General features: G+C 33.5%; 1 protein-coding gene across 1 annotated transcript; it reads right to left on the bottom strand.

Moving 5' to 3' along the window:
- Positions 1-5,328: 5,328 nt before the first annotated feature.
- Positions 5,329-118,482, bottom strand: LOC114338251 (receptor-type tyrosine-protein phosphatase eta). The gene is made up of 19 exons (XM_050652549.1): positions 116,788-118,482; positions 87,340-87,612; positions 75,824-76,084; positions 71,098-71,391; positions 65,097-65,402; positions 61,717-62,022; positions 60,211-60,531; positions 56,663-56,986; positions 49,263-49,505; positions 44,154-44,294; positions 42,729-42,834; positions 41,891-42,135; positions 29,601-29,680; positions 26,123-26,257; positions 22,391-22,516; positions 17,300-17,448; positions 13,154-13,289; positions 12,987-13,047; positions 5,329-6,999 (listed from the first exon to the last, which is right to left on the bottom strand). The coding sequence occupies exons 1-19, from the start codon at positions 118,211-118,213 to the stop codon at positions 6,893-6,895; spliced, it is 5,040 nt and encodes a 1,679-aa protein (XP_050508506.1). The 5' UTR covers positions 118,214-118,482; the 3' UTR covers positions 5,329-6,892.
- Positions 118,483-123,033: the final 4,551 nt, after the last annotated feature.

Here is a 123,033-nt window from a genome sequence, read left to right as displayed (position 1 = left end):
TTTCAACTGTCTTTTAAAAAATTATTTTTAGAACAATGGTCTTTTACACTTTAAACAATGAAAGAGCCACTGTTCTTAAATAACATAACATCGCTCCGATGGCAGACGAAATTGACACAACCGAAACTGACCGAGTTTTTTTTTACCTAGAAATGAACAATACTCTATCTATACTGTCTATACTACAACTATAATAGGTAAGTTAGATGTGTACTGTGCATATAAACTCCTGGACAAAATTAACGCACCACTCATATTTTTCTCAATAATCTTTATTTATTGATAATTTACTGTACGACAAGTTGCCTATGGACCTTGTTTGACAGTGACAGTTGTTATGTAAGCTAATAATAGTCTTGTTTTAACAATAATTTGTATTAAACTTCATTTTACACTAAAAGTAAGTTAAACTTTTCATAAAAAGTGCCAATTAAAGAAAAGTGCTTGTGAGAAACAAGCTTTTTATTGTGATATTTTTCATCACATGCATGTTTGAAAGTTCATTTGCATAAAAATCAAATAAAAAAATGAACCGCCAAAGAAATTTGTCAATGGAGGAGGCAGTGCGAGCATTGACTCTCCTAGATGAAGGATATTCAATGCGATACGTTGCAGGTTTGTTAGGAAGACATCATTCCAGCATCAGTCGCAAGGTGAGGCGATATAATGAAACAGGTCGTACCATCGAAGACCAGAGCAAGGGCGAAAACGTTGCACTAATCAAATTGATTATCGTTTTTTGAGACAACGTGCTCTCAGAGATAGGAGAGTCACCAGCATTTTGCTAAAAAATGAACTAGCAGATGTTCGAAATGTCGCGATATCATCTAGAACAGTTAGAAGACGTTTAGATGAAGCAGAATTGAGCAACAGGAAATCGTCCAAAAAACCCTTGCTTACCAGAGAATACAGGGTTCAAAGATTGAATTTTGCAAGATTGCATCAAAATTGGACCATCGATGATTGGAAACGAGTTCTTTTCTCCGATGAGACTAGAGTAAGCCTAAAAGCTCCAGATGGTCGTGAGCGTGTCTGGCGAAGGCGAGGAGAAAGGTTTGCCAGCTGCAATATCTCTCCTAAAGTACCTTTTGGTGATGGCTCTAAAATGTTTTGGAGGGGAATTTGTTTTGAAGCTCGTGCGGAGTTGGTCCCCATACGTACGAGGTCTATGAATGCCCATTATTACTTAGACAACATTATTGTCGAACATTTAATGCCTTTTGCTCGGTTTCTTGGACCTAATCTTTATTCATGCAAGACAACGCTCGTCCTCATGTGGCTCGACAGGTTATTGGCTACCTAAATGATGTTGATATTCCATTATTAGAGTGGCCACCTAACAGTCCGGACATGAATCCTACAGAGCATCTATGGGACTATCTCAGAAAAAGATTCAAGTCGTAGACCCCCTATTGCCAATCACAACCAACTCATTGAGGCCGTTATTGAAGAATGGGAGAATATTCCGCAAGTTTTTGTTGAACATTTGATATCAAGCATGCCTCGACGCATAAATGCAGTCATAAGAAGTAGAGGAGGGCCTACACGGTATTAGTGTTAACCCAGATGCATTTTATTGTGTTACTTTACTGATTTTTTTCTTTTTGTAATTTGGAGTTATGCTAGCTTATTTACACATTTCCGGCAAAAACAAATTTTGAAAGAAACAATAAGCCAAATTAAGGTCATGATAAAGTCATGTTGGACTTATTTGTAGGTGTTTATTATTATTTCAATGTAACTTAATTTTATTTTGTGTTCATATTGTAAATATTTAGATTAATTAAAGTGGTGCGTTAATTTTGTCCAGGAGTTTATATTTCATGTTGTTTTAATTATAACGGACTTTATCTATAAGTATACCGTATTTTATTAATTTTTATAATGCTCTCCGGCTAACCCGGATTTTCGATAACCCGGATCGGCCGCGGTCCCGATTAATCCGAGTTATCGAGGTTCCACTGTATGCCCAAAGAAGCAAGAAAAACTGTACTCAAAACTGTACATTTTAAAATAATGACTTCTATTAATGAGCAGAACTCATGCTTATGTGGATCGATTACAGTACAGTGTGGAGGACAAAATAAAAATTACACCACGTTTAATTTTTTGCATTATATTGTCCACAATACACATAGACTTGATTATGTTAAAGTTACTTTCCTATTCGTGGGCACTCCTACATGGAACCGGATAAAAAAAATGAGCCTAATAAACTCCAAACAATGAGCTGAGACTTATTTAGATTGGGTTGAAATTTTTAGAAGTGCTGGTGCAAAACCATCGCCATTTGACGTTGTGGAAATAGATCAATCCTACTTTTTTTTATAATAGATGAAAAACTACTAGATTTTAAAAAAATATTAAGCACATATTTTTTAGTTTTTCGATTTGACGTTTATTTCTTGAAATATTTGCTGTTTTCTTGTGAAACTTTGTGACTCACTCATTTCCTTACGCCCCTCTCAAACCATCAGATTTTTGAAATATACACTGTTCTGCATGTACTTAACTAACCTTATCTTAACCTGACGATTTCCAGTTTTTCTAAGGATATATTTTTTTTCGGACCCCCCTTAACGAACTCCCCTGTATTAAGATACAATATATGGTAGGGGTACATTTACAGGCTGCAAGGTTTCACTCCATGTGATGTTCTGACGCTCTCGAGTAACTGCAAAAATCCCCACTTGGGCTCTCCTACCATTAGGTTTGATACCAACCTTGGCTAAAAAATTGAAATGTCTTCAAGATTTAAAAGGATTCTGTGGTGACGAAGCAAAATAATTTTTTTTAACCTGCCCAAGAATTAGATTTATTTCATATTAATAATTTTTGTCTACTTGTCATTTTAACTTGATTTTTTTGGACTTAGCCCCTTTAGGCCAATAATGTTTGGTGGTTTGACCAATTAAGGCTTATGTTCTATTTTGCATAAGATCAATCTAAGTTTAATTTCTTGTGTGTGTCTAATTAATTACCCAAGTAACTGATCTAATCAACAGAGTTCATTATAACTATCAATAATTGATCAATAACTGGTTTTAAAGTTTAAACTTTGTTTTGTAGGAAATAAACATTTGGTGACTTAGCTCTTTATGGACCGGTACCCTTCATATGCTGTATCTTTATTGTTGCCTACAAATACTATAATTCTTCATAATCGTCAGCTATTGGAGAACTTTATTTTGTTAAGTTGTTTGATGGTTAATTCTGGTGTTATCATATCTGAGTTCATCATAAAAATGCATTCCTCAAAGTATAGTACCAGTACTATTTGTCTGGCTATTCAATACATTATTCAGCCTCCAAGTATTGTTTGCTTTAAATCCGAGGATAGTCATAAAGGCAACCACCAAAATATATAATTACAGCAGTGGGAGACCTGTGAGGCTCTAAAGATGGCATTCTTGTACTATTCAAGGCTCCTGTTATATTTAGAAGAATTTTCTTTGAAGGGTGGTTCTTATTTTGAGATTGGTGTCCCTTTGAACAGTTGGCAGAGTTAAACCATCGTAACTGAATATCCATCCTCTGTTTTTGTTAATAGGTCCAGATATCTTCCGTAACACTTTCCTTTTAAAAGCTTCCAGTTTTTTCTGCTTCTTCTTCTTCGTCTTCTTTCTTAAAATGCTTCTTCTTCTTCGTCTAGCCATTCACGTCCACATCTGAACATAAGCCTCTTCAAGTCTTCCTTTCCATGGTTTTTTGTTGTACGCTACTTGTAGCTGTATTATCTTAAAATGCTATTGGTCTGATAATCGTTTTGTAGAACCTATTTTTCAATCTCCAATGTGTGTTTTTGGCCCTAAAGCGAGTGGGCGAGTGAAAAATAAGCTTTTGTTTCCCTTTACTATTTTTCTTTGAATTCTGTCTCCCTCTGTTCCATTGGTGCTTAACGCAACATCTAGATATGTGAAACTTTCTACAGTCTCAATATATGGATGGTTTAAGTCTTAAGTATTAATTAGTTATATTTCAATAGAAAATAATAATCATTTAACACAATAGCTATTTCTGGGGTTCTTGTGTTTCTAATACACTGGCGAAGCGTCCATGTAACCACTGTTACCATTGGTAACAGTTAAAAATCTTGCAAATAAATATGTATTTTATGACGATGAATAATTCCATTTATTATTTTATTTTTACCAATAGAAATATATTATTATATTATGTGTTAATAGTACCTAATTCAGTAAATAGCCAGACACACGAAAATATTGGCGAGTTTATGTGACTCAGTTGTGCACTTTATTATATTCTGTTACCAGTCTCATTTGTGGTGACAATGAATGGTTATCTCGCTGTCGCTCGGGCGGCTCGGGACCGGCTAGTGTGAAAATTTTGAAGGAGCGATGGGCGTAAGCGCGCTGTGTATGTGTATATCAGTAGGGCTGTTACCAGATTTAAATTTGCTAACAGTACCTATAATAAAAAGTGTGCGTGCAGTTCACCATGGATGAGTGTCGCTGCGTAATCGATCAACTACTTGAAAAGTAATTCTGATTGAAAAATAAAATGAGATTATTGAAAATGAAAGACTTATTTTAAACAATTTAAAAAAGGAATTTAAAAAATTAGCTCGATATTTTAAATTTAGTTGGTACAGTGAAAATTCTTGGTTATGTGGTTGCAAGAAAAATAGACTGTATTGTTGGCCATGTCTTCTGGTTTTTACAGAAAAATGGGTGGACCAGGTTCACGATTTAAATAGTTTTAGAGTTTTAAAAAAGAGACATGAAATTTCTCCGTTACCTACATGTAAGATGTATACCCAATTTGATTCAATTTGGCAAAACAAAAATCAAAAGTTCTCTTAACCAAGCATTTAAAGCAAATATTGCTAAAGATAATGAGTTTGTTAAAAAAATAGATAGGTACTCGTATATCCTTAGCTCACTTATAATAGATATGTACTGTATGTTTTTTGGCCGAACAAGAATTAGCGTTTCGTGGTCATTTTGAGGGCGACGGCTCTGACATTCGAGGCAATTACAGGGAATTGTTAACATTAATTGCCAAAAAAGATCAAAAATTTTGCCAACATCTAGAAACATCAACTGTTTTTTCGAGAGTTTCAAGTGATATACAAAATGATATTATTGAAGCTATATTTATATACATTTAGCCATATCTTCATTTTTTTAAATAAGATTTTTTGCATCTGGTTTTGGTAACACTTTATAAAAAGTCACGCGTCGCCACTGTTCTAATATAGACTCAAATTTGCCATTTCCATCTTTTCGTTGTTCATTCATTTTTGTTATTATCTCTTATCTCTGTATAACATTCCGCCAGTTGAGAGTTAGGCTTCAATATAATGACTTTTTTGTTTAAAAATAAGTTTTATTACATACAGTATACAAAATATAATTTTTTAAATTGCACATCGTCCAGCTATACCTAATTGTTTTTTACATGGTCTGTAAAGTGCAATGAATTTGAAATCAGCACAAAAATGCAAAACGCAAAAATTTGAAATCTTTGCTCGAAAACATATACACAAGGGCACCTGGAAATCATCAGACTAACTTACAGTAAGTATGCCATTGTAGACCCAAGACTCCAATTGAATATTATAAACGTCCACACAAACCAGGAGAGGAGCAAATTCAGGTTCTGATTTCTTCCTAGTAGAAAGTAGGGTAAGGGCCAGAATGTCAAACACAAAAAAGTAAAGAGGTTTTGAAATATGAGCCATACAATGTAGGACTCAAAGATATGAATAAAAATAGAGAATATAGAGAAAATATAAATATCAAACTATAAAACAGACTAAAAGATGAAAACAAACGAGAGTGGAAGGGTGCAAAAACGTCATAAAAGAAACAGCAGAAGAATTACTAGGTATGGACGTTAAACAAAGAAGAGCAAGAATGAATGACTGATTTGACAAAGAATGTCAGATTACAACAGAAAGACAAAACACAAGCAGATGATAAAAATAAACAACTACGTAAAGAAGAAAAGAAAATTCATTGAAGAAAGAAGAGGGAAAATATGGACAAAGAACTTCAAGAACTAAGAAAGCCAATAAGGACAAGAAAGTCTTATCGATGTGTAGGGATAGGAAAGGTATTATATGGACAGAACAGCAAGACATACAAAGGAGATGAACAAAACATTTTGAGGAAAAGCTAGAGGGTGATATACCATTAGTCCAAGCTGACAAAAGCAGTGACAAGTGTCCACCAACAATACAACAATAGACAAATTATAATAATAGTCTCCCAATAGACAAATTAAAAGTTTTAGTAAAAAATTTATAAAAGAGAAGAATTCTTTTATACATCATAAGCTATAATAAAAATATACATTTTACTACAAATTTTACATACGATTATTGGCTTAATCTGAAGCCTAATACTGTAATAATTTCGTTCTTCTAAAAGAAAAAAAAGATCTGTATGTACACATCAATCAAAACATAGATAACATTATTTTTTACAATTTTACAGTGTATACAGTTTTTTACATTCAAGTTTCTTTACATTCCAATTATTTTAAAGGTTTATCAAACTCATATCTAATATTAAGTACAAGAAATATGGGTCTACTATGATCATATTTGTGCTAAAATTATATGTGATACAGAAAAATATGAGAATTACATCTTGTACTGTTATTTACACCTCAATTTAGCCTACAAGGCTGCAAAACATTTACTAAAATATTCAGACATAATATACATTCAGAAGAAAAATAATTCTAGCACTTTAAGTATGTTTAACCTCATATTTTGTAGTTGTGGTATACTATACCACTTCACATGAACAATTTTTTTAGGTTCTATTATAAGCAAATATAAAAGTAATTTATTCTATCTAGTTATATGTAATACTCCGTTCTCAGTCATTTTTGGAATGATTTAATAAAAAAATTGTAGCATTTAAAGTCCACTTTCTTCCTCATCTGTTGTACTTCTATAATCGCTGGTACTAGTCCTCCTTTTGATCATGTCCATATTTTCATATACAGGATCTGCTTCTGTGGCATCTAAAGTAAAAAAAGTTATTATTAGCAATGTAGAAGATTGTATGATTTCACGACGGTTGTTTTGTAATGTTATTTTGGTTTTAAGGTTCATTTATTACTTTTGTACGAGGTTCATTTATTACTTTTGTATGGGCTCTGTTAGTTGTAAATTAGAGATTGTAGGAAACGTTATTATACAGAGTGATTGATTAGCAGGGTTGCAAAAAAACATGTTTTTTTAATTTTAAACAAAACAAACGTTTTTTTTTGTTTTAAACGTTTTTTTTTTGCTTTAAAAATGTTTTTGTTTTTAAATTTTATATTTTAAACAAATAAAACTTAGAAGAAAACATTGTTTAAATCATATTTTCCTAAACATAATATTAATTGAAAGTGTTTGATCTATTATTATTATTCTACTAAATAATAGATAAGAAAACCAATTGCAAAATTAGGAGCTATTGCCTGGGGAACCCCAGACTATTTACTATTTATAAATCCGCATTACAAGTTGGCTATTGCAATAACGTCTATTGTCAAGTTATTTTGTGCTGTTTCTGGTGGTGCTTAGTGTTTTTTTTAAACATGCAAACAATTTGGTGACCCCAGCTCATTTTTTGGCAAATTTGCTTGATCATCGCTTTATTGAAAATAAACTTATCATCCATCCATTATAAATTATCATCCAGAAGCATTTTAGATTATTATTATTACCAGGCAAAGTGTGTACCCTTTACTCCATATGTTTTCTAAACACCTATATTGAGAATGTAAAACCATTGGCATGGTGGCGTTCTAAGAACAATATAAATAGGTATACTACAGTATTGAAACTTGCTCAACAGCTTCACACAGCTGTTGCATCGTCAGCCAACATAGAAGACTCTTCTGATCATAAGGTTTACCATTCCAAACTACGTAATCGGCTAGGCAATGTCAAAGCTGCTAAGTTGGTTTCAATTTTTAAAGAGCTTAATTCCATCAGTGGTGACGTGACTGATTTAAATTACAAGATTACTATGAGTCTGAAACAGTTTTGAGAAATTGATTAACTCTTCTTTGCAAAATATTTTCAGTTTTCCAATTTTTTTTGTGTTCAGATTATTAATAAATAAATAATATATATGTTAAAAAGTTTATATAATGTATTTGAGAATTTTTTTGATGTTATATTAGTAAAGAAAATGGAAAAAAGCACTTGTTTAATTTAAGTGTTTTAAACAAAAACTGTTTTAAACATAAGCAAACGTTTAAAACACGTTTAAAACAGTTGATTAAAACAAAATGTTTAAAACAAAACAACCCTGTTGATTAGTGGGGTAAAGCTCAATAGATCCGCTATAGTAATAGATAGCAATAAAAGTTAATAACAAAAATTTTAGCCACCTTTGAGCTTCACATTACAAAATTAGTAAGAATGTTACAGGGTGTTCGATAACACAGTGGCAGACCAAACTTATGTTTTTTTTTAAATGGAACACCCTATATTTTATTTTCAATTCGAAATCCTGTTAACTTCTCCATCACAAAAATATAAACGTTTGTTATGTTATACAGGGTATTTACAAAGTTATAACCAATTTTATATGAAAATCGTAACAAGTTCAACTCCCTGTATAAATAAAAATAAGCAAAACAGCAATGGCTTATTAACGCCATATTTTTTACGTATTGTCAAAATTTTCAGGAATGATTGATATTGCTAATTTTCTTTATATCAAATACAGGGTGAGTCAAAACGCAAGTACAATGGAACCCCGTTAACTCGGATTAATCGGGACCGCGGCCGATCCGGGTTATCGAAAATCCGGGTTAGCCGGAGAAAATAGTAAAAATTAATAAAATATGGTATGCTTACAGATAAACTCCGTTATAATTGGCACACAGACACTGGTAAACCACGTTCGCGCTTCGCACAAAACCACACATACAAAGCGTCGCGTCGTCGAGAGTCTCATTTTTAGCTTTATTAGCTTTGCACCGATTGTCCAAACTGTCTTTTGATATCATTTTGAAACAAAAACAACATGTTTACGTTTTATTGCCATTACGTAGTGAAAACACAAAATCTGAATAGATTTACGAACGATTACAGAACGGAAGCGAACAATGCGACTTTACTACACACAATACCATCTCAATCGCAAGGAAGTTATGTTATTTAATAACAGTAAAGACTAAGACCATTGTTTGAAAAAGAATTTTAATAGTCTTTTAATCTTTTCTAAACAATGCTAAGACAGTTTCAAATAAATAAAGGATACTTACAGGTGCCTGTTGTTTTCGATAACACGACAATGAACGTTGTGTGCCATGAGTCATTTTTACTATGGTATATTATGTAGTTCAAATTACACAAATACGTATTATCTCTCAAATATTATATTACATACATTTTATTGTTGAAATGTTTGTCTGATAATTAACTATGTATTTTGATGGGAAATAAGCCACAATTAAATTGAAAAATAATTTTATTAACATTTCGACGCCCAGATCGGCTGTCGTTGTCAAAATACAAAATATGTACTGAAAATCAAAATGTTTATCTGATGAAAATCGGTCCGGGTTAGCCGGACTTCCGGGTTATCGGGGCCGACTTATCGGGGTTCCACTGTACATTATTTTCTCAGTAATTTTAAATGGAACACCCTGTATTTTATATCACTATTGAAAAGTACCATTACCGTACTTTTATTTTTAGATAACATTCCATATGTCTAAATTTATTAGTTTTTGAGATATTTTCATTTTTCAATGGACCAGTAGCGTGGCCACCCAAATCACCAGAATTTAATAAACTGGACTGATTTTTTTTGGGGTTACGTTAATAATGAATTTTATAAAATACAAAAATAAAAATGTATACCATTTTTATTCATTCAGTTGCGGTGCGAAACCAAAACTGTCTTAATTTTTACTAAGATCAGAGAGTGCAGCCAGCACTCTTATCGACGATTTCACCTCTTGTTAGAGGTTCATCAGAGACTGCATAGGCTGCTTTTCTCTGGTCCAGGTAAAAATCTTCGACATATTAATCTCCCACCGCAACTGACGAGATGGTAGTAGGTGCCTAGCGGCATCTGCTAAATATAAAATACCTTCGTACTTCGTATTTTATAAATAAAATTTATAAAATACCTTCAACAACAAGAAATGAGATGAAAAATAGAATACAAAATGTGTTTCGATGTGTTAATTTACAAATGCTTCTAGAGTAAGTAGCTCATTCAATGATCGTTTTTAGGTGTGCATAAAAATGTGTTAGGAGGTAATTTTGAATACCTTATGTAATTAAATATTAAAAATATTTTATTAAAAGTAGATTCTAATTTTTCCAAACATGTTTTTTTTTGCAAAATGTATTACTGATAAATTATTTTTCGTTCTCTATTTGTTACATTGTTACATTTACATACAAAAGTAGTGTTTATTTGTCTTCAGAAAATGTTGTATTTTGTGTTTGTGTGTGTGTTTTTTTTTAATTTATTACTAATTTTCTTTCGTTATTTGTTACATTTACATAAAAAAGTAGTTTTTAATTGTTTCAAAAATGTTGCATGTTGTGGTTGTGTTTTTTTTTTATAAAATTACTAATAAATTATTTTCAACGAAAACTTTTCGTTTATAAATTTGCAAAAGTCTGTGTGTTATTGCGTCGCCGCTCCTGCAATACTTAGAGCAGATGTATCGATGGATTCTTATGTAGTTTTGTCTTCTGAATCCAAATCTGAAAACGGCATTTCGATATCTCAAACCGTCTTCGAGATAATCGATCTCAAAATCTAAAATGTGACGTCACAATCCGGTTATCTCCTATCAGGCACTAAACGTCAGCTGAAATCTTTGATTAGGAAGTAGGCTACTTTTTTAATCTGAATTTGTTAAGCAAAGCAAATGTTATTATTTATATTTGAGTTTGACACTTCGTTAATGTCAAACTAAATTTTAAATTATTTAGCTATTAATAAAATATAAATGACATTTTATAGTGAATTTAATTATTATAATAATATGTGTAATAAATGTATAAAAATACAATTTGAGTATATTTTGAAAGCAATAATACATATTATACTATATTAATAATAAATCAGTACAAACGATTATATTTAAATTTGGTAAATTCTCCACTTGACCAGCGACCAGCGCACACAACTCAAAACACAAGTACGCAAATACGGTTGCGTGAAGCGTGGCGCAAAGCCGTGTAATTTACGAGACTCGTTAGGTCTGTAGATCCAAGTAAAGTTCATCAGTAAAAAGTATCTTTATCATGTATGTATTATTTATTTTACAATATTGGAAAATTGTTATTTAAAATGTAGTTTGGAATAAAAAAGTATGTTCTGATATATGAAATTACATCCTTCTAATAAAAAAAAATATTTGACGAATTTTCTCAAATTATGGATACCAACATCATTTTCATTTATAACTCTTGTATTTTTAATTTGACGAAGAAAAGTTATTCTTCATAAAAATCTCTTCTTGGTCTAAGATTTATGATGCAACCATCATGAATCAAATTTTATTAATTTTATACGAGGTATGTAAAAAAATATGAATTTCGAGTAAAGTATCTTTATAGTTCACAACATTTAAATTAGAATGATGTACTTGCACATTAAAACATAATTTTTAATTCTAAACAGTTTTTCGTAATAGCAATTTTCTATATTATGAATTTAAATAGGTATATAAACAAAGTTTTCGTTATGATAATGCTCGCAATTTCAGCTTGTTATTTCTGTATTTGCTACATTGTTACATTGATTACCGGATTGATAATCAGTAATCGTCAATTGTCAATTCAGTCATGGCTTACTTAAAATTTACATAAATTTAGACACCTAAAATAATTTACTCTGAAAAATGAAAATATCTCGAAAACTAATAAATTTGGACATAGGGAATGTTATATAAAAATTAAAGTACGGTAATATTACTTTTCAATAATGATATAGATACAGGGTGTTCCATTTAACATTACTGAGAAAATAATGTATTTGTGTTTTGACTCACCCTGTATTTGGTATAAAGAAAATTAACAATACCAATAATTCTTGAAAATTTTGACAATAAATAAAAAAATATGGCATTAATAAACCATTACTGTTGTGCTTATTTTTATTTATACAGGGAGTTGACGATTTTCATACAAAATTGGTTATAACTTTGTAAATACCCAACATAACAAACCTTTATATTTTTGTGATGAAGAAGTTAACAGGATTTTGAATATATAAAAAAAAACATTTATTTTATACATTGTGTTCCATTTAAAAAAAACATAAGTTTGGTCTGCCACTTTGTTATCGAACAACCTGTGATATTCTAACTAATTTTGTAATGTGAAGCTCAAAGTTGGCTACAATTTTTGTTATTAACTTTTATTGCTATCTATTACTATAGCCGATCTATTGAGCTTCACCCCACTAATCAATCACCCTGTAGAGGCATATCCCTACTACGTGCGACAGCCAAAGTATATGAAACAATAATAGAAAGGACAAGCAGAATAGAAATATAACACAAATTAGAGGTTGCACAAAATGGATTAGAGTAGAGAAATATAATATCACACTCCGACTTGCAACTTCAGTAGTGCGATAACCTGAAAAAAAATGGATAGTCTGTTTTTTGACCTAACATGTTCATTTAGGTGTTACCTTCATTGTGGAATAATGTCATATAATTTAATAATATTAGAATCTGCATAGTGCGCCTGTGTCGTTATTATCATTTCCAATTTTGGCCCTCTCAGCATTAGCAAGAGTGCTGCAAGGCAGTTTTCGTTACACTGTGGTCAAGAGTGGATGTGTGATAACTAACGTTCATTTTTAAATATTGCCCTAACATGTAATAATGCATTTGTTAACCAAGACGAATTAATCAAGTAAAACCTGTGTTAGTGTCGTCATAACCTGTGATAGAGCAGGTTGATATGCCTTAATCCTCGAATTATTTCTAAAATATAACTTACAATTTTGCGACAAAATAATTACCTGGTGTGGCTGGTCTGTCTATATGGTCTGCAAGAAGCCGATGTACGTATATGTATTGCTCCTAAAAATAGTATCTTTAATGTATTTGTGATCTAATTGTCTGGAAGGGTTTTGGATTGGAACAATAAATCTAACTACCATAAAATCGAAAAAAAAATATTACTCACTTCAGTTTGCACCATCATACATCTTTGTTTTCTTAGATCTAATACTGTTTTATATACATCTAGGGGTTTCCTAGCAGCGGCGGTCTGCAAGAGTATGTCTGCAGCGATGAGAGTACCAGTTCTGCCCACGCCAGCGCTGTAAATCATGGTATTGTTTTAATTTTAGGTTAGAAAATTTACCTCGCCAATAAAAATTTGTTAAAGGTGGATACTGAATTGTGTGGATAGGTGTACGGTGTACCTATATAAAATATATGTGTAAACTCTCTTTTGTATATTTCGACTAGTACTGCTTTTATTTATTTATTTTTCATCAAAAACATGTTTTCAATTGAGAAAAACGTTGCACTGAGAAACGTATATACAGTTGAGTCCGCGAGTCTTTACCCGTGCGTCATCATTTAAAGCATACGAAATAAGTCGGAAATCTATTTCACGGAACAACAACTGACAGAAAGTGGCTACTGTTCCGATTACGGGTTTTATTATAAAATTTGACGTTATCAAATATATAGAATGTCAAATGTAAGTTTTGCTTCAAAACTTTTGTGCAGAATTACAGTTACATTTGAAGTAGCTTAATAAATTCTTTTATTTTATTATTGATTAATAAATAAATAAACAATTTATAAAAAAATTCAATAACATATTTTATTTTTGTTATTTTATTCACTTTGACGGAGATCTAAACACAATCATTTCTTTACTGTGTGAACGACGTTAGCTTTGTATGTTTTAAATATTAATTGCCAAAATATAATTATTTACCTTAAAATTTCAAAGCCCAATATAAAATTAGTTGTGAAAACAACTGTTTGTGTAATATAAAGAAACTTCAAGACGCAAAAATTCGACAAAAACCTCAAAAAATTTAACTGACTGACAGCCACAAAAGTAAATAAAGCAGAAACGTCAAACAAATTGTGCTTAAAATATGAAAACATACCGAATCGTCTTTTTTTGTACCTATCTCTTTTCAATGCACTGAGTCTAGATGGTTCATAAAAATAATTTGTTTTTAATTAATAACAAACGGCAGCTGGTTTGTCATGAGTTTCATGCGTGGAAGAGAATGATGCTAGATAAAAAGTATGTGTTTTATCTCGCCAGGTATTAATGACGCACGGGTAAAGACTCGCGGACTCAACGTATGTATATCTTTACTAAATACCTTTAATCCCCAAATTTTTGTTGGTATCGACTTGCTTTGAATACTCAATAATTGTAGATTGTTTATTTCTACACTTGACTGGTTTTCATATTCTTAAGGTATTGGAGACTTTTACAAGGCCTACGGCCAAGTATATTTCTGATTGGTTGACAATAAAATGTCTACATATATAAATCGTAATAAACGTTCGATGTTTACTATAATATGTACTATAGGTACGACAAAAAACAATTGGGCAAAACAGGCAAAAACAGGGCGAAACAGCTGGAATAAAGGTAAATGGAGTGCCCATTAATAACATTAGATATGCGGATGACACTGTCATCTTAGCCGAAAATATTGAAGATCTTCAGTAACTGGTGAACAGAATAGCGATATATAGCCAAGAATACGGTCTAACAATAAACATCAAGAAGACAAAATTTATGAGAATATCTTAATATCTAAAAGAAATAACGAGAATCTCCTCATAAACGGAACCAATGTCAACCGGTAGACCAATATGCATATCTTGGAACAATGATTACACAAATGATTACTTCCAGTAAATTAAAATTAGAATAAAATCCAGACTTTAGATTATCCAGAATTAGAATAAGTCCCAGACAAGATGTCTGGGATAGACCCGCAGTTTCTATGTAGTATAAATACTTAAATTATGAAACATTTTTGCCGTATGTCTGATAAATATTATTTTCATTTTAACACGTGTACTGCCATATATTATTATTATTATATATTCAGTATTATTATTTTTTATTTATATTAACGATTGTTACCTTCAAAGCAACCATGGGTATGTTCTTTTTGTTCCTATTTTTGATGTACTTTTTACAATAGATATAGATCTAATCAAGAAATAAATTTGTAGGTAAATCTGACCTTTGTGTTATTTATAAATAAAGATGTCTAAAATTTATCTCCGACACTATTGTTACCATGATAACACTCAAATATAAGATAATGGTTTTCCAAAATTCACTCACCATTTAAATTTGGCATAAGTCAGTCTGGTAAAGTGTTGCAACTAAAATAAAATCAGCTTGTAGCTGTGTAGCTCAAAGTTTCTATTTAAAAAAAAAGACTGCTACGTCATAATTTTCGCATTTTTGGTTTAGAACAAGAATGATTGGTTGTTGAGATATCCAGGTAGGTATACTATTCTTTTTCTCATAGGTATCTTTCAGTGAGTCACAGTTTTTCGATTTCTTTCTAACGCATTAAATTGTATGTGACAGAAAAAAAGGCACGTCCGTGATTACGGAAATGTATAACATTTATTCTAGTTGTCGATATATGGCGCTATAATCGAAAAAAAAATTATTTACGAATTATATAATGTATCTACGAATAATCTGTACAATTTATAAGACTATACAAATCAAAGAAAATACAATTTTATAAATGCAATAAACACAATTGATTTGTTTTTATGCCAAATTGCAAATAAAATGTGACAACTGTCAGATTTAACTAAAATGTCATGTTAGAATAAATGTTATAAATGTGTATTATCACGGACTTACCTTTTTTTCTATCATTTGTGACGCACTGAAAAATGCCCATGAAAAGGACCATATCATCGTGTGGCTGGTATTGTGAGTTGCTATCGAGCTAATCTTCTTTTAAAATGCGACATTTTCAGGTGATATCAATTAATTGTATTCATTATCATAATGACATTTGTTTATGTGACCACAGTACTCTGGATAATATCATTTCTTAAGTAATAGGCACCCACAAACAAAACTCCTTTCTTCTTTCGCATTCCCAAAAACAGATGCCAATATCTTTTTGGCCGATTTCTGGATACGAACTCGTTTCGGTGCCGAAGAACCAGGTTCACACCACTCTTTAGCCTCTTGTCTTGATTCAGCATTATGGTGATAGACATCACTCATCCATAGTGATGAATCGACGCAAAAAATCCACTTCCTTTTCAGATCCTTTTGAAAATGCTCTCTGAGAAAGTCACATTCGAATGTGTTTTTGTTCCATTGTTAGCGAATGCAGCACCCATTGTTAACACAGCTTTGTCAAGCCCAATACTTCAGTCAAATTATTGCTTACACTGCCGAATGAGATGCGCAGGGCTTCTACTAAATCTCTTTCAGTCACTCGACGATTTCCCAATAAGATATCCTGTATTTTTTATACGATTTCTGTTTTTTTGCTGTTTTTGAACGTAATTGACGTGGATCGTCTTCAAGTCTTGTACGACTTCGTTTAAATTCAGCAACGTATCTTTCCACTGTATTAATTGAAGGCGAAGAGTCTTTATACACTGTCAACATGCTTGTATAAATTTGCTTTGTTTTTAAAACCTTCAAAAAATAAAAATATCTGCGCAATACTTGATTTTTGTTACATTATAAAAAAATATTGTGAGACGTAGATTCTAAATGGCTTGTAAACAAAGAATGGGCTGACCATGGACGTATAAATAAAGATATAAATATCGACTTGAATCCAAAATAATATGACAACGTCAAATTAGGGATTTGTGCCTATGACTGTGACAATCTCATGACTTCATGTAAAGATGTAAATAGCCTGGTCCATCTTTATTTATACCTCCATGGGGCTGACAGATTGAACTGAAACTTCACATACGTTCACATGAATAGTGTACCTACAAAACAAGAATATTAGGCAAAAAACGTATTGAACAGCCTGCAATATACTGCATTAAATATGTTTTACAAATTTTTTTTGTGTGCATTTTGGAATTTCCGTTATCGCTGCAATTATTGATCGTATAGAAGATATGTTTAAGCGAACATTTGACATATGACTTTAATGCCTGGTTGCGCTCACAGATCTTAAGCTCCAGCTTAGCCTAGCTTAAACTTTAACTATTTACATTTATATTTAAGCTTAAGGCACGTCTTAAGGTTAAGATCTGTTGGTGCAACTAGGCATAAATAATTTCCTGTTGATTATAAATAAAACGATTATAAATAAACGATTTTTACCTGCAATGTACGATCATTATTCCACCTTCCAGCCTTACCCTTTCTCTCAACTTGTGGCAGAATTGAAGCATATGCTCGGTACCCGTTGGAACCCGAAAATCTGGCCATTCCAGAAATTGCATGTGTGTGACAGTGTATTGTGTCAAGTCCTAAAAAGTATTAAATTGGTAAGCTTATACGACTGCAACTAGGGTACTGGCTTATATACCTAGATTGGTATATAAATTATGGAGCTTAGCAAAAATAAAAATAAAAGATAAATGATATAATCTCATCCAAATACTGATACAAATGCTCGATAGAACCGCAAAATTGAAGTAATGTTCTATAATCATGTTTCCACTGGCGAAGCGTCCATGTAACCATTGTTACCATTGGTAACAGTTAAAATTTGCAAATAAATATTTTATGACTACTATTAAATAATTCCATTTATATTTTTTAAAAATAGAAATATTTGTAATAGTATCTACCTAATTCAGTAAAATAGCCAACTAGAAGCACGAAAATATCAGCGAGTTTATGTAAAATCGGTTGCACGTTATTATAATACGCCCTTACCACAGTATATAGAGGTTCCCTCTTTATACTGTGCCCTTACTTACCGTGCGCCGCGCCATTATTTACCACTTCTGTGAGTGGCAACGATGCATGGTAGGATCTTTGTATCGGTCAGAGGACTAGAGGACTGGATCGTCTCTGAAAATTTTGCGGGCACGATGGCTCTTAAGCCGCTGTGGATTAGTATTCGTCTTACCAAATTTTAATTTGATGACACGGCTAGGTAAGGGCCGGTAGGTACTTTATGTCCCGGTTAGCTAATCGGGACAGAAAATACCGACCGTAAGAATATCAGACTTAATAAATGTAATTTTAATTATTATTATAATTATAGGTAATAATTATAATTCCATTTATGAAGTCTGTTATTCTTAGGGCCGGTATTTTCTCGATTAAACTCCGGTTAGTTAACCGTACCGGCCCTTTGGATTCGATTATTGCATAATATGCATTATTAATTATTAGTTTATAACTTGTAACTGTACTTGCTTACTATACAGATAACATATCTATACCTTTTTATCCTATATAAATCATATTAATCGATTTTAATTACTTGTCGAAATATATTAATTAACAACAACATTATTATATGACATATAATAATATTGATTATACAGTACATTGTAGTGTATAATCAATAAAATAAAAATTATTTAATATTTTAGAATGACAAATGAATGTACTGATTAGTATATTAATTATACAATTTGGATTTTTTAATAAAGTATAAAGGTGATATAATACATATTTTACCTAAAAACAACAAATATGTTTTTAGTTTGTAGATACTTTATTTAGTTTCTTAAATTTTTAACTTTTTAATTGTATTTCTGTATTTCGTCTATTTTTATAATAGACCTGGATCGCGCGTACCAAAAAAGTTGATTAATAGCAAGCTGAAAATTCACGGTGTCTAGTCGGACAAACTTTGATGTATGGGAACACTGTATATATAAAAATATTTATAAAATACTTCTGGTTTTGGTAACACTTTAGAAAAAGTCACGCGTCGCCACTGCATGTTTCTTATTCACATTTTTAATGCCCATCCCTAAAAAACAGTAAAGAAAAAGAGCTGTTAACCACAATAAAAGCAGCCAAAATCGAATACCTTGGTCACGTCAAGAGAAACAGCGAGAGATATGGACTGCGGCAACTTATTTCGCAGGGAGAAGTAGAATGCAAACGGACCCAGGAAGGCGAAGGAATTTCTGGCTGAAAAATCTACGTTCGTGGTTTAACACTTCTTCTTCTTAAGGTGCCTATCCGTTCCGGATGTTGGCGATCAGCACGGCTATCCTAACTTTGCTTGCTGCTATTCTGAATAGTCCGGTTGTCGATGTATTAAACCACTTTCTCAGGTTTTGAAGCCAAGATAATCTTCTTCTCCCTGGTCCTCTTAGTCCTGTCGCCAGGGGGGGTACAACGGCCTCGTTAATTCAGATGGACTTACTCAAGTTTTTTTTATGTATTTTGACCCGTAGAACACGAATTTTTTGGGTAACAGTTGATCCGGATGTCGATAAGATTGTTATAGACCAAGAACTTGAGGAATCAAATAACAGCGATTTTTGGCAAAACAAAACAATATTTTGTATTTTTTGGGCCATTTTAAGTAAAAAATATTTCTACAAGTTTTTTCGTAGGATGCACAGTTTTCGAGATAAACGCGGTTGAACTTTAAAAAAATCGAAAAATTGCAATTTTTGAACCCGAATAACTTTTGATTAAAAAATAAAATAGCAAGTCTGCTTACCGCATTTGAAAGTTTAAGTCAAATTATATCGGTTTTGATTATTTGCATTGGTAAAAATTTATTTTTTTATTGTTTAACAAAGCTATAAACACGTAGGGTTTCCCGTGCTTTTACATGCGTTTTAACGCATGTAACGTAGAAATAGTCTTGATTGCACTAGTACCTATTCTACCTACTCGTTCGATTTTAAATGAGAAATCATAGAAACATCACTCACGCACTAGTTGTTTGTAGCTTTGTTTAGCAATAACACAATAAATTTTTAGCAATGCAAATAATCAAAACCGACATAATTTGACTTGAACTTTCAAAGGCGCTAAGCAGAATTGCTATTTTATTTTTTAATCAAAAGTTATTCGGGTTTAAAAATTGCAGTTTTTCGATTTTTTGAAAGTTCAACCGCGTTTATCTCGAAAACTGTGCATCCTACTAAAAAACTTGTAGAAATATTTTTTGCTTAAAATGACCCAAAAAATACAAAATATTGTTTTGTTTTGCCAAAAATCGCTGTTATTTGATTCCTCAAGTTCTTGGTCTATAACAATCTTATCGACATCCGGATCAACTGTTACCCAAAAAATTCGTGTTCTACGGGTCAAAATACATAAAAAAAATTTGGGTAAGTCCATCTGAATTAACGAGGCCGTTGTACCCCCCCTGGCGACAGGACTATCTCTTTCCAAATACCTTGCCTTGAAGAATGAGTTGCAACAAGCCATATCTCTGTGCATTCCTCATAACATGGCCAAGATATTCTAGTTTGCTCTCTTTGATTGTGTTAATAACCTCGCATTCCTTGCCTATTCTACGTAGAACCTCAACATTAGTCACACGATCCACCCACGAAATTCTCAAAATGCGCCTGTAACACCACATCCCGAATGTCTCGAGTTTTCTTAAAGAAGCCTCGGAAAGTGTCCAGGCCTCTACTCCGTATAATAACGTAGAAAATACATAGCATCTGATGATAGAGATTTTGGTAGCAAGAGGTAAATCGTGGCTTCTGAAAAGAGACTTCATCATTATGAACGCTGATCTCGCTTTTCCTATGCGTTGTTTTATTTCACTTGAGTGGTCCCACTGTCGTTTATGTTGGTACCAAGGTATGTGTAGCTGTCGACCCTGTCAATTAGTTGTTGGTTAATTAAAAGCTGTGTATTTAATATTTCGCGCTTACTGTCTACCATGTACTTTGTTTTTTTCGTATTGAGATCAAGTCCGTATTCTCTACTTATATCTGATATGCGCGACATTATTCTTTGCAAATCATCTAGACTGTCTGCAAAAACTACAGCGTCGTCGGCATATCTAATGTTGTTCAGACGCACTCCATTGACTAATACGCCTTCCTGTAGTTCTCCCAGCGCTTGCTCGAAGATACATTCAGAGTATATATTAAACAACACCGGGGACAGAATGCATCCTTGCCTCACTCCTCTATCTACGCAGACTGCCTCTGTCAATTGGTCATCCACTTTAATATTGGCAGTTTGGTTGTAATACAAATTATATGTGATTCTCAAGTCTCTATCATGTACTCCCGCTTCTTTCAAGATGTTTATGAGTTTATCATGTTTTATTCTATCAAACGCCTTTTTGTAGTCGATAAAACAAATATACACGTCACAGTCAACATCCCTGCATCTTTGCATAAGCACTTGGACAGCGAATAGAGCCTCTCGGGTGCCTAAGGCATCGCGGAATCCAAACTGCGTTCATGATACCCGTTCTTCGCATTTTTTATATATTCTGCCGTGTATCACTTTCAGAAACGTTTTGAGTAAGTGGCTCATTAGGCTAATTGTTCTGTAGTCTTCACATGTTTTGGCATTTACTTTTTTGGGTAAATTTACGAAGGTCGACTTTAACCAACTTTGGGGTATTTTTCCAGTTACGTATATTTTGTTGAATACAGTTGTAATCCATTTTATTCCTTGTTCATCCATAAGTTTTAGGAATTCTACATAAAACTGGTCAGGTCCTACAGCTTTACCATCTTTAGTTGTTTTAATATCTGACGTGACTTCTTCAATGGTAATCGGGGTCCTGCTGTTTGGCATTCAGTGTCTTTAATGGTATTCTGCCTTTCATCTGCAAAAGTTACTTCCACATATTTCTTCCACGTGTCTAGTTTTTCTTCCCCACTTAACAGTGGTTTGCCTTGGTTATCTGCCAAACACCCAACTCTTCACAACAAACACAAAATCTTTTCATAGCAGTAGTGTGGCAAGTATAGATTATCATGATGGTGGTCAACATCTGAAACGAGTAAGTGGGCACTACAAGAAAAAAAAGTCTCTCCTTAAATCCATGACTAATCTGTAAGTGGCATTTCCAAAAATATGCCTTCTCTATTAAATAGGCATGGATCAAATTGTTTGCACCTAACTGTAAAGTTATAGAAGCAGAAAGATAAACGCCACTGAAATATTCTGTTGGAGACGAATGCTACAAATAATTCAATTTTAAGAGAGCTAAAAGTTAGCCAACGACTCTCCAGTCCAACTCCAACAATTAAAATACTTTTGACATGTTATAAGAGCAAACACAGAAAACATGGAAAGATACAAGGAAAGGTGGAAGGCCGAAGATCACAAGGAAGATCCCCAACAAGATAGATCGATCAAATTATAGGAATATGCAAAAGACCTATACATGAGTTAAAAGAAATGATCAGAGACATAGATCTTTGGAGACGGATCACTACACTCCCTCTGGGGGGTTCAGGATTGAAGAGAGAGTATAGTTATAATAATTATTCTACTTCTTACCTTTCTAATTTGTAAGTTTCTTATAACATGTGTACCGAAATGGAGCTCTGTAGCACACCTTATTTCCATATTATCGCCTACTATAAGGTTCTCGTGGTTTTCGGGGAAGTACTTGTGACATTTTACCTGCAAATAATAAGAACAAAATCAACATTGACAATGTAAGTTAGAATAAATGCATGAAAATTTCAAAAAGTGGATAAATATGTGTGTATATTGTCCACAAATGTGTTTACCTATACACAGGGCACAAAATATCCACGATATTTATATAAATATCAAAATATCGGATATATATGTTATATATCCGATATATATCCAAAATGTGATATTTATATGATATTTATGATATTTTGGAAAACATTTCAATAGAGAAACTAAATTGACCAAAATAAGACTCTAAATGTAGAATGTAACAGTATAAAAGATATATTTTTACTTAAATAAAAAATACAAAAATATAAAAGTATGTATGGTAGCATGTTACATAAACAGAAAACAAAATGATACGAGTATCCAAGTAACAACTAAATTAACTAAAAATATTGAAAACATTAACTTTAACATATAGGTAGGTATTTCTATGTTTCCAAAATAACGCAAAATTCTGAACATTTAAAAAACCAAGTCAAAATATCGGAAGTGTCGGAACCAAAACCAGTAAAGCACCCAAGACTTAATTCTGCCGCTTCATTCTCCCTTCTTTCAGTTTCTTGTTCAGGCCAAATCCATTCCAAATTGTCATGTTTTTGGTGGAAGAACTGTTTAAATATTTAAACATGAATACAAGTTTAGCAGCCTTTTCGGTTCCTAAATTATTTCGTAATTTGGAAAGCACAAGTCCAAAGCTTGAAAAGCACCTTTCATTGCCTGCCGTTGAGGCTACTGCTGCAAGTAATTGGTTAATTCGATATTAACTGATATATATCACGATATATATAATATAAATATCATGAGATATATCACGATATATATCAGTGGATATATATATATATCCTCGCGCCCTGCCTATACAGCGGAGAATTAATTCACAACTTTGTATCTTCTATTATTTCTACTATTAAGGTGAAACAGTAGCGATCAACAGGTAGCGAAAACGCGTTCCAAGATTGCGGCTGTAATTTTGAATATTTTTTCGAGATATTTGGCACACGTATTCGTAATATAATAAAGAATGGCGGTACAGAGCCCAATTTGAAAAATATACTAATATGTGGAAATTACTCTGTAATTAAATACAATATTAAAAAAACGAACCTGTACCGCCATTAAGAAGAACAAAAAAATACACTTTCTTCAAATAAACTTTTTTATCCGATGCCTAGATTTTGTGTCATTTTGGAACTACTAATGAAATAAAAAATTTTAGTAGTTCCAAAATGATAAAAATTCTAGGCATCGGATAAAAAAGTTTACTTGAAGAAAGTGTATTTTTTTGTTCTTCTTAATGGCGGTACAGGTTCGTTTTTTTAATATTGTATTTAATTACAGAGTAATTTCCACATATTAATATATTTTTCAAATTGGGCTCTGTACCGCCATTCTTTATTATATTACGAATACGTGTGCCAAATATCTCGAAAAAATATTCAAAATTACAGCCGCAATCTTGGAACGCGTTTTTGCTACCTGTTGATCGCTACTGTTTCCTCTTAATAATATACTAGCTTTCAGTGTATCAGCACTCACCAATATCTTACCACTACCATCGCTTCACACTAGAAATGGAACACTAGATGGAATGGAAGTCCTAGTATCTACTGTACAGGGTGTTCATTGGTATATGTTTTATACAGTGTAGGTGTCATTATACGACCTTGGTTGAGACTATTTTTCTGTGTTTTCCATCTACTATTCTTTCCATTGAGAGAAATTAAAAATCTATGTTACGCTTTAGTCCATGTAGTGAGACCGCTCCCGTCTGAAAAAAATTTCTGATTCGTTTCTTTGTGGATTCCTATTCAAAAATGTCCCCTTTAAACAAATCAGAAGGGTGCCGGGCGGAATTTTTGGGCAGAAATTTTTTAAACATTTTTTTTAAACAAATACAAAAGATCATGTTTTTTTGCTCTGGAACATATATTTTAGATTTTTTGGGTCAATCTAAACAAGAAAGGTATGGGTCATTCCACGAACATACGCCTGTTTTGGATTACTTCGACAATTAATATTTTACTGTGCAACATAAGAAGTACGAAAGCAAATGTCGCTAATAATTATTCCAATAAACAACAATGTAATTAGCAATTTACTTTCGTTCTTCTTATTTTGCACAGTAAAATATTCGTTGTCGAAGTAATCCAAAACAGGCGTATGTTCGTGGAATGGCCCATATCTTGTACTTTTTCTCAGAAATTGATAGTTTTGTAGTTATAGGCGATTTAAAATCTGAAAAATGCGAAAATACGCATTTTCGAGGCTTAAAAACTTATATTTAATTAGTATTTTTGAGGTTGCCAGATACTTAGATTAAAGACTGAACATTCAGCTTCAAGACTCTGAAGAGTGATCGCGTCCAACTTTAATTTTTACCGTTGTTTTTTTGTAAATATGCGTGTTTATCCGATTTTTTTGTTGGTGCGGCGCGCTACATTTCAAAAATCTCCTATTTTCCTCCGAAAAATATTTTTTCTAGATTATTTGTGATATTCTAAATAAAATAAGTTTCTTGTCATTTTTCTCAAAAGTTAATAGTTTTAAAGTTATAAGCGATTTAAAATCCGAAAATGCGTTTTTTTTGTAATTTTTCGGATTTTAAATCGCTTATAACTTAAAAACTATTAACTTTTGAGAAAAATGACAAGAAACTGATTTTATTTAGAATATCACAAAGACTCTAGAAAAAAATATTTTTCGGAGGAAAATAGGAGATTTTTGAAATGGAGCTCGCCGCACCGGCAAAAAAATCGGATAAAAACGCATATTTAACAATTAAAAAACAAGACGCGATCACTCTTCAGAATCTTGAAGCTGAATGTTCAGTCTTTAATATAAGTATCTGGCAACCTCAAAAATACTAATTTAAATATGAGTTTTCAAGCCTCGAAAATGCGTATTTTCGCATTTTTCAGATTTTCAATCGTCATAACTCCAAAACTATCAATTTCTAAGAAAAAATACAAGATACCTTTCTTGTTTAGATTGACTCAAAAAATTTAAAAATATATGTTCCAGAGTAAAAAAACATGATCTTTTGTATTTGTTTAAAAAAATTGTTTAAACAATTTCTGCCCAAAAATTCCGCTCGGCACCCTTCAGATTTGTTTAAAGGGGACATTTTTGAATAGGAGTCCACAAAGAAACCGAATCAGAAATTTTTCCAGACGGGAGCGGTCTCACCACATGGACTACTTGAAGATGTGAATAAAACAAGTGAGTTTTGTGTCTCCTGTGATGTTATACAGATTTTGAAATAGTTTCTGGTGGTTTGCGGCATCATAATGAGGTAAGATCTATAAATACTACCCTCGAATCCTGGTGTCTTGCATACGCTGAAACCTTCTGCCGAATTTTAGACAGAATTAGCTAATACGGTATATTTCTTAATTTGTGAATAATAGCAACTTCCGATTGGCCGCTAGTAATAGTACACATTACACTCTAGCAGCTGCTTATTAGTAGTTCAATAGAAAATCATAAGAAAAACTGATGATATTTTCTTGACAATAATAGTGTTTAGCTAAATTATTTATTAAAACAATAGTTTCTATAAGATTGAACTCAATACTTTACCTTATTTTTTTCGACAAAATTTGCCACCATAACTATTATTGTAACATTTTCTTGAAGAACAAGCTTCCAAAAGTCTCTACAAGTTGTCGCAAGCGGTCCTTGTGTGGCAATGTACTCGATATCTCCCGAGTATCCCTAAAAATAGTTTATTTCATAATATGTATTAGTAAACATTTATAAAAAAGGGTGAAGAAGTGACGTAAGATATAAGTATCTAGAATAATATATGTATGTAGAAGGTTGGACCAAATTGGACTAAGGGCCGGTTGTTCGAACGCTAATCAAAAATGATCATTATCAAATATTTAATTACTGTCACAACTGTCAATGTCAACTTTGATTTTGTTGCTGAAAACATAATTATTGATTGCAATTATGAAATTAGTTAATCAATTATGTTAATAATTGTTATGTTAATTGATTAACTAATATCATAATCATAATCAATTATGTTTTGAGCAACCCAACCAAAGTTGACATTGACAGTTGTGACAGTAATTAAATATTTGATAGTGATCACTGTTGATTAGCGTTCGAACAACCGGCCCTAAAAGTACATCATAGAATAACGAACGTTTTCGGTCTTAGCAGACCATCATCGCATCAGTAGATTAAACCAAGAAATAAGTAGGCCACTGTAAACTAATGCAAATAGAGTTGAAATTTTGACAGTATCTAGAAGAATTTGGATAAGACTACTACTACAGGGTGATTGATTAGTAGGGTAAAGCTCAATAGCTCCGCTATAGTAATAGATAGCAATAAAAGTTAATAACAAAAATTTTAGCCACCTTTGAGCTTCACATTACAAAATTAGTTAGAATGTTACAGGGTGTTCGATAACACAGTGGCAGACCAAACTTATGTTTTTTTAAATGGAACACCCTATATTTTATTTTAAATTCGAAATCCTGTTAACTTCTCCATCACAAAAATATAAAGGTTTGTTATGTTATACAGGGTATTTACAAAGTTATAACCAATTTTATATGAAAATCGAACAAGTTCAACTCCCTGTATAAATAAAAATAAGCAAAACAACAATGGTTTATTAATGCCATATTTTTTAACGTATTGTCAAAATTTTCAAGAATGGTCGATATTGCTAATTTTCTTTATATCAAATACAGGGTGAGTCAAAACGCAAGTACATTATTTTCTCAGTAATTTTAAATGGAACACCCTGTTTTTTCTATCACTATTGAAAAATACCATTACCGTACTTTAATTTTTAGATAACATTCCCTATGTCTAAATTTATTAGTTTTCGAGATATTTTTGGGTTAAGTTAATAATGAAGTTTATAAAATACCTCCAACAACAAGGGATGAGATGAAAAATAGAATACAAAGTGTATTTCGATGTGTTAATTTACAAATGCTCAAATGCTAATTTGCAAATACATAAATGTGTTAGAAGATAATTTTGAATACCTTATGTAATTAAATATTAAAAATATTTTATTAAAAGTAGCTTCTAATTTTTTCAAACATGTTTTTTTGAAGTTATACTTCTTTAGGCGCGATTGAGATTGACGGTGAATTTATATTGATCTGCGCGCATGCGCACACCGACAGTATGGTATTAGTCGTTATACGGGCTCTGATTGGGTGTTGAAATGATCTGTCAATAATAAATAATTGTTCAATATGAAGGTAAACAAATGTATAATATATTAGTTTTATTGTTGTGAGGACAGAAACAAAAAAGTTTATAATTATAGTGACTTTTAAATAGTTTTTAAAGCAACAGGTGCGTAATAATTGTAAATGTATCATAGGTACCTACCTATTTGAACCTACCAAAATACATAGTATGTAATACTTTTATTTACATAATTTGATTACTATCAAAATTTCTATCAATATTCACCTAATATATTGTTTTCTTACTCTATGTTTTGTTGTATTTTTTCAATTCTAAATCATTTCAATTCAAAATCAAAATAATTTGATTTATGTAATTCAAAAATTTTGTGGTGTTGTCTCCGTGGCGAAGCGTTTAATGCGAATGGACCCCAATACAACGCCAATACCAACCGCGCTGATAAGTTGGTTCGAATCCCAATAGAAACTTTTATTTTTTTATTTTTTTATACATTTTATGATTGTAAGTATATTTATTATATAATTTTATTTTCAGAAAATACGTATTTAGTTAAAAAATTTTCCGACAATTAATGTTCAGAAATCATTTGTGGCATTTTTAATGTGCTTGTGTGTGTTTTATTCTTTTATTGTTTTAATTTTTGGTACTGTTTTAATAAAAATGTTTGAGAAGTAGTAAGTATAAATTAGTTTAATATTTAAATAAAATATAAATAAAAAGTATATTAATTTCGTTTATAATCATATAATAGAAGTATAACTTCTTACGTCTGCGTACAAAGTACACACACATTCTTTTTTGTAAAATGTATTACTGATAAATTATGTTTCGTTCTTTATTTGTTACATTGTTACATTTACATACAAAAGTAGTGTTTAATTGTCTTCACAAAATTATGTATTTTGTGTGTTTGTGTTTTTTTGTAAAATTTATTACTAATTTTCTTTGTTTATTTGTTGCATTTACATAAAAAGATAGTTTTTAATTGTTTCAAAAATGTTGCATGTAGTGGTTGTGTTTTTGTTTGTAAAATGTATTACTAATAAATTATTTTTATTTCTTTATTTGTTACAGTGTTACATTGATTACCGGATTGATAATCGGTAATCTTCAATTGTCAATTCAGTCATGGCTTACTTAAAATTTAGATAAATTTAAACACCTAAAATAATTTGCTCTGAAAAATAAAATATCTCGAAAACTAATAAATTTGGGCGTAGGGAATGTTATATAAAAATTAAAGTACGTTAATGTTACTTTTCAATAATGATATAAAATACAGGGTGTTCCATTTAACATTACTGAGAAAATAATGTACTTGCGTTTTGACTCACCCTGTATTTGATATAAAGAAAATTAGCAATATCAATAATTCTTAAATATTTTGACAATAAATAAAAAAATATGGCATTAATAAACCATTGCTGTTGTTCTTATTTTTATTTATACAGGGAGTTGAACTTGTTACTATTTTCATACAAAATTGGTTATAACTTTGTAGATACCCTGTATAACATTACAAAGCTTTATATTTTTGTGATGGAGAAGTTAACAGGATTTCGAATATAAAATAAAATATAGGGTGTTCCATTTAAAAAACATAAGTTAGGTCTGCCACTGTGTTATCGAACACCCTGTAACATTCTAACTAATTTTGTAATGTGAAGCTCAAAGGTGGCTAAAATTTTTGTTATTAACTTTTATTGCTATCTATTACTATAGTGGAGCTATTGAGCTTTACCCTACTAATCAATCACCCTGTATACATATGTATGACATAAATCTTTAGTTGAAATTTTACTGATGTAACTGTCGTATAGCAGTAGTTTTAATTGTTTCTTTTATAACTGATGTATTTAGTAGGATTTACCTTGACGTATGAGGCGTTTATATAATCAGATCCAATCTCATCATCTTCGTCAATTAGGAGTTTTACTCTTGTAGCATCAACTAGAAAATAGATTATTAATTATTAAAAAGAATACAGCATATAAGTACATATTAGAATCCATGTAAAAATTCATTTTTTCTGGATTCTTTGGAGAAATCCCACAATTAAATTAGGTGTTATACGTCTATATTACCAACTATAGTGATTCTGTCACTCAGACTCAGTCACTGACCAATCCGCACTTAGCTCACATTTCTCGATACGAACTACACAACGGATTAGCAATCTGACTTAGAAATTCCATCGCTTCCTGAGAACAACAGATTTTCTCTAGAGAATAAATGGGTTGGAAATGACTAGACCTCCAAATCCAAGCCATAATAAGAAACGCACAGTAAGAGATGAGCGCCAACCTTCATTAGAAATGGCACCCAAGGAAGAAAAAGGTTCGTTGTACTATTCACCCACCTAAAATCTGCCATTTTATTGACCTCTTTGGTTTTGATTTCTAACTCTTACTAGTTGATTTATATATTTTATTATTGTTTTTTGCTTGTATCTGCATTTATTTTTTATTTGTTGCTGTGAATTTCACTTGTGGAAAACACAATTATTTTAATCAAAACGAAACCGTAGATTTTCTTATTTTGTTAATGCCATACTCTGCATAGAGTACAAAGACTCGTTTCATATGGGCTCTCTGAACCGCAAAGTGGAATGTTTTCCTGGCGGTGCCTTTTGGTATGTTATACCTGGGTTAAGCAGAAAGCTTGAATTGAGTCGAAATTCATTTCGCTCATTCCCCGTTAGAGGGCGTTCTATCCATACTGCGATATAAATTATTTTAATTTATATCGACAATCTACGGTCGGAATGGTAAAAATCTGTCTTCCTTAGAGCCTCCTTGACAACAGGTAGACCTAGAAATAGTGCTATCGGGGGATGGAGGAAGACAGATTTTAATCAAAACGAAACCGTAGATTTTCTTATTTTGTTAATGCCATACTCTGCATAGAGTACAAAGACTCGTTTCATATGGGCTCTTTGAACCGCAAAGTGGAATGTTTTCCTGGCGGTGCCTTTTGGTATGTTATACCTGGGTTAAGCAGAAAGCTTGAATTGAGTCGAAATTCATTTCGCTCATTCCCCGTTAGAGAGCGTTCTATCCATACTGCGATATAAATTATTTTAATTTATATCGACAATCTACGGTCGGAATGGTAAAAATCTGTCTTCCTTAGAGCCTCCTTGACAACAGGTAGACCTAGAAATAGTGCTATCGGGGGATGGAGGAAGACAGATTTTAATCAAAACGAAACCGTAGATTTTCTTATTTTCTTACAATTATTTTGTTACGTCTCGTGACTGAGTCTAGAAATAGACTCTTATTTACGAGCAACTGCGAGACCAGGCGATATTTTGTGTCCCCTAAATAAACGCTAGGAATATTACAATGCAAGTTAAGTCCCTTCGAAGCACACTACCTTCACATCTGCTGTTTGGCAGTTTGCAAACATACACATACGTAATAAATACCGTAATAAATACCGTAATAAATACACATGCAACGTAATAAATACCAGCAGTACCATCAGCTCTGCCCCAAAAGACAATACTCCTCTTGCAGCGACTAAAGCGGAAAGCCGTACCGAAGATTCAACGTGCAGGATTCAATGTGCCTTGCATTAATTTTTTTGTAGTATGATGTAGTACCTTTTTATTTGAGACGGGAGTACCAAGAGTCATAGACTGAAGGTGTTTTCAAGTAACTGGTCCCCACAAGGCAGTAAATTCTCATGTATCGCTTCACGTACATGGCTCACTGCTACAGTCGGAAAAATTAAAGAATAGGGTTTTTCATCGATTGTCATTTGTTTCGAGCTTCCGTCATAAGTTGTATAATCTGTGTAGAATATTAATATACACGGATTATACGACATTTGACAGAAGCTCGAAACAAATGACTGTGAATGAAAAGCCCTATACGCTGTGAGCTCGTACGTAGAGGGGATATTTACAAATTCGCGAACGCCAGTAGTGACAAGTTTGTAAACTTTTACCGGAAATTTGACATAAATGTCAAAGTGATTAATTTAAAATTAAAATTAAAAACATTAATTATAAACAATATTAGTTGGTCAAAGCTGTGGTATATAATTTTACCTTAAGTATACTTACGTTTTAAATACTGAATTTAAGTTTTTTTAATGTTCCGTAATATCTAATTATAAATTAATATATTAATCTTACCGCCATCTACACGATAATTGTGAAAGTATCCGAAGTAAGAAATTCATATTTTATCAATAGAACGTCAAAATGATTAGCAAAATCTTAAAAAAATCGATTATAATTTAATTACTTTTTTGCGTTGTAAATATTAAGCGATAACAATTAAATAATAAATTTAAAAATTACCAGTGAAAGTTGATTAGTAATCCGCCAGGAGCGACACCAGCGAAGCTCACAGCGTATATGCTCTGAGCTTCGCTGGTGGCGCTCCTAGCGGATTTCAACTTTCACCGGTAATTTTTAAATTTATTATTTAATTGTTATCGCTTAACATTTACAACGCAAAAAAGTAATTAAATTGTAATCGATTTTTTTAAGATTTTGCTAATCATTTTGACGTTCTATTGATAAAATATGAATTTCTTACTTCGGATACTTTCACAATTATCGTGTAGATGGCGCTAAGATTTTTAGATTAAATTATAATTACATATTACGGAACATTAAAAAAAACTTCATTCAGTATTTAAAACATAAGTATATTTAAGGTAAAAGTATATACCACAGCTTTGACCAACTAATATTTTTTTTATAATTAATGTTTTTAATTTTAATTTAAATTAATCACTTTGGTATTTATGTCAAATTTCCGGTAAACGTTTACAGACTTGCCACTACTGGCGCTCGCGAATTTGTAAATATCCCCTCTACGTACGAGCTCACAGCGTATACGCTCTGAGCTTCGCTGGTGTCGCTCCTGGCGGATTACTAATTAATCACTTTGACATTTATGTCAAATTTCCGGTAAACGTTTACAGACTTGCCACTACTGGCGCTCGCGAATTTATAAATATCCCCTGTACGAGCTCACAGCGTATACCCATGAACGATCCCATCAATCACATATTTTGTATTTGCTGTTTTTTTTTTATAAATAACAAACGAGAGAGATAGATTATTAATAATCTGAATAATATGTGATTGATGTGATCGTTCATGGGTATTCTTTCATTTTTCCGACTGTATATAACTGAATTGCTCTGAAGACTAAACTAAATCAGAATAGCCAGATATGGTGAGAAAATTGGGCAGCAAGAGCTGGCTGTACAAAATTCCACTGAAAGTTGTTTATACAGCAGTGCGAAAAGCAAGGAATATGATAGAAATAATAAAAGAAAATCCCCTAGTTGCTCTCTCTCTCTCTCTCTCTCTCTCTCTCTCTCTCTCTCTCTCTCTCTCTCTCTCTCTCCTCTTCATTACTCCTAGTGGAATATCTGCGTACCAGTTCCTTCCATCTCCTTTGTTTCTTGCTTTGTTTTTCACTTGCGCCCATCGATTCTGTTGTACTCTCTGGTTACTGTTTTTTCCAGGTCTTTCCCTCTTTTTTGACCCCTTAAGTTAATATTCGAGTGCTTGTCTTGTGACGTTATTATGATCTTTCCTTAACGTGTGGCCAATCAATTTCCATTTCTTCTGCTTAATTGTTGTTGTTATACTGGTTCGTTTTGATCTCTTTAATTGATCGTAATAAGCAGTAAATTTTGGGATTTTTTTGGGAACACTCGAAAACACGTCTTTTAGTTTCGATGTCTGGAGATGGAATGTTTGGATGAGTTTTAACCTGTGCTATTAATTTGTTCTGTAGTTCTTTAGATATATTCTGCTTCCTTTTAAAACAATAACAGCGTTATGTCTTCGTTACAATTATTAGATACCTATAGTCCGTCCGCTATAACTTTTCCCATGCGGTACAATTCATTTTCAATCAAATTAAGTCAAAACATAAATTGAAACGAACGTCGATGTGTATACATTTTGTATACTATATACTACACACATCGGCGTACGTTTCACTTTCTGTTTTGACTTAATTTAATTGAAAATGAATCGTACCGCATGGGAAAAGTTATAGCGGACGGACTATAGGTACCTATATTATGTTGTTTCGTAGAATTTTACAATAATCATTTCTTTTGCTTTTAAAGTTTTATGTTTACTCATTTCCGATTGTAGGTCAGCGTCAGAGTTGATATTTTTTGTTGATATACTTTCTATTTTTATTTTTAATCGTCTCAGGATTTCCTGTGATGGTTTTTGTTGTCTTATAAAAATTTAAAAGATTCCTGTTATTTGTATAATTTCTTTTAAATGGCTTGTTTTTATCAAATCTTCGCGCTTACGCAGTTCTAATAAATTATAGGTCAGAGTTGATATTTTTTATTTTTACTCATTTGAGGATTTCCTGTCATGGTTTTTATTTTGAGACATAGAATTTTGAGTAATATTCCTATGTTATTTGTGTAATTTCGCCTATATCATCTGTTTCTATCCAATCTTTATTCAATCTTTATTCAATATTAAATCCTGTATTCAAATGGGAAATAAGCCACAATTTTACCTAAAAATGATTTTATTAACGTTTCGACGCCCAAGTCGGGTGTCGTTGTCAAAATACAAAATAATACTAAATAAACAAAAATGTTGTTGCTTAGTAAAAAATTCTTCTAATAATTTATTTAATCTGACTCATTTATATCGGCAATTCAGACACGTATTATACATTTTAAAGTAGACGACTTTAAAATGATATTGCCAATATTGATGAGTTGCGTTCCTGGGACGACTTTACTAAAAGATAGCTCATTCGATTACATGAAATCAATCCCAACTCAAGAATATACGCCACAAAAAATCATAGCATGTGATCTGTCTTTAAAAAGACAACCAAATGCAACGGTGGCATTGAAATTCTCGCGTTAGAGATTCCATAGTAAATCACGAGGGAAAACCAGGAAAAACCTCGTGATACTATCCCGACATCGTAAGTATTTGGGTTTACATTTAGTTTACTCTCAAAAATAATACCAAATTCTGACTTGATATTTTAAATTTTAATTAATACTAAAATACTAAATATGTACTAACTCGATATGTTACTGATTTACTAATTGTGGTATTTTCTTTCTATTGACTTCCTCCATTAATATGGGTAACCACATCCTACTGCATTCTACCGAGGAATTTGCGACAAATTGGTTTCATTTAGCATAATTAGAGCCGCTTCTCTGATTTTTCTCTTTTTACTATCTGCTTCTTTTAGGACTATACTTGAATCTCTCCACTGAACTCCATGTTCATTATCCCATGCGTGTTGACATATTTGAGATCTATCAAATTCTCTATTTTTTATATAAGACTGATGTTCATTTACTCTAACGTCTAATGGTCTTGACGTTTCACCTATATAAAATTGTTCGCATTCACAAGGTATTTTATAAATACAATTCTTTGTTCTTTCTTGTTCACTGTTAGGTTTAGTTTTAGATAGAATAGATCTCAACGTTAAAAAGGGAATCATTAAATCCTTATATGATAGAGCCAAAATTACTTGTTCTAACGAAAATTCATTTTTAGAAGAAAAACAATTGTTAACATCTGTTTTATTAAAAAATGATTATCCCATATCGTTTATAAATAAGGAATTGTCAAGATTGGATCGAATGGAACAGAACAACTTAGAACGGGATCCTACAACATTTACAAGAAATAATACGAGGAAAATATCAATACCATATGTAAAAGGACTATCCGAGAAACTTAAAACAATAGAAAATAAATTCAACATATCAACAACATTCAAAACAACAAACACATTGAGATCTATTCTATCTAAAACTAAACCTAACAGTGAACAAGAAAGAACAAAGAATTGTATTTATAAAATACCTTGTGAATGCGAACAATTTTATATAGGTGAAACGTCAAGACCATTAGACGTTAGAGTAAATGAACATCAGTCTTATATAAAAAATAGAGAATTTGATAGATCTCAAATATGTCAACACGCATGGGATAATGAACATAGAGTTCAGTGGAGAGATTCAAGTATAGTCCTAAAAGAAGCAGATAGTAAAAAGAGAAAAATCAAAGAAGCGGCTCTAATTATGCTAAATGAAACCAATTGTGTCGCAAATTCCTCGGTAGAATGCAGTAGGATGTGGTTACCCATATTAAAGGAGGAAGTCAATAGAAAGAAAATACCACAATTAGTAAATCAGTAACATATCGAGTTAGTACATATTTAGTATTTTAGTATTAATTAAAATTTAAAATATCAAGTCAGAATTTGGTATTATTTTTGAGAGTAAACTAAATGTAAACCCAAATACTTACGATGTCGGGATAGTATCACGAGGTTTTTCCTGGTTTTCCCTCGTGATTTACTATGGAATCTCTAACGCGAGAATATCAATGCCACCGTTGCATTTGGTTGTCTTTTTAAAGACAGATCACATGCTATGATTTTTTGTGGCGGATATTCTTGAGTTGGGATTGATTTCATGTAATCGAATGAGCTATCTTTTAGTAAAGTCGTCCCAGGAAAGCAACTCATCAATATTGGCAATATCATTTTAAAGTCGTCTACTTTAAAATGTATAATACGTGTCTGAATTGCCGATATAAATGAGTCAGATTAAATAAATTATTAGAAGAATTTTTTACTAAGCAACAACATTTTTGTTTATTTAGTATTATTTTGTATTTTGACAACGACACCCGACTTGGGCGTCGAAACGTTAATAAAATCATTTTTAGGTAAAATTGTGGCTTATTTCCCATTTGAATATACTTGATTATAAAAATGCCACAAGAAAATAGCTTCAGAACAACATTAAATCCTGGATGGAGGCACATTGAAAAACAGACAGAGTAATGTCTATATAAAAAGAAGAAGAAGAAGAAATTAAATCCTGCTTAAAATAATTATTAAAAAAATATATGAAAAATGTGATGTGATCTTGCAGAGAGATCAACAAAAATATATTTATTCTATTTCTTCGTCTACGAGAAGGCTTTAGATTGAGTAGAAGACAGTTTTTAACATTTTACAAAAGAAATACCTATATAACAACGATATTCAATTCTGAAAAAAATATACCTATTGGGAACAGATGGAATCCTTAAGAGGGGAGTATGGTTTGAAATCAACATATGAAGCACATTTTTGTGAATTTTTTTCGAAGCTATGGTACAATTATTTTATTTTTAAATCAAATAAACATATTAAGTACAATTCAAAGAATATTTAGGAGAAAATTCAATCCAAAATATTGAAAAATAAGCCATTGGTGACAAATTTTGACAGGCAGCTCACAAAAAAAATGGATTTTGCGGTGGACATCAGAACTCGTCACTAGATCATAAGAAACCAAAAATTCAAAAAGATTTAATTAGCTTATGAGTTTCACGAGGTCACAACATCAAGTTTTTTATTTTTAATGATTTTTGAATTTTTGGTATCACTCAGAAATAAAAAAAAATTAAATTTTTGGTAAAAATTTTGTGAAAATCAACAGATTTATTATTGTTGAACAAAAAATAAACAAAAAAAGAAAAATATCTCGACGTTGTTACCTTATGAAATGTCTAAAGGAAATCTGTGCAAAATATCAGGTTGATTCGCCGAGTAGTTTTTCAGTTACAATGTCCACCGCATTTGAAAAAGCAGTTTTGAGAAAAATGCGTTTAAAGTTTTGACAACTCCATTTTCATCTTCTTATTTGTCTGCCAAATCGTAAAGTGATGCACATTGGAATATGTTTTTTGAATCGAGGAGTAATCTACAAAAGAGAAGGCGAGCAGTTGTTTAACGTTTCTCACTACGCTCAAGCGTGCTGGCGCGAAGTCGCGGCAAAGCGAGTCGAAGGTAGAGATATTCAACACGCTGTATCTCTGCTAATTTTACTCCGATTATTTTGAAATTTTCACAGATTATTCTTGAAAGTATGCACTTTTATTTGAAATAATAAAAAAATTAAATATTTCAAACCATACCTCCCACTCAAGCGTAAAACAAGACCAAACGGATAAAATAATAATAATACAACGAGGACTTCGTCAGAGATGCATGCTATACCCATGGTACAAAGACGCCAGGTACGATATTGCGCATGCGACTATCAGCTGATCGCGTTGTGTCGACGTCACAATGAGAGTAGCCGCTGTTGGAATACATATGTTTATATGGGAGTTTTTATCGATTTTTTAGCTTTTGGGGAGATTTTTGTGAGATTTAAATTAATTAGTAGGCTTGTTAGTGTAAAAGAATTATTATTTACCCTTTAATGTATTGTCTCCGAAATTAGTTTATTTAAAAAACAACTGAGGGGTATCTTAAAATAAGTTTGTTGTACGCTATATATGTCGGTATACACCCTACTCAATACTTTTCCTATGCTAAATAGTTCAAATTTCAAAATTGCTGTGGTAAATATTTTATATTGAAGACCAAAGTAATAATTATTTATTCATTAAATTTTGCCATATCGCAAAAGAAAATTCTGACATAAATACGTATCAGTTATCAATAGTTCCGAAGTTATTAGATAAAAAATAAATATCATCTTACAATGACTCAACTCCGGCTGGGCATTGGGCAATAAAAAAGGTATTTACCTATTCAGATACTGCCACATGTATGTATATACTTACTGCCATTTTAGTCCACGGAAATAAGATTTTTGTCGGGACACTTGAGCAGCCAGGTTGCAAATGGGTTTTTTTGGGTACTATATACCTAATACATTATAAATACAAAAATGCCCGTCACAGTTCAGACGGGAAATTTAGTTATTAACAAATCAGGGTCAAAAATGGCAGTTTTTTCGTTTAAGTCGCCACAGGTAAAAATAAGGTAATTAAATATCTTCCACTTACACGTAGATTGACCAAGTCTCCAAAGGGGACCTAAAGAAACCTCCAGAAGAATTGTGGTAAAAATGAATCAACTGGATACTATATTTAATAATTTTAATGGGTCTGGACTTCAGTTTGGGAAAATTATTTGCAAAGACTTGTTGATTTGTCTGAAAAGATTGAATGTGATTACAAAACCAAACACCTGTTTTTTCGGTCGCGCATGTATTTTAGGATTAAGAAATTTAACCTAACACTTTAATAAAATATGAGAAATAAGAGAAAATTAAAGAAAATTGTAACTTAATCTTGTGTTTTATTTGTTTTGTGATTTTGGTTCACACCATTAATAATCAATTATTTTCATCTGTTTACGTGCAACTAAATGAAGGCTCGATTCATAGGTGCCCATACATATGGGTAGGGGGCGTGGCCCCCCATGGCTTTTCGGGTGGTTTAAACTAGATATTGTCATCCAAAGTATACAAAATGTAATGTGCAACATCTTCAAGTCTAGCCCCCCTACAAATATTTATATGTACGCCCATGACTCGATCCTTTCCTTAACACTGGCCCCAAATAAGACAAGCCAATCAAAAACAAGCTCGTAAAATTTATTTAAAAAGCGACGAATACAAAAAAATTTTTTAATATACATCACAAATTTATTTTAGAAATTTATTTTTGTTCATTGTTTTGTTAATTAATTTTTTAAATCAAAATAATAAAACCCCTACATTTCAATAAATCCGAAATAGTTAAACAGAAATTATATTTATCTCTTAAAATGACTCTTTATGACCAATGTAAGAATAATTTTGCTCCGAGCGCTAATGTTTTAAATGGGGAATATTTAAAATCACTCTCATTGTGACGTCATGCGCGAACTCATCCGAATTTCGGATATTCCGGCTATCGTACTTGGCGTCTTTGTACCATGTGCTATACCCTTTGATATCTAATATACATTCAAGATAAATTTTCCATAATACTAACAGCCTAAGCTGGGAAGTTGACACTGCGATTACTGCTGATAATCCAGAAGATCTTCAACAACTTCTAAATCATGTAATTAAAGAAGGGTTTCCAATGGACCTTAAAATAAATAGGTACTATAAGAATATAGATAACGGATATTAGTAAAATAAATAATCCATATACTGGTAACGCATAGAAATTGTGAACTTTAAATAGGTATCTGGGTTCCTATTTTTTTATAGCTAGGAACAAACTTAGATGGTGATTTGATATTTGATCTTGAATAGAACAGACAAGATCAGCAAAAAGAAACAACAAGCCATAAGAAACCGTACTTGTGTGTGTGTGTGTGAGAGAGATCCTGGCATCAGACAAAATCTATTTACCACAAAACATGTAAATTCTTAATTACATTAAATGATTTCATATTGTCTATTTCTAAACTATACCGCTATTTTTGAATTTCTGATAAAATTAATGATGGAATCTAGTACCGCTTTATCTGAGGAAGAAAGGAGAGCTGTAATATTTAGTGGCAATGGACACTCGTGATGAATTAGTTCTTGATACAGAATTGAAGAAGATTGAGAGTTCAGAGAACATTCTAGAAATATATGATTTAGATCACCAATGGATATATTGTCACAACTACAGACAGGAGAGTTAAGTATTCCAATTTTATATAAGTGAGATGGAAAGCGAGCATGGTTCAATTTTAAACGAGTCAATACTGACATGTGTGCTCTATTATAATTAAAGGTGAAATGAGGAATGTTTTTTGGAAGTGTAGGGTGAATTCTGAAATAATGGTTTGTAGATTTATTTGCAATTTTTTCGTAATCAGTTTCCCATTTCCTTCTGATATTAGGTTTGAGAGCATTATTCAAATCTTTTAAATTAAATACTTTGTCAATATGGTGGCAACTGTGACTACTTTTTGCGGCTATATCCGCAATTTCAGTACCTTCGACTCCGCAATGTCCTTTCGTCCAAATAAACGAAACAGTTACATTATTTTGTTTCCATAAGTAATTTTTATCCATAATTATTTTTTAATGTTCAAAATTAAGGCATTTCGGAATTGGTTTATTGGGTGACCGCTAATAGCTTGTAATGCTGGTTTTGAGTCTGAAATTATTGCCACATTCGTGCATGTTTGAGTTGCACACCATTTTAGTGCCTTTTCAATAGCAAAGGACTCGGCGGTAAAAATGGAACAATAATTTGAGATTCTGTACTTTTCAATATGATTTATATTTGAAACAAAAAATGCCGAACCTGTATTTAGCTCCGTTTTTGACCCATCTGTATATATTTTAGTTAAGTTCGACCCGAGACCATTCACAATGGATTTTATCATGGCTTGGTTTAAGATATTACAATCTGAATACCGAAGGAATATGGTGATAGGTTTGTCAATTATAGAATCGAAACTGTGTGCATACAAGGGTATTTTATTAAGTTTAACAATATCATTTTGAAATAAGTTTGTATCAATAAATGCATCTGCCAAAGGAGGAGAGTTTTTCTTTTTCCAATAATGATTTGCCAAATTCTCAATAACAAGAAAGTTAATTTTTGCGATCAAATCACTGTTGTAACATCTATATTTTAATAGACTTTTATTTGCTAAAAACTGTCTTCGAAAACTAAGAGGAAGTTCTTGAGACTCTGCCAGAATGGCATGATTTGGTGAAGATACCATGGCTCCCAAACATATTTTTAGAGCTCTATATTGTATTTGATCAAGAGTAAGTTGGTTCGTATTGGAGGTAGAACCATATAGAGTACACCCATAATCCAAAATCGAGCGAATATAAGACTTGTAGAACATTAAGGAAATTTGTTGATCCGCGCCCCAGCTCTGTTTGGAGAGGAAACGCAGAAGATTAATTCCCTTTTCACATCTTTGTTTGACATACTTAATGTGACTGGTCCATAGAAGTTTACTATCTATAATTATACCTAAATATTTATATTCTTTTACGATAGGAATAGTGTATTTACCTATAGAGAAATTATCGACTAACTGATATCTGTGCCTTTGTGAAACACATCACAGCTGTCTTTTCTGGTGAAACACTAAAACCCATATCGTCGAACCAGTTTTGTAACCTGTCAAAAGTACGTCTTAAGTCTATCATGCAGCGATCGTAGGTATTATGGGTGACATAAATACATAAATCGTCTGCGTATTGAATAATTTGTATGTCATCGCTCATCAAATCATGCAAGTCTGCAGTGTATAAGTTAACAAAAGGGGACTTAAAATAGAGCCTTGTGGTAGCCCGTTGTAAAGTACTTTTGTACCATGTAAAACGTTATGACTATCTCCGTTACTTACGTTAAGAAACCGTACTTACATGGCAATATATTGACGTATCGATTTTTCCTTCTATTTTCTAACAATCCGGCAAAGTTACTTGTATGCAGTGACTGTATTTCTTTTCCTTGTTCAGTTATATCAATGAATTCTTGTTTGAATACTTCGGGTTTATTTTTGTTCGCGTTGAAGTAGTGGACAAACTTCTTGACGGGAATAGCCGTAGCACTAAGAGGGGGTGGTTTTGCCCCCAATGAAGGACGTATATACTTTTCAATGAATTTCCTAAAAAAATGTTTTAATGCAGCTAATTGTTTTTGGTGGGAATAAACCACAATTGAGGCGGTGACTAGAATAAGGGCCTATAGGCCTATGGACCCTTCTTCTGGAGAACACAGAATTGAATTCTTCATATTGTTGTCTGTCAGTCCACCAAATTTTTCGACGATATTACGGTTGTTTATGTTGGTACAGTACTTTTTTTAGATAAGTGTTGGAACAGCTGAGAAAGATTTATATAGTTATTATTATTTATATTTTATATATTGTTTATAATATTTATATTATATTTATATAAATAATATAAATTTATTAAAGTGTTTGCTATTATTTTATCAATGGATTATCGAAATTCTTGACACTATACCACTTAAAAAATGCAAGTGTTGATTCACTTATGGCATAGATGTTAAATCTTTGAATGCTTGTTTCTCAAAATACACTAGCAGATAGGCCCTTCTTCTAGCTGCCACCTCAATTTTGCTTTAAAAGAAGTTTATTTTAAGCATCGATTTCAAATTCCGAAATCGTTCTCATCAAAAACGTCAAATAAACTTATTTTCACTTAATTTATAAATATTAATAAAATATTGTATTACCTGTGAAGACCTCTCTTCCATACAAAGAAACCAGCTACTCCTAAAAGGGCTATCAGCAAGAGTGATATTATAATACCTACTATGAGTCCTGCTTTACTAAGTGAGGCTAAAAATAAGAACATTCGCTAGAGTTACCTATTGTAAAGTATTTATTTGGGTCAATACTCTTAGTGTAAAATAGATATAATAATAATAATAGAAAGTAAGATCTACACTAGAGGTAAAATTATATCTATACTTATACTAGAGGTACTTCGCGGATGACGCATTCGAGCATTTCGATTAATATTAATTTCACAAATGACTCGAATAATAGTAGGCTTTGTAGACTAGTATACTTTGGACTAGTAAAAAGTCTAGACGTGTGATGTCACAGGATATAGACGGCCAATTAATTGGTCCGAAGCGTGAAATAAATTACTCACCGAATCGTTCTCGCAGTAAAGTCATTCTTTCACGGATAGTAAGGCAAGTGCCGCCATGTTGTTGGAACCAAATTTCGTCGAGACCACGAGCTTCAATTTTTGGCACCAAATAGTCCGTTATCATGGCGCGATGTCTCATTCGCAGTAATATTCTTGCCGGCCTCTGTTTTAACGACATATGGACCGACGATTCCACCAGTCCATAAATCACACCAAACAGTTGTTTTTTCTAGATGTAATGGCAACACTTGAACCTCTAAGGGTCTTCTGCAACCTTATCAAGAGCACATCGACTGAAACGATGAGGACTCGGAAGGTCGATCGACTTCAGATCTTGCACTAACTGAATTTTGTATGTTTTTAAACCAAGATCCTTACGTTAAATACTCCAGGTTGTTGCATACGACAAGCCAGGCTGTTGGGAACGAAGACGAATCGATTCTTCATTATTTTCGCGTACACCGTCTGCTACCGCCGCTATATTTTCTTCAGTACGTGCTGAGTGTGATCTATTTAGTCGCGTGTTATCCAATAATGAAAACTTGGTTTCAAACTTAGGTACTGATGGTATAGCGAATTGTGCGTTCGGTAGGCCAATTATGTGGACCATAAGTTGCTCTAACGCTTAGAGTCTAAGCGCACCAAACACATTCCTCAGAGAACGCCTATTTTCTGAATACAGCTGAATAATTTCTAGACGCTGTCCAGGGCTTAGTCTTTCCAAGATGAAATGTCAAACAAATTGTTTGAAACAATAGGTACTGAATAAAAATGCAATGTCAGGTGATATAATTCATGCACGATCTCATCAAATTCCCACCAAAAAAGTACCTCTATTGAATCACTCATTACTAATGAAGAGAAATAAAAAACATAAAAATAATGCTAAAGGTAGTAAGACTGCTGGGAGTCTAACTAAGATGTTGAGAGAAGAAAGAAGGAAGAAAGAATCAATAATTTGTAACATGTTCTAATTTTAATTTCTAATAAATTGACTTACCTGTGGTAAAATCTAATGTTGGACTGTCAGTGTAGAAGGTATCTGTAATAACTCTTACAGATAGATGATAGCTCTGGTCTGGTTCCAAAGCAGGATTTAATGCCGAACCATTACCAACGGTAAAATAGAATTCGTCTTTATCTAAAAAGCAAAAAATAATTTACCTTAAAAATATATTTATTTGTACAGGGTTTAATTAAACCAACTCTGTGTGCATCAATAGGACGTTGGTGATCACTCCAAGGCGTCTTTCCAAGTCTTCCTTTCCCGGCTGTTGTACTAAAATCACTCACTGAAAGCGTTATTTCTCTTTCTTCATCTTTTTAAAATCTTTCTAATTCCGTTCTGTTACTTCCGAGGTAGCCACTGTATTGTATTTTCGTACATATTTCCTAACTTATTCTGATATTTTTTGTTTATTCGTCTACATTATGCATTATGCTAGATCTTTTTGTTCGATTCGTCGTAGTTCAATAAACGTAATTATTTGTTCCTCCAAGTCTAGAATTACTAGGTTTTGATTACCGTTCTTCACATATTTAGACTCAGGTCTTGGACTTTTATTTTTGTACCGGGAGCTTTTATGAAAAACCAGTACATAAAGGTTATGTACTATTGTGAACTGTAGCAGTAATGCGCCCCTTTCTTTGCGTGTACCTATTCCATGACAACAGGGCCAAAGGCGAATACCCACCCCTGAGATAGCTAGGCTATTTTTCTATAATCTAGTTAAAAAGATCTACTACATCACTAAATCCACCACTTAATAACACAAATATGGTTAGAAGAAAGGATACCAGCAGGATGGAAGGAAAACATCATAGTGCCCATCTACAAAAAAGGGGACAAAACTAAATGCGCGAATTATAGAGGAATTTCACTCCTAAACACGGCATATAAAATCCTCTCAAATATCATTCTTAGTAGACTAACCCCCTATGCTGAAAATGTCCTAGGAGATCCAAAGAAACTCATTCGGATGACTAAAATATGTATGGAGGGTGGAATATCAAAAGTACGTGTCAATAATAAACTGTCTGACAGCTTTGAAATCAACAGTGGACTCAAACAGGGTGATGCGTTATCTCCACTACTTTTTAACCTTGTATTAGAGAAAGCCACGAGGTCGGCTGAAATAAGGACGGAACTGCTATCGGTTCAAGGTCCCAAGTTATTACTAGCTTACGCAGATGACATTGATCTCGTTGGAGACTCCATCCTATCCACAAAAGCTATTTTCAACAAGGTGGAAGGAGCAACAAGCGAAGTAGGGCTGAGGATTAATGAAAAAAAGACGAAATATATGTGTATAAATAGAACGACACGAAGAGACAGGATAGGACAAAATGTGACGGTCAACACCTTCAATTTCGAAAGAGTACAACGTTTTAAGTATCTGGGGGCCGTAATCACAGGTGACAACGATGTTACGGAAGAAATAAAAGACAGAATCCAATCAGCAAATCGCTATTCGCACTGGATAAGCTTATACAATCAAAAAATCTTACAAGAAATTCCAAGATCAAAATTTATAAATCCATCATGAGACTAGTACTAACATATGGATGCGAAACGTGGACCATGACCAAATCAAACGAAGAAAAGCTCAGACGTTTTGAACGAAAAATACTTAGAAAAATTTTCGGACCTCACCACGACATTAACACAAACCAGTATAGGATCAGAACCAACATCGAATTAAAAGCACTTTACAATGACACCGATATTGTCCAAGAAATTAAATCACAGCGACTAAGATGGGCAGGCCACGTGCACATACTTCATAACGAAAGACTTGTAAAACTGGTATGGGAGGAGATTCCTACAGGCAAAAGACCACTTGGACGTCCCAGAATGCGATGGAGAGATAACATCCAAGCAGATCTCCGGAAAATGAACATTCCATTTGACCCTAGGTTGATGGAAGACCGAAGAAATTGGAAGAAAGTTGTACAGTCAGCCAGGACCCACCCAGGGTTGTAGTGCTATGTGATGATGATGATGAGTTAAAAAGATATATCTATCTTCTTCTTGTTCTTCATGTGCCATCTCCTCTAAGAAGGTTGGCAACCATAATGGTAATTCGCACTTTCGATACCGCTGCTCTAAAGAGTTCAGCAGAAGTGCAGTTAAACCAAGCTCTCCCAAACAAAATTGTTTAACCAGGAGATGCGTCTTCTTCCACGACTCCTTATATCCTGTCTTCTTCCTATTGTATTATTAGTTCCAACAAGTTATAACGCTCGCCCCTCATGACATGTCCCAGATATTGCGATTTTCTAACTTTAATTGTATTTAAAACTTCTTTACCTTTTCCCATTCTTCTCAACACCTCGACATTCGTGACTATATCCACCCAACTTATTCTTAATATCCTTCTGTAGGCCCGTAACTCGAAGGCTTCTAATCTGTTGGAAACATCTCTCTTTAATGTCCAAGCCTCCAACCCATAAAATAATATGGAGAACACGTATCATCTCAGAAGTCTTTTGTTTAAAGAAACTGTAACGTACCTGCTACACAATACTTTTTTCAGTTTGTTGAAAGCATTTCTTGACTGTCCTATTCTTGCTTTAATCTCTTCCGTGTACTCATTATTTTCATTAATTATTGTACCCAGATATTTATATTTTCAACTTTTTTAATTTTTCTCCATGTATTGTTATGTCTTCTTGGCGCTGTTGGGCTTTTGTTATTACCATAAATTGTGTCTTATTTGTGTTTAGGGACACTCCGTTTTCTGGTAGGTAGTTCTAAATAATATGTAGGTAGTTCTAAATAAAAATGATATTCCTGCAATACCCTACGTAGTGGCCGTAACTCAGCGGTTAAGATACTGGCCTTCTAAGCCACAACGCACGAGTTTCTATTCTCGGCACCAACAACTCAACAGTTTCACTTATAAAAAAATTAATGAGCCGTCTCCATTCTTCGGAGGGCACAAAAGGCCGTCGGTCCCGTTGGGCTAGTGTACATCGACACTAGTTATCTGAAACAGGGTTTAAATATGCAATTGTCCCCGGAACAATCCGAAAGAATCTCCTAGGCAAAAATGCCATACCATATTATCATCCCCCCAGTAGTATGTCGCTACTCATTCATATTAGTATACCGGGTGTCCACTTATATTTTCCCTCATTTTAACTGCCTATAACTTCTAAACCGTTCAAGATAGAAATATGCGGTTTTCGCTGAAATGTTTTATTTTAGTAAAAGTTTTGTCTGAATGGATTAAATTTTTTATATCGCTTTCAAATACGAAAAAAAATGGCGGATTTTTGAAAAAACGTTGACATTTTTTTAATGGAACACCCAGTATATTTTTTTGTAAATTGAAAGAAAGGTCATTCACCTATCCAGCAATATAAAGTTTTTCAAAATCGGTTGTCAAATCACTGAGTAATTAATTTTTAAAATGAGGGGTGCAATGTGGATATCACATACCTAAATAACATAACTGAGCAAAATGATATTATGTTATGTGATTTCCAAATTGCATCTCTCATTTTACAAATTAATTATTGCTCAGCCATTTGGCAACCGATTTTAAAAAATTTTGTGTCGCTGGATAGGTAAATGACCGTTTTTTCAAGATACAAAAAAATATACTGGGTGTTTTAATAAAAAAAGGTCAGCAACGTTTTTTTTCAAAAATCCGCCTTTTTTATTTAGCAGCGATATAAAAAATGATCACTTACCTAAAAACATGAAAAAACGGTCATTTATCTATCCAGTTATATAAAAAATTTTAAAATCGGTTGTCAAATGACTGAGCAATTAATTTTTAAAATGAGAGATGCAATGTGGAAATCACGTAACTTGGTTATTTATGTTATTTAGATATGTGATATCCACGTTGCATCTCTCATTTTAAAAATTAATTAGTCAGTGATTTGACAACCGATTTTAAAAAACTTTATATCGCTAGATAGGTGAATAACCTTTCTTTCAATTTACAAAAGAAAATACTGGGTGTTCCATTAAAAAAAAGCCAACGTTTTTTTCAAAAATCCTCCACATTTTATTTTGTATTTGAAAGCGATATAAAAAATTAAATCCATTCAGACAAAACTTTTACTAAAATAAAACATTTTAGTGAAAACCGCATATTTTTATCTTGAGCCGTTTAGAAGTTATAGGAAGTTAAAATGGGGGAAAATATAAGTGGACACCCGGTATTGTATTGAGCAGTTTTCACTGATAGGAGAGATTGTAAAATCAGTGTATTATAATATACTAGACTTGTTTAATTGAAACGTATCTTTAAACCAGAAAAAATTTACTGGTAAACATAACTAAAAATAATTACTACTATAGTTAAGGCACATAGTCCATAGTTTCACCAACCGATGCACACTCTGTTTAAAGAATTCTTGTGGCTGTAGGTCAAATAATTCTTTTATGGCGTTTTGTATTTTTTTCTTCGTCCATCCGACAAAGAAATACCTTTTAACGCCATTTTCAGTGGACACTCTAATATCCTCTATTTCTTTCGTTGTAGATTTTTCACTTCTTCGGCGACATAAGGCCGAGCATTGTCGTGCAGAAGAATGACAAGCTTTTCTGGACGTTTTAGTCATATTGATTGATTAACCTTGTCTAAAGTTTTATTATGCAGGTTTTCGTTAATATGCACTCTATGTAGATTCCATAAACTCCATGAGTAGGGGTCCTTCATGGTTGAAAAAACATGACTTGCCCGCAGAAGGTTGAGATTGGTATGACCGCACACTGATTTATATTTGGACGGATTTTTAACAACAATCACCATTTTGAAGTCACTGTACTTAAAATAGTAGTCAAATACAAATGACAGGAACTCATCAGTGTGACGTGTACAACATAACTAACATTTTGGAACGTCAGTTGAGTGATTACAATTGTTTCCAAGACTAACCTGGCCAAAGATGTGTGTGTGTGTGTGTTTAGATTTATGACCTTGGTTTGAACCAATTGGCCAGGTCAAATTTTTTTTATTTTCACACAATTTCCTAATTTTAACTGATATACATTATATTTTAATAATTACAAACATATATTACATACATATGTTTCAATTGAACAAGCTTATTAGTATATATTATTATATCTATAGTAAATTCAGCTTACCATTAAATGGATACCAAAAGTCCGGAGTTATTTGTCGCGATTGGTCGTCCAGAGCAGGCCAGTCTGATTGCATCCGTCTGTATGAGGTGTAGTTAACAACTTTGTTTTTAGTAAGGATTAAAGCAATGTACTGGGCGTCTGCTTGCCATGACTCGAAGTAAATTTTCTTTAGATGGATTTGAGCGTTGTTTGGTTCTACGTTTAGTACAGGAAGACCGTTGAAGCTTATGGTAAAGTTGGGCTCTAAATAAAACATATAAATTCATTAGATATTAAAAAAAATTTGAATACATTTTTTTAGGCATATTTATGTTTCGTCGACCTTAAAAAGGCATTTGAAAGAGTCAAATTAAAAGACGTTATCCATTTATTGTACGCAAGAGAGGTAACTCTAGGAATAATTAAAACGATCGAAAATATCTACCAGAACAACACAATAAGAGTAAAAGTAGATGAAGAACTAACTGACCCAATTGAAGCTGGCAATGGGATAAGAAAAGAAGACTCCCTGAGTCCTCTATTGTTCAACCTGATCATGGATGAAATAATAAAAAAAGTACGAACTAAAAAAGGACACCAAATGGGAGAAAAACAACTTAAAATAATCTGCTATGCAGACAACGAAGTTAATTTACAACATATGCTGCACCAATTTAATATAACCGCTAGAAAATTTAACATGTTAATTTCCCCAAAAAAGACTAGATGCATGATTATAACAGCAAATCTAATAAGGTGTAAATTAGAGTTGGAGGGTCAGATAATAGAACAAGTCATGGCGTTTAAATATCTAGGCATCACACTATCTACCAACGGAAAGCTCGAAACTGAAGTGGAAGGTCGGGTGAATAAAGCAAACAGAGCCGCAGGTTGCCTGAATGACACAATATGGAGAAATAATAATATCAGAAAAGAAATGAAAGGCAGAATTTACAAAACAGTCATCAGACCAATAATGACATATGCGGCAGAAACATGACCTGATGCAGAAAGGATAAAAATAATGCTAGAAACAGCAGAGATGAAAACACTTCGAAAAATCGATGGTAAGACGCTATGGAATAGAGCTAGAAGTGCAGATATACGACTGGGATGCAAGGTGGACAACATTAATAACTGGGTGAAAAACAGAAGAGTAGAATGAAACAACCACATAAGCCGAATGACAACAAATATGGTAGTCAGGACAACGAGAGACGGTTTCCCAATAGGAAGACGATCAGTGGGAAGACCACGAAAACGATGGAACGACAACTTACCAGAGGCACATTGAAAAAAAAAGACAGAGTCATGTCTATACAAAAAGAAGAAGAATATTTTTTTTGAAACTCTAGAAATTTTGACTATTCGCTCTCAGCTTCGCTGGTGTCGCTCCTGGCGGATTACTAATTCAACTTTCACCGGTAATTTTTAAATTTATTATTAAATTGTTATCGCTTAATATTTACAACGCTAAAAAGTAATTAAATTATAACAGATTTTTTTAAGATTTTGCTAATCATTTTGACGTTCTATTGATGAAATATTAATTTCTTACTTCGGATACTTTCACAATTATCGTGTAGATGGCGCTAAGATTAATTTATAATTACATATTACGGAACATTAAAAAAACGTAAATTCAGTATTTAAAACATAAGTATATTTAAGGTAAAAATATATACCACAGCTTTGACCAACTAATATTTTTTATAATTAATGTTTTTAATTTTAATTTTAAATTAATCACTTTGACATTTATGTCAAATTTCCGGTAAACGTTTACAGACTTGCCACTACTGGCGCTCGCGAATTTATAAATATCCCCTCTACGTTCGAGCTCACAGCGTATATACATTACTTCAACGAATAATGTAGTCAAATAGTTCAGTTTACTGTCACACATATATAAAATTTTCACAAAAATTGTCAAAAAAAGACTGAAGGCAAGTTAGACTTCTATCAGCCCAGACTATGGGAAAATATTCGATACTATAAGACAGCAAAAAATGTTAAATGCATTGACAGAATGCAGAAGAGACCATCGCTACACTAACATAATCAAATATGTCAAAATATACAAAATAAAGCTTAAGGCTATCGGAACAAAAAAAAACAAATAAATTCTGTATACAACGATGAGTATGGCAAGGAGACTCCGTCTTTCCGACGCTATTTATTACGACGCTTTTAGAACATACTTGTAAAAAGGCAGATCTGAACGAGTATGGTATCAACATAAATGTAGAGAAGCTCAGTCATTGTAGATTCGCAGATGGCATCGTGCTTGTAGCCGATTCTATGAATAATGTATATGAATGAGAGAAGTACACCCTGCTCATAGGCTCATAATCCAAGGAAAAATCTCGAGAAAGATAAATGTGGGACGTAGGAGGATTTCCTGGTTGCGAAATTTAAGGGAGTGGTACGGGTGCAGTTCAATACAATTGTTCAGAGCTGCAGCGAATAAAGTTAAGATTGCTGTGATGGTAGCCAACTTCTAATAGGAGACGGTACTGCAAAGAAGAAGAATGCATGATGCAATAATAATATTGGAAAACTTATATCACGCTTCCTTTTACGCCAAAGTAAAGATTAACATGAGCAAGACGCAAATCATAACTAATCCGCTACTAAATCGTAATATTGCTGTTGATGTAAGGAATGTTGAGCAAACTGATCTTGTCATAACAAACAAGCGAATATATGATAGAAAAATGTCTTTATATAACACCAAATAGATATAGGTATAAATGAGAAAATCGGGAAAGACCCGGCAGGCTTCACAGCAGAAAAAGCATGCTTAGATCAAAATTATACAACCGAGCATCTAATAAAAAAAATGGCCGAAAATAGATCCGTCCATCTGGATTTTGTAGATCTTAACACATTCTCGGACACGACTGAATATGAAGTCACTTACTCCATAAGAAGACGTGGCTACATGTGAATCGTGTCCATGAATGTGTTAAGAAGGCATATGACTCGATACCTAGAACCAAGCTATGAGAAGGAATGGAAGACATCGAAGTTCCACGAATATTAGTAAAACCAGTAAAAGCATTCTACAAGAACAACATAGTAACTATCAAAACGGGCGATAGAATATGCAGTCCATTTAAGACGATAAAGGGACTTGGAACTACAGGGCTGCTCCACATCCCTTACCCTGGTCAAAATATTTCTGGAAAAAAACCTGAAATCATGGAAAAGAAAGTGCGAAGGAATGGGTATACCAGTAAGGAACGAATATCTATACAGGGTGAGGCAGATAACTGGCCTATTAGAAATATCTCGAGAACTAAAGGCAACAGAATCATGAAAATTGGAGTAAAGGGGTTTTGAAGGATGATCTATTAAATGAAAATATTTTCATCTCTTTGCAACTTCCGGTTATACCGGAAGTTGCTTATAACTTCGTTTTTTTAAATGGGACACCCTGTATATTTTTACATTTTTGGATTCTCTTTGATGTCTTCTTTTTTAAAATATGAGGATTTGTAATGTTATACAGGGTATTTTAAAAGATAATTACGTTTTTTTTATTAAGTTTGTAGCAATATTCACACCTTGTAGAATTGTAGTAGTTTGACAACTAAAACTCTACTTACGTTCAAATGATTTTTAATATAGTCTACTATTGTTAAGAATCATTAATATAGATAAATTCTTAATTTCAGTATTCTTGGTTGGTCGAAACTCGGAATGAGTATTTTCTGAGTTTTCTTAAATGGAACACCCTGTATTTTAGTATTGTAATGAAATGATATTTTATGGTACTTTTTTATTTCTTAAGCATTCCCTATACCTAACTGCTTTAATTTGTGCTTAATTGTTAGTCGCACCAACAATCTTAACTACGTAGGTATTTTGATAGCTAAACCATTATTGGTAATTTTAAGGATCAGTCTGGATTAATATGTATTTATTTCTGAAAAATTATTTGTGATTGAATAGTTTCACGGCCAACCTAATAAAATTTTACGTATTTTTTGTTACAATTAATGTTTAGCTTGAATCACCAATAACTCACAAATTAAAGCAGTTAGGTATAGGGAATACTTATAAAATAAAAAAGTACTATGAAATATCATTTCATTACAATACTAAAATACAGGGTGTTCTATTTAAGAAAACTCAGAAAATATTCATTTTGAGTTTCGACCAACCCTGTATACTAAAATTTCAAAATACTAATGATTCTTAACAATAATAGACTATATTAAAAATCACTTGAACGTAAGCAGAGTTTTTAATGTCAAACTATTACAATTCTACAGGGTGTGAATATTGCTACGAAATTAATAAAAAAAACGTAAATATCTTTTAAAATACCCTGTATAATATTACAAAATTTCATATTTTAAGAAAGAAGATATTGAGGAGAATCCAAAAATGTAAAAATATACAGGGTGTCCCATTAAAAAAAACCAAGTTATAAGCAACTTCCGGTATAACCGGAAGTTGCAAAGAGATGAAAATATTTTCATTTAATAGATCATTGCTCAAAACCCCTTTATTTCAATTTTCATGATTCTGTTGCCTTTAGTTCTCGAGATATTTCTAATAGGCCAGTTATCTGCCTCACCCTATATACCAGGGGTGGGCAAATACTTTTAAGCGCGGGCCAAAATGAAATTTTCAAAATGTCTCCCGGGCCGGAGGACTATATCCAGTATGTACGCTAATGTTTTTGGTGGAGGTTTTCTCTGCCCAAGAAATTTTTTTGACAAAAATACTGTAAGTATCATTTTAAAGCATTTGGAGAAAGACATTTGACTGTTAATAATAATAAATTGTATTTCTGGTGTACACATGCGAACAATTTGTTCCCAGTAAAATTATGAAATTTTTAATATGGTCCATTATATTAAGCCATAACAAGGAACCAGATAAAAAATGAACTTCAGAAATTCGATCAAGAATCGAGTAATCAAGAGCAGCCTTTTTGAAGATGAGGAAATTTTTGAGTAACCAAAGATTCAATCTGCAAATATGATATCGGATGGTAAAATGTTATGTCATCATAGACGAAATTCAAAGGAGGCAACCGATCTGGTACGGTCATGTACGAAGTCAATGGACAACCACAGGCTGCCAAAACAAATTTTAAAATGGACGCCAAGGAAAAGAAAGAAGAAAGGAACGCCAAAACAATCCTGGATAGGCGGTATTCAGAAGGCAATGTCGAAAAGGAACCTTCACCCTGACGAATGCAATGACGGACGAAGTTGGAAACTGGCAACCGAAAGGCGGAGAACGCTATAAATAACTTAATTTTAATAATAAAAATGTTATGTCCACTCTATTCTTCTTTATTAGATTGTTATTGCTGACTTAATGAAAAAGCTGCAAGCTTTTGAGATGTGTCTTTTTAGGGGAATTGTGAAAACACCATGTACCGATCATATTACGAACGAAATGGTGTTGCACAGAATGGAAAGAAACAGAGAACTTTTGACCATCATTAAAAGGAGAAAGACAGTAAGGAGAAAGGGAACATACTTATAGAAACGATAACGTAGGTTCTCTTTTTTTTCACCTCTCGTGATAAACATTATAGAAGTTTTCAGGGACTTTCGGCCCTTAGTAATAATGTAATATTTAATTCTGCGTTTAAATTTTTCAAAAATACTTATTAGTTTTCTCAGGAATCGAAAAATATGAATGCATTTAAATAACATGGCGCCTACGCTCTTAAAAAAATTGCTTGCAGGATTTCTCAATGGGCCGGATAAAGTAAGCAAAGTAAGCAGGATCCGGCCCGCGGGCCGGCTTTTGCCCACCCCTGCTATATACCCTAAGTTTTGCTGACGACCAAATAGTGATCGCACAAGACGAAGATGACCTCAGTTTTATGATGAGGAAACTGGAACAGGAATATACAAAGAACGGGATGGAAATAAACCTAAAGAAAACTGAATACCTAACAACGGAGAATACAGCTGGAAGTAGACGAAGGTGAACAAATCAAAGGAACAGACAAGTGCAAGTATTTGGGTTTCATAATAACAAACAAAGGAACAACGGAAGAAGATATAAAAAATAGACTAGGACAAACAAGATACTGCATACAAAAATTGAACCCGGTATTGTGGGATAAGAACATCAACATAAAAACAAAAAGAAAAATATATAATACCATGACAAGAAGTACCTTCACTTATGGGTGTAAAAATTTGACAATAAATTAGAAAACGAAAAACAAAATAAGAGCAACAAAGGTGGAATTCCTAAGGTGAAGCTGCATAGTAACAAGAAGACATAGAATAAATATCACAGATATTAAGAAAAAAATGGGAATGAACTCAGATATAATAGACTAGATCGAACAGAAGAGATTAACCTAGCACGGACATGTCTGAAGATCAGATCAAAATTGTTGAATAAATAGAATAACAGAGTGGAGCCCGATAGGCAAAAGGAAGAGAGGCAGACTCCGAAGATCTTTCAGAGATGAAGTGGACGAATCGATGGAAAGAAGAAATCTGCAGGAAGGGGACTTGCAAAACAGAAAGAACTAGATAGAACGGTTGAGTGAAGAAATACAGTGAAAACTGGGAAAATCCTTAGTATATTGTCCTTTTCATGAGCATTTTTCAGTGCGTAACAAATGATAGGAAAAAGCATAAGTCCGTGATAATACACATTTATGACATTTATTCTAACATGACATTTTAGTTAAATCTGACAGTTGTCACATTTTATTTTCAATTTGGAATAAAAACAAATCAAATGTGTTTCTTGCATTTATAAAATGGTATTTTCTTTGATTTGTATAGTCTTATAAATTATACAGATTATATTTGTAATATTATTATCTAATTAAAAAAATTATTTTTTTATTATGGCGCCATCTATCGACAACTAGAATAAATGTTGTAAATGTCTGTAATCACGGACGTGCCTTTTTTTCTGTCACATACAATTTAATGCGTTAGAAAGAAATCGAAAAACTGTGACGCACTGAAAGATGATCATGAGAAAAAGAATACCTATACCAAATGGAGGGTCAGGGGGAAGAACGATAAATGTCTATCTGAAAGCATTTTCGGTAAAATGAGAAACAAAGTTATATATCGATATCTAAACTCCAAAACCTCTCAACTGTTTTTCTTCGTTCTTCATATTTAGGTCTTTTTTATGTATTAGAACTCCTGCAACCTTTTTGTAATGCATTCTGCATTAAGTTAAGACCTTTTTTAGGTATCGATATTCATTGTTTTTCCCCCTTGCGGCCAATCTTGTGACGTGTTTTTGAGACGATTCTCATCGTTATTTCCCCTTGGCCATTCACAGGTTGATAGTACTCTTTCTAAGCTAACAGATGGCACAAAAATCACAAAATTAACAAAAATTGACATTCATCGTTTTTCCCTCTGACCCTTCAAATAGATAAATTAGAATCAACTTTTACTTACCTCCAGCTGGACTCTTAAATATAAACTCGTCCGATATACTTTGAGATAAGTTATTAAAAGTTGTAATGTTACAACTGTAATCGTATTGCGGAACAAGATCCATAGTCGAAAACCAATTGGAACTATCGTAAATAGCATTCTTAACACCTCCAATGAGATTGACATCATTATAGCCATTGCGTTTTCCATGACACTTAATGGTAAAGTTTTTAAAAGGTCCGTATAAGTTACAGGGCGTGTTGAAATATACGTTAAGACTGGCTGTGTATGTTTCCGTTAACTCGCTTGTACAGTTCGTGATGATGTTGGTCGCTTTATCGGGATCTAGAAAAGAAATCAATGTATATAATAATAGTATAATTGGTTAATTTACAATGGGCATCATACAACCGCATTGTGAAAACAAATCATCAAAAATCAAAGTGATTCCACAGAATGGTTCTGGGCTTACAGGGGTTTCTCTCGAGCTTTGTTGAGCTAACAAATCTGCTCGTTCATTCCCATGTCTCTTTATGACCCAGCACATATATTAAAGACCTTTATTATCTTTTGCCTACACAATAATAGACAAAGATGGAAACATTGCTACGGATAAAGCCGAAATCCTCAAGGTTGACGAATCGTTTTATCGCGAAATGTATGAGAGCACCAACGAAAGATAAGATCAGTCCCTGCCCAAAATCACAAACCAGGTTTCAGAATTAATGTCAGAAGTATCACCATACGAAGTTAAAAAGACACTTTCATAAAAAATAACAAATCCCCTGGCGATGACGGAGTAGTGATCGAAGCAATCAAGCAAGGTGGAAAATAAACTTATCCAGACTTTGGCCAAACTTTTCACCGAATGCATTTACCAAATAAAAACCCCTTATCAATGGAACAATGCAGTCATTGTTTTATTACACAAGAAAGGTGACGTAACAGATCTAAAAAACTATCGTCCTATCAGTTTGCTATCACATATATAAACTTTTCACAAAAATTATCAAAAAATCACAATATAAAAAAACAAGCTGGATTTAGATCGGGATATAACACTAACGACCACTTACTGGTAATAAAGAACCTGATAAAGAAGTCTGCAGAATAGAACAAACCATTGGCACTGATATTCGCGGACTACGAGAAAGCAGTCGATTCCATAAGCCAGCAGGAAATGTTAAAAGCATTGAAAGAATGCCAATAGACTATCGCTACACTAATATGATCAAATATAACTACGAAGCTGCAGCGGCTAGCGTAAGACCATCTGAACAAGAAACAAATAAATTCTGTATACAATGAAAAGTACGGCAAGGAGAACCCATTTCACCAAAGCTAGTCACGACCCTTTTAGAACACACCTTTAAGAAGACAGATCTGAATGAATATGGTATCAACATAAATGGAGAGAAGCTCAGTCATTTGAGAGTTGCAGATGACAGTCCTTAAAGCCGATTGTATGGATGATGCAAAAATAATGTTCTTCTTCTTCTTCTTTTATATAGGCAGTACTGCCTGTTTTTCTTCAACGGTGCCTTTCATTCTACCCCTAAGTTGTCATTCCATATTTTTCTTGGGCGTTCTATACTTCTCCTGCCTAACGGTGACTTGTCCCTGGCTATTCTTACTATCCTTGATTCAGACATCCTGCTTATGTGCTCATTCCACTCTTCTTTTCTGTTCTTTGCCCAGGTATTTATATTGTCTACACCACATATGCGTCTGATTTCCTCACTTCTTACCCTATCCTGTAGTCCTTTTCCAGCAATCCCTCTTAAGATCTTCATTTCGTTGGTTTCCAGATGTCTTCGTGTTTTGCTTGTATCTGGTCTCATTTCGGCCGTGTAAGTCATAACTGGCCTAATAACTGACTTATATATCCGGGCCTTTGTTTCCAATCTTAGGTGTTGGTTTTTCCAAATTGTGTCGTTTAGGCATCCGGCCGTTCTACTGGCTTTAATTATTTGGTCTTTTACCTCTTCTTCGATATTGTTGTCGGCTGATAGATTAATCCCCAGATATTTGAAAGTCATTACTTGTTCTATAATTTGATTGTCTAACTCCAATTTGCATCTTATTGGTTTTTTGGCAATTACTAAGCTTTTTGTTTTTTGGGCTGATATTTTCATATTCATTTCTTTTGCGTTAATGTTGAACTAGTGCAATAATCTTTGTAGGTCGTCTTCGCACTCTGCTACTAACACGGTGTAAACAGAGTATTTTTATCTCTCTATTGCCCATTTTGTACCCTCTTTTTTTCTTCACTTGTTTTATTATTGCATCCAAGATTATGTTAAACAGTAAAGGGCTTAGTGAATCTCCTTGCCTGATTCTTGTGTTTGTTTCTATGGGATCTGTTATTATTCCATTGACTTTTATTTCTATTTTATTTCTTACATATATGTTTTCTATCAGTTTTATGATATCCAGTGGTAAATTTTTCTCATATAGTAGGTGTATCACATCTTTTAATTGGATTCTATCAAACGCTTTCTCTAGGTCTATAAAACAGAAAAAGGCTGTTTTGTTATATTATAATGATTTCTCCGCTATTTGCCTTATCACAAAAACTGCATCGTTACATGATCTTCCACTTCTAAATCCTTGTTGTTCATCCGATATATTTATGCACGCCATTATTTTCTCCATAAGTATTTTTGTTGTGAGTTTCAGTATAGTGCTCAGTAAATTTATCCCTCTATAGTTACTGGGGTCTGTGCTATCACCTTTCTTAAATACCGCTATCATTTGAGTGGTTCTCCATCCAAAAATAATGTTGATCAAATTAAATCATGCTTCCTTAGAGGTCGGGCTAAAGATTAACATGACCAAGACGCAAATAATAACCAATCTGTGTGTTGTCTGTACTTGCTTATGGAACTGAAACATTAACACTCACAAAAAAGGTAGTGAACAAGATTCGCGAACTCACAGGGCTATGAAGCGCCAGATGTTGGGTGTTTCCCTGAGGGACCGAATCTCAAACGAAGAAATACGTCGTAGAACAAAAACAGACGCTGTCGAAATAATCGCGGCGCTAAAGTGGGCAGATCGTGAGTGACACGTCGCCAGATTATCACACAACCGTATTGTCGAGTGGAGGCCACGAGAAGAAGCACTACGAAGCAGATGGCGCCCACCAACCAGATGGGCTGACGATCTGAAGCGTATTGTCAGCAACTGGATGCAAGCCGCACAAAACAGAGACAGATGAAAAGAGCTGAGGGAGATCTACGTCCAGCAGTGGACGCGTATGGGTTGATGATGATGATTATCTTTATCCAGGTTGTTGGTGACCTTGGTTGATGGAAGACCGAACAAATTGGAAAAAAGTTGTACAGTCAGCCAAGACCCATCCAGGGTTGTAGCCCTACGTGATGATGCTGAGGTTGTTGGTGAGATCATTGTAGAGACTAATCTATTTCCTGAAATATTTTGAAAATATGTGTGTTCTATGATTGACAGAAGAAATTGAGGAAATAAAAAGGATCTAAAGAAATTCCGGAAATCACACACTCTTTGCACTTTCTCTCATACACTAAATGAGACAAATAAATACATACCACTTTCCAAAGTCGTGACAGTCACAGTAGTATAATTTCCATAAAGTCCTGGAATAGTTCTTGCCCTTATCTTTATTTCGTACTTTGAATATGGCAGGAGGTCCGTAACATCTAGGTTCATCTTTCTGGGTAGAAAAGAAAAGTTGATAGGTGTTGGTTTCGAACAAACCTGTGGAATCTCATACATCGGTTTAAGGTATTTGACGCCAAGATCGTATAATTCAATGGGACCGGTTTTTTCTAGAGGTCTTTCCCAGATTATAGATAAATCTCGTTGTCCTTTGGTGATCTTTGAAGGGTTAAGTATCGGCGGTCCAGGATCTATAACAAGGTAAATTTGCTGTTGTTAAAGTTTTGTACTCATATGCACTGGCGCAAATACATGTGGGAAGTTGGAATAAGGTTGGATAAGTGAACACAATAACCTCTACTACCCAAATGGCTACTTTACCTTTACATAATGCTACCAATGCTTACCATTGCTACTTTGTTATAAAACAAAACAAATATTGCAAACCATCGAAAACAACAGAAACACGCGAGTATTGAAATCAAATTTTACTAAAGGAAAATCAAAGATAACTAAAATTAAAAACCAACAGGGGAATACGGTGAGATAATCCCGAAAAATGGACACAGAAATTAACAAACTGTAGACCAAGAGAGAACAGGCGAGGAGTATGCAGACCGCAGAAAAGGTGGGCAGATGATATCAAACAAGTCGCGGGCAAGCAGTGGATGAGAATTGCCAAGAGTAGAGATCGATGGAAGCTAATGGAAATTGCCTATATCCAGCAGTGGACGAATACAGGTTGAAGAAGAATGCTACCTGTTAGGTAACTGACGACAGTCTGGCAACTGAGTGTTTACTAGTAAGTGAATTAGTAGTCCCCCATCTGCCACTCAATAACTTTGGTAGAAAAATTGGCAAGTGGTAAGGCAACCCATTGTCATGGTTTTAGAAAATGGTGTCAAATGCTGAAGAACCGGCATTCGGATGTAAAAATCAAGGGATCTTTAATGCCACATTAAAGATCCACAAGTCATTAATCCACAAACTGGCTAATTAAATTAATGATCATGGTTCTCCGAGTCCAAGATTAGACAGGAGAGGATCATCAGATTTATATGACAAGGTTCTCAGGTCCTTATCAAGTGAAATAATTGTCAAATTAAGAAAAATGAATGTATAGCTCCAAACAGTTAAAGTATGGAGCAGACTCGCCAAAAGTAGCCTTAGTATCAAACATCCAAAAAGAAGGTAACAGTAGAGAACCACGTTACGGAAGAATAGAAGCAAAGTGGATTCCATGCAGGAACTGCTAGAATGAAGAAATAATGCTTGGGGCTGGACGATATGGAAAATACTGGAGAAAAAAATTAGAGGTGGTACTAAGGAATCAAAGTTATTGAAAGCTCTTGAGAATAAAGTTGAAAAAATCATGAAATAAATAGCAAAAGAGGAATTGATGCAGGTTTTGTAATGTACATCCAATATATACCTACAACCAACTTCTGTGGTAATATTGTTCTCGACCCAGCTTCCCATCGTTTCATCATCGAGTTGTATAGCGACCCTGATGAAATATTCATGTGACGGAATAAAGCTACTGTCAAATATTTGGTCCGTGACGGAACCGTTGTAGAACACTTGCTGATCTTGTTCTTCTGTATATCTTTCTTTGATCTCAATCCAGTACCCATTCATGTTTCCATTTATCTTGCAAGGATCCATCCAAGATATGTTTACCGGTATAAGATTATTCTCGAGTGACTTAGTGATGATTGTTAAACCTGTGGGAGCATCTGGCTCTGAAAATGAATAAAGTAATTACATGAAGAAGTATTCATATTTCACAAATGTGGTTTCGAGGTAACAAAGTACAAAAAACTCGAAGAAGTACCAAAAAGTTTTTTTGTTAAAAAGATCAATAAAAATGGACGCGTTTCGGCTCAGTAAGAGCTATCATCAGCATATAAGAACAGGAACACAAACATCATGCAAGAACTGACCTACAATATAATGTAAAGAATTAAACATGAGAATTTTAGCATGTGGTGACAACGCCCACCTCAGTTAAGAAACTACCAGAACAGGAAGGAGGAAGAATCAACATAGTTTAAAAGACAAATATTACTGCACAAACATTCTTTGGTTTTGCTGTTAAGCGATTTCTTTTATATGTTAAGCTTTTTATAATAAGTACAATGTAGAAATCGCTTAACAGCAAAACCAAAATATGTTTAAAAATCTCATACAGAAGTAAAAACTTCAAATTATATTCTGGTATAAAATCGTTGGGATTTTCCCATTGATTTTATTTTCAAAAAATGTTTGTGCAGTAATATTTGCCTTTTAAACTAGTTGATTCTTCCTTCTTCCTGTTCTGGTAAATTTCTTAACTGAGGTGGGCGTTGTCATCACATGCTAAAATTCTCATGTTTAATTCTTTATAATATTATATTGTAGGTCAGTTCTTGATGTTTGTGTTCCTGTTCTTATATGCTGATGATGGCTCTTGCTGAGCCGAAACACGTCCATTTTTATTGATCTTTTTAATAAAAAACTTTATCGCCAACCGTCACTAAAGTCATTCATTATTGTACTCATTTGACGCCATTTGCGGCAGTAAAGTAACACTTTATTGTACTGAAAGAAAAATTTTACTTTACCTGCCGCGATTAATCAAATTAACCGAGATTGAATGTAAGTGGTCGATGGCAGTAATCGATTATTTATTTGAGGTAACTAACGATTTGTTTACTTTAATTATTAAAAATATTGTACAAAATTTACGACATTGTTAATTTTTATGTCAAAAAGTGAAATTCTGTAGTATTTTGTAATTATATTCATATAAAATAAATCAAAACTTCACCGAGTAATTATTGAATATTGATAAAATAACTATCGATTAAAAATCAAAAGCGGTCATCATGCAAAAGTAATCTGTCATCACTGTCATGAAATTTTTATTAGGTCTAAAATTTAAAAAATTCTTAAATTGTAAATTGTAAGTGTTAAAACCAATATCAAATTGTTGGCGATAAAATTTTGTATGCACCACGTCAGTAAAGACTCTTTATCGAATCGTCTGTTATTCGCCTCGCTCGCTATGCTCGCTCTGCTCATAATATCAGACTCGTTCGATAAAGAGTAACTTTACTGACTTGGTACATAAATAACTATTGTGGTACTTCTTCGAGTTTTTTATACTTTGAAAGAAGTAATCAATTAATTATTTTCAATCCTAGTTAAAATTAATATACTCTTCCAATACTTAATAAAACTTGTTATGGTCAAGTTGGTGTATCAACTGGTCCAGATGATACACCAACTGAGTTGCTGAAACTGATAGATGATGATAACGTAAAAGTAGTAGTAAGACTTTTTAATGCAATATAATATAACACCGGAGTGATTCCCAAAGATTGGCTTAAATCCATCTTTGTCTCAATAATACAATGCGAGAAAATACCCAGAATATTGATTAATTAGCCTAATGAGCCGCACTCTTAAGATTTTTCTAAGGATACTTCAAAACAGAATTGGACGCAAATGCGAAGATCTCGGAAGATACCCAATTTGGTTTTAGAAATGATATGGGAACCAGGCAGGCACTTTTTTCGCTAAACATCCTATTACAAAAATGCGGTAACGAAAGAAAATATGTATTTGCATGTTTCGTGGACTTTGAAAAGGCATTCGATAAAGTCCAGCATGTAAAATTAATGCAGGTACTGAAAAATATAGGAATAGACGACAATGATATTAGTGTCATTAAAAATTTGTACCGGAATCAAATTGCTATCGTAAAAATTGGAGATAACTACATCGATGAAATCTTCATATAACGAGGAGTCAGACAAGGTTTCATTTTGTCGCCAATATTGTTCAATGTTTACTCGGACCAGTTATTTAAAAAGGCACTTGAGAGACAGCCATAAGGAATAAAAATCAATAGGGAACTACTATGTACGGGGAAAATAGAAAAAAGAATGGAATGACCACATAACCAGAATGGGGAGATACGTGTGGTCAAAATAGCAAGAGATAAATCACCAATCGGTAGAAGAAGCAAGAGATAAATCACCGACCGCGCAAAAGATGGAGTGACCTTCCATAGAATATCAATCCGCCAATGAACAAGCAGAATTGCTTATAAAGAGGATGAAGAAGATAAAAGATTCTGACTTAGTTTTAGTGGTGCCTCAGATGAAATATAAATAATATTTCTTGGAATATATTATATAAAAGAGTTTGATTCATGGGACATTAAATTTTTAAAAGACATTTAACGAAATTTGAATTTTTTGTGATAAAATATTATGGTGGTACTCCACATTCAGGAACATCCTAAGTTAGTTGGGGTAGTTACCCCCTATGATAGGGGTTGATGAAGTAAACACTTTTACTGAATACTTATTAATTTACCAACTCTAAATACCACAGTAACTAGTTGGTGCGTTCGAAGTCTAGCTGTCTAATTATGTATCTGAATCACGAATGATAATTCATAAACTAATGAAATAGAATGATCCACAATGCTTTGCTGTAACTATAAATAAACTCGGAAATTGTTGATGTTTTTAATGCTGACTTCAGCTTAACCGAGAATTAAGAATAATATTGAACCGCTGACGAAGCGTTATTGAAAACTGGTGCACTTGTGTTAAGTAATCGGTGTCACCTCAATTATTTAAAAACAAATAGCTTTTAATGTGATGTTTGTTTTGTAGGACATTTAAAAATTAAACGAATATGTCTTGCTCTTATTTTGGATGATGATAATCCTGTACAATATGTAGATATTTTTATAATTGTCTGGCAGAACAAAGTCAGACTTAAAATATTTATGATTTGTTATATTAATAAATAAACATACCTGAATAACTGGTCGTCACATTAATAGAACCCGTAGGTCCTTGTCCACTTACACTGTAGGCGGTCAAAGAAACTTTGTACCGGTAGCTGGGCCACGCTCCATGAAAACTATATTCAGACTGATTTTTCATAAGAGTTTCTACGCTAATAGGAGATGGTTGTTGACAATGAGGATTTTGAGGATATGTTGGCCCTAAGATATCAATATTTAGTTCGTATTTAGTTATGTTCGAAGTGTCCATGTCCCATCCTACACCAAAAGAAGTTGCATTTTGGAAAGTAATGGTAAGATTTGGTGTGTTAGGTACTAAAAATATAAAAACATCTATTATTATTAGAATACTCGTAGTGTTATAGAAAAAGGAACATTTTTTAACATAATTAAGTTAATAATATTATCGAGGAAATATATAACTCCCTCAAGAGCACAATTCATCAAACCTTCGTGTATGAATCTGTATTCCATAGAGTCTTAAGGCGGATCCACATCAATAAAAATTTATGTTGTGCGTTGTATTTGACGCAAGTTTGCTGATGTGCACTAAACTTTTCATTGGTGTGGACTGTGCGCCGCAAAGAATAACGCAAAAATATTTTCGTGACGAATAACGCACGCTATCTGTCTTGCAGTCGGTTTTACGGTCAACTTCAAAGAAATTTGCGCCGCACAGCAATGTTAAAGTGGACTTCATTATCCATTTGTCGTTAAGTGGATTCGGCGGTATAACACACGAACTAAATATTTACGTCGTAAAAATACTTGACCAGATTTAAAATTAAGTATTGTGTATTTACACATACACAAATTTTTATTTGATGTGGATACTGGATACGTCTTTGTTTCAGCATATTTCTGCATCCACAAAGACTCGGCTGATAGAAATTCACACACAGACGGCCGAAGAATGTCTCTTGCTTTTTCCCACTTCAAGTGGATAGCTACAAAAGAGCCATCTACTCTGATGGCCATAAACGAAAAACGATTAGATAAAATCGTTTTTTGTTCTTTTCAGCTGTACGAAATTTGCGAAAAAGTTTACAATTTCAGCAAAATAAGATTGCTTCGATGGCTCTCTTCTTATTCTTAGCCTTCTATCATCCATATTGGGACATAGGCTCTCCCAACTCTTTTCATCGGTCTCTATCCTGAGCAACATACATCCAATTTGGTCCGGCTATTCTTTTAATATCATCAGACCACCCTTTCGATGGTATTCGTCTTGGTCGTTTACCTTTATGGTTCAAAATAGACGGACCACGGTGCAACGCTACGCTGTGGATTCACAGAGTAGTTTCCGATGATTAGCCGTAAATTCCCATGCAAATCAAACTTACCATCGCAGACGAGCCACATAAGAACCCACGGCCAATCATCGGAAACTACTTTGTGGATCCACAGCGTAGCGCTGCAGCGTGGTCCGTCTATTTTGAACCTATAAGATCTCCAATTTTGTATTGTGGCGTTCCAACGTTGGTCTTTTTGTTTAGCAGTGTGGCCTGCGAAGCTCCAATTAAGTTTGGCAATTTTTGTTGTTAAGAAAGATCATCCTTCTCCTAAATGCCTTCTCTGTTGAGGTTGGCGATCAATATGGCAAATTTCTCTTTGTTCTGGGCTTGATGAATTAAGTCATGTCCTGTTGTGTGAGTCCAATCACTGATTGGTTTTGTGTCCAAGATTTATTTTTTCTTTCTATACCCCTTTGACCTTCGATATTGCCTTCTGAGATTAGCTGGAGCTGCTCAAATTCCCTATGGCGCATTATGTATCCTAGATATGACGTCTTCCTAATTTTGATAGTATTGACAAGATGAGGACGTGCATTCATTGTTTTCAGTATTTCTTTATTCGTCGTTCTGCTGGTCCAGCTTATTCTTAACATTCGGCGGTACATCCACATTTCGAATGAATTCAATTTGTTAACGTCATACTGTTTTAATGTCCAGGTCTCAAAGACACATAGTAATAGAGACTACACAAACATTTTAGAGTTCTCAATCTTATTGTGACTGATATCTACAGAGCATTTTACACATGTTTATAAAACCAGACCTTGCTAGCTATTTTAATGCAATGCGTCTTATAATTTCTTTTGAGTAGTCTAGTTGGCTATTTAGCTCTCTGTCCAGATATATAAAGCTTTGGAAACTTTGAAAGGTGATACCATTTATTTGCGTTTTGGGTGTAATTTTTTCATGGGGGTTTTTGTGAAATACCATAATTTTGGCACATCCTGTGACTTTATTCTGATAATATATTCATCATTATTTTTAGGTAGTCTTCTGTTTCTGCTACTACTTAGGTGCCATCGACATATCTTACATTAGTTAAAGGGCTAGGACAGTTCTAGCTATTTTCCCATGTAAAATCCCATAAGAAATCGCTAAGGTCCATTCTGGTCATTTTTGTCTCGTTTTGTAGTGGAGGCGCGAATAGGTCTTGAACAGCTTTGAATCAGGTCTTGAACAGCTTTGATCAGGTCTCAATCAGGTCTTGAACAGGTCTCGATCAGGTCTTGAACAGGTCTCGATCAGGTTTTGATCAGGTCTCGAACAGCTTTGATCAGGTCTTGATGTTCAAGACCTGTTCGCGCCTCCACTACAAAACAGACAAAAATGACCAGAATGGACCTTAGCGATTTCTTATGGGATTTTATATGGGAAAATAGCTAGAACTGCCCTAGCACTTTTACATACATTGCTAATGAGGATACCATTGACTCTGGCACCTTCAGGCCGATATTCAGGAGAAGCTCTGATTATATGATCGGCATATACATTAAATAATAGGGGGGACAGAATACACCCTTGACGCACTCCTTGTTCTATGTTTATGTAATTGATGTTTCCGTTCTCAGTTCGAACGCATTCTGTGTGGTTCCAGTATGTATAACTTACGATACCTATGTCGTGTTCGTCCAACTCTACTTGTTTTAGCACTTCAATCAATTTTCCGTATTTGATGCGGTCGAAGGCCTTTCTATAATCGATAAAGCACAGATACAGTCGATTTTGAACCTCAAGATACATTTCTGCCCAGTGTCAATCCCATAATTGCCTCTCTGGTGAAGAAAGATCATAAATGTCATTATATAATGTAAAAATACAATACCTGTGGGGCAAAAATAATATCAAAATACACTAGTAGTTTACATTCAGATCAGATCTGCTTTGGTAGAAAAATAAAAAAAAAGAATGTGTGTGTACTTTGTACGCACGGAAGAAGATATTCTTCTATTATATAATAGGTAATTTAAACGAAGTAAATATACTTAAAAGGTTATTTGTATTTTATTTAAAAATCAAACTAACTTTCTTATCTACCACTTTCAAAAAATTTTTATTAAAACAACCAAAAATAAAAAAAATATGAATCGCCCAGGAATTGAACCCGCAACCTTCCAATCTCAGTGCTAACGCATTTCCCACTACTCCAGGGAGGCCCTAGAAATAGACATGTAAGTTTCGGATATAATTACACAACACGGCGACATACAGGGTGAGTCATGAGGAACTGTACATACTCCTACCTCGTATAGAGGCCCCTATGGGGAATAACAAATGACCATTAAAAAGTGTCTGCTCCCATTGTTTAATAATATACAGGACGAGTTTCGCATTTTGACAGAAATTTGTATTCGTCATAATTTTTGAACGGTCAGATCGATGTGTCTCTTATTTTGGTCAATCGTTACACTATTGCCACCTAATCAACTGATTTATTCAAACTAGAAAAAAATCAGGTCCGGCTTTAAAATAATTAGTTCGTTTGGGTCTTAGAAAAAATTTCACCCTGTATAAGCTTTTTGAAAACTCTAATATGAATTTTACAAATTAGACAAATAGGCAATTAAAATAACATATTTATTTTTTTCCGCACACGATTGCTTAATTTTTTATAAAAAAATCAAATTTGATTATGAATTAAAAGTTTGGTAAAGTGAACCATAGATTTAACAAAATTAACTTTTATTACCAAAATTAATTTTTTTTGAACAAATATTTAATTTATGTTACCACCAATCAACTGATTTATTCAAACAAGAAAAAAATCAGGCCCGGATTTAAAAAATAAGTTGGTTTTGGTCTTAGAAAAAATTTCACCTTGTATACGTTTTTTGAAAACTCCAATATGAATTTTACAAATAAGACAAATAGGCAATTAAAATGGAATATTTATTTTTTTCCCCACACGATTACTTAATTATTTATAAAAAAATCATATTTGACTATGAATAATTAAAAGTTTGGTAAAGTGAACCATAGATTAAAAAAAAAATAACTTTTATTACAAAAATGAATTTTTTTGAACAAATACATATTTAATTTATGTTATCACCCAATCAACTGATTTATTCAAACTAGAAAAAAATCAGGCCCGGATTTAAAAAATTAGTTTGTTTGGGTCTTAGAAAAAATTTCACCTTGTATACGTTTTTTGAAAACTCTAATATGAATTTTACAAATAAGACAAATAGGCAATTAAAATGACACATTCATTTTTTCCCCACACGATTACTTATTTACTTATTTTTTTATTAAAAAATCAAATTTGACTATGCATAAAAAGTTTGGCAAAGTTTTTGCATAGATTTAAAAAATTAACTTTTTTTACAAAAATTAATTTACAAAAACAACGTTTTTCTTAAAATTAAAATTTTTACCATTTTTTTTTCTATAACACGTCTAGATCTAAAACTTCCCATAACACTTCTTTTGGACTCTATAGTTTAACATAGACGTGATCAAATTGATAAATTTTAAATTTTTCCACCTAATTTTTGCGATTTACAAGTTTGCAACTTTTACAAGAAGAAGACTGAAAGTCTACAACAATTTTCATAGTCTTCACAATGGTAAGAGGTATGTGCTGTAAAAATTTCAGAAAAAAAATATTAAAATGGAACAGAGTTGTAGCGAGTTAAACCGTGAGTTCATTTTTTTTTTCATTTTTAGGTTAAAATTCCGATTTTGACAAATTTGCTTTTTTAATAAAACATTAAGTAATCGTGTGGGGAAAAAAATAAATATGCCATTTTAATTGCCTATTTGTCTTATTTGTAAAATTCATATTAGAGATTTCAAAAAGCGTATACAGGGTGAAATTTTTTCTAAGACCAAAACGAACTAATTTTTTAAATCCGGACCTGATTTTTCTCTAGTTTGAATAAATCAGTTGATTGGATGGTAACATAAATTACTTATTTGTACAAAAAAAATAAATTTTTTTAATAAAAGTTATTTTTTTTAAATCTATGGTTCACTTTACCAAACTTTTAATTCATAGTGAAATTTGATTTTTTTATAAAAAATTAAGTAATCGTGTGCGGAAAAAAATAAATATGCCATTTTAATTGCCTATTTGTCTAATTTGTAAAATTCATATTAGAGTTTTCAAAAAGCGTATACATGGTGAAATTTTTTCTAAGACCCAAACGAACTAATATTTTTAAAGCCGGACCTGAATTTTTTCTAGTTTGAATAAATTAGTTGATTAGGTGGTAATAGTGTAACGAATGGCCAAAATAAGAGACACATCGATCTGACCGTTCAAAAATTATGACGAATACAAATTTCTGTCAAAATGCGAAACTCGCCCTGTATATTATGAAACAATGGGAGCAGACACTTTTTAATGGTCATTTGTTATTCCCCATAGGAGTCTCTATACGAGGTAGGAGTATGTACAGTTCCTCATGACTCACCCTGTATAGTGTAAAAATGTTTTGCTTACATAATATTTTATTATTTTACTACAGGGAAACACAAATCCAAAAACACAAGAATTATAATAAATAATACATTTCCTAAAACCACTAATATATTCTTTTAATTTGCACGGTTACAGATACATACATACCTATCTTGAAAGATTAGCAATGAACTACATACTGTCAGAACTACATACTGTCAGCGTGCGCAGGCGCGCGGTTTATGTACAATTTTACCCTCAATCGATTCGCCGTTAAAGAAGAATATCTTCAAAAATAAAGATAAACACTTACGTGCGTCAGTAACGAATTCAAAAGTAGCTGCTTCGCCTTTTACGTTGTTGAGTCCAATTGCTGATACGCTCACAGAATATGTTGTAGATGGCTTTGGCTGAGTATTAAAAAAGTCAAATATGTCAATCTCTGAAATCGATTTAGTAGTTTTCGTTTTCAGAAAGCTGTCTGCCAGTTCTGAAAGTTCAATATTATAACCAAGAAGCACTCCGTTAGGGTCACAAGGCATGTTCCCGGATAAAATATAGCCCGTGGTATTTTTGCTAACTTTAACGTCTCTGGGTGGGCCAGGTGCTAAAATAAATTAGAAAATTACAAAATTTATTTTTCAACTAACGACACAGGTTTGGGAACTGAGTAATATTTATCTTTCTCGCTGAAAATATTTCTCTTAAGTAAACATTGCATATGGAACTCTATTTCTTGGTCTCTGCTATATGAGCTGCACATGGAGCTCTATCAGAAAAGAAGACGTTCGACCAAAGTGTGCTTTCGTTAATCCAAGACACAGCAACCAAAATCACAGTAGCACAAAGAAAAATGGAACGGTTTTTACTTGGACTGACTCTCAGAGACAGGGTTAGAAACAAGTAAATAAGAAGAAGGACATACGTCACTGATGTCATAGACCACATAGCATGGCTGAAGTGGAATTGGGCGGGCCATATAGTCAGACTTAATGAAGGGCGGTGGACCCAAACAGTCACAGTTTGAAGAAGCAGACGTACTAGGGCGGCCCGATAAGTAGTTAGCCTTCAAAAGACAAACGAGAATTTTAGAAAATTGGTGATTTCTTTCTGAACGTCTAGTTTTCATTTAGTTCGATATACTTGACTAAATGCAAGATATAAACATACAATAATCCAGACATATGCTCCAACGACCTACAAACAGCATTGCATACTACACCAGCATATTACACAATAATTATGGGCGATTTTAATGCGAAAATGGGCTTTAAACAGGATGATGCAGAAGTAGCAATGGGCAAGCATGGGTACGGCGAAAGAAATGAACGAGGGCAAAGACTGCTCAACTTCTTACACCAGGAAAATTTATCCATGATGAATTCTTTTTTCGATAAAAAGCCTCAGCGTAAATAGACATGGATAATCCCAGATGGCAGTGTCAAAAATGAGATAGATTTTATTATAACGAATAGAAAAGAAATAATTAAAGATGTTGAAGTACTTAACAAATTTTCGATAGGAAGCGACCACAGATTAATCCGAGCAAGGATACAATTAAATGTCAACTTAGAACCAACAAAGATGATCTTCAAAACACGAAAGAAGAAATGGATTCCCACAGAAAACAACGAACTCTATGAAGATATACTAACCAGACATATACATGACTTAGAAAACAAAATAGAAGGACATCGAACTAGCAAATAATCTCATAACGAAGGCACTAAAAGAAACCGAAAGAGAGTGCTGCCCGACGGTCGTGATCCATAAAGACAAATTAAGCCAAAATACCAAAGAGTTAATAAGTAAAAGAAGACAACTGACGGAAAAATACGACTTGAACTACACAACACTGAAGAAATTAAATAAAGATATCCGCCGATCAATCCGAAAAGACATAAGAGAAAACAATACAAGAGAAATAACTCAAATAATTCAAGAAAACAAAAGTTTAAAAGTTTTGCGGCGAAATACGAATAACATTGTCAGGCCCGTGCGCAGGGGGGGGTTTTGGGGGTTCTAACCCCCCCCCCCCATCGAGAATTTTTCCACATAATTTTCCACTAGCAATAGTCCTTATTCTACGAAAGTCAAACCGACTTGATAATAAATATTTTGTTGTCAATTTTTGTTTCGACATTCTCAACTTTCTCGATCTTGTGCACGTTTTTTTTTGAATTTTCCCGCCTTTTTACCTCCTCGCTACCAAATTCGCTTGAAGCACTCGATGTGTGCAATGGAGATGCGTTTCCAAATGTACATCAAATGCTTCGCATTTTGGCAGTTCTGCCTGTAACGACAGCAACGAATGAACGCTCCTTTTCAACATTGCGTCGCCTCAAGACTTACCTCAGGTCAACAATGTCTGAAGATCGGCTGAACGGATTAGCTTCGCTCAATATACATCGCGATGTCGAGGTCGATCCGCAAAGAGTTTTGGAGAAGTTTTTTTCTACACCTCGCAGAGTTAATTTATTATATAATAACTGAATATCAAGTCAAGACCAAGACACAATAAAATGTCTTCATTTATAAGAAAAGTTTCTTATTATTTTTTATTAACTTCATAACCTAACATGATACACATATGTCAAACCCCCCCCCCCCCCCCCCATAAACGAATCCTGCGCACGGGCCGGAACATTGTCAACAAAAATATGCTCAGAATAAGAAACAAAGACAACAACATTGCTACGGATAGAGCCGAAATCCTAAAGGTTGTCGAATCGTTTTATCGCGAAATGTATGAGAGCACCAACGCAAGGCAAGATCAGGCCCTGCCCAAAATCACAAACCAGGGATCAGAAGTAACACCATACGAAGTTAAAAAGACACTTTCAGAAATGAAAAATAATAAATCCCCTGGCGATGACGGAGTAGTGATCGAGGTAATCAAACAAGGTGGAAATAAAATTATCCAGGTTTTGGCCAAACTTTTCACCGAGTGCATTTACCAAGGAAAAACCCCTTCTCAATGGAACAATGCAATCGTTGTTTTATTGCACAAGAAAGGTGACATAACAGATCTAAAAAACTACCGTCCTATCAGTCTACTGTCACACATATATAAACTTTTCACAAAAATTATCAAAAAAAGACTGGAGGCTAAGTTAGACTTCTATCAGCCGAGAGAACAAGCTGGGTTTAGATCCGCATAAAGCACTAACGACCACTTACTGGTAATAAAAAACTTGATAGAGAAGTCAGCGGAATACAACAAACCATTGGCACTGATATTCGTGGACTACGAGAAAGCGATCGATACCATAAACCAGCAGAAAATGTTAAAAGCATTGGCAGAATGCCGAATAGACCATCGCAACACTAACATGATAAAATATATCTATCACAATGCAACGGCTAGCGTAAGACTCTCTGATCAACAAACTAATAAATTATGTATGCAGCGAGGAGTACGGTAAGGAGACACCATCTCACCAAAGCTGTTCACAACCCTTTTAGAACACACTTTTAAGAAGGCAGATCTGAACGAATATGGTGTCAATATAAATGGAGAGAAGCTGAGTCATTTGAGATTTGCAGATGACATCGTCCTTATAGCCGATCGTATGGATAATGCAATAATAATGTTGAACAAGTTATATCACGCTTCCTTAGAGGTCGGACTAAAGATTGACATCAACAAGACGCAAATAATGACTAATCTGGTGCTAACCATCTGATAAGTATTTGGGACATGAAATTCGGTTGGGAAGAGATAACCAGACGTGCGAGCTCCCACGTCGCATAGGATTAGCCTGGGCAGCGTTTGATAAACTGAGCTATGTATTTAAATCGGACTTACCCATATGCCTGAAAAGAAAAATCTTTGACCAGTGTGTATTGCCTCTACTCACTTATGGAGCGGAAACATTAACACTCACAAAAAAGGTAGTGAACAAGATTCGCATAACTCAGAGGGCTAGAGAGCGCCAGCTGTTGGGTGTCTCCCTGAGGGACCGAATCGCAAACGAAGAAATACGTTGTAGAACAAATACACCGGACGCCGTCGAAAGAATCGCATCGCTCAAGTGGAATTGGGCAGGACACGTCGCCAGATTGTCAGACAGCTGATGGACAAAACGTATTGTCGAGTGGAGGCCACGAGAAGAATCACTACGGAGCAGAGGACGACCACCAACCAGATGGGCTGACGGTCTGAAGCGTATTGTCGGCAACTGGGTGCAAGCCGCACAAAACAGAGAAAGATGGAAAGAGCTGAGGGAGACCTATGTCCTGCAGTGGACGAGTACGGGTTGATGATGATGATGATTTGACCCAGCGATGCTCCAGCTTCTTTAACCCGTCTGAAAAATATGTTTTCTCAAGATCTGCAAAGAAGGCTTCCCTTGCTATGATGAACTCCGCATTCGACTAACTGCCATTTCTGGCGAGTGACTTTTCAAGTCTGGAAACAAAAAGAAGTCATACGGGGTCAAATCTGGAGAATATGGTGGATGGGACAGCAGTGGAAGAGCACTTTTTCTTTCCTAACTGAACTGTTTTTTTGCAAGTTCGCGTCGAATCTATCCAGCAATGTGGCATAGTAAAGTCCTGTTGCCGTTTTGCCCTTTTTCAGGAAGCTTAATATTTGCTATATGCAAAAAATTATAATTTAAAAATAAAATCGACCTGTTTCGCGATTTATCTCAAAAATCGCCCATTCTCAAGAAAATGAATTTTCCAACCTAAACGTCCTCAAGATTTAGCCCGATTTCTAGACGACATCAAAGTCAAAGTGGGGAGAAATTGGCACCAAATAACACAAAACAGAGAAGAGTGGAGAGCTCATGGGGAGGCCTTTGTACAGGAGTGGATGCAAACAGGCTGCAAAAGAAACATCCTTAGTGTTATGCTACATGCGTCCCATTTACTTGCTCCTCTTAAGTGCTGTCTTCAATCTGAAACTACCCGATGAGTGTGAACAAAAATAAGACATATACATAATTGAAACAATGGTAGCCTAATATGAAAAAGATCATGTACAAGAGTATTTTGGTATTTTTTTCAATCAAGGAGAGAAATTTTCATCTTACCTGTACTTGGGGTATCAATTTGTGTTATATTTGTAACATACAGTTTCCAGAAGGATGTGTATATCGTTATAATATAACTAAAATCAGCTTTCAGCGTAATATTGGGCATATTCGTCGTTACCGAACGAGTGTCTTTTTGGTCACAATCATCTGGAATGGTATGTTTGGTTGTGCCCGTTATATCTACAGAATACGTCAGACTTGCATTTTCAAAAGGTCGGTCCCATTTCAACGTCAAATTACTGAGGTTAGGACTTATATCTAAAAAAAAAGATGTATCTTAAATAATAAGAGTAGGAAAGCTAAGTTTTATCAAATAAATCTACTTGATCGCTGCCTCAATATTACTGGGAAGCTAGAATATTAATTATTTTACCGGGTGTCCACTTATATTTTCCCTCATTTTAACTGCCTATAACTTCTAAACGACTCAAGATATAGAACGGTCTTGTTAGACTCAAAAATAGGAGTGAGGTTACAATAATAATTACCATCAAGCTGAAAATTGTTCAAAATACCATCATAAATGAAATCTAAAAAGTCCTCATAAATCCGACCCGAGCTAAAAAATTTACGCGGGGTCAAAGGTCACCAAATATGGTTTTTAATTTAATTTAATTTAGTTTTAATAGCGATTTTCAGCAAAACGGTAAGTTTTATCATAAAATTAGTTCTAACAAAAAATGTAGATAATTATCTATAAAAAATATTTTAATACTTTTTTTCGTAAGAGCCACCGTTTTTGAGATACAACGATTCAAAGAGTTAAAAGAGTTCTAATCGTCATATTTATGTATTAGTACACGGTACTGCATCACTGAAGCTGTAATACAAGTGACTATATTTTGTGGAATAGGTATTTAATAGACAATAGATCATAATTATTTACATAAAAGTATAAGTGGTCTGCAACCCAAGCGTCAGCTCTGTTATAATATTTTACACTCAAGAGCCTGAACTTGAAATTCTTGAGAGTGAGTAAATGACTGTATGATTACACTGTTTATATCATGTGGCATTTGTGATTTGTGGCAATATTATGGAAGTAAGTGATGATGACGCAAAAATAATTTTCAACAAATACTGAATTGCGATTTATTCCGAATCTCCGGGGATTTCCCTATATTTTCAAAAGTAGTTGTTAAACAATACAGAATTATAGATAGTATAGTATTAGTCGACTTTCAAAGAAGGATTCAGCCATATTCAATTTTTATAAGATTCTATAAGTTATAAGAAGTATCTATAATTTTTTTAGAATGTCCATTTGCCAAGCATGCAAAAGTGGGCATGCTTGGTAAAAGATGTATCCAAAACGAAAGTTTAATATATATAAAAATATATCCAACTACATAACAAACAAAAGAAAGTCCTCTGAATCCCCCTATGTAAAATACTTATTACATATACTATATTATATTCTGACTTATGTTATTGCAAAAAAAAATTTTGGGATAAACAAATTGAATAACTTTTAAACTATTGATGAATTAATCTTAAGAGGAAACAGTAGCGATCAACAGGTAGCAAAAACGCGTCCCAAGATTGCGGCTGTAATTTTGAATATTTTTTCGAGATATTTGGCACACGTATTCGTAATATAATAAAGAATGGCGGTACAGAGCCCAATTTGAAAAATATATCAATACGAGGAAATTACTCTGTAATTAAATAAAATATTAAAAAAACGAGCCTGTACCGCCATTAAGAAGAACAAAAAAATACACTTTCTTTAAATAAACTTTTTTATCCGATGCTTAGATTTTGTGTCATTTTGGAACTACTAATGAAATAAAAAATTTTAGTAGTTCCAAAATGACACAAAATCTAGGCATCGGATAAAAAAGTTTATTTGAAGAAAGTGTATTTTTTTGTTCTTCTTAATGGCGGTACAGGCTCGTTTTGTTAATATTATATTTAATTACAGAGTAATTTCCACATATTAATATATTTTTCAAATTGGGCTCTGTACCGCCATTCTTTATTATATTACGAATATGTGTGCCAAATATCTCGAAAAAATATTCAAAATTACAGCCGCAATCTTGGAACGCGTTTTCTCTACCTGTTGATCGCTACTGTTTCCTCTTAAATATTAACCACATTTTTATCACTATAAGATAAGAACGGACTTTCCACGCAATATCAAGGTTAGAGGTTTATTTTTTACGATAGTTATTAACATTGAAACTGAATAATTTTTCATCTTTTTTTTTTCAGTTTTCTAAGTAACAAATTTGTAAATTAACACTTGCAAATCGCCATTTTAAAGCTTTCGACGTGTTTGATCAAATAATTACCTCCAAATTATTTCAAAATTCTTTACTTTTTACAGGTAGACGAAAGTTCTTAAAACTGTTCATTTTCGCCTTAAATTGCTAATACATACTTTTAATCTGCAGGAAACATAGAGGTTTTGGTTATCTGCAGGAAACAAAGAGGTTTTGGTTACTTATGAACCCACTGCAGGAAACATAAAACGCAAAAAAATTGTCAGACACCTAGTAGCGTCAGAGTCCCAGCCAAATAAGTTAAAAAATTTCTCTATATACTATTGCTCTGTGTTTGTCTATTTTATATATCTTTGCTTTACCCTTTTTGGGATAAGCTTCTGCTTTAGTATGTGCTACTGCTACTTTTGCTTCCTTTTTGGCGACCTTAGAGTTTTGAAGATCTTTGCCCAGACTCTATTCTGTCAGACTTAATATATGTAGTTATCTTTTATCCCTTATTTTTTCGTGATCAATTTACTATTTTATTTGGGAATAAGCCACAATTTAAGTTTGAAATTAAATTTATTGACGTTTCGACTTCCACTTCGGAAATCCTTATTCTTCTTCTTCCATTTCTTTATACACTGTATATTACATTGTTTTCTAATGTCTTCTCCACTCCTCTTTCGATTTCTCAACGTATTTCCTTTAATTCTTCTCAGCATTATCATCTCTGCCGTTTCAAGTAGTCTTTGTGTTGGGGCTGTATCGGGTCTTGTTTCTGATGCATACCTACGTCATTATTGGTCTTAGACTGGAATTATAAATTCTTTATTTTATCTCAGTGTTAATATGTCGATTTCGCCATATAGTGTTATTATGACATTCTGACAGTCTATTTGTTTTTTATTGTGTCGTTTAGCAATTGCTCTTCTATGATGGTTTTATAAGAGGACGAAGCTCTGATGATGGCACGTTATGTGTTGAAAGTACTTAGCTGATAATAAAACATTTTTTTACACACTATCAAAGGTTTTTTGAGAACATACACCTGTTTGCCGTTTTGACATACTTAGAAGTGTGTACCAGTCTTAAGCGTCGTTTTCACGCTACGTCTTATTGTACGTTTTGTGTGTCATGCAAAACGTACGACAAAACTTACGTTTTGTCCGTGTATAACAAGAAATGAAATAAATCGAAATGAAATCCAAGGTCAGATCGAAGATATGATGGGAAAAGCATAAGCGCCGGACCCCACTTGCGATTTGTAGTCGCGCTATTGTTTTGTCTCGAAGATTAAACACATTGTTTAAAAAACGTTAATATGTATCTATACACTTGATAAAACGTACGTTTTGTCGTACGTTTTGCATGACACACAAAACGTACAATAAGACGAAGCGTGAAAACGACCCTTAACAGTCTTTTCCAATTCAATTTATTTGCTTTTTGTACTTGATTTCTCACTTCTTTGTCTAGGTCTCCGTACTGGTTGGTTCCTACATCTAATTGTTCTTTACTGATGACTATTGTTTCAGTTTTCTGAGATGAAATTGTTACATTGAATTCTTTTGATCTTATGTTAAATCTGTGGACTAATATTTGCAGGCTATCTTCATTTTGAGTTATCATCTTAGAGGAGAGAGGAACAAAACAGTGGAGCAAAATTATGCTGAAAAGGGAGTCAATTTGTCTTTTAAAGGAATGACAAAGAAAACTCTTTAAACAAATAACTCTAATAAAAATTAATTAAATAAAAATAATGATCATCACAAGATAAATATAAATTCACCTACCTTATTTAACCCTTTCTTACTTGATTGACCAAAAGGAGGGAATTTAGATTGAGTAAATGAGAAAATCAACATTGTTACAAATAACTCGAATTTATTCGACATCATAGAAATCAAAAGGAAATCATAGCGAACATCTTTCTATTATTACAATTTGAAAGAGTTGTCCCAGCGTTACATAAAGAGAGTTTACATGTTAATAGTCTATTTACTCACGGATTTTGTTTTAAATTTTAAACAACCGCTTGGATTGACATGAAATTTGGCATACACATAGAAAAAAAGTGATATTGTCCTGGAAGTAATAAAAGTTGTCCTGGGAGTGAGTTTCACCACTTCTCGGGGGTGAGAAAACAACGTTCAAGATAAGTACAGAAATGGATAAACTGACTAATTCTAAGCAACATCGAACTCAATGTCCATATCAACCATGATAATATTTCATAAACAAACCAAGCGACAGATGGATTTCTAATACAGTATAGACTCGCGATTATCCGAGTCTCGGTTATCCGAACCCCTCGGTTAACCGAGGCAAAAATCATAACTGGTGAGTTACAACTTTCAACCTTGACGCAACATCACCACCTAAAAAAACCCATGTTGAGCTGCCCCCCCCCACTTGCAAAAATTAAAAAACAACTAGCCCTGATTTATGAGCTATTTATGAGCTCTCATGTTCCGCAAATTAAAAATTTTGAGCTCGTTCGACTGAGCAGGAATTAAATATTTTAGTGGGGGGCTGAGTCAGCCCCCCCACTACTTAAAAATAGGAATATTGAATCGATTTTTGCGGCAGAATTACGAGCTATTCATTAGCTCTTGAAATGATATAGTTTCGATTTTTGAGCTCATCCCCTTCACCCTCAAACAACCCTTTAATTGATTTAACTTAAGAGAAAAATGCTGAGAAAACTTAAAATATATCGTATTGCGGATATAATTCCTATAGCTTATATATTCTAAGAATAAACTATTAAATCACGTGCATTTCGATTATTGAGCTACAACCCCTTTGCAAGAAAACTACCCCATCTTCCCGGCTTAAGAGAGAGTTGTACTTAAAATGCATTAAATTAATTATTTGGCGACTACATATATCATTTAATAATTTATGAGCTCCCAAATTACGCGCATTTAGATCAGTAAATTGCAATTTATTTTGTATAGTGCAGTCACTGAAGGTAAAAATCAACGATTGCCTTCAATTTCGGTGAACCTTTATAGATTTTCACGAAAATTGGTCAGTGGTTAGAGGATACCTCAAGAAACAAAGGTGCCACCTTGCGCCTTTACCCTAAGGGTGGATACCGCCCCTTCTCGGGGGTGAAAATTATTTTATAAAAAATAACTGCACAAATCAATAAAACTACAAATTATAAGCAACATTTGTTATATAAAGTTTTTAAAATGAGTGAACTTTTTTTAAGTTATTAAAGATCAAAGATTTTAATTATTCGTGAAAAAAAATGCATGTTTTGAAGCGGTTTTTCGTAAATCACTGAAAAACTGTAAGTTTTTACAAAAAAGTTAATAGTAGTTTAATTCGTATAGCTTATATTCTAAGAATAAATTTTTAAATCACGCGCATTTCGACTATTGAGCTACAACCCTTTCGCAAGAAAACCATCCCATATTCCCGGTTTAAGAGAGAGTTGTACTTAAAGTAAAGTTAAGTATTGTTACTATTTTAAATATGATTTAAAAAAATCTAAATTTTTCAAATTTTCGTAAATTATTTGCTTTTGATAATAACTCCAACAATACTCGATACACGTAAAAAATGATAGATAACGAAATTTGAGTTTTTTTTATTGGCAAAGATTTTACTTGTCTTTTGATTTCTGTATGAATCAAAATAACGAAGATAGAAACGTTTAAGCCTAAATTTTACTACGAGAGCAATGTAACAGGAGCCCTTTACTATTATCCTAAAAAAATAAAGTATTTGAAAGATTAAATGTAATACAGTTTTATAGCTCTTGAAATCACCTTTCAAATAGTTGGATGTGCCTAATATCATAAAAATTAACAGTTATTCAAAAAAAATTAATTTTTTTGGATAAATTTTTGGAGCATAAATTTTGATGCTATCAACTTTTTCTGGAGCTCATTTGATAGGTATTTCTAAGTACTTTGACAAGTATTTAGTAAGTGTTACATAAAACGCATTTCCTTCCCGTTATTTAAGCTTGAATCCTTAGATTTGAATAGTCACAGAAAAAATATTCATAATTACCTATAACTTACTTTAAATTAACATTAGGTATTTTTAAGTAAGCAATTTATTATATTTTTTATTAGCTTCAATTTTAGTGATGAAAACTTTTTTGTAAAAACTTACAGTTTTTGAGTTATTTATGAAAAATCGCTTTAAAGCATGCATTTTCTTCCACAAAAATTAAAATATTTGAGCTTTAATAACTCAAAAAGTATCGATTTATTTTAATAACATTATATAACAAATTTTGCTTACAATTTGTCCCTCTCTCGATTTGTGGGGTTATTTTTAATAAAGTAATTTTAACCCCCGAGAAGGTGTGACATATACCCCAGGCTAAAACCGCAAGTTGTTATTGTTAATTTTGTTTCTTGAAGTATCCTCTATCCGCTCACCAATTTTCGTGAAAATGAATGGAGATTTACCGAAAACGAAGGTCATAGTTGATTTTTACCTTCAGTGACTGCACTATAAAAAGAAAATTGCAATTCAATAATTGAGATGCGTATATTTTGCGAGCTCATAAATTATTAAACGATATGTAGTCGCCAAATAAATAATTTAAATTATTTTAAGTACCTACTACTCTCTCTTAAGCCGGGAATATGGGATGGTTTTCTTTCGAAGGGGTTGTAGCTCAATAGTCGAAATGCGCGTGATTTAAGAGTTTATTCTTAGAATATATAAGCTATAGGAATTATATCCGCAATACGATATATTTTAAGTTTCTCAGCATTTTTCTCTTAAGTTAAATCTATTAAAGGGTTGTTTGAGGGTGAAGGGGATGAGCTAAAAATCGAAACTATATCATTTCAAGAGCTAATGAATAGCTCGTAATTCTGCCGCAAAAATCGATTCAATATTCCTATTTTTAAGTAGTGGGGGGGGGCTGACTCAGCCCCCCCACTAAAATATTAAATTCCTGCTCAGTCGAACGAGCTCAAAATTTTTAATTTGCGGAATATGAGAGCTCATAAATAGCTCATAAATCAGGGCTATTTGTTTTTTAATTTTTGCAAGTGGGGGGGGGCAGCTCAACACGGGTCAATGAAGCTTACGCAAAAATCAATCAAATATTGATATAGACAGTAAATATCTATAGACAGTAAAAGTTATTAGTTTTGTGATTCAAATATCCACAGTTATGGTTACTTACGTCTTTTTCTACCAATATAACCAATCTCAGTGTTAATCGAGTTTTTCCGTATCCGAGGTAGTCACGGACCATGGTCCCAGTTACCTCGGATAATCGCGAGTCTACTGTATACAATAACGAACTCTTTTTCAGAAGCAAACTAAACAACAGATGGATTCGTCTTACTACATACGCATTACTTTTATATTGAAAGTTATCGGTAGTAATTGCACGAGAGCTCTAAAATTATCGATTTGTTTCCCGAGTGACACTTCCCGAGTTTCCTCAAAGTGTCACGAGGGCAACAACTCGATAATAATTTAGAGATCGAGTGTAATTCGCCGAGACCATTTCATGGATAAAACTGTCTTTTTAAATCATTTTAACTAATATTTTATTGATATATTCACCTGAATATTTGCTAAACCTGATTCTTGGTGTTCTTTGTGACAAGTTGTAAAACATTAATTATTATCATTAATGTTACTGAATGTTCATTTTTGCGTAGTAACGAAGGGCATTTGACGTAATTCTTAACCATGGGATATTACAAAAATTATCAGTAGTAATTGCACACGAGCTCTAAAATTATTGAATTTTTCCCGAGTGTCACTTTGACAGTTTTACTTTCACGAGCCGAAGGCGAGTGAAATTATTTCAAAGTGTCACGAGGGCAAAAATTATATATTAATTTTAGAGATCGAGTGCAATTTGTTGCGATTATTTCATGAATAAAACTATTCAAAACCAAAATTTTATTGTAATTTATTTATGTAAGTACAAATTAGTACAATTAAACACACAGTTGTTATAAATATTTCACGGTTGAAAGTCATCATTTTTATAATTTTTAAAACATTAATTGTCATTAATGTCACTGAATGTATTTTTTCGTAGCAACGAAGGGCATCTGACGTAATATACTTGACGACGGGAAATTATCAAAAATTATCGATTTAATTTAGATTTCTGTAGCTTTCTATTGGTCAGAATCTCCTATGAATGAAATAATCAGTAGTAATTGCACAAGAGCTCTAAAATTATCGAATTTTTCCCGAGTGACACTTTGACAGTTTTAATTTCACGACCCGAAGGGGAGTGAAATTATGTCAAAGTGTCACGAGGTCAAAAATTCGATAATAATTTTAGAGATCGAGTGCAATTTGCTGCGATTATTTCATGAATAAAACTGTTCAAAACCAAAATTTAATTGTAATTTATTTATGTAAGTACAAATTAGTACAATTAAACACACAGTTGTTATAAATATTTGACGGTTGAAAGTCACGACTTTTATAATTTTTAAAACATTAATGCCTGGTTGCACCAACAGATCTTAGGCTTAAGCCGAGAATATCATAAGAATGTAATATAATTACAATAAAATATAATAGGAATATCATAATATAATAATAGATATACTTGATAACAAGGTAATAATCCAAAGTTATGGTGCAACGTAAGTGATACTTCCGGTGGTCCTATCTATAACCCATACAACACATGTCATCTTTAAGATATCTTATTTACAACCAAATATGGTCTTAATGTCTTGAGACTTTTAAAAGATATCTTTAAAACGCCAAATTTAAGATATCTTTAAAACGCCAAATTTAAGATATCTTTTAAACATCATCTTTAAGACATTTTTTCTTAAAAATAGGTTATAATTACGAATTTAAAAGTTAGGTTAGGTTAGTAAAACAATTAGCGCCGGACTCCACTTGCGATTTTCTAGTCGCGCGATTGTTTTGTCGCGAAGATTGAATACATTGTTTCAAATACAAGTCAATCCACGATTATTTAGTCGCAAATGGATTGACTTGTATTTGAAACAATCTGTTCCATCTTCGCGACAAAACAATCGCGCGACTACAAATAATCGCAAGTGGAGTCCGGCGCTTAAGTCAAGAGCTGGTAGCTAAAAGACAAACTCCAAACAAAAGCTTTTTCAAATCAGTGACTTCAGTGGTATTTCCCATATCTTGTGATGAAGATTGGTTTTATTTGAAGGATATTTAGAAGACTCCACAGATTTTAATAATGCAGTAGATTTAGATTTAGATTGTTATATTATTAAAGTAAAAAATTAACTTTGTTATCAAGAGTAAATGCATGTGTCCTAATTCAACAGCTTACCTTAACAATATGCTCTTAAAAATATATTTTTTAGGTATCGGAGCTTGTTAAAGTAGGAGGACCAAAAGCCTATGATTTGGACAATTAATTATTAGCAATGAGCAAGCTTTAAATTACATGTGGCTGGGACAAAAAGGCAAACAAAAGTCCCACATGTAAAATTTGAATAGCAATAAACGTATTTTTAGAACCTAATTATTTTTAAAAAACTCTAACAAGAAGTAAAACCACTTCTATGTAAATTGGTATATTTATTAAAACTTAAAAAATCCCAATGGATTGAATAAAATATGTCCAATTCAGAACGTTTTCAGACCTATCGGTCCATCATCAGTGAATCTACAATAAAATAAGTAATCCCACTATTAGAATTGAAAGATGGTTGAAATTTTTAAAAAGCTAAAAAAGTGTGGTTAGATTACTTACGTGCATACTTGCTAAATAGCCCCAGAACCAAACAATGGTTGAATTTAAAATTCAATTTACATTATTTAAAAATAATATTAAACAGGCTAAACGCCGATGTTAAAGGATATAGCCTATGGGAACATGGTGAAACCCTACCAAAACCTCAATCAACCATCTTAGGCCAACTTTGACTATAAAGTGTCACAAGTGTGTAAGGAACTGTTTGAAGTGACACTGACAGTACAGAAAAAGGTAGTCGATTTTCAAAGTTAATTAACCAAAAGGTCATGACCCACAACAAATGATAAAAATTTTAATATCTGAAAATGTCTAACATTTTAATGACCATTTTAAAACCAATAGATTTAAAATGTTAGACATTTTCAGATATTAAAATTTTTATCATTTGTTGTGGGTCATGACCTTTTGGTTAATTAACTTTGAAAATCGACTACCTTTTTCTCTACTGTCAGTGTCACTTCAAACAGTTCCTTACACACTTGTGACACTTTATAGTCAAAGTTGGCCTAAGATGGTTGATTGAGGTTTTGGTAGGGTTTCACCATGTTCCCATAGGCTATATCCTTTAACATCGGCGTTTAGCCTGTTTAATATTATTTTTAAATAATGTAAATTGAATTTTAAATTCAACCATTGTTTGGTTCTGGGGCTATTTAGCAAGTATGCACGTAAGTAATCTAACCACACTTTTTTAGCTTTTTAAAAATTTCAACCATCTTTCAATTCTAATAGTGGGATTACTTATTTTATTGTAGATTCACTGATGATGGACCGATAGGTCTGAAAACGTTCTGAATTGGACATATTTTATTCAATCCATTGGGATTTTTTAAGTTTTAATAAATATACCAATTTACATAGAAGTGGTTTTACTTCTTGTTAGAGTTTTTTAACTATATGGTATACAGCCAACCTAGGGAACTTCCCTTTTAGTCTAATTATTTTTATTAAAAGTTCATTTAAAATATTTCATAAATTAAAAAAGGAAGCTTTCCTAAACACCTTAATAATATACAAAAAAGACATCTTTAAGATGTAAGGATTCGTAACATCCGTACATCTTTTAAGACGTCGTATAGATATCTTTCCGGAAATACCAAACATCTTTAAGACGTCTAAAACGTCTTTAGTAAGTTATCTTTTAGATTTCTTTAAGATGTCTTTGTGTTATCTGGGAAGCAGAGCTTAGCTAAGCTGGAGCTTAAGATCTGTTGGTGCAACCAGGCATAATTGTCTTTAATGTCACTGAATGTATTTTTTCGTAGCAACGAAGGGCATCTTACGTAATATACTTGACGACAGGATATTATCAAAAATTATCACTTTAGCTTTCTATTGGTCAGAATCTCCTATGAATGAAATAATCGCTGTAATTTTTATTTCTGTAGTCTATTGGTCAGAATCTCCTATGAATGAAATAATCGATCTAATATACACTGGGATGGCAATCAGAATGGATAAAAATAAAAATGCTATGATATATGGGGTAGGACGAAACTCTCGCATTTCCTTGGTATCGTTTCATAACTAAACGTGAAAATGTTTAAAGGACCTAAGTCTTGCAGCAAAGTGACTTCTATACTTACGTTGTGTTCCTGGGGGCAGCTGTAATGTATTAGATTTCTCTGAAGTAGCGCCATTGGTAGCATTCAAGAAAGCTTCACAAGAGTATACTTTTCCTTGAGTTATCTTTTCATCCAATACATTAAGAGAATTAACAGTTGAGTCGAATGTCCGAGAATACTCATCATCTTTTGTCACACATGTCAAATTCACAGAATCTATATCGCAATCTTGTTTTGGTTTTATATTCCATAAAATTTCATAATTGTCAAAGTATAGAACAGGTGCATACGGATCTGGAATAATAAAAATAGAATAATTGTAGTATACAGTGTAAATATCAACATTTAACTATTGAAAACAACTTTTTTGGTTAGTTATTGTAGACCTATTGAAAGAAAACCTACCAAGAGCTCGGAGCCATTTTTAAAAATGATTAACAATTTAGATATGCAAATGATATTTGGTGGGTTTGAAGACGTAGTTATTGCACATTTTTTGACATACAGTTAATAATTTTATATTCACCATTGACGTGCATACGCCCATACGGATAAGATGATCGGTCATGTTACCCATAATATGCGCGCCGATGGTGAATATAAATTTCTTAATTGTATGTCAAAAAATCGGGAGCGTCATTTGAAATTTTGATAGGGGGGGCAAGCATTATATATACAGTACATTTATATGCAAACATAATACAAAATTGATCTATTTTTTGTAAATTTTAGTCATTTTCAGGGTCAGGGGGGGAATGCCCCCCTGACCCTATCAAATGACGCCCCTGCAAAAAATGTGCAATAACTACGTCTTCAAATCCACCAAATTTTATTTGTATATCCCAACCCGTTATAAAGCAATAAATAAATTAAACTAAAAAGGGGGTAGTTCCCTGGATTGGCTGTATACCTTATAGTTAAACAAACTGGAACATGAAGTAAAAACCACTTCTATGTAAAAGGTATATTTACTAAAAATTTTTAGAATCCCAATGGATTCAATAAAATGAGTTCATCAGAACGTTTTCAAACCTATCGGTCCATCATCAGTGATCTAAAATCAAATAAGTAATCCCACTATTAAAATTAAAAAGATGGTTGAAATTGTGAAAGTTAAAAAATGTGGTTATGATTACTTACTTGAATACTTGCAAAATAGCCCCAGAACCAAACAATGGTTGTGATTATAAATAAATCTACATTATGTTGAAATAAATTTAAAATGGCTAAACGCCGATGTTAAAGGATTAAACCTCTGGGAACATGGTGAAACTCTACCCGAGGACCCGAAGATGGTTGATTGGGTCCTCGGGTAGAGTTTCACCATGTTCCCAGAGGTTTAATCCTTTAACATCGGCGTTTAGCCATTTTAAATTTATTTCAACATAATGTAGATTTATTTATAATCACAACCATTGTTTGGTTCTGGGGCTATTTTGCAAGTATTCAAGTAAGTAATCATAACCACATTTTTTAACTTTCACAATTTCAACCATCTTTTTAATTTTAATAGTGGGATTACTTATTTGATTTTAGATCACTGATGATGGACCGATAGGTTTGAAAACGTTCTGATGAACTCATTTTATTGAATCCATTGGGATTCTAAAAATTTTTAGTAAATATACCTTTTACATAGAAGTGGTTTTTACTTCATGTTCCAGTTTGAATAAATAAATTGTTAGTTTGTAAAAAAAATCAACATCCCGTATCTCGGAAACGAAGCATATGCGGACATACGATTATAAAGCAAACTGTCATTATTTTTTAATGCGGAATTATCCCTTAAAGTTTGTCGCAGTTATTTTAAAACACCCTGTACTGATGAAGGACATGGCTAGTTGTTAAAGTACCTAACTTTTGTATTATCCAACATAAGCGAATGAATCAAAAAACAAAATGTTAAGAAAACTTGAGGCTATAGTTGGGTTTTAATTTCAATATTTTATAAATGCTAGAATATTCCACAGGGTGTTGCGAACTTTGAGAAAAAAACACAGTTTGTTTCGTACACCCGATATACAATGAAAATTTACCTGTTTAGCAACAATATTATTACAGCGATATTGTTAAAGAATAAGGCTATAACATATAAAAAAAAACTACTTAAATTGGACCACAGGTTTAGGAGCTACGAGACATCAAAAATGACCTATTTTTTAGGGTACCCGTTTTCTCTGACGCGCAGTGTAGTTATTCTGGGACGATTAGATAAAAAGATTTTTAAATATTGATTATTTACAATAATTATAAAATAATAATTAGTTTCATTTTAAAGATAAAGACTTTAAAGTTTTATCATAGAGTAGACTATTAATTAAAATGGAATTTTTTCAGTGTTCTAAAATATCAAATTTTATAATTTTATGTCAACTTTTTAATATGCTTTAATATATTTTGGCTTTTTAATAGGGTGCAACAAATCGAAAAAAATCGCGTTTCTTGCACTAAATTGTTAATAATCAAAAGCGGCTCCGAATTCTTGGCAGGAAACAGATAGGTTTTCTTGCCATATAGGTTTATAATAACTAAAAAAGTTGACAGATACCTGTATTATTTTTGAAGTCTAGAACAGGGTATTTTTTTTGCTTGTTTCTCTGGAGTAGTAATAGTCCAGAAAGTCACTGCGCATCCGCTAGGAAAAATATTCTAATTCGGATTTTTTGTACAATCTTACTCAAAAAGGACCCCTTTTAACAAATTTGCATGTTGCCACGATGAAAAGTTGGTCAATTTTTTAAACGTTTTTTTTTGTTTTTTTCCTAAAATTATTTTTTTTGCATGGAACAAATTTTTTTTAGCTTTTTTGGATCATTCCAAACAGAAAAGGTCTTTAGTGACTTTTCTCTAAAGTCGATAGTTTTTGACATATAAGCGATTAAAAATTGAAAAATTGCGAAATCGGCCATTTTTAACCCTTAAAAACTATGTGAAAAACTGAAAATTTGAATGTTGCCAAGATAGGTAGATATTCCTTAAACATCAATTGATGAAATCCCGAAGAGATTTTTGCAATACAATATTCAAAACTCCTTTGTTTTTAATTGCTAATCAAGCGTGCGCGACACTATTTTCCACCGACAGTATGGTGCAAATGAAAGGAATAAATTCGTTATTTCGTAAACCTGCGACTTTAAGGAAAAATCCCGAAACAGGTCGATTTTTATTTTTAAGTTATGATATTGTGGCATATATAGTATACTAGTGACGTCATCCATCTGGGCGTGATGACGTAATCGATGATTTTCTTAAATGAGAATAGGGGTCGTGTGGTAGCTCATTTGGAAGGTACCTCAATTCTCTTTTCAGTAATGTAAACATTTACATAATTATTTATACAGGGTGTCCTTCTACTTCTTTTTTTGTCAAATAATTTAATTTAATAAAAATTTTTTGGACACCCTGTATAAATAATTAAATAAATGTTTATATTACTGAATAGAGAATTGAAGAACCTTTCAAATGAGCTAGCACACGACTCCTATTCTCATTTAAAAAAATCATCGATTACGTCATCACGCCCAGACAGATGACGTCACTAGTATACCATATATGCCACAATATCATAACTTAAAAATAAAAATCGACCTGTTTCGGGATTTTTCCTTAAAGTCACCGGTTTACGAAATAACGAATTTATTCCTTTTATTTGCACCATACTGTCGGTGGAAAATAGTGTCGCGCACGCTTGATTAGCAATTAAAAACAAAGGAGTTTTGAATATTGTATTGCAAAAAACTCTTAGGGATTTCATCAATCGATGTTTAAAGAATATCTACCTACCTTAGCAACATTCAAATTTTCAGTTTTTCACATAGTTTTTGAGGGTTAAAAATGGCCGATTTCGCAATTTTTCAATTTTTAATCGCTTATATGTCAAAAACTATCGTTTTTAGAAAAAAGGCACTAAAGACCTTTTCTGTTTGGAATGATCCAAAAAACCTAAAAAAGTTTTTTCCATGAAAAAAAAATAATTTTAGGAAAAAAACAAAAAAAAAGTTTAAAAAATTTTTGACCACCTTTTGGTCCTGGCAACATGCAAATTTCTGTGCTCTGTGCGTAAAGCGAGTTAAGTCCAAAAATGGTCGAAATTAGCCAATACACTATCTGTATGTTAGAATTTGATATCTACATGTGTGTATAATTTGTCAAGTCCAATTCCATTCCTAAACTGAGATATACATTTTACACAAATGAAAAACAATGAATACTGTAGCGTGATTAGTGTAATTACTTCTAATTACAATAAAACTAGCGGTTCGTAATTTATATACGACTTTATTATTTATTTATACAAGTTTACTTTACAAACTTTAGCTTAAGACTAAACTCTATTCACAAAAATTATGCCTTATATATCCTAGTCGTTATTCTCGATCATTCCGGGCTAAGCCAGCTCTCCGACTATCGTGTGACCTTCCAACAACCGCGCATCGGTTCCACGTATAGCGTGCTTCGCTCTAGACTTTTCTCGGCTTACGCCTTGCGGCTGGTGACTCATTGTTTTGCTACATTGCTCCCCTCTTAAGATCTGAGCGTCCCGATCAGCAACTCTAGATGAAGGCCCAGGATGGCGGAATCTACACGACTCTCCAGCTTTGCATACACCCTTCAAGAAGAAATAACAGTCTACTGTCTTTGAAGGATCCGACATCTTCGGGTTCATGCAACACACAGTAATTCGTACGCCAGTTTCTCTGAAGACCACTTCAAGCATGCTTCTCACAATCTTCCAATCCAGATTTTCTACTGCATGGCCTATTTTTGGTAAAGCCAAATCTTTGATGTCATAATTACACACGATTTTCTTCAAATTACATAGAGCACGCCATATGTTCTCATAGCTTGGCGTGTCCGTATAAGACTTCCTGGTCACCATATACAGCAAAGATCGAGGACCATCTTCCAATCGCAGTACTCTTCCAATTTTAGGCTGCTGATTTCGTAACTCGTCCAGGCGGCCGAACTTTCTATTGAATACGGACGAGATTCCTTTAGTCATCTTGAGGTCTTGGGCAACACAGTGGGCTAGAGAGACGTTTTCTGGAACACCAAACAGATCTTGCTGAACTTCTGTGGTCACGCCGAATCTAGCACTCTTTCTTTCTGCGTAATTTGACATAAATTCCTTAAAACTTGGCTGTGCGGCATCTTTCATTTCCTGTTGGAGGACTCGGGCTTCTTCTGTTTCATTGGAGCCAGCATATGGTGCAAGACGATTTATGTGAATAACTTTTGGTTTACCGTTTGGCAACTTCTTAATTCTGTATATTACGTCATTTATTTTCTTCTTAACTTCATACGGACCTTCCCATTGTCTTTGCAGTTTAGGACACAGGCCTCGACGACGTTGTGGATTATAAAGCCAGACAAGATCACCTACTTCGAAGCTTTCATTCTTGCAGCGAGAATCATATTGATCTTTCATTCTGTCACTGGCTATCTGGATGTGTTGTCGGGCAAGTTCATGAATGTTGTTCATTCGTAACTTCAGGCGGTCTACGTATTCTTCGCCTGCAACATATTCCTCGGAAGGTCTGCAGCCAAACTCTAGGTCGCAGGGCAAACGAACTTCACGACCCAACATCAGGCAGGTTGGTGTTTGACCTGTAGTTTCATTCACGGCCGAGCGGTAGGCCATCAGGAATAAATGAATGTGTTGGTCCCAATCTCGCTGATGTTCAGATACAACTTTGGACAAGTGTTTACCCATCGTTCGGTTCATCCTCTCGACCATCCCATCTGATTGAGGATGCAGGGGTGTTGTTCTGGTCTTATTGACACCAATCAATTTACAAACGTTTTGGAAAAGAGCTGACTCAAAGTTTCGCCCTTGGTCGGAGTGGATCTCCAAGGGAACACCAAATCGGCTGAAGAATTCTTTAACAAGTACCTCTGCAACGGTAGCAGCTTCTTGATTTGGTAATGCATAGGCCTCGGTCCATTTCGTAAAATAATCCATGGCTACCAGGATGTATTTATTTCCAGCATCAGTTTCTGGAAATGGACCTGCAATGTCGATTGCTACTCTTTCCATAGGACTGCCAACATTGTACTGTCTCATGGGTGCTCTCTTTTTACCAACTGGACCATTACCGGATGCACACAGTTCACATTTCTGGCACCATCTTCTTACATCATCTTTACAGTTCACCCAATAGAACCGTTCTCGAACCTTTTGCAGAGTCTTCGTAATACCAAAGTGTCCACCTGATGTACCGCCATGCAACTGACGCAATACTTCTGACACTTTACTTTTAGGTACAATCAACTGAAGCTTAGATTCTGTACCATCATCGTTCTCAAAGGTTCTGTACAGAAGATCATCTTTTAGTATCAGGCAATTCCATTGGCTCCAGTAGGCCTTGACTTCCGGACTACATGCACTAATGTTTTGCCAACTAGGTCTCTCACCTCGACGCATCCAATCCAATACTCTTTTTATACATGGATCGTCTTCTTGGGCTTCTTGTAACTGTTGTGGCTGCCATTGCTCATTAACGACGGTAGTTCGTCTCACAGGGCAAAGCTGTTCATCTACTTTAAGCCGGTGATTACAACTTTCACTGCATGGCCGTATCGAGGAAGCATCTGTATTTGAACCAACTCTTCCAGCCCTCTTCATGCGTCTCTTCGGCATCGTGTCACGAATCACCCTCCGTACCATTTCCACCAAACGTTCATCTTTTCTCTTATCGCCTTTTTCCACGGTTATTACTCGATTGTTTCGTGAAGCTTGGCTAGCTGCTTCGTGTTCCAAGGCAATAGCAAGTGCTTCATCTAAAACTTTCGGTCTTGCTAGTCGTAAAGATTTCTGTAGTTCACTATCTTCCAGCCCATTGACAAAGGTATCTACCGCAATTTCTTCTAAAACGCTGTCTGGCACCTCCGGATAAGCCAACCGCACCACACGAGCCACATCTGCTTCAAATTCTTGCAGATTCTCACTTGCTCGTTGACTTCTACTTCGCAGTTGGGCTTTGTATACTTGTTGTAGATGGGCATCTCCATAGCGTTTTTCTAGACGAGTGAACAAGGTCTGGTAACAATTTTCTTGACCCTTAGGAATTGATCTTAATATATCTGCAGCATCACCTCGTAAAGCAGCAGTCAAGGAAACAGCCTTTTCTTGTTCGGTCCAATGATTGGCGGTCGCAATAGCTTCAAACTGTCTAAGATATATGGACCAAGAGGACTTTCCATCGAATGGTGGTAATTTGAATCTCATATTATGCGACGTTTCGTCTCTCGGTAGTTCATCTTTCACTACAGGATCTAACGCTGCTGCATTAACTGATGGTTGTACTTTTGTATCGGTTATCATGCTCTCTATTTGTTTGATCTTTTCTTCTACGGTCTCTACACTTTTCTGCATCTTATCGAATGTTCTAGAAACTTCTTCAAATTTCTCGTCATTCTGTTTACAAACTTCTTCTAGTTTTTCGTTGTTTTGCCTACAGACCTCTTTAATTATTTGAGAAGTCTCATCGAATCTTTTAGCAACATTTTCGAATTTCTCGTCGCTTTTTCTACTAACTTCTTCAAGTTTCTCGTCGCTTCTTCTACTAACTTCTTCAAGTTTCTCGTTGTTCTGTCTAGAAGTTTCATCGATCTTTTGAGAAACACTTTCAAATTTCTCGTTGCTTATCTTAGAAGTTTCATCGATCGTTTCAGAAACAGTTTTTAATTTCGATAAGATTACTTGTTCTGCTGACTGGAAGTGGAACGTCTTTGGGTCTTCTCCGTTCTTCGTGAGGACATCCTCGAGTCGTGCTTGTAGGACTATCTTGAGCCCACTGCTGTCCAGATCCCGTTCCTCGAGCTGTTCACGGAGCTGTTTTACTGTAAGTTCTTGTAGCAACATCTTTGGTCGGCACACACGTACTTTCCAAAATGTCTTTTAACAGTCTTTCCGAATACCGAACAATCAACGCACTTTAACTATTCCCGACGAATAAAGTTCAAAAGTCTTTTAAAGTCTCTCTGTAATTCACTTATTTATATCGCACTAAGTTAACCGAACACCGACACCAACTGTAGCGTGATTAGTGTAATTACTTCTAATTACAATAAAACTAGCGGTTCGTAATTTATATACGACTTTATTATTTATTTATACAAGTTTACTTTACAAACTTTAGCTTAAGACTAAACTCTATTCACAAAAATTATGCCTTATATATCCTAGTCGTTATTCTCGATCATTCCGGGCTAAGCCAGCTCTCCGACTATCGTGTGACCTTCCAACAACTGCGCATCGGTTCCACGTATAGCGTGCTTCGCTCTAGACTTTTCTCGGCTTACGCCTTGCGGCTGGTGACTCATTGTTTTGCTACAATACTAACTGTGTAAAGCGTGTTAAGTCCTGAACTTAGACATATCACTCTTTACGCTAAATATTATTTAAGAAACAGGAAGGCTTAATGTGTTAAGTCCCACAATTTTTGCGACTTAATAAACTGTACACTAATAAGTATTACGTTGACTCTCTGTACGCCGCGCGCCCTTTAAAGCTGATTTGTCTATTTTACTAAAAGTATTTGGAGAAAGTCGGAGATATCTATAAATTATTATTCAAAAGAAAAGATCATCCTCGTCGGGCATAATCCAACCGAATAAAAAAGGAAATTTTAGAAAAATCTTTATAACTGAATAAGCAAGGAATAAAGTAAATCATTTTTAATTGGAATCCCAGCTTTTGAAAGCCACTACTGAAGACGAGATTGTGGGAAAAAATTTATTTCTCCACATTTGATGATAGTGTCACTATAATATGAAGAATACAAGCGTACCCTATCTGAAACCAGTTCAAAACCGGTAAGCTATACTAAGTTTTGCGAGGAGTTTCACAACTTAAATTTAAAAATTAAAAAGCCTTAAATAGATACCTGTTGAAAATGTGATAGGCTAGACATGCAACTTAAAATATGTTCTGAGAATGAAAACCAGGGATTTTTAAAACATAAAAATGACCACCTTGACAACCCGGAGTATGCGTATGAGTCTAAACAGTTAGACAAAGAAAATTCAAAAGTTAACGATTCAACCAAAACTCTAACATTTGACATGCAGCAATGCCTTTCCACTCCACTCGTGCATAGTTCTGTAGCCTTCTACAAACGCCAACTTTGAACTTTTAATCTAACAGTCTACGACTGCAGTGATGGCACAACTTACTGTTACCTTTGGCATGAAGATGTAGCTGGCAGAGGTGCTAATTGAGTTGGCTCATGTGTATACAAATTTATTTCTAAAGCTTTAAAGCCTGTTGCGAAAAGTTTGACCATGTTCAGATACATGTGGTGGTCAAAACAAGAATATTCATGTAAAAGCTAGGTGTATGGTAGCCCTGCAAAATTCTCCTAAGTTGAAAGAGATTATTCATAAATTTTTTAGTACCTGGCCACACTAACATTGAGTGTGATACATCACACTGCCTTACTGAAAAAAATAAAACAGTGTTTGCTGGATGTTCCACCATCCTTATGATTGAGCCGAACTTACACAAAGCACTGGTAAGATACGCCCTTTCGTGGTGAAGGAGATGAATCAAGATAGCTTCTTTGACTTTGCTAAGCTGCTAAAAACCGACCTTCAGCAGCGAAAAAAAGATATTGTTGGAAACAACTTTAGCTGGAGAGATGTACAGTGACTGAATTTTGTCAAAAACGAGCCTGGAATAATTTACTATAAAAATTCCTTAGACCTTAATCAACCGTTTCAATGCATTAGTTTCGAAAGGAGAGGCAAAGAAACTATTAGCAAAATGGCCCCTAGCTTACGTTAACCAGGACGAAATCCTATACCTAAGAAGAAAAAATGACCTCCTCAACCTGCTTCCATATATTTTACTAATTCTATAAAGACTTAAGGAGGGGGTATGGTTTGAAATCAACATATCAAGCACATTTTTGTGAATTTTTTTCGAAGCTATGGTAGAATTATTTTATTTTTAAATTAAATAAGCATATTAAGTACAATTCAAAGAATATGTTAGAAAAAAATTCAATCCAAAATATTGAAAAATAATCCATTGGTGACAAATTTTGACAGGCAGCTCACAAAAAAATGGATTTTGCGGTGGACATCAGAACTCGACACACTTTCGATCATACGAAACAAAAAATTCAAAAAGATTTTATTAGCTTATGACTTTCACGAGGTCACAACGTCGAGTTTTTTTATTTTTAATGATTTTTGAATTTTTGGTATCACTCAGAAATCAAAAATATTAAATTTTTGGTAAAAATTTTGTGAAAACCAACAGATTTATTATTGTTGAACAAAAAATAAGCAAAAACAGAAAAATATCTCGACGTTGTTACCTCATGAAATGTCTAAAGAAAATCTGTGCAAAATATCAGGTAGATCGGCCTAGTAGTTTTTCAGTTACAATGTCCACCGCATTTGAAAAAGCAGTTTTGAGAAAAATGCGTTTAAAGTTTTGACAACTGTATCTTCATCTTCTTATTTGTCTGCCAAATCGTAAAGTGATGCACATTGGAATATGTTTTTTGAATCGAGGAATAATCTACAAAAGAGAAGGCGAACAGTTGTTTAACGTTTCTCACTACGCTCAAGCGTGCTGGCGCGAAGTCGCGGCAAAGCGAGTCGAAGGTAGGGATATTCAACACCCTGTATCTCTGGTAATTTTACTCCGATTATTTTGAAATTTTCAGAGTGTATTCTTGAAAGTATGCACTTTTATTTGAAATAATAAAAAAAATTAAATATTTCAAACCATACCCCCCCTTAATAACCTCAAATGAAGCAGAGGATACCTATACTGATGACATTCCTGATGAAGAAAATGAAGAGATAGTGCAACTAGACAAAAAAAAAATAAAGTAAATGTGAAAACCACAAAAAAAATGACAGTTGTGAAGAAAATAAATCAACGAAACAAACTGTAAGGAAGAAGGGAAAAAATGTAAATACTAAATAATAAAACTAAAAAAATTATTGATTTGTTTTTTATATCAATTCTTGTTTATTTCTTATACTATTTTACTTACTTTTTATTATTACCTACTTGGTTTATGATGAATAAACACAAGTTTTTGTCCTACTAAATGTTCTTGTATTATTATTTATTAAAACCTGCTACTTTGGTCTTAAGAATCCCCATTATTATTATTAAATATTATTTTTTATGCTTTTTCTAATAGTTTATGTTATGCGTAAAGCGTGTTAAGTTTATGATATTTGGGCAAATTGTGTTAAGTCCATGTAAGAACAAGTTTATTATTTTTCTTATAATACTTATATGGTTTGTTTATATTATTTTATTGATTATGTTATTGAGAGAAATAAACATTTAATTGATCAAAAGTATTTAAAAGTATTTTGAGGGATACATTCTTGTAAACACTGGAAAAGTATAACTCGAACATATTATTGCAAACTTTAAACGCGTTTATCTCAAAACTGTGTTTTAGGACTTAACTCTCTTTACGCACAGAGTACAGATTTGTTAAAAGGAGTCCTTTTTGAGTAAGATTGTGCAACAAATCCGAATTAGAATATTTTTCCTAGCGGATGCGCAGTGGCTTTCTGGACTATAATGTAGTTTTTAATTTTCAAATTATTCAAATAAATTCAGTTACTTCGTGGAGGAAGAAAAACTCTGGTGTTAGTAATAGTAGTTGCAAGGGTAGTAAGGCATGATCAGACCAGATCAATTAAACCACGTTGGACATTATTTGCTAGCCAAAAAATGTCCTAAGACACTTCACAACTCATTTTATATACATCGAGTGCTGCGATTTAGGTACTGTTAGGGCAGTCAATGAGGGTATGTGGCTCCGAATTCCATCCTACTAAATCGATTTATGTGATATTTTCACAGTAAGTAGGGAATAGCCCAAGAAACAAAGTCTACCGTATGCCGATGTGTGCTTTTGTCTTAGGGGCGGTTCCCAATTCCCACCCCTTCTCGGGAGTGGAAAATTTTTTGCTTAAATAACTACGGAAGTTGCTAGAGAAACTAATGCTAAGCAAAAACTGTTCTATATTTTTTTTTCGAAAACTCAATACTTTTTAAGTTATTCCTGGTGGAAAATTGGCCATTTTCATTGAAACATAACACTTTTTCAAACGGTTTTTTGCGAATACCTTAAAAACTATGCATCTAACTAAAACTATACAAAACATTTTTGTAGCTTATAAAATAACAAAGAGATTCTTTCCTTTATGAATCTTCTTCTAGTTATAACACAAAAAGAGATATGGTAAGTGAAAAAACTTGTTTTCTTGGTGCATGCTCAAATAAGTGTATTTAACATGAAATAACAGAGAAACGGTCGATTTTAGGTGTATAATGCTACCAATAACTTTTGTTGTGCTTGAAAAGACCTATAAATTAAGCAATATTAAATGTTGATTACATTCAAACTATGCGAGATAAACTGTAAGAAATTTGACCCGTGTTGAGCTGCCCCCCCCCCCACTTGCAAAAATCAAAAAACAAATAGCCCTGATTTATGAGCTATTTATGAGCTCTCATATTCCGCAAACTAAAAATTTTGAGCTCGGTCCACTGAGCAGGAATTTGATACTGTAGCGGAAGAGAAATCTTGGCCGATCCCCGTATAACAGTAAACACCTCGAGAATGACGTAATCGGATGTGCTAGGCCTCGCCGGAGAATTCTGGAAGGTACGTCACGTAGGCGGAACAAGCCGATAGCTCGAGATGGGAGTCGATTGTTCCAGAATAACAACTGGGTATAAATACGGGCATATTTTGTGAATAAGTTTAGTGTATAAGATAAATTCGTCTGTAACTTATATAAATAAAGTCGTATATAAATTACGAACCGCTAGTTTTATTGTAATTAGAAGTAATTACACTAATCACGCTACAGTTGGTGTCGGTGTTCGGTTAACTTAGTGCGATATAAATAAGTGAATTACAGAGAGACTTTAAAAGACTTTTGAACTTTATTCGTCGGGAATAACCGGAGTGCGTTAATTGTTCGTATTCGGAAAGACTTTAAAAGACTTTTGGACTTTATTCGTCGGGAATAGTTAAAGTGCGTTGATTGTTCGGTATTCGGAAAGACTGTTAAAAGACATTTTGGAAAGTACGTGTGTGCCGACCAAAGATGTTGCTACAAGAACTTACAGTAAAACAGCTCCGTGAACAGCTCGAGGAACGGGATCTGGACAGCAGTGGGCTCAAGATAGTCCTACAAGCACGACTCGAGGATGTCCTCACGAAGAACGGAGAAGACCCAAAGACGTTCCACTTCCAGTCAGCAGAACAAGCAATCTTATCGAAATTAAAAACTGTTTCTGAAACGATCGATGATACTTCTAAGATAAATAATGAGAAATTCGAAACCATTTCTCAAAAGATCGATGAAACTTCTATAAAGAACAACGAGAAACTTGAAGAAGTTAGTAGAAAAAGCGACGAGAAATTCGAAAATGTTGCTAAAAGATTCGATGAGACTTCTCAAATAATTAAAGAGGTCTGTAGGCAAAACAACGAAAAACTAGAAGAAGTTTGTAAACAGAACAATGAGAAATTTGAAGAAGTTTCTAGAACATTCGATAAGATGCAGAAAAGTGTAGAGACCGTAGAAGAAAAGATCAAACAGCTAGAGAGCAGGATAACCGATACAAAAGTACAACCATCAGTTAATGCAGCAACGTTAGATCCTTTAGTGAAAGATGAACTACCGAGAGACGAAACGTCGCATAATATGAGATTCAAATTACCACCATTTGATGGAAAGTCCTCTTGGTCCATATATCTTAGACAGTTTGAAGCTATTGCGACCGCCAATCATTGGACCGAACAAGAAAAGGCTGTTTCCTTGACTGCTGCTTTACGAGGTGATGCTGCAGATATATTAAGGTCAATTCCCAAGGGTCAAGAAAATTGTTACCAGACCTTGTTCACTCGTCTAGAAAAACGCTATGGAGATGCCCATCTACAACAAGTATACAAAGCACAACTGCGAAGTAGAAGTCAACGAGCAAGTGAGAATCTGCAAGAATTTGAAGCAGATGTGGCTCGTGTGGTGCGGTTGGCTTATCCAGAGGTGCCAGACAGCGTTTTAGAAGAAATTGCAGTAGATACCTTCGTCAATGGGCTGAAAGATAATGAACTACAGAAAGCTTTACGACTAGCAAGGCCGAAAGTTTTAGATGAAGCACTTGCTATTGCCTTGGAACACGAAGCAGCTAGCCAAGCTTCACGAAACAATCGAGTAATAACCGTGGAAAAAGGCGATAAGAGAAAAGATGAACGTTTGGTGGAAATGGTACGGAGGGTGATTCGTGACACGATGCCGAAGAGACGCATGAAGAGGGCTGGAAGAGTTGGTTCAAATACAGATGCTTCCTCGATACGGCCATGCAGTGAAAGTTGTAATCACCGGCTTAAAGTAGATGAACAGCTTTGCCCTGTGAGATGAACTACCGTCGTTAATGAGCAATGGCAGCCACAACAGTTACAAGAAGCCCAAGAAGACGATCCATGTATAAAAAGAGATTGGATGCGTCGAGGTGAGAGACCTAGTTGGCAAAACATTAGTGCATGTAGTCCGGAAGTCAAGGCCTACTGGAGCCAATGGAATTGCCTGATACTAAAAGATGATCTTCTGTACAGAACCTTTGAGAACGATGATGGTACAGAATCTAAGCTTCAGTTGATTGTACCTAAAAGTAAAGTGTCAGAAGTATTGCGTCAGTTGCATGACGGTACATCAGGTGGACACTTTGGTATTACGAAGACTCTGCAAAAGGTTCGAGAACGGTTCTATTGGGTGAACTGTAAAGATGATGTAAGAAGATGGTGCCAGAAATGTGAACTGTGTGCATCCGGTAATGGTCCAGTTGGTAAAAAGAGAGCACCCATGAGACAGTACAATGTTGGTAGTCCTATGGAAAGAGTAGCAATCGACATTGCAGGTCCATTTCCAGAAACTGATGCTGGAAATAAATACATCCTGGTAGCCATGGATTATTTTACGAAATGGACCGAGGCCTATGCATTACCAAATCAAGAAGCTGCTACCGTTGCAGAGGTACTTGTTAAAGAATTCTTCAGCCGATTTGGTGTTCCCTTGGAGATCCACTCCGACCAAGGGCGAAACTTTGAGTCAGCTCTTTTCCAAAACGTTTGTAAATTGATTGGTGTCAATAAGACCAGAACAACACCCCTGCATCCTCAATCAGATGGGATGGTCGAGAGGATGAACCGAACGATGGGTAAACACTTGTCCAAAGTTGTATCTGAACATCAGCGAGATTGGGACCAACACATTCATTTATTCCTGATGGCCTACCGCTCGGCCGTAAATGAAACTACAGGTCAAACACCAACCTGCCTGATGTTGGGTCGTGAAGTTCGGTTGCCCTGCGACCTAGAGTTTGGCTGCGGACCTTCCGAGGAACATGTTGCAGGCGAAGACTACGTTGACCGCCTGAAATTACGAATGAACAACATTCATGAACTTGCCCGACAACACATCCAGATAGCCAGTGACAGAATGAAAGATCAATATGATTCTTGATGCAAGAATGAAAGCTTCGAAGTAGGTGATCTTGTCTGGCTTTATAGTCCGCAACGTCGTCGAGGCTTATGTCCTAAACTGCAAAGACAATGGGAAGGTCCATATGAAGTTAAGAAGAAAATAAATGACGTAATATATAGAATTAAGAAGTTGCCAAACGGTAAACCAAAAGTTATTCACATAAATCGTCTTGCACCATATGCTGGCTCAAATGAAACAGAAGAAGCACGAGTCCTCCAACAGGAGATGAAAGATGTCGCACAGCCAAGTTTTAATCAATTTATGTCAAATTACGCAGCGAGAAAGAGTGCTAGATTCGGCGTGACCACAGAAGTTCAGCAAGATCTGTTTGGTGTTCCAGAAAACGTCTCTCTGGCCCACTGTGTTGCCCAAGACCTCGAGATGACTAAAGGAATATCGTCCGTATTCAATAGAAAGTTCGGCCGCCTGGACGAGTTAAGAAATCAGCAGCCTAAAATTGGAAGAGTACTGCGATTGGAAGATGGTCCTCGATCTTTGCTGTATATGGTGACCAGAAAGTCTTATACGGACACGCCAAGCTACGAGAACATATGGCGTGCTCTAACTAATTTGAAGAAAATCGTGTGTAATTATGACATCAAAAATTTGGCTTTACCAAAAATAGGCCATGCAGTAGAAAATCTGGATTGGAAGATTGTGAGAAGCATGCTTGAAGTGGTCTTCAGAGGAACTGGTGTACAAATCACTGTGTGTTGCATGAACCCGAAGATGTCGTACCCTTCAAAGACAGTAGACTGTTATTTCTTCTTGAAGGGTGTATGCAGAGCTGGAGAGTCGTGTAGATTCCGCCATCCTGGGCCTTCATTTAGAGTTGCTGATCGAGACGCTCAGATCTTAAGAGGGGAGCAGTGTAGCGGAAGAGAAATCTTGGCCGATCCCCGTATAACAGTAAACACCTCGAGAATGACGTAATCGGATGTGCTAGGCCTCGCCGGAGAATTCTGGAAGGTACGTCACGTAGGCGGAACAAGCCGATAGCTCGAGATGGGAGTCGATTGTTCCAGAATAACAACTGGGTATAAATACGGGCATATTTTGTGAATAAGTTTAGTGTATAAGATAAATTCGTCTGTAACTTATATAAATAAAGTCGTATATAAATTACGAACCGCTAGTTTTATTGTAATTAGAAGTAATTACACTAATCACGCTACAATACTTTAGTGGGGGGGGGGGGGCTGAGTCAGCCCTACCCAGTACTTAAAAATAGGAATATTGAATCGGTTTTTGCGGCATAATTACGAGCTATTTATGAGCTCTTGAAATTATATAGTTTCGATTTTTGAGCTCATCCCCTTCACCCCCAAACAACCCTTTAATTGATTTAACTTAAGAGAAAAATGCTGAGAAAACTTAAAATATATCGTATTGCGGATATAATTCCTATAACTTATATTCTCTAAGAATAAACTATTAAATCACGTGCATTTCGATTATTGAGCTATAACCCCTTCGCAAGAAAACCACCCTATCTTCCCGGCTTAAGAGAAAGTTGTACTTAAAATGCATTAAACTAATTATTTGGCGACTACATATCATTGAATAATTTATAAGCTTCCAAATTACGCGCATTTAGATCAGTAAATTGCAATTTATTTTGTATAGTGCAGTCACTGAAGGTAAAAATCAACGATTACCTTCAATTTCGGTGAACCTTCATCGATTTTCACGAAAATTGGTCAGTGGTTAGGTCAAGAAACAAAGGTGACATGGTACCACCCAAGCGCGGCTCCTCCTTAGGGTCAATTGGTCAATGACCCCCCTAAAATAATCTCATAAAAATACCAATTTTATTAAAAATATCTTTTATCTAAAACTTCACTCTGAAATACTCTCAGCAGTCTGCATTGGCAAAACAAATATAATAGACGTCGCGCCTCGCGCTATACACAAGCCCGTGGCTGGGCCGTATTTTAAATTGTCTACATACAGTTCTTATGGCTTATGGACAAATGCATGTAAAATAGAAAAGAGACGGCAGATAGCAATTTCGTGGGCGAGAGTGGGAGTGACCTTTCCGTCGTATACCTGTAGTAGAGTCGACGGCCTCACGTTTAGTTAGTTACCGTCTGCTTGTTCAATGAGAAGGTCATAGACTATTTTGCAGAACTAAAGGATAGAAGAATTGACTTAAAATATAAAAATATTTAAAGTAAGTTTCGTTTTAATAAATTTACAATTTATTATACTATAAATATTCCTATCTATATATCAGTCAATAACCTGTTCATACCATTTTTCCTATATTTTTTAAAAGATTTACTCTAAAAAAAGACAAATTTAATTTTCGGAAAACTAGGGTAAATAGTATTGAGTTTTATCTAAGTCTGTATTTTTTATCTAAAATATAAATGCTAAAAGATCTTTTAAATACTTTAAAAAATCAACAGTTTGAAGTTTTCAAACCAAAATGACCCCCCTGAAGATTGACCCACGAGCCGCCGCTGGTACCACCTTGCGCATTTACTCTGAGGGTGGATAGCGCCCCTTCTCGGGGGTGAAAATTATTTTATTAAAAATAACTGCACAAATCAATAAAAGAACAAATTAAAAGCAAAATTTATTATATAAAGTTAATAAAATAAGTCAATACTTTTTAAGTTATTAAAGATCAAAGATTTTAATTATTCGTGAAAAAAATGCATGTTATGAAGCGGTTTTTCGTAAATCACTGAAAAACTGTAAGTTTTTACAAAAAAGTTAATAGTAGTTTAATTCGTATAGCTTATATTCTAAGAATGAACTCTTAAATCACGCGCCTTTCGATTATAGAGTTACAACCCCTTCGCAAGATAACCATCCCATATTCCCGGCTTAAGAGAGAGTTGTACTTAAAATAATTTAAATTAATTATTTGGCGACTACATATCGTTTAATAATTTATGAGCTTGCAAAATATACGCATGTCAATTATTTAATTGCCATTTTCTTTCTATAGTGCAGTCACTGAAGGTAAAAATCAACTATGACCTTCGATTTCGGTAAATGTCCATTCATTTTCACGAATTAACAATAACAACTTGGGGTATTAACCTGGGGTATATGTCACCCCTTCTCGGGGGTGAAAATTACTTTATTAAAAATAACCCCACAAATCGAGAGAGGGACAAATTGTGAGCAAAATTTGTTATATAATGTGATTAAAATAAATTAATACTTTTTGAGTTATTAAAGATCAAATATTTTAATTTTTGTGAAAGAAAATGCATGTTTTAAAGCGATTTTTCATAAATAACTCAAAAACTGTAAGTTTTTACAAAAAAGTGTTCATCACTAAAATTGAAGCTAATAAAAAATATAATAAATTGCTTACTTGAAAAACCCTTTAATGTCAATTTAAAGTAAGTTATTGGTAATTTAATGTATATTTTTTTCTGCGACTGTTCAAATCTAAGGATTCAAGCTTAAATAACGGGAAAGAGATGCATTTTATGACACTTAGGTACTAAATACTTATCAAAGTACTTAGAAATACCTATCCAAAATGAGCTCCAGAAAAAGTTGATAGCATCAAAATCCGCTCACCAATTTTCGTGAAAATGAATGCAGATTTACCGAAATCGAAGGTCATAGTTGATTTTTACCTTCAGTGACTGCACTATAGAAAGAAAATGGCAATTCAATAATTGAGATGCGTATATTTTGCGAGCTCATAAATTATTAAACGATATCTAGTCGACAAATAATTAATTTAAATTATTTTAAGTTCAACACGAATAATTAAAATTTTTGATCTTTAATAACTTAAAAAGTATTGACTTATTTTAATAACTTTATATAATACATTTTGCTTATAATTTGTTCTTTTATAGATTTGTGCAGTTATTTTTTATTAAATAATTTTTCACCCCGAGAAGGGGTGGTATCCACCCTCAGGGTAAAGGCGCAAGTTGGTACCATGTCACCTTTGTTTCTTGAGGTATCCTCTAACCACTGACCAATTTTCGTGAAAATCGATGAAGGTTCACCGAAATTGAAGGTAATCGTTGATTTTTACTTTCAGTGACTGCACTATATAAAATAAATTGCAATTTACTGATTTAAATGCACGTAATTTGAAAGCTTATAAATTATTGAATGATATTTAGTCGCCAAATAATTAATTTAATGCATTTCAAGTAAAACTTTCTCTTAAGCCGGGAAGATAGGGTGGTTTTCTTGCGAAGGGGTTGTAGCTCAATAATCGAAATGCACGTGGTTTAATAGTTTATTCTTAGAGTATATACGCTATAGGAATTATATCCTCAATACGATATATTTTAAGCTTTCTCAGCATTTTTCTCTTAAGTTAAATCAATTAAAGGGTTGTTTGGGGGTGAAGGGGATGAGCTCAAAAATCGAAACTATATAATTTCAAAAGCTCATAAATAGCTCGTAATTCTGCCGCAAAAACCGATTCAATATTCCTATTTTTAAGTAGTCGGGGCGCTGACTAAGCCCCCCACTAAAGTATTAAATTCCTGCTCAGTGGAATGAGCTCAAAATTTTTAGTTTGCGGAATATGAGAGCTCATAAATAGCTCATAAATCAGGGCTATTCGTTTTTTAATTTTTGAGGGTGGGGGGGGGCCAGCTCAACACGGGTAAAAATTTGATGACTAACGTATTTTAAGAAAAAAATGAGAAGTATATTTAACCCCTCATCCACAAGAATTTAAATGCATCGTTTTCCTTCTACAATACATTTTACTATAGTGTTCTTTTTATGTTCAAAAAGTTGGGAGGGTTGAACATGAATGGTGTTTGAAAAATATAAGATCAAATTATTGAGCGCATTTTTAAATTTTCTTAAAAATCTTCCTATTTCTCCATGTAACTCGAAAATGATAAGAGATGCCAAAAAAATGATGCCATACACAAAAGTAGGTTTCTTCTAGATAAACATTTTGATTTTATTTTTTATAACAGTATCTCTTATCATTTTCAGGTTACATGGATAATAAGGAAGATTTTTAAGAAAATTTAAATATGCGCTCTATAATTTGATCTTATTTTTTTCAAAAACCATTCATTTTAAACCCTCTCAACTTTTTGAACATAAAAATAACACTGTAGTAAAATGTATTGTAGAAGGAAAACGATGCATTTAAATTCTTGTGGATGAGGGGTTAAATATACTTTTTTCTTAAAATTCGTTAGTCATCAATTTTTTGCAGCATATCTCGCTTAGTTTGAATGTAATCGACATTTAATATTGCATATTTGAAAGGACTTTTCAAGAACAATAAAAGGTATTGGTAGCATTATACACCTAAAATCGACCGCTTCTCTGTTATTTCAAGTTGAATACACTGATTTGAGCATGCACCAAAAAAAAAACAACCTTTTTTTACCTACCATATCTCCTTTTATGTTATAACTAGAAGATTGAAGAAGGAACAGATCTCTTTGATTTTTTATGAGCTACAAAAATGTTTTATATATATTTTTTTTTAGTTAGATGCATTGTTTTTAAGGTTCTCGCAAAAAATCGTTTGAAAAGGTGTTATATTTCAATGAAAATGGCCAATTTTCAACTACGAATAACTCAAAAAGTATTGAGTTTTCGAAAAAAAATTATGGAACAGTTTTTGCTTAGAATTAGGTTCTCTAGCAACTTCCGTAGTTGTTTAACCAAAAAATTTTCCACCCCCGAGAAGGGGTGAGAACCGCCCCCAAGACAAAAGCACACATCTGCATAGGGTAGACTTTGAATAAGGAGATTTATTTTCAGGTTATTCCTAAAATTTCATTAAAATCCATGCAGTAGGATAGAATTCGGAGGTAACCTGTTCTTGCTCTCATTGACTGCCCTATATAGAGGTATGAATGCTTCCATATGGCGGAGTATGTACCTACTCGTATCTTCCAAACTAGATGGTATAAGTGGAGAGTCACACGACGTCAGTACGTTGCAAATACTAAAAGAAGATTGAATCAGGAGGCAAACTACCTAGGAACTCCTTTTACACTAAAAGAACTCCAAGTCGGTATGAACAGGTTAAAACGAAAAGCTGCAGGTGTGGATGATAAATGCGGCGAAAAAATATAGCATATAGGCCAAAGAGCAAAAACTCTATCTTAAAACTCTATAACACGTGTTGTAAAGCCTGCCAAATTCCAAAATCATGGAACCAATCAGTGCCGGATTTAGGGTACTTGCGGCCCTAGGCCAAATTACCTCGGGCGGCCCCCGATAAGTTCATGATTATGTAATTAAAGCATAAAGAACACATTATTCTCTTATACTGAAAAACGTCAATGTCGTGTTCTTGATTTGGATATACTTAGTTGGATTAGTGATTAACATTGACACTCACACCACTTCATACATAATAAATTTTATATTTAAACTCTAAACCCTCACTTTTCTAGCTTTTTTGGCTGCAAAATCTTTAATCAAATCAAATCTTTAGTCATATATCAGAAAAGCGAAACATTAAATAAATAATATTATGTTTTCCTATTAATACCTTATTATTACTAACATGACTTATCGCGAGGAGATTCAACTATAACAATAATAATTATAATATCATAAACTTAAAATATTATGTATTTTCAATTAATAAACCATTTAATGAATGTCTATATCTATGTGGAAAAACTAAAATTAATCTTGGTATTGCCTAGATTATGTTTTATCACTTTGACAACAATTTTATCATACGTTCGCGGAAATATTGGTGTATAAACGTTTAATAATACATACATTAACGTATTCTATTATTATATTCACGTATATCGCTTAATCAGGAAATAGCGCTCTTTGCGAAACACAACTGGTAAAAGTTCTTCATGTAAAACACAAATTACGCCTTTTTTGACGTAGATTATCCGACCTGAAAATGGAAATTCCAACTCTAGTACGTTCGCTGACGGTAAAATATTGTAAAACCTCTTAATTTTAAAGAATCGCTTAGATTTTAGATTGACATAAAATTTGGCATACACATAGGTAAAATGTCAAAGAAGAAAAGTGAGGGAGAAAATCCCCGACAAGGGGTGAATTTCACCCCTTATCGGGGGTGAAAAACCTTTTCGGAGGTGAAACAATATAGATACGTTCAAAATAAGTCCGGAAATGGATAAACTGACTAATTCTAAACAACTTTTCTTCTATACCCTTTTTTCGCTAACTTAATACTTTTCGAGATATTTGCGAGTAAACAATATGTTCATTTTTCAACAAAAAAAATCACGTTTTTAGACGGTTTTTCGCAAATAACTCTAAAAGTAAGTATTTATCGAAGAAGACGATCTTAGCAAAAATAAAGCCCATAAAAAAGTGAAAAAATGGTGTATGCATGAAATTCCTGGACCCAGTAAAAGAAGAGTTGTAACTAATGAAAAATATGTTCTTACTCGCCAAATTACAAATCGAATATTTAAACGTAAAATTACCAAAAAATGAAGCACTTTTTGGGGAAAACTCATTATAATTTTTTTAAAGTGTTTAAGAAAAGCATTAGTTTTGTCTTTTAAAAAAATTTCTAGCATTAAAAGTAAGGAAGTTACGCTCAAAATAAAGTTGGTTCCTTTTTTTTTTTGGTAAAAATAAATCGTGAAAATCACCCCATAATTAGCATCCCAAATGAAATTAATCATTACCACTTTACAAGTTCCTTTACTCGTGTATGTATTGTTTATATGATCTGTAAGTTTTATTGGTTCAAAGTGCTTATTTTTGAAGGGGTTGTAGTTGAAAGGGTTTGAACTAGTCAATAATTACGAGTATATGCAAATTTTAAACAGCCATATCTTAACCAATTTTTGCCTTACAGAAAAACAAAAAATTCAAAATATTCAGCAAAACAAAACTTACTGTATACTCTTTGTGCTTTTTGGCATCACTAATAAATGTTAAGTTATTTTGTATAAAATAACTTTTTTCAAAAGTATTTTTTTTCAAAATTAAAAATTAAAAAAATATTTTAAAACCAAATTTTTTGCAGTAACAATCGCACTAAACAATGTTTTATTAAAAAAAATCTCAAACGTTTAATTCAAATGACACGGACGCGGACGTCTCAAAAAATGTAATTTTTGAAAACTTCGTAGTTTTACAGAATTAAGAAGATATGACTCAAGTTTAAAGGGATATATTGCAATTTATAGGTGTTTTTTTAAGCTTATTAGTCCAGGGCGCATCTGTTTTGAGATGGACGTTTAGAGGTGACTCAAATTTTTTTGCAGAAATTGCTTGAAAATAACTCAAATAATAATATTTGAGTTATCCTCCCACTCAAAATGGTCCGGAACATTGTTTAAATAATCAAAATGTCAAAATATGAAGGAAAAATTCGATTTTTTTATTGGTTATTTGATTATAACTTTAAAAGTATTCATTTCCGTGAAAAGTTGTACTGACATAAAAGTTGCGTAATTAAATTTTCTACAATATAGAATTGGTTAAAAATTTAAAAAATAGTCACCCTTGTTGCAAAATAGCAATACATAATTGCTAGAATAACTATACAAAAATAAGTATTCGCATTTTACGTTTTTCAACCATTTATGCTACACTTAGGACCTTCATATTTTACCCAGAAAAACTTTATGATATAGTACAACAACACTGTAAACATTAAGATCGCTTTAATAGATTTCGCTTTCGCAAAAAAAAATCATGTTTTTAAAATGTTGCAGGACTGAAAATAAAGCAGATAGCAAGTTGAATTTTTTTTTGTCTTATAGAAGTGTACTGTACCTTTCATTTGCAATCTGAAAAATTAAAATCTATTAATTACCACGGCGTCAGGAAATTTTTTAAATAAACATTAATTTTTGGTGCTACGCGCAGGACAGCGGTGTTCGATTCACACAAGTTGATTTCCACCAAAATTTCTTCCAATCTTTATCTAATATATTATTTTGTTACTCTATATTTTGTTGTATTTTAATATTTTAATTCCACAAAACTTAAACTAATTTTATTATTGTTTGTGAAATATTGTTTAAACAATTGCATATGTTTAAAAATAATAAACTTTTATTCTCTAAGTTAAAATATATGAACAAAGAAAGTTTTTGCTAAAAAAAGTGTTATTTCAAAGGATAGAGTATGTGTTTTTATTTTGCAATAAACAAATTTATTTATTTATATCGAAATGTAATAAAAATTAAAATGTATTAATCATTATCAAAGGTCATTGGAATGCCCAATCAGAGCAAACTATCCGCTGTCCTGCGCGTAGCACCAATAATTAATGTTTATTTAAAAAAATTACTGACGTCGTGGTAGTTAATCGATTTTAGTTTTGCAAATTGCAAATGAAAGGTACAGTACACTTCTATAAGCAAAAAAAATTCAACTTGCTATCTGCTTTATTTTCAGTCCTGTAACATTTTGAAAAAATGAATTTTTTTGCGAAAGCTGGATTGCAAAATTTATTTTGCAAAATATATTGAACCGTAATGAAATTTTAGAGTATTGTTCTATTGTATCATATAGTTTTTCTGGGTGAAATATGAAAATCCTAAATTTAGCATATATGGTTGAAAAACGTAAAATGCGAATACTTGTTTTTGTATTGTTTTTTCGCAATTATTGCTATTTTGCAACAAGGGTAACTATTTTTTAAATTCTTAACCAATTTAACCAATTTTATATTGTAGAAAATTTAATTACGCAACTTTTATGTTAGTACAACTTTTCTCGGAAATGAATACTTTTAAAGTTATAATCAAAAAACGAAGAAAAAAATCGAATTTTTCCTTCATTTTTTGACATTTTGATTATTTAAACAATGTTTTGGACCCTTTTGAGAGGGAGGATAACTCAAATATTATTATTTGAGTTATTTTGAAGCAATTTCTGAAAAAAAAATTTGAGTCACCTCTCAACTTCCAAATGTACTAATATTTTTACAGATGCGCCCTGGTCTATATGATGTAGTCTTTAAAATACACTAAATTATTTTACTTTAAAACTGAAATAAACAATTTCTTTTTGAGAAAATCAAGAAAGACATGTTTTAAAATGTACATATTACAAAAACCGAAAAATATCAGTTAAAAAAATGTTTCAAAGTTATCAAAAAATTTTCTGTACAACTTTCCTAAAATACATTTAACAAGCTTAAAAAATAACAAACGTGAATTTTTTTTATCTTTTATAAAGTATGTCGTCGTAACTTGGAACCTATAGGAAACTTTTTTATTATAAATTTTCCGCTTTCACGGCGTGGAAGCTTGGACGTTAACAGTCAGCTCGTTTCGACGTTTAGAGAGCTTAGAGAGGGTTTTTAGTCATATGCTGAAAATTCCGTGGACCTACCGCATTAGAAATGAAGAAGTTTTAAGGCGTATGAATAGAGAACGTGAACTCACAGAAATTGTCAAGAAACGGAAAACATCTTATCTTGGACACATATTTAGATACAACAGGTATAACTTCCTTCAACTTATTATAGAAGGGAAAATAGAAGGAAGACACGCCCCGAGTAGACGACAAATGACCGGGCTGCGCATCATCAAATAATGAACAGGATTAGTTTTTTAACGTCTAATAAGAAAAGCTAGTCCAGAAGGCCACTGCGCATCCGCTAGGAAAAATATTCCCATTCGGTTTTTTTGCACAATCTTACTCAAAAAGGACCCCTTTTAACAAATTTGCATGTTGCCAGGACCAAAAGTGGGTCAAAAATATTTTAAACGTTTTTTTTTGTTTTTTCCTAAAATTATTTTTTTGCATGTTTTTTTTTACGTTTTCTGGATCATTCCAAACATAAAAGGTCTTTAGTGACATTTCTTTAAAGCTGATAGTTTTTGACATATTATAAGCGATTAAAAATTGAAAAATTGCGAAATTGGCCATTTTTAACCCTCAAAAACTATGTGAAAAACTGAAAATTTGAATGTTGCCAAGGTAGGTAGATATTCTTTAAACATCGATTGATGAAATCCCGAAGAGTTTTTTGCAATACAATATTCAAAACTCGTTTGTTTTTTAATTGCTAATCAAGCGTGCGCGACACTATTTTCCACCGCGACATCGACAGTATGTAGTCCATTCTTTAACGGTAAAATATTGCAAAACCTCTAAATTTTAAAGAACCGCTTCGATTGACATGAAATTTGGCATACACATAGCTAACAAGTCAAAGAAAAAAAGTGATATTGTGCCGATATGTGCTTTTGCCCTGGGGGTGGTTTGCACCCCCTCTTGGGAGTGAAAAAATATTCGTCCAAAGAAAGTCAGGAAATGGATAAACTGGCTAATTTTAAGTAACTTTTGTTCTATAGAGGTTTTTCACTAAGTCAATACTTTTCGAGTTATTTGGCAGTGAATATGTTCATTTTTTCAACAAAATAACCACGCATTTAGACGGTTTTTCGCAAATAACTCAAATAGTAAGTATTTTGTCGAAAAAACATTCTCAGCAAAAATATAACCAGTAAAAAATTTAAAAAAATGGTGTATATATCACGTCTCTACACCTAGTGGAAGCAGAGTTAAAGCTAATGAAAAATAGGTTCATATTCGTCAAATTCCAAATGGAATACTTTAACGTGAAATGACCAAAAATGAAGCACATTTCGGGGAAAACTCATTACAACTTATATAAAGTGTTTAAAAAAAGCTTCATTTTTGTTTTATAAAAAAAATTTCTAGCATCAAAATTAAACAAGTTACTCTCAAAATAAAGTTAGTCCCTTTTGGTTTTGGTAAAAAAATCGAGAAAATCACCCCCTACTTAGTATCTTAAATGAACTTAATCGTTACGACTTCACAAGTTTCTTGACTCATGTATATATTGTTTATATGATCTGTAAGTATCATCGTTTCAAAGTCCTTATTATTGAAAGGGCTGTAGTTAAAAGGGGTTGAACGAGTCACTGATCACGAATGTATGCAAATTTAGAAACACCAAATCTTAATCAATTTTTGTCTAACAGAAAAACAAAAAAATACATGATATTCAGAAAAGCAAATCTGACTTTTTTTGTTTTTCGAGATTTTTGGTATCTCTAACAATTTTTAAATTATTTTGAAAAAAAAGCATATTTTTCAAAATTTAAATTTTTAAAAATTTTACTTTGAAACCAAATTTTTTCAAAAATAAGCACTTTGAATCGATGAAACTTACAGATCATATAAACACAACATAAGTAAAATAATTTGTGGAGCGGTAACGATTAATTTAATTTAAGTTGCTAATTAGGGGGTGGTTCCCGATTTCTTTTTTGCAAAAACAAAAGGGACCAACTTTATTTTTAGCGTAACTTGCTTAAATTTAATGCTAGAAACTTTTTGTAAAAACAGAAATAAACCTTTTTTTAAACGCTTTAAAAAAGTTATAACAGATTTTCCCCAAAAAGTGCTTAATTTTTTGGATATTTCACGTCGAAATATTCTATTTGAAATTTGGTGAATATGAATCTATTTTTCATTGGCTATAACTCTGGTTCTACGAGATCCAGAGACCTAACGCGTACACCATTTTTTTTACTTTTTTATAGGCTATATTTTTGCTAAGAACGTTTTTTTGACAAAATACTTACTTTTTGAGTTATTTGCGAAAAACCGTCTAAAAATGTGGTTATTTTGTTGAAAAATGAACATATTCACTTGCAAATAACTCGAAAAGTGTTGACTTGGCGAAAAAGCTCTATAGAACAAAAGTTACTTAAAATTAGTCAGTTTACCCATTTTCGGACTTACTTTGGACATATATTTTTTCACCCCCAAGAGGGGGTGAAAGTCACCCCCAGGGCAAAAGCACACATCGGCACAATATCACTTTTTTTCTTTGACATGTAAGCTACTCGTATGCCAAATTTCATGTCAATCCAAGCGGTTCTTTAAAATTTAAAGCAAAAACCGTGAAAGAATGGACTAATGATGCAAATGAAAGGAATAAATTCGTTATTTCGTAAACCGGCGACTTTAAGGAAAAATCCCGAAACAGGTCGATTTTTATTTTTAAGTTATGATATTGTGGCATATATGGTATACTAGTGACGTCATCCATCTGGGCGTGATGGCGCAATCGATGATTCTTTTAAATGAGAATAGGGGTCGTGTGCTAGCTCATTTGAAAGGTTCTTCAATTCTCTATTCAGTAATATAATTATTTATATAATTATTTATACAGGGTGTCCTTCTACTTCTTTTTTTGTCAAATAATTTAATTTAATTAAATTTTTATGGACACCCTGTATAAATAATTATGTAAATGTTTACATTACCGAATAGAGAATTGAAGAACCTTTCAAATGAGCTACCACACGACCCCTATTCTCATTTAAAAAAAAACATCGATTACGTCATCACGCCCAGACGGATGACGTCACTAGTATACCATATATGCCACAATATCATAACTTAAAAATAAAAAACGACCTGTTTCGGGTTTTTTCTTTAAAGTCGCCGGTTTACGAAATAACGAATTTATTCCTTTCATTTGCACCATACTGTATACACATGCAATGGTGGAAAATAGTGTCGCGCACGCGTGATTAGGAATTAAAAAACAAAGGAGTTTTGAATACTGTATTGCAAAAAGCTCTTCGGGATTTCATCAATCGATGTGTAAAGAATATCTACCTACCTTGGCAACATTCAAATTTTAAGTTTTTCACATAGTTTTTGAAGGTTAAAAATGGCCAAAAAACCTAAAAAAACTTTGTTCCATGCAAAAAAAATTAAGGAAAAAAACAAAAAAAAAACGTTTAAAATATTTTTGACCAACTTTTGGTCCTGGTAACATGCAAATTTGTTAAAAGGGGCCCTTTTTGAGTAAGATTGTGCAAAAAAACCGAATCGGAATATTTTTCCTAGCGAATGCGCAGTGGCTTTCTGGACTCTGGACTAAGCCCAAAATAGAGAATATTTTGCCTAAGTTATCACCAACCTTCTCTAAGAAGACGGCACCCAAAGAAGAAGAAAGAAGATGGATTAATAATAAATAATACTTACTTGAACAGGCAATAGTAGTGGTCATAGGTTCTGGTGTTGGTGTAGGACTCTGGGAAGGGCCTGTACTGGAGGTTTCTTCCTTTTTATTTGTGGTAGAATATTTTGTTGTCAATTCTTCTGCCATGTATGTAGTGGTTAAATCTGTATTCATTTCATTGGTTATTGGTGAATCTGACGTATTTTCAGTACCAGCTATATTTTGGGTAGTACTTTCCTCAACATTTCTTGGCATTAATCCGGAATTTTTATTTGAATCTGAATCTGGCATAGATAATGCAGCTGGCATAGTTGGAGTAGTACTTTCTGTATGATCACCTATAGGCCCGTAATTGGATTTTTTAATTTGTATTGTTCTTGAAGGATCTATTGTAGTTAGCTTCGGGCTTTCTTCGGACATTAATTTGGAACTTTGATTTGAATCTGGCATAGATAATGCAGCTGACATAATTGGAGCAGTACTTTCTGCAGGATCACCTACGATTGTTGAAGGATCTAGTGTAGTTGGCTCTGGACTTTCTTCGGACATTAATTTGGAACTTTTATTTGAATCTGGCATAGATAATGCAGCTGACATAATTGGAGCAGTATTTTCTGCATAATCACCTCCACCTGCGATTGTTGAAGGATCTAGTGTAGTTGGCTTCGGACTTTCTGTAGTTTCACCTACGCTAGCACCATCTGAGGAACTTTGAACTTTTGTTGTACTTGAACCTGGCGTAAATGTTGCACCTGATGTAGTTTGGGTAGTACTTTGGGTGGCAACGTTACTACCAATGGGCAGTTCCATCCTTAATTTGGGACGTTGAATTTGTGTTGTACTTGAATCTGGCATCGATAAGGCACCTAATATAGTTTTGTTAGTACTTTCTGCAACGTTACCTGGCATAGCCCCTAATCTGGAACTTTGAATTTGTGGTGTTGTTGAACCTGGCGTAAATGTTGCACCTAATGCAGTTTGGGTAGCACTGTTTACATTACCTACGATAGGCGTGGATGTGGAAGTCATAATGTGTGTTGTTGGTGGAAGATCTAGGGTACTTAGCTTCGGATTTTCTGTACTTTTATCGGCGTTAGTGCTAGATGTGGAACTTTCAATTTGTGTTGATCTTGAAGTTGCCGTAGATTTTGCACCTAACATAGGTTGTGTAGTACTTTTTGCAGGATTACCTACGAGAACCCTAGGTGTGGAACTTTTTAAAGCTGAGATAAGATCAGAAAGATGACGTGAAAGAAGTTCTGTTTTTCCATTTTGTAATGCATTAGCTGTTCCAACTGTTGTTCCCTTATCAGTAATACTCTTTAAAGTAGTTGAATCTAACTTTAAGTCACCATTTGTAGAAGACCGCTCGGTGGAATTATCTTGCTCACTGCCATTTGTCCAAAATCCCGAAGATAAACACAACACTACCACTAGAATCACTCTCATACTTCCAAAACTAAATGTTCTGCATTTGCACGACGACTGGGTGAACTTACATATAAAAAACGGAAGCTTTTATCAACAAATGGTTGCAGTATCACTTTATGACTCGTCCGATTGACCGCATGTTTTTATAAAAATATCTTATTGTTTTCCCAAGAAACTAGTCACATTATTTGATGATATTACACTAACTCATAGAAACGGAATAATAAATTCCGTTATCAGCTGATATCTCGAACGGATAGATAAGAGAATAGTCTCTTGAGTTTCGCATTTTTATTTTTGTCGGGATGGGGTTCTGGGTTGACTGCACTGCCTGTGTTTTTAGAGGAATGATGGTAACTGAAGTCATATGTTCAGTGATAAACTATAGCCCCCTTAGAGACCGCTGTGGTCTATTTTTAGAATCCATCGACGGATTCTGCTGCATATAGCGACATTTTGGGAAATTAATCCAATTGTTTCTCATTGTTTGTTGACACTGAAGAAACTTTAATGTGTCGGAAGTAGAGTATCTTATTAATTTTAATAAAGATGTGTTTCAGTTGATACTTAAACACTTGCAGAGATATATTATTGTTGTTGGTTGGGAGAAACGATTATTTGAATTTTTATTATAGCATCTCTATTAATTTCTTATAATAATTTTTAATATACAGAATAAAAATAAATAAACAGAAAAAATATATAAACTTTTCCGAAATAAAATTGGTATAATAATAATTTCATACAAATATATTTTAGTCCCAAATCTGAAACTGATAATCTGGATCTTATGACATGTAGGGAAAAGTGGGTCACAGTTGATATTATTTTTCTCATGTAGATGAAATTTTTATCTCAAATCACTGTTTTTTTAATCAGAAAAAAGAAAGAAGTGTACAGTGGTGGCTGGTGATAATTTTATTCAGGGTGCTCTGATCCGATAAAACAAAAAAATAAATACTACAGTAGAGCGTCGATAATCCGAACCCTGGTAATCCGAACTTTCGCTAATCCGAACGCAAAAAAATTATAAAATATGATCGCGGACCGAATTTTTGGATTTAATATGACAATATGGGCAAAATACGACCGCGGATTTTTGTTTTGTGTGTGCAGAAATACATACAATATATTTGTTTATTATGCAGGTGTTTTATTCCTTGTAACTAAAACGTATGCACATATGTACTGTTTATGAGCTTTGTATGTATTTTGAACATATGTTCGATAATCCGAACAACTTGCGATAATCCGGACACAGAGTATTCAGTAAATAAATGAACAGTTTAATATTTATTGCTTCCGGACGTTGTTCTGTATAGATGCGTTTGTTTAAATACATAGAACATAGAACAATGTTTTATTGTTTGTTATTCTGTACAAAACTGCTAGCAACATTATTAAGGCTGTGAATGATTAAAACGAAATGAAAAGTATGCGACAAAAGTAATCTACCTACTAATTCTTTTTAATCCTACAATAGGGTATATTTTTTATATTCGTGAACATCAAACGACGTCGGATGTGCACACATGGCCCCTTCCCCACTGTCGTATACCGTCGTACTAAGCAAATACCCCCTCTCCCCCCTTTCAACGACGTAGTTTATGGATGTTCCCTAAGAGGCCTTGAAGGCCTAGGGCTAAAATAAAATTAAATAGGTACATTATTATCAAATATAATACTTATAGGTATAGGTATACCTATACCTATATTATAAAATTGTATCAAATGGGGTGGCCTCATATCCAATCATGCTCCTTGCCTTTTAAATTCACTTACTATTTTCCTCCATTCATCCATGTCTATTACTCTTTCTTCACAACCATCAATTCACTCTTTCTTGAGATCTTCCTGTACCTATACGCTATCAAACCATCTTTGTCTGCGTCGTTCTTTTCTTCTTTTTGTGATTGGATCCTGTTTTAGGATCATCTTTGGCATCCTCTTCCTTTCCATTCTCATCACATGTCCCATCTATTTCACTTTCTGTGCCTTTATAAAGCGACTGCAGTCTTTATAGTATCGGTTTGAAGTAGTTTAAAGCCAATAAACAAAAAGAGAAGATATTCCAAGAAGAAATTTTGTTAAACGTGTGTATTTTTGGATATTGTCTCTCCCATTTTCGCCATTCTTCACGGATCTGTGCGTCTTGTTGCCATTTCTTGGGCATTCTTTTAACGTTGTCCATCCAGCGCGGTGTTGGTCGTCCTCTGCTGCGTTTGTCTTCCATTGGGAACCACTCAATTAAATTTATGGTCCATCTTGAGTCTTTTAGTCTCGCCGTAGCGTCATGCACTTTGGGCATGTTACGTGTATGACATGCACAATTCCATTTCAGCTTGGCTATTCGTTCGACGATATCAGTGATATTCTGTTTTTTGTGAGCGTGAGAGTTTCTGCTCCGTATGTCATTACAGGAAGAACGCATAGGTCAATATAATGTCTTCCGTTTTATAGCTATCGGCTGTCTCTTAGTGAACCATAGCCGCCCAAGCAAGTGTTATTCGTCGTTGAAATTCACAGATCTGATTAGCCTTGCTTATTCTGATTTCATGGCCTGGATACTTATGTAATTGCCTACTTTTCACTTTTCTGTCAATTGGACCACTTGATTTTTGATGATTAGGTGTTTGCTGCTAACTAAATTTGTCATGAATTTGGTCTTACTGAGGTTCATTAGCCCTATTATTGAACATGTTTTTTTCTAATTCTTGTAGCATTTGTTGTGCTTCACCCAGATCTTCGGTGATAAATGATAATTACTATATCGTCGGCAAAACGCAAATTATTGCGCATTTTTCCTTCTATTTTTATTCCTCTATTATCTAACTTTGACCATTGATCTTTGACATTTTAAAGGCGTATTCGAGGACCGTTATAAATAATAATTTAGGTGAGAAAGTGTCGATCTATCACACACCTCGCTTGCTATGTATTTCTCTGGTGGCATCATGTAATTTTACACGCATTCTGGCATTCTGGTACAATGATTATAGATTTAGCCTAATAAAATAAAAAAAAGTCAAAATGTAAATTCGTACAGGTTGAAACAAATTTTATATCAAAGTTTAGGTCTGTACAAAAGATATTTTCAAGAAAGTATCCAAATCATACAAGGGGATAATTGTTTAAATAATTAAAAAGGGGTCATTTTTGCAAAAAAAAAATACTTTTTTAACTGCTGATGTAATTCACTTATTAATGAAGGTCTATGGGATTTTTTTCTGAAAAGTTGAAGGGTGAATATTTCACATAAGACTTACTAAATAAAATTTGACCTCCTATTTATTTAAATAATTGTATATAAATATTTAGAAACAAATTTGCAAAAAATTATTTTTAGCGTTTTAAATAATCACTATAATATAATAGGAGGATCACTAGGAGGAGGATAGGAGGAGGATCACTATATTATAATATAATAATCACTATTAAATAATCACTATATTATTTTACAGACTAAATTGCACTATGTTACCAGTATTAAGCAAAAAAAATTGGTCAAATAATATTTAATATTTTTTGAGATATTGAATTTGTTTATTAAATGTTACTATATTTTCAATTGCAAAAAACGCGGTTGTTGCCAAAGAAAAAATTCACCTGCTTAAGATCTCATTATTTTTATTTTTATGTATATTTTCGATAAATGTATTGATAAATTTAAATTACAATTAAACTCCCCCCTAAAATGGCATTTGAAAATTATTCAAATTTGTTTATAATTTGTTTTTTCAATAACGTCGTGGGAATTAAGTATTTTGAAATGCCGTTTCGATAATTGGGTTACTGGGCATATTTTACTAATTAACAAAATTTTTTTGTCATTTTTTCTTCTTCTTTTTTTTTTCTTGGAGGTGTATTAATACTGGCCCTTTTAGGGATAAATTTTATTAAGAATGTCGAATCTCCTAGTTGTAAATTCTAGATCTAAAAATATTAAGATTTAACTAAAATCTCTTAAATAAAATGTGGCTACTTACTGAGTTACAGGGTGTTTTATTTAAAAATTTAAAAATTATTGTTACCAAGTACTTTAAAACTATTTGACGTATCCTTATCATACTTGCCAGACAGTGTGGCTATTATACACCCTACTAAATTGTAATTAATAAACGTTTCTAGCTAGTGCCAGAGGCGTACGACAGGGGATAGTGAATGATTGACCCTTCCCAAATTCTACGCTACTGAGTGAATTACTATTTTAGCGAAATTTTTCGATTCTCCAATACTTTGTATGTATATAACTTTATTGGTATCGATAAAGTCATCAGTTTGAGAGATATTGGAAGTTTAAAATGAATGAATGAATGAATGAATCAAAATAACTATGCCGTTTCATTTTTAACATCCAATATCTCGAAAACTAATGACTTAATCGTTACCAGTAAAGGGTATATTATTTACATAGAAAGTATTGAATAATCGAAAAATTTCACTAAAATAGTAATTCCCTCAGTGGCGTAGAATTTGGGAAGGGTCAACCATTAACTATCCCCTGTCGTACGCTTCTGTTAGTAGCTAGAAACTTTTATTTATCACAATTTAGTAGACTGTATAGTACCCACACTTTCTGCCAAGTATGATAAGGATAGGGTAAAGGCGGGTAATAGCGGACGCTTAAGGTATTTTACTTATAAAAATATCAATTATTACTTCATAGTATTTAAAACATGTGCAAATTAAAAGATAAAAACTACTTATTGATACTTTATTTAAAAAACAGCATAAACAACGATAAAACTAATGCAATAAACATTAAAAAAATACAGTTGTGTCCGGTTTTAGCCATGCTTGTCGGGTAATGGCGTCAGAGGGCCGCTATTAGCCGTATC

Source organism: Diabrotica virgifera, chromosome 1 (genome assembly GCF_917563875.1).
Source record: "Diabrotica virgifera virgifera chromosome 1, PGI_DIABVI_V3a".
NCBI classification, from domain to species: Eukaryota; Metazoa; Arthropoda; class Insecta; order Coleoptera; family Chrysomelidae; genus Diabrotica; species Diabrotica virgifera.
This window is presented reverse-complemented; position numbering and strand designations above follow the sequence as displayed.

Bases quoted from the DNA above. Each gene is read 5' to 3' on its own strand.
- LOC114338251 (XM_050652549.1), bottom strand. From the start codon at position 118,213: ATGAGAGTGATTCTAGTGGTAGTGTTGTGTTTATCTTCGGGATTTTGG. The intron at 26,258-29,600 runs GTAAATCCTACT...AACTATTTTTAG, and splicing joins TAAACGCCTCATACGTCAAG to GGATACTCGGGAGATATCGA. The intron at 22,517-26,122 runs GTAAAGTATTGA...TATTATTTGCAG, and splicing joins ATTTTGTCGAAAAAAATAAG to GTAAAATGTCACAAGTACTT.